This window comes from Alosa alosa, chromosome 15 (assembly GCF_017589495.1).
Source record: "Alosa alosa isolate M-15738 ecotype Scorff River chromosome 15, AALO_Geno_1.1, whole genome shotgun sequence".
In the NCBI taxonomy this organism is placed as follows: Eukaryota; Metazoa; Chordata; class Actinopteri; order Clupeiformes; family Clupeidae; genus Alosa; species Alosa alosa.
In genome coordinates, this window is record NC_063203.1 from 4,903,087 (window position 1) to 5,037,143 (window position 134,057).

General features: G+C 42.5%; 7 protein-coding genes across 12 annotated transcripts in view; 4 read left to right on the top strand and 3 right to left on the bottom strand.

Annotated features, from left to right (window-relative positions):
• Positions 1-16,361: 16,361 nt before the first annotated feature.
• LOC125307821 (extracellular calcium-sensing receptor-like) lies at positions 16,362-20,189 on the top strand. 2 transcript variants are annotated; one of them, XM_048263913.1, is made up of 7 exons: positions 16,362-16,440; positions 16,664-16,827; positions 17,075-17,363; positions 17,501-18,322; positions 18,429-18,650; positions 18,836-18,959; positions 19,252-20,189. In XM_048263913.1, exons 3-7 carry the CDS (start codon positions 17,100-17,102, stop codon positions 20,151-20,153), a joined length of 2,334 nt encoding a protein of 777 aa, XP_048119870.1. In that variant the 5' UTR covers positions 16,362-16,440; positions 16,664-16,827; positions 17,075-17,099; the 3' UTR covers positions 20,154-20,189. The 2 variants fall into 2 exon arrangements, with proteins under 2 accessions (XP_048119870.1, XP_048119869.1); XM_048263912.1 differs by having other exon boundaries at positions 16,369-16,827.
• Positions 20,190-21,782: 1,593 nt separating this feature from the next.
• LOC125307822 (extracellular calcium-sensing receptor) lies at positions 21,783-25,347 on the top strand. Its single transcript, XM_048263914.1, has 6 exons — positions 21,783-21,859; positions 22,046-22,334; positions 22,587-23,399; positions 23,649-23,879; positions 24,040-24,163; positions 24,440-25,347. The coding sequence occupies exons 1-6, from the start codon at positions 21,783-21,785 to the stop codon at positions 25,345-25,347; spliced, it is 2,442 nt and encodes an 813-aa protein (XP_048119871.1).
• A 3,330-nt stretch (positions 25,348-28,677) lies between these two features.
• On the bottom strand, positions 28,678-34,300 carry LOC125307823 (extracellular calcium-sensing receptor-like). The gene is made up of 6 exons (XM_048263915.1): positions 34,231-34,300; positions 33,786-34,077; positions 32,702-33,520; positions 32,243-32,473; positions 29,836-29,959; positions 28,678-29,713 (listed from the first exon to the last, which is right to left on the bottom strand). The coding sequence occupies exons 2-6, from the start codon at positions 34,041-34,043 to the stop codon at positions 28,815-28,817; spliced, it is 2,331 nt and encodes a 776-aa protein (XP_048119872.1). The 5' UTR covers positions 34,044-34,077; positions 34,231-34,300; the 3' UTR covers positions 28,678-28,814.
• Positions 34,301-48,981: 14,681 nt separating this feature from the next.
• On the bottom strand, positions 48,982-72,485 carry LOC125308810 (neprilysin-like). 4 transcript variants are annotated; one of them, XM_048265415.1, is made up of 24 exons: positions 72,315-72,485; positions 72,102-72,110; positions 66,244-66,414; positions 65,354-65,389; positions 64,905-65,066; positions 58,572-58,655; positions 58,133-58,228; positions 57,923-58,041; positions 57,413-57,478; positions 56,494-56,628; positions 56,307-56,408; positions 56,082-56,218; positions 55,610-55,703; positions 55,242-55,370; positions 54,173-54,271; positions 53,951-54,028; positions 53,620-53,723; positions 53,298-53,356; positions 52,745-52,864; positions 52,289-52,422; positions 51,303-51,368; positions 50,631-50,726; positions 50,472-50,548; positions 48,982-50,353 (listed from the first exon to the last, which is right to left on the bottom strand). In XM_048265415.1, exons 3-24 carry the CDS (start codon positions 66,377-66,379, stop codon positions 50,254-50,256), a joined length of 2,229 nt encoding a protein of 742 aa, XP_048121372.1. In that variant the 5' UTR covers positions 66,380-66,414; positions 72,102-72,110; positions 72,315-72,485; the 3' UTR covers positions 48,982-50,253. The 4 variants fall into 4 exon arrangements, with proteins under 4 accessions (XP_048121372.1, XP_048121371.1, XP_048121373.1 ...); XM_048265414.1 differs by having other exon boundaries at positions 72,102-72,485; XM_048265416.1 differs by lacking the exons at positions 72,102-72,110; positions 72,315-72,485 and having other exon boundaries at positions 64,905-65,098; positions 66,244-66,409.
• Positions 72,486-84,780: 12,295 nt separating this feature from the next.
• Positions 84,781-93,111, top strand: LOC125307761 (probable G-protein coupled receptor 149). Of its 2 annotated transcripts, XM_048263807.1 has the most exons (4): positions 84,781-86,227; positions 86,441-86,621; positions 87,354-87,823; positions 90,488-93,111. In XM_048263807.1, the coding sequence occupies exons 1-4, from the start codon at positions 85,259-85,261 to the stop codon at positions 91,109-91,111; spliced, it is 2,244 nt and encodes a 747-aa protein (XP_048119764.1). In that variant the 5' UTR covers positions 84,781-85,258; the 3' UTR covers positions 91,112-93,111. The 2 variants fall into 2 exon arrangements, with proteins under 2 accessions (XP_048119764.1, XP_048119765.1); XM_048263808.1 differs by lacking the exon at positions 84,781-86,227 and having other exon boundaries at positions 86,373-86,621.
• Positions 93,112-98,346: 5,235 nt separating this feature from the next.
• On the top strand, positions 98,347-123,865 carry dhx36 (DEAH (Asp-Glu-Ala-His) box polypeptide 36). The gene is made up of 25 exons (XM_048263844.1): positions 98,347-98,994; positions 99,090-99,238; positions 99,354-99,555; positions 99,673-99,711; positions 99,803-99,973; positions 100,201-100,280; positions 102,943-103,017; positions 103,969-104,135; positions 105,881-105,962; positions 106,603-106,743; positions 107,084-107,189; positions 109,917-110,004; positions 110,219-110,274; positions 110,360-110,424; positions 111,544-111,687; positions 113,720-113,837; positions 115,376-115,474; positions 117,372-117,545; positions 117,674-117,760; positions 118,785-118,868; positions 119,178-119,277; positions 119,621-119,711; positions 121,049-121,172; positions 122,618-122,770; positions 123,314-123,865. The coding sequence occupies exons 1-25, from the start codon at positions 98,728-98,730 to the stop codon at positions 123,512-123,514; spliced, it is 3,063 nt and encodes a 1,020-aa protein (XP_048119801.1). The 5' UTR covers positions 98,347-98,727; the 3' UTR covers positions 123,515-123,865.
• Positions 123,866-123,900: 35 nt separating this feature from the next.
• The window catches only part of LOC125307784 (rho guanine nucleotide exchange factor 26-like), a 31,532-nt gene continuing 21,375 nt past the window's right edge, over positions 123,901-134,057 (bottom strand). Inside the window, 4 exon segments of the mRNA XM_048263846.1 lie at positions 123,901-125,158; positions 125,782-125,886; positions 126,139-126,209; positions 130,562-130,771. Coding sequence (XP_048119803.1) covers positions 125,016-125,158; positions 125,782-125,886; positions 126,139-126,209; positions 130,562-130,771 — 529 coding nt within the window. The 3' untranslated portion in view covers positions 123,901-125,015.

The window sequence follows — 134,057 nt, forward strand, 5'->3', positions numbered from 1 at the left end:
ATGCACATAAATCATATTATCAAGATGTGACAGTTTTATCATTTAGGCACACTCCTGCTATGAAAATGGTGTGCATTATTACACTCTATAGATAACTCCTTTACAACTCATATCTATCATATTTTCTGATTTTACAAAGATTAGATTTTCATTTTTTATTTCATATAGCTGTTTTTATTTCATATAGCCCTGTGGATTACTTGTAACCTCATTTTTTAAAAACCAAGAGGTGAAGACCATTTACCATTCCCAATGAACATGGTGACCTGCCTCTTTCAACAGTACAAATTATCATTTGAAAAAGGAGGAAATCCAAGGCACTCTTCGTATCCAAAAATGTATAAAAAGCCTTTATTTTACATTTTAGCTATGTCACATTTGAAAACATAAACTGGGCAGCAACCCACACATATTGGCACAGATAGCCTTCTTCAGGGTATCCGTCACAGATATCGGCACATATAGCCTGAAGGCCTGATGGCTATTGTATTCCCTACACCAAAGAGCACCTTCAATTTTTTTCTGCAATTCCTGAGCACTTTGGATTGTTCCTCATCTCATAGTACAAATTATCAATTGCAGATCATTCTTAAGTGAAGAGCAATTATGTACAATGTGGATTTGGTCTTGATTAACCCAGCAATTGCTTTGACAGTAATTGCCATCATGATTTGCTAATTGCAATTAAAATACTGTTACTGTGGATAAAGCTAGTGTCCACCCAAAAGGTCACTTCCATCAGTCTCTGAGATGTTATCTTTGGATACATTAAGTGTGCAGAGTGACAGTGCCCTCTATAGTCACGCAGCCCTTGACAAGCAAGGTCAAAGACATTGACCTGACCATTGACATTAGACTGGTTATGTAAAGGCCAAGCCAAATGTGTCATATGATTCTATCTTTACATTCACTTTTACTGTTATGTTGAGAAATATCCCCTATATCTATTATCTATAGATATCTAAGTATGTGTGTGTGAGAGAGAGAGTTTGTGTGGTTATGTCTATGTGTGCATTCATGTGTTTTTTTGTTAGTATGTTAGTATATTACGGTATGCATGTTCTGTTTGGGTGCATGTACTGTTGGTGTGGGTCATCAGGCATGTCCATACAGGGCATTTTTGTAATGTATGCTTTGTTTGAAAGCATGTCCGACAAATCTGACCACAATGTTCCGTCATCGTAGATTGTTATCAGAATGATGACATGCTGTGTGTTTTTCCAGAGTAATTGGTCTCACCAGTGTGTATTTTCAGATCACTTAATTGGTGAGCCTATTGTAATTGTTTTGTCTTAGTTTGTCACTTTGCTCTGGGAAAAACATTAGGTTAGACTACTTGTGACAGTTACTCAAAATAAACAATTAATTTCTCACGCTTGGTTTGATTGGGACCTGTGTTGCTATTGTATGCCCCATAGATGTCATTTAAATTTATTTTCTTGCCAGGTGAGGTTTAATTAAAGAGCCAGGTGTTTACATGTTTGAAGGCTAAATTTCATCCAGGTGACTGCCTCTCAGTCTGAGCCCATCTGGCAGCTTGTGGCAGAGTCAAAGCCTCCTAGGGAAACTCTCAAAGCAGTCTGCCTATCAAGAAGCAGCCCTTAGCTTGGTCCCCACAGTCCCTCACCTGTTTGTCTCACTTCACTGTAAACAGCAACTCAGGCCTACTTGTCGAGCATGACCCCTGTTCAAATTAGGTAAATGAGACATGGACATGAAAATAGAACTTTGAACTTTAAAACATTCTATACCGTATTATTCCTTTAGAGTACTTTATTTTAATTCATATTTAACCTTCTTCCAACTCAACACTGGATGTTTGTAATGCTAAACCAGTGTGCACTTTACATAGAAATGAGGTGAAAATGTTTTTGTCATGGTCAGACACAAAAGGCCTCAGGCCAGTAGTATCTCTGACTTCAGAGGCATTCTTACTCAGAGTCAAGGTCATAACCGCCACGCACTGTAGGCCAACATATGTTCCCACCAATGTTTGGGAATTATCCAATTGTCCTTCAGAATGTGTCCTAGGCTTTTTTAGGCTTTGTTCTAAGTCTTTGGCTTTATTATTATTGGACAGGCATGGTGGTCTCAGGTTTTCCCATATGGTCAAATATGGGAAAACCTGAGATATCAAAATAAGTGTGGACTGTGGCATTGAGCTCATTATTACAGGGACGTTATAATCTGGATGCTAAAACCAGTGCTTCAGTCTGTTAAGACATAATAGCAGTATTAAACAGGCTTATTATTCATTGGGCAAAAAACTTTAATGTGCTGTCATCTCTGAATATGTTTAATATATCTTTCTTAGCTGACCCCACATTAGTGCAATATGACATAATACACTGTAGCAATTTGGCAACCTGGGCTTTTGGCCCGATGGAATATTTGCCATTAGATTCTGTATCCTCAAAGATTTCTATTAATCTGAGCAAGTTTCTGATGTTTTATATTCACATCAATAAATTATGAATGGCAAATATAAACTAACATTTGTTAGACCATGGATGCTGATTTTGAATTTCCCCTTGGGGATCAATAAAGTATCTATCTATCTATCTATCTGGTTGTACTTTTAATGATAACGGTTCAGCCAATTGCATGGATTAGCATTTAAATCCCTTAAATTAATTTAAATTAAGTTCCGATTAAGTTTCCTTGAATTAAGTACCAAGCAATCAATACAGTTTGCGGGCATAGTGGAGAAGCGGTGACGTAACCGACTGATAATCGGTCGACCTGGGTTTGATTCCCGTCATCCATGTTGCTTTGGATAAAAGTGTCTGCTAAATCTGCTAAATCAGTCAACTTTAACTTAAGCTTTAAGTTAAAGAAACAATGATGAAGAATGCTAAACACACAATTGCAACACAATGCACAGCACTTGGGTATCATCAGTAAAAAGCCCACTAAGATCATTTAAGAGACTAGAGGCCTTAATTTGAATGATGGGCAAGTATAGCTAGGCTAATTTTATCAACTAGACAAAATCGATATCCTAATTTAACACCATGAGCATGACCTTAACTGCAAACCTAAACTTCCTAACTTTAATACATTGCGTTAATTAATTCTCAATTCTTCCATTAACTTATGCAGTCACTCAAAATCTCTTTGTGCTGTTGTGTCTTATTGTATAGTAATAGTATGTGTTCATTTGCATCATTGCTGACACTTCTTAATAATCAAATGTTTTACTAAATAATGCAATATTGTGGAATTTGAAATTGTTTTACAAGATAAAACAATATATATGTTTAATCATGGCACCAGAATCATTCCCTATAGTTCACAAGCTGACTGTAAGATACTTTGACACTGAATTAAGTTGACTGCAGGGCCTGTAGATGCAGGAGGGGATTTGTCTTTGAGAGCTGTCAGAATGCTGGTCTCCAGCACCATCTGCTGATGAGATATATAACTAGCAATGTAGCCACGTAGGCCCATTATCGTCACACCACCACAATGGAAAAGTTTAATTCTGATTAATATAATTGATTCATTTCCAAACAAATTGCTTTTGTGAATGCCACATACAAATTTTGCATCAGAACAATAATAGTGCACTATTGTTTGAATAATAGAGCACTGCTTAACAATAAATAAACAAGTATAATGTTTTATAAAGTATAATCCTGTTTTTTAGAATTGATTTAGATTAAGTTTTATTTAGTATAATTTGTATTTTAGTATATTAGTATATTCTTTATCTTCTACAGTCCTTATTGCTTAGTTGTGTTTTTTATATTATATACTTTTAATTACTTTTTCTGCTGTTAGTGAATGTGTGTGTGTATGTTGTCTGTATGCTACTGTGACCTTGAATTTCCCCTAGGGATCAATAAAGTATCTGTCTATCTATCTATCTATCTATCTATCTATCTATCTATCTAATAATAGTTCATTGCACTTGGTGTGAAACATGTTTCTATTATATGAAGAGATACATCAACAACATAGATTTGATGTATCATAAAACAATAGCTTTATCTGTAGCCTCCAAAAATGAAGATACTTCTGAGGCCCATATGCTATTGCAATTAATGATTATACTTGGAAATGATTGCAAAATGACCCGATCATAATCTTGTTATATTCATTCTCCTCTGTATGGAGAGTGCCATGTGCCTCATTCAACTGTTATGTGATAAAACACAAATATTATAATGATAAAATCTCTTTATTGGAGAGAGAAGGACAGTAAAATTATGATTGCAATATAATTTACAATGTTTGCTGAGTTTGTATTGGATCATGAAAAAGTTACACAGGCCCAACAGAAAATATGTGTATATTAACTTTATTAAAAATGTATTAAGTAAAGTACATCTAAGGTACTTTCTACATTTCTGTTTACTCCCTCCCCAGACATTTTCATTACAAGGTGGGCACATTATGTTCCTACTTTGTAAATACAAAATTAAGACAATGATGCAAGTAATTACAACCAGGAGACACCTGAGTCCTCCCCTCCACCACACCTTAGGCTCCCCTTTCATTGTGTGATTGGGAAACTGTTTCCTGTCAGTACATGTTTAGCTGTTTCCAACACACCTGCCACATCTCTAAGGACATGAGAAAACAAGAAAGAATTGAGCGGCCTGGGCCAGCATCCCCCACTGGTGCCTCTACCCCCACCGCAGTTAAGGCTGTGTGCTTGTGTTTCCTCTCTTTCCATCATTAAAACTACACCTCGGGGCAGGTTTTAATTGCTGAATGAAAACTTTCGTAAGATGTTGATTTCCTTAAGTTCACAAACAGCTTAGCTCAACCCCTGAGACCTTTTTTAAATTGTTATTATCAGTTAGCAACAGTTGCTTTGACCTTTGAGACTAGAATGGATCAAAATAAAGCTGTTACCACATGTTTACTCTTGCTTTGTTATTTTATCCTGGTGGGCACAAACAACTGTTTTAATTAAATTGTGGATAGCAAAATCTTTGTAGGCCTTTGCCAATCCTCTACTGTATAGCTGTAAACATGATTAAAAATGTCTGCACCCTGACCTCAAGGGTCAATTAATTATTTGGATGTCTAATGTTAAACTAATAACGTCATATTCAGCAATCACTCAAAATGTTGCATCATAAAACTATGTTCACAAATTGAATAACTGTAATACACTCTGCTATAAACTTCAATATAAATGTAATCAAATATTAATTTAAAATTAAATCATTACAGTATAAATAACAATACAGTGCATATGCTACTCATATTCACAATGGTATATATTCAGAAAGCAAGTGCTTTGCAAACTATATTCTCAGCCTTTTGATATACTGTTTGATTGAGTAACTTGGCCTTTTTGTTGACCCCACAATGAGTTTGTACATCTATTCATGGAAAAGGGTCATGGATAATCAATAGCACTGAAATTATTACATGGACCATTATCAGTTTACATATCTGACTTTCACATTGGCCATGAATGACATTGTTCAATACAGATAATGTTCTCAATGGAGGTTCACATAGCTTGTCTGATCAGACACAGGACCACAACATGCAAGTTTCAAACTGGACATGTGCAGCTTTAAGCTACTTTCATTTCAGTTAAGCACATTTCTAGTTTAAATGACGGGCAGAACACCAAGCCTAAACTAAAACTAAAGCTACCGGTAATTAGCACAATCTGTGAGCTTATTTTAATACCAATATTTTAAACACAACCATCAGTTGGTCAACTCAACACTCCTTTATACCACATTATATGCTTTCATTTATGCACGAGACACTCATTGCCTGACTGGCTCATGCATGCGCATTCCCTGGGCCCAGGATCTTTTGTTAGAGCAGAGTGGTCCATTCACACACAAACCAGACCTCTCTAAGTAACGGTCATACATCTTTATCCATAGAGTCATAGAAGGACTATTTTTCTATGAAGAAACAACAATGCTCACTATGGCTTTGTATTTCCAATCAGAAATCACAGGATAAAATTCCACATGATAAACTATGAAAGGCCACCTTATGTGTGACATCGGCACAAAAGAGATGTGCATAAATGTAATGGATTAGGCCAGGATGTATACAGTATGTTTACTGTGTAAAATGGATTATGCTAAATGGCACTGTTGTTTTTTCTCTGCACATTTTCTTAAATGGGGAAATAATATATATATATATATATATATATATATATATATATATATATATATATATATATATATACACATTAATTTGGTAAGTGAAACAATTGATTCACTCTTGTTTGTAAGACTGTAGCAGTCAACTGAGATGGGCATTAGTCAAAATGGCATGCTTAACCACACAGGCTTTTTTGTCTTATCTATCCTATCTATGGTTTTACAAGAGCTGAGGATCATCATAAATGTCATAAAATGGCAACACAGAATTGTGTCTCATTTGTGCAGTTTGCAAATATTTTTGATATTGGATTTTGGATTTGCTTTTGTTCCCTGGATGCATAATATGTGTGTGTTAAATGGTTTGGTTTTAAATTGGTTCTGTTCACTTAAAGGAAAATTCCGTTTTTTAGCACTTTAAGGCCCTTTTCTGGTTTCTTTTGGATGAACTAGAGTGGTGGACACCGAAATGTTGACGATTGGTCCTGTCTCGACTTTTCTGACTCGTTTTGAATCGCCTTTGACTTCTCAGGGTGGCTGGCAATGGGCATACTGTAGTAGGCTACTCAAACATGTCCTAAAACAACCCTTAACGTTAGTTTTTTCAAAACTGTGCAACTCACCGAAAGTGGTTAGTGGTGTTCGTTGATGTTCCAAAACAAGTAGCGTAGCGAAATACAGTTTCTGTCGTGTTTTATTTGGCATTTTGTAAAATCCCATTGATTTGGAAGACTCATTGCATGTTGATATTACTGCGCCACCGTCTATGCTTCAGGTTCAAACATTGAGCGGAAGTTTATACATGGTTGTGAGGTGTCTGAATAAATAGTTCCACAATAGGCCTAGCCAATAAGACGGCTGGAAATCATACATTGCGCTGATGTATAATTTGCTTTTAATAGTCAACGAACTCCACTAACCACTCGGTGAGTTGCACAGTTTTGAAAACGAACGTTAAGGGTTGTTTTAGGACATGTTTGAGTAGCCTACTACAGTATGCCCATTGCCAGCCACCCTGAGAAGTCAAAGGCGATTCAAAACGAGTCAGAAAAGTCGAGACAGGACCAATCGTCAAAATTTCGGTGTCCACCACTCTAGTTCATCCAGGGGCGCAGCTACCCATTTTTTGAGGGGTATGCGACAACAATATTGGCGCCCCCCAAAAAAAACACAAACAACTAAAGCAAATCAAAAGGCCAATAATTTACACTATTACTGTGCATTAGTGTGTATTAAATATGTTTTTAAAGAAATGCTGCCAATTTGATGTTTAACTTGATGTTATACTTGATAAGTATTGATAAATGGTGCATTGTCACTTTAAGAGAGTCTAAACGGTTCTCATAATGTCCTTTTGCAGCTATTGCTCACAATGGATAAGGCTGATAGGCCTACTCTAGCCTTGTTTGTTTGCACCACATTGACAACACAATATTAAGTTATTACAAGGAGCCTTCATTGTTAGGATATGGAAACATGTAGGCCTAATGAGATGCTGCTAGCGTGACATTTCTGTTTGCAGTTGGCCATTAAAAGTGCAGTATTAGCATGGTAGCCACATATAGCTATCTGAATGTTTCAATCGGCATTATGCTTAACAAAGGCTAGTTAGTCTGTTAACATGAATACTGTATTTGCAAGCCTTCAAGCACAGACGTCATCACTCTAAATCCTACCTTTAAAGGTCACCGTCCACTTATTTAACTGCTGTTGCATCCCTTGACATGCCGTCTCCTTTTCCCTCATTCTTTTTCTATTTTTAGCAGCTTTTTTGGCTGTATCCATCTTTTTCCAATTTCCATAGACGGCAACTCACTATTCGTAGGCCTATCTGCTCGCTCAGCGCTCACGGCGCCCCCCCTCTTCTATGTCAAAATTCTATTATGGAATCTAATGAGATAGGGTGCCTACTCTAGCCTGTTAGTTCTCTAAAATGTTATTTAACATTGAAAAAATGTTGAAATGATTTAGAAACGGACAGCAGTAGCTACATATAGAAAATACCAAATATATATATATATTTTTTTTTTTTTACCATCGCTTTGGCGCCCCCATGGTGCTGCGCCCCTATGCGCCGCATATAGTGCATCCCTGGTCTAATATTTCACTGCCATGAGGCGATTTATCATTTTGTGCAATTTCATTCTTAATGTCAACAAGAAGGAATCTGCATTTATAATCAGGGAATTTTGCATGTAGATTAGTGGTTCTCAACCTTTTTTAAGCAAATGCCCATACACCCATAATTGCAACGTTACATGAACATATAAGTCAATTGGACCTGAAATGTCTTTCCTCGTTGGCATTTCTAGAGATCAGCCTGTCATAAAAGCGTATTGCTGCACAAATGTTTTGTAATATAACATCAGGCGCACAATGCACTAGGCTACATGAAATGCCTAGGCTAAACAACGTGAAGATATTTGTTTTCCAACAAGTCATTTTTTTTTCATTTGCTTGATGTTTGGTAGGCTCAATCAAATGAACCAAAGGCAGGCCTTGTATTAGGCTAGGTGAACTTGGCTATTAAACAGGAGACTTTCTGTAGCCCTGTAGCATCTGTAAACAATTCTGGGTCTTAAATTTAAGTCATATGTTTGCCATTTCTGTGCTATTGGTCTGTATGCATTTCCATGTTTGCATTGCACTGCTATACCAAAAAATATCTTTTTTGAGTAGTAGCGTGCAATTTTACGCACGGGGCGCACCTTGAAACATTGTTTACCCCTGCCCGAATTCAACCCTTCCCATAACTTGGGAAGGGTGCATTGCTAGTATGATTAGTCTCTTTGAACTTGTCAGCCAGCCAGCCACATTCATATGACCTGTATTTCAAAGGAAAATTGACTGTGAACCACAAGTGTGAAATCATGTGTGTAAGCCTATATAAAATGGAGAGTGACTTCACCAGTCTAAATTGCTGTACCTCCTGAAGCTCATGGTATAATCTGAACACTGATCCCAGATGTTCCATTTCGCAGGAACTGTAACCTATTACTCAATAGGATGGTATCTGAACATGCACAGGACTGTGGCGATGCAGAAGGATCGCTTTAAGTAAACTAGTATGCTGTCATAAACAAAGGATCAGCGGCATGTCAGCCCAATGACCCCCGAGCCATGGAGGGAAGGGGGCAAACATCTGTCATTATGCTGTATATCAGTATGGGCAATGTGCATTGTCATATGTGACATACTCTAAGGTGCTTGTGCACACAACAAAGGTGTGGATGGATCCAGCTGCTCTACAGATCTCACGTAGAGCAGATCAAGCGTAGAGCTCCAGCACATTTATGTGTGACCTGGTCTGCTTTTGAGACCAGTGTCCATTCACTTTGTCCATTTCACCTCACCGGGTGGTTGATGCATCCATCATCCAGCGGCGCCCCCTGCTGAGGAAGTTGTCACTCCTCCAGATAGCAAGGGTTTTCATGCATCGGGGGGAACTAGCACCTGGCGATATCTGTCTCTGGATGGGTGTAATTTGTGTGTGGCATACTAGATCTGAAAAGGCCTCATGCATAATAAGCCCATAGGCATGGCTACATGCAGCGGCAATCATGCCCAATCATTTCTGGCAGAGAAGTGAAAACACTCGTTGCCAGGGTTTGAACCTTCTGACGCACATTTTTACAATTCATAATCCGTTACGGCGACAGACTGTTTAATTCCAGCGCCAGAAAGGAGGCAGATAACATCATTCTGGCATGAGGAGAGGCTTCTTCCTTTGAGTGACAACAGAGAATCTTCCCCATCCCCCTGATGACGCAATTGCAGCCTCCACGCATTTTGTGACAACAAATTGAGAGAACAGTACTTTTGCCCGTGGAAGTCAAAGTGCAAAAATGTCCTATGTCTGAAGTGAATGGGAATATGGAAATAGGTTGATAGGCTTCCATCTTTTCGCTAACAGAAAATAATAAAAATCAGGAGAAATCTGTTATGTGCGTAAGATGGAAATAAACTATAAAATTTAATTTCGAGGAAATTACATGTGCATGAAAAAGCAAAACGTACAACAGTAGCTACATATAGAATATACCAAATATATTATTATTATTATTTTATTTTTTTTACCATCGCTTTGGCGCCCCCATGGTGCTGTGCCCCTAAGCATACCCACTTTTTGCGCCACTGGAAATGGGAGTCATAGTTGATGACAACTGACATTTGCAATAGCTGAATAGTTAAATATTTGAGTAGTTTAAATGGTTAAATTATTTAATGGGGAATTATTGTAGTGAGGACTTTTATTTTGAAACAATTGTGGGCAGAAGAAACAGTTGGTGGGAGTCATAGTTGATGACAACTGACAGTTTGAATGGCTGACCAGTTAAACAGTTGGATAGTTTAAATTGTTATATTATTTAATAGGGAATTATTGTAGTGAGGACTTTTATTTTTAAACAGTTTTAGGCAGAGAAAACATTTGGCGGGAGTCATAGTTGATGACAACTGACACTTGGAATGGCTGAAAAGTTCAATAGTTGAGTAGTTTAAATAGCTGAATTATTTAATAGTGAATTAATATATGTGCATAGGTAGACAGTTTAATGGATGTTGATAGACAGATAGTTTAATGGATGAAGTGAAAAAAAAGAAGTGAAAGAAAGTGGGGAAGAGAAAAGTGAGCAATCTAGTTCAATGGAGAGAGACACAGAGAAGAGGTTCCATTGAAGTTGCTGCAGTCAGTGAGAGAGCACAGGTACAGTTGATTGCATTCTAAGTCGTTAATTGGCTCTGTGAGGGGCCTAGTTGAGCAGCTGTCACTTGATACAGGTGCAAATCAGTGAAAAATACTTTCCTCAAGTGTCCTTTTCAAGACCTACGTTACAAAGTTTTAACAGAGTTTCTACGTTAAACGGTTAAAGCTGAATTAGATGCAGAAATTTGGTGGGAAGAAGAAGAAGAAGAAGAAGAAGAAGAAGAAGAAGAAGAAGAAGAAGACGACTTCGGATAACAGAGCAGTGCATTTTCATGCACTGTAGAGGTGACAGAACCATTTTGGTCATCATAGCATAGATCATACACCCTTAAATCTAAAACTAAAAATCCAAAAGTCTTTCCACTGAACATGGTGGACCAATAAATCTCTATTGGTGGTATGGGTTAACTGTTAACCCATACCACCAATAGATATTCATATGTCTATGTGTCTGTTGAAGCCAAGCCAAGCTTATTCATTGACACTACTCATTATCACCTCAAAGAGTACAAAGTGGTATTATTGCAGTGTTACAGAAAACTGGGAAGTCGGACATATCGCACTAGTTTTAGCTTGGATCATTCTACCACTCTGAACCGATCATATCAATTCTCTGTTCACACTGAGCATTTGCTAACCTGAGCTAAGCATAAACAATTATACCACTTACATGGAGAAGAACTGTCAGTGGTTTCACAAGACAATATTTTTTCTTAGAAGGTGTGATGATATTTCACTAAGCTGTGGGAGAGATATCAAAGATAATAGGGTTGCTTGTCTAATTGAAAAGGACTTGACTGGTTTCACAAAATAGAGTTGGTTCATGGTACTTTAGCTACTTCCCCCATAGGATTCCATTTAAAAAAAATGTCCTAATGATGTTTAAGTCCCAGAACCAACTACCATTACACTTTTTCAGCATAAGATTGGAATCAGCCTTTTCAGATGATCTTTGATGCCAGATGTAAACAAAGCACGTGGCTGACTGAGGCAAGCTGATATTTGTTTTATTTGTAAAAATACAATTGGACAGTCAGCAGTCCATACTTCTGGCATGCATGAATAAAATAGAGGAGGGAAAACATCACATGGAGTAACAGACCACATAATAGGTATACATTGATGTGTAATGTCAGAATACTGTGAATGCTGACAGAATACATCGCAGTAAAGTTAGAGTAAATCGATATGCCCTAACTTTGTAAGTAGGAACTCCGACTGGTGTTCCTTTGCACTTTTCCTAGTCAGAGGTCTGAAATGTAGACCTTCACAGTTGTTTGCAGTGCAGGAATGCAATGCAATGAGAAAGCCTGGGCTGACTTTAGGTGTTTAGCTCTTCAGTCTATTTTACAGTCTATGGGTTTTTAATCTGATGTCAAATGTTCAATGTTTTAAATATCAATAATATTTACTCTTTCCTTTTTGTCTCATAAATAAGGCAGACATAAGGCAGTCTCTTGAGCCAAGATGTAAAGACAGTTGTGCTATGATAACTGTGATTTCCAGAGTTGAGAATGCTCTCTGTAGTGTGGAATCCTAGGGGAACCCATCATCAGGCTCACTTACAAGTCTTTAGGGGGAGTCTCTTGATAGAATTAGATAGGAAATGTGGGATGCATTGCCTACGGCAACAAAACAGTTTAACTCCTCTCCTTCTTATATTTCCTCCATCTGCCTGCAGCATTTAAAATAATAAAGTACCCGAAACAGCATCATTGCTAATCATCAGAGCCCTAATGAGTCATAAATTCATTCTTTTAATCAAAATCGCAGTTTCAACTAATGTAATTAGCAAATTGCGAAGGCTGCAATTAATTGCACAGCTTCTGACTATGATTATTTGTCTTTAGGGTTTACCATAAATTATATAAGAACAAACACTCAAAGCTTCTATGTAAAACCTATTGTCAAGCAGTTCCCTCCTCCTGAGGAAACACAACACACATGTAGCAATTTGAAAAAGTACCACAGGCAGCAATATAATGAATGTACCACAAAAAAGGCAGAAGCAATGCTGGTCTTTCCCAATAACACAAGAGTAAATAAACAAATATTTCAGAGTCAAGGAATGATGTTATTATTATGTAATGAATATTGAACTGAAGCTTTACTTTCAAAAAATGATATCGCAAATCAAATTGCAGTTGCAATATCTGTCAGAGAAATTGCTGTTAGATATTTCCTCTAAAGGGTTCAGCCCTATATCACAGTGTAATTTAAATGTTCAAACTCTGAACTTGTTGAGTGTTCAGCGAGGATACAGGAGATAGCTGGTGTTTACAACAGTTGGCTGTTGCTTTTCAGAATAGGTATTCAGGCAGAAGAGAGAGATGTACAGGTAGAGCAGCTACTGTCGGAACTGATTATCTTCAGAATCCAGGGGGCGACGATTAAGCAATATAGCACGAGTGAGCAGGCCCCTACATTGAGGGGGGGGATCCCGGTATTGTCGGTAACAGTGTCGTTGCACTTTACTGCACTGACTATCAAAGGGGCGCTCACAGTTTGGCGTTGCATTTTATTCTTAACCAGTCGTCGTCTTGACGTAAATTCCGTGCATCAAAGCAGACTGGAACTTTCATGTCTAATAGTATTCATGCACGCCAGCTGTTTACTGTCTTTAAAGCACCAGGTGCGTCTGTCTAATTCTCAAACCGCAGAATGCTTAAATGCTATGTTAAGCTACAAGTAGGCCTAGGTCAATGTATAACATTAGCTTGGGATGTTTTTACAGTACGCAATGGTAGTTGTGAAAGCAGCTGCATCCCTTCTAAATACGTCATAAGTCAGCATAATGTAAACTTCCACAGCTACGCAGATGATACCCAATTGTATATTTCTGTGGAGCCAACTAACCCAGATGGCCTTTACTCCCTCACTGCATGCCTAACCTCCATTAATCAGTGGATGAGCAAAAACATTTTGAAACTAAATGATGACAAAACAGAGGTACTTCTGGTTGGACCAAAACTAAAGCGAGATATTATTCTTAGTAATCTGGGGAACTTGGCGCACCAGGTCAAACCAAAAGTAACAAGCCTCGGTGTCATCTTAGATGCAAAGTTAAGTTTTAAGCCCCATATCAGTAAAGTTACTCAGACAGCCTATTTCCACTTGAGAAACATTGCCAAAGTGCGGCCCTTTTTAACTCAACAAGATGCAGAAAAACTAATTCACGCCTTTATCACTAGCAGGTTAGACTACTGCAATGCACTTTTCACTGGTCTTCCCAAAAAACATCTAAAGAAATTGGCACTCATACAGAACTCTGCGGCTAGACTTTTAACTAAGACTAAGAAGAGAGAACACATCACCCCTGTGTTGGCTGAACTGCACTGGCTCCCTATTTCCTATAGAATTGATTTTAAGGTTATGTTAATTACTTACAAAGCTCTGAATGGCATAGCACCTTCATATATCTCTGAGCTTTTAATATCTTATCAACCACAAAGGAAACTTCATCCAATTCTAATCTTTTAATCGTACCCAAAGTGCTCCACAAACAAAGTGGAGAAGCTGCTTTTATCCATTATGCCCCCAAACTATGGAACACCCTGCCTCTGTACATCAAGCAGGCGAGTTCAGTAAATATTTTTAAAAAAGATCTGAAAACATACCTGTACAGGAAAGCTTTTAGTTAACTCATCTTATCCTGTAGACTACTTTTTCAGATTATTCTACATCTGCTGCTATTGGAGGGCGCAGCCAGCCAGAAGCAGATGGGCTCCCCCTATTAAGTCAGGTTCTGCTCAAGGTTTCTTCCTGGAATATGGGAGTTTTTCCTTGCCACAGTTGCCATATGGCGTGCTTGTGGGGGGTAAGAGGGTTAAGGCTGCCAGTCTTATGACGTCATTTTCTATATTTTTGAGTGGATCATAAACAGCCCCAGCAATGAAGAAAAGTGATTGATAATGACTGACTGACTATTATTGTGTTACATGCTTCAAATGTAAAGCACTTTGAGCTGCATTCTGTGTATGAAAGGTGCTATACAAATAAAGCTTATTATTATTATTATTATTATTATTATTATTATTAAATATCAAAATATGGAAGTGCTAACATATCTTTTCTTTCTCCCTCAAGGTACTTTGCTTAAATTTCTCAGCCCTCAGGATCTTCCTAAGGATACCTCCACTGATGAAGATGGCCTAAAGGTTAATCTTATGTGTGTGTGTGTGTGTACTTGGATTTATGTTGGATTTTTAAATTGCTATACTTTTGAACAATGCATCCTTTTTCTGCATAAGATGGCAGTGTTTTATTTTCTCACTTTGTGAGAACTGAAAAATGTTAATGTGAGTGTGTGTGTGTGTGTGTTTAAGTATGTTGGATTTAGTTATTGTACACTTTTTTACATTTATATTGGATTTTATGGTACGGTGGTGTTTTTGCAAATGTTCAAATGTTCAAAATGTTCAAAACTAATGCACAGTATATATATGCAACTGCAGTATTTGCACTGTCAAAATTTTGTATTTATATAAACTGTGGGTGAACTTAAACTGTATGGCTATGCGGTGGTTCCTGTAGGCTTTGCCTGCAGTGGGGGGGTGGGCCCTTCATGTCCATTTTGCTTGGGGCCCCCAAATTCCTTGAAACGGCCCTGCGAGTGAGAGTGGGGTTGGTCATGGATATTCCCACGGGTGTTGTTCGGCCGTAGGCGCAGGCAACAACAGCCGTGGGAATATCCATGACCAATCCCACGATCACGAGTGCTATATTGCTTTTATACAACAATTCTACCACAAACTAAATAATCTGAAAACACCCCATTATTGTTTAAAAATGTTAATTTCGACATTGTTTTTACGCATCAAAAAATAGTTCCCTTTTCATTAGACAGCGTCTTGGTCGCTAGGTAATCAACATTACAGATCCCTCGTTACGGGTCTTTGTGGTTTACATGTCTTCTTGAAAGAAATGTTTGAAGTCGGGCTGAAATCACATTCATATCTAGGTTTGCTGCATGCATGTTACAAGGACACTGGGCCATGCCATTTAAGGGACATGGTACTGCAAAAAAACAGAAACATAGTCTACATTGCAGAACCACTCAACTTTATTAATTTATGGTGAATAAATGTAACACTACTGTGCACAGCCTGACGTGACGATGCTAGCACGTTAGCAGCGGTTAGCTAATTATGCTAACGTTAGTTATCTACAAGTCTCCTCCAAGTGACAATCATATTATACACAATGCTGAGAACAATTAGCATCCTCGTTTATCTTACTCACATTGAGTTGACTGTGTGGCTTAATCCACAGATGTGGTGAAGCACTGTTTCGTTATGGTTTGCTAAGGAGTAACCATAGACAGTACAAGATAGGGAGTAACCCATTGCTTGAAATAGTGGAGAGCTGGATGAGAACATTGTGTCAAATCTTCGCATTGTATCGCGGAGTGATTTATTATTAGCTGTGCAAAGTCTGAGTTGAAATGTCCAGGGATATTCCAACTCATGGAACATCTCTCGGCCAATCAGAAACAAATAAATAGTTCCATAGAACCCAATTGTTGTATAATTCATAATATTATTGCAAACATTCGACAGGTCTTTCCATTGGGTCAGGTCCCTTGAGACAGGATTGGGTCTCTATAAGGATGTCAAGCAGAGCGGTAACAGTCCTATAAAGGTGGCAATCAACAGCATCAAATAGATTTTTAGTAAGCCTGGACATGTGTGTTGTAGTGTGTATGTGTCTGTGTCTTTGTTAGCCTGGCCAATCGAATGCATTGTAAGATGCTGCATAAGTTGTGATTTTTCTTTGTGCATCAAAGAGAATGCTGTACGATGTGTTCGCGTGTGCTAGGCTGGTTATCATCGGTGGGCTCGTATGGTCACATGTGTCTCTGCAGCCCCAGCAAACGCAGGAGTGCCGTCCCATCGGAAACCCCTCAGAGCTACCGGTGCTGGTGAAGGAGGGAGCCGTGGTCCTGGGGGGTCTCTTCTCTCTGCACGACACGGTGCTGGAGTCAGTGGCGTCATTCACCTCACCACCAGCTCCAGCTCAGTGCTCTGGGTTGGTGGAATCCAACAAAAAAATCTTCTTCATATTTGTAACTGTTCTGTTCAGTGTAAAGTTCACCTGTGTAAAACACTTAAATGAAGCTGTGTTCTAAAATGTTAAAAGAATGTTTTGTTATGTAAAACATGAGGTGTGTCAAAGGTGTTTCAGAACAGATATGTCATTGTCTAGGCTTGTATTGCTTGTGCTTGTAATGCTCGTAATGCTTCATAATTTCTGCTGCCTGCATGGTTCATTTCAGGTTTAACTTCAGGACATTTAGATGGATGCAGACTATGATATTTGCAATAGAGGAGATCAACAAAAATCCAAACCTTTTGCCAAACACCACGCTAGGATACCAGATATATGACTCCTGCAGCACCCCTGTCCAAGCCCTGCGCACAGCCATGGCTGTGACGAGGGGCCATCCGGGGGAGGGGAGCGTGGGCACACAGTGCAGGGGAACAGTGCCTGTGGTGATTGGGGATGGTGGGTCCACGCTCTCTCTGGTAGTGGCCAGATTCCTTGGGGTTTTTCATGTTCCACAGGTATGACATCTTTGTTGAATTCAACAACACATCTTCAGTGGTGATCTATGCCTATTTTGCATGTTTTTTTTCTCTCTCTCTTTTCTCTTACTGTCTCGTCTTGTCTTATCTCCCTCTCATTTCTGTTCTCTCCACAGGTAAGCTATTTCTCCAGCTGTGCCTGTCTGAGTAACAAAGTTGAGTTCCCTGCTTTCTTGAGAACCATGCCGAGCGATGTTTTCCAAGTAGATGCCCTGGCTCAGTTAGTGAAGCACTTTGGCTGGACGTGGGTTGGAGTAGTTGCTGGCGACGATGCCTATGGGCGAGGGGGTGCCCAGATATTTTCTGACGAGGTGAAGAAACTTGGAGCTTGTGTGGCCCTCCATGAGATAATTCCTAAGAACCACGCCAAGACCCAGATGGCCCACATCGTGGAGCGGATCCGAACATCTGGTACTCGAGTGGTGCTGCTGTTCGCCGTTGAGCAAGATGCTGGAGCACTCCTCAGGGAGGCTCTGAGGCAGAACCTGACGGGCATCCAGTGGTTGGCCAGTGAGGCCTGGATCACCGCTGCCGTGCTCTCTACCCCACAGTTCCACTCCATCTTGCAGGGCTCCATGGGCTTTGCCATTCGCAAGGCTGATATCCCTGGACTCAAGTCCTTTCTGTTACGTATTAACCCCTCATTTGACCCCCAGGACCCATTTTTTCCAATATTCTGGGAAAACCTATTTGGGTGTTCACTACATCATGGAGACGATGTAGACACACCTGATAAACCACCATGCACAGGCTTGGAAGAGCTTGCAAGGACAGAAAACATTTATGTTGATGTTACTCAACTCAGAATCTCTTATAATGTCTATAAAGCAGTGTATACTATCGCTCATGCCCTGGAAACCATGGCCAAATGCGTGCCAGGCAAAGGGCTTCTTCATGAAGGGACATGTCCTAACATGTCCACAATACAGCCATGGCAGGTTAGATCACCATTCTCTGTAAATTGCTTCTTTTTTTTGTGCCCCCTTGTGACCCCTCTTCCTCTCATCCATTTGCTCTGCCACCTTCCTTTATTTTCTCTGTTAGCTCCTGGAGTACCTGAAACAGGTGGAGTTCATTAATGACTTTGGTGAGGAAATGAAATTTGATGAGAACGGTGACCCAGTGGCGATGTATGATTTGATCAACTGGCAGCTGAATGCAGATGGAGAGGTGGAATATGTCACAGTGGGGAAGTTTGATGAAACCACACAGAACAAACTAGAGATTGATGAAGAAGCCATACTCTGGACAGGGAAGACCAAAGACGTGAGTCTCGCATGTGTTTCAGTGTTCTCCCATATAATTCACTGTTTTTGATTCTGTTTCATTCAAAGTTTTTTTTGTTATTGTGTACAGCATTCAGTTTTCATTCTGTATAGCCATGTGCATTAGGGATGGAGGATCTGACCGACTCTTTCACTGGTGTAGCGTGTCCCCTTTCTGCTCCCCAGGTCCCTCTCTCGGTGTGCAGTAAAGGCTGTCCCCCAGGCACTAGGAAAGCCATCAAACCCAATTTCCCTGTGTGCTGTTTTGACTGTATTTTGTGTGCAGCTGGGGAGATTAGCAATCAGACAGGTGAGTGAGACACTGCTGCAGACACTTTATTCAGGTGACAGACTGTGTATCCTGTTTTGGAACTCTAAATGATTGACAAACATTTACAGAACTAGCACCTCAAAAAACCCTGGATTCTTTCTGAGCACATGTTAAATAGCTGAAACAGTGCTGTAAATGTATTCTGTTGTACACAGTGAATGTGTTGAAATTACTTTACATAGTCCATACCTTTTAAGAGGCATGAATTATATATAATATATAATATATTGATTGTCAATTACATTTTGTCCTGCCACTTGTTTTGTTTTAGATGCCATAGAGTGTGAACAGTGTTTGCCTGAGTTCTGGTCCAATGCCAGGAGAGACACCTGTGTCCCCAAGCAGGTGGAGTTCCTATCATACACTGACACTATGGGCATCACTCTGATGGTAGTAGCACTTGTAGGCTTCTGCTGCACTCTCACAGTCATCCTGATTTTTGCCTGCAACCGTGGCACTCCCATTGTCAAAGCCAACAACTCCGAGCTCAGCTTCCTCATCCTGGTCTCTCTGGGCCTCTGTTTCCTCTGCGCCCTGCCCTTCATCGGAGAGCCCACCGCCTGGACCTGCATGCTGCGCCACACGGCCTTTGGCATCGCCTTCTCCCTCTGCATCTCCTCCATCCTCAGCAAGACGGTGGTGGTCCTCATGGCCTTCAGAGCCACGCTGCCCGGCAGCATGGTAATGAGGTGGTTCGGCCCCGTCCAGCAGAGGGTCATGATCTTTGCCGGGGCCACGGTGCAGGTGGTCATCTGTGGGGTCTGGCTGGCGGTAGCGCCTCCGACGCCAAGGACGCTCTCGAGCCGGGAAAGCCTGCGGCTCATCCTGCTGTGTGACGAGGGCTCGGCTCTGGCCTTCTCGCTGGTGCTGAGTTACATTGGACTGCTGGCCAGCTTCTGCCTCCTGCTGGCCTTCCTGGCCCGGAAGCTGCCGGGCACTTTCAACGAGGCCAAGCTCATCACCTTCAGCATGGTGATATTCTTCGCCGTGTGGGTGGCCTTTGTCCCGGCCTATGTCAGCTCTCCAGGGAAGTACACCACCGCCACAGAAGTCTTCGCCATCCTCGCCTCCAGCTACAGCCTCCTGGCTTGCCTGTTTTTCCCCAAGTGCTACATCATTTTGCTGAAACCAGAGAAGAACACTAGAAAGCACATGATGGCTAAGACTACATAGGACAATAGAGGACAAAAGATACTAAGATGTCACAGTTTAAGCATACAATGTAAATATATAAAAAAATATATGTAATAAATGTTTGTATGTTGTATTAAACTGAACAATGATTAATGATTGGTTATTAAATGATTACCAGTAGAATGTTAAAAGAATGTTCACTTGAGTACACCAGTACATCATGAGTACAGCAGTTTCTCACAAGTGGTGCTCATGCATTTTTGCCTTTTGTCCACAAAGCTGTGCTATTGCACAGCAGATTTTTACTAATACTAATTCAACAAAGCTCAACATGTTTCCAGTCTACTCCTAATGTATCAGCATGGCAGCATAGCCCACTCACATCCACCATATGCAGGACATCCATTTCAAATTAACTAGCATATCTATCCACATATGTGTTTTCATAAGTTTTGTATGGTTTGAAGGGATTTTCACCTGCAGATGTGTGCCTTCTTGGAGGTGTACAGTCTTATGATCTGTGAAAAATGCCCAGCTGGCTCTGATTAATGAATTCCCTGCTCTGATTAATGAATCCCCCAAATTGTTCCATTGGCCTCCCCTCTTGTTCCAAGTCATACACATGACCAGCTGTGACTGATTAGCCAGGGCTCATTAATTGTCGTTGTCTTCACCAGTCAGGGCAGGGAGAGACACAAGCTGCCCATGGTCCCCTCATGCGCAAGGGAACGTGATGGAAAACAGACCGGCCACAGGGACACGTGCCAAACTTGAAGCTAATGTCACTTAATGAAACGCTGCACTCAGTCCTGATTGCACCTCTCAATGGCTCACTCCTAAACACACACGTGAAACTGCATACTTCAGCACACCCTCCTCATCACCTAGGTATTATATTTACCCTGAGAACAGATGCACAATGTGGGATAATGAACATGAATACAATTGCTGACAGCTGCAGACAATATTCTGAAAACATAGCTGTTGTTTTGAATTTAATGAGCTGAAAATGCACAAATATGAATGCCAGTCTTGATAGCTCAGCAACTGGCGATAGATGAACCAACTTCTTGCCAAAATGATCACAATGGTCACAACACAACAATGTTGCTTGTACAACATCGTTATCTCAACAAAACCTCTTTCAATATGTAAATCATCTCCATTTTCTTTCATTTTTTATAAAGAGAAAAATGTTTATCCAGAAAGGCCCTGCTGTATACGGAAATACTAAATATTGTGAGTTTGTGACACGTGTTTGTGTGTGTGTGTGTGTGTATGCTATGTGAGTACCACATGTTTGCGAGTAAATGTGTATGTTGACAGCCTACGTATGGGTCAGTGTAAACTATGCACTTGTGTGTGTGAGGGGATCTGCGCATGTCTGTACGCATGATGCCTCTTCCTTCTCCCCCATTTCATTTCCCTGAAGATGAGAACCTCATTAATTCCCACCAATAAAGGCTCACTGAAGAGAGGCCAGTGTTCAGAGTAGGGGGCAGTCTGAAGGTCCAGAGGCCCTGTATGGAGATGGCTTTGCTCCCCCCTGCTGTCCTGCTCCTCAGCCTCCTCTGCCCCAGCCTGAGAGCAGCCAGTGGGGGATGCCAGCATTGGAAGGACCTCGACTCCACCGTGGTGCACAAGGATGGGCAGGTTGTCCTGGCCGGGATGTTCCCCATTCACTCCAAAGGAGTTGAACAAGAACTGACCTTCTCCAAAGAACCTGGCAAGAGGCGATGCCGGGGGTAACAGTGCTCATACGCTCCGAGAGCACATTTTGTAGTTAATCCATCATCTCGTAACACTGTTGTGATGATTTGTTGTCTTGTTCCCTCTCTCAACCTTTCTCTTCTCGTTTATTCCATTTCTGTCACTCTGGATTTGTTGTTGTTGTGCATGAAATTTTGAAATGACGAATGTCTTTCTGGCAGGTTTAATCTGCGGGTGTTCCGCTGGTCCCAGGCCATGGTGTACTTCATTGATGAGATCAATAGCAATCCCGCCTTGCTGCCCAACATTACACTGGGCTACAGGCTGTATGACACATGTGGAGTGGAGATGTTCTCTCTGAGGACAGCTCTGTCGGTAATCTCACAGCCCCTCAAGAGGAACGGAACAGGGGTGTGTGTGTCTCCCAGTGTCCCCCTCATAGTGGGAGATTCTGGATCCTCTCTGTCTATGGCCATCTCCAGGCTGCTCAATCTCTTCAAGGTTCCATTGGTGAGAGACAAACACAAATATGTGTGACATTTTTGTGTCCATGCAAAATGATAATATTACTTATGTAGAAATTGCCTCAAATAGGGTGTGATTTTTAAACGTAACTTGCTCTCTCTCTCTCTCTCTCTCTCTCTCTCTCTCTCTCTCTCTCTCTCTCTGTCTCACACTCTCTCTCTTGCTATTTGTTTCTTTGTCTCTTTCTCTGTCCTTGTTTCAATCTCTCTCAATCTTTATTCATCCTCTTTTCTTTAGGTGAGTTACTTTGCATCCTGTGCTTGCCTGAGTGACAAAAGCCAGTTTCCATACTTTTTCCGGACCATCCCAAGTGATGTGAACCAGGCGAGGGCCCTTGCCTATTTGGTCAAGCACTTCGGCTGGACCTGGGTGGGAACCATGGGGGCAGACGATGACTACGGGCGCATGGGCATCGATATGTTCACGGCCGAAGTAACTCGTCTGGGCGTGTGTGTGGCGTACCGCATCACCATCCCCAAGCTCCCCTCCCGACAGCAGCTGCAGGAGATTGTGGGAATCATCCGGGACTCCACAGCTCAAGTGGTGGTGGCCTTTGCCATCGAGGAGGACATTGAGCCTGTGGTGAAGGAGATGGTGTCCCAGAATGTGACGGGAAAGCAGTGGGTGGCCAGCGAGGCCTGGGTCACGTCCACTCTCATCTCCACCCGGGAGAACTACCCCTCTCTCAGCGGCACCATCGGCTTTGCCATCCGCCGGGCAGAGATCCCGGGCCTGAAGCATTTCCTGCAGAACCTCAGACCTCTGGGCAGTCCCTACAACCCGTTTGTCCGGGAATTCTGGGAAACGCAGTTCCAGTGCTCCTTCAACACCACACTTCCCGCTGCCTCTATGGCTGACCCCGTGCCTTACACTAAGACCTGCACGGGCAGGGAGAGTGTACAGGACACAGACAGCATTTACAACGACGTGTCTCAGCTCAGAGTCACGTATAATATGCACAAGGCCGTGTATGCTGTGGCACATGCTCTGCACAACTTACTGACTGACCACAACTCATCCATCTCAATCCATAGTCTCCATCCATGGCAGGTGGGAGATGTACAACTGGACTTTTATGTGCTATGCAAATATGTGTTATTCATGATGATTATGTTTGTGATTTTACTATAAGTGTGTGTTAATTGCCTTATTAAGCATTATAGATTCTGCTCTAAGACTGTAAAGCTACTCTTAACGCAGGAATGTGTTTTACCTGTTTGTTTCCTGCATGTATGAAGTTGCATATATGTGTTCTGTTCTGTATTCCTTATGGCATTATTTGCCATTATTTCCCCCCAGGTGGTTCAGTACTTGCGTACGGTGAACTACACAAACCTCTTTGGTGACACGGTGCATTTTGATGAGAACGGAGACCCTGCGGGTGCGTATGACATTGTGAACTGGCAGACAGGCTCCCCTGGTGGGCCTGTGGAGTATGTGACCGTCGGCAGATTTGACTCTAGTCTACCTCCCACACAGCAGCTGCTGCTGAACTCCGACGGCATCATCTGGTATGGGGGAACCAGAGAGGTGAGTAGCAGCAGCAACACATCGTGCTGTATGAACAGTTTGCTTCATGAACAGTGTTCTGTGTTGTGCTTTAAAATGTAATGTTATTAATGTGCTATATTACCTCTCCTTTGTTCTTCTTTCATGCAACACTTAATATGTCTGGTGTTATTATGCATAGGTCCCCAAGTCCGTTTGCTCTGCCAGTTGTCAACATGGCTTCAGAAAGGCCACGAGGGAAGGCCTCCCTGTGTGCTGTTATGACTGTGTTCCGTGTGCAGAGGGCACCATAACAAATGAAACAGGTAAGGACAGAAATCACTCAAGCAACAGGACAATTCCTCCTTGCCTGAGCAAAAACATAAACACACGTGCATGCACACACACACACACACACACACACACACACACACACACACACACACACACACACACACAATCATTTGTGAATAATTTTTGAAAATAATAATTTAGTGACTTGTAAGCCTATATTAGTCTCATTTCAGTGTTTTTTCCATTCAGTTTTTCATTTCATTCAGTGTTTATCATTGTTCACGTAAAGTAAGACCCTTTGACTGTAGACCAGCCTGAATGCACTCCCTGTCCTGCTGACTTCTGGTCCAACGCCCTGAGAGACGCCTGCGTGCACAAGCAGATTGAGTTCCTGTCCTACACCGAGGCCTTCGGCATGGCTCTGGCAGCCACGGCCATCCTGGGCGCCACGTTCACGCTGGCGGTGGCGGCCGTCTTCCTGCGCCACCACAACACGCCCATCGTCCGCGCCAACAACTCGGAGCTGAGCTTCCTGCTGCTGCTCTCGTTGGGCCTGTGCTTCCTGTGCACGCTCACCTTCCTCGGCCGACCCTCGCCCTGGGCCTGCCCGCTGCGCCGGACCTCCTTCGGCCTGAGCTTCGCACTCTGCCTCTCCTGCCTGCTCTGCAAGACCCTCGTGGTGCTCATGGCCTTCCGGGCCACGCTGCCCGGTGACAACTCGGCCCGCTGGTTCCGGCGTCCGCAGCAGCGCCTGAGCGTGCTCCTCTGCTCCTCGCTGCAGGTGGTCCTCTGTGCCGTGTGGCTGGTCAGAGCACCGCCGTATCCCATCAGGAACACGTGGCTGTACCGAGACAGGATCATCCTGGAGTGTCACATGGGCTCGGTGGCGCTGTTCTGCTGTGTGCTGGGCTACATTGGCTGCCTCGCTGCTTTTTGTTTCATTCTGGCTTTTCTGGCTCGTAAACTACCTGATAACTTTAATGAAGCCAAATTCATCACATTCAGTATGCTGATATTCTGTGCAGTCTGGATCACTTTTATTCCTGCTTATGTCAGCTCTCCAGGGAAGTTTACTGTAGCTGTGGAGATATTTGCTATTTTGGCATCTAGTTTTGGTGTTCTTTTATGTATATTTGTCCCTAAATGTTACATAATCATATTTCTGCCAGAACATAACACAAAGAAGTTCATCATGTCACAAAAAGGAGGTCGATGAGATATTCATTTCCATAAAATATGCATAAATGGTTGAAAAGCTGGAAATAGCTAAACGTTATTTTATGTTTCAGTCCTGCCCATGTGTAATGTTAAGTATCTGTCTTCTTTGAAAGACAGTAAGGAGTAGTAGAGTGGTGCAAGAGTGTAATGTGTATTTATCTGTTCTGAAGTGTGTGTGCACTCTGACCACCAGAGGGCGCAGAAGTTCTAGTGAATTCTATTACAGTTTTTTACAACTGTTTACACACGTTTTCAAAACTCTGTGTCTATTTTTCAAAACTCCACACACAAAACCAACAATTGCTCACACAAAATGCAAAATGCCTCAAATCTCCAGCAAAATGACACACAACGTTCAAAATGTCATAAACACATCTTTAAATCAAACATTCGCCTCACATTACAAACACTTTTGTCATAATATGACATTTTGGAAACATCATGTACACACTGTTGCTCAAAACCGCTCTTCTGTCTTTCATAGGCTTTATGTATTTCCATACAAGAATGAAAGTTATGGTATCTACAGAGAGAAGTTGAAATACACAGTAAAAATGCAAGCAATATTGAAACCAACAAGGTATTTTACAGCCAACAAGAACAAAGCAAAGCAAAATAGACCACCAGATGAGGCAATGACCACCAGATGTTCATGGAGTTCTGAAAAAGCTGATTTTGCCTATGGAAATGACTGACTACTATCAAATTACTTTGGATGGTTACATTTTTCCAAAGAAAAAAGTGTGTGTGTGTGTGTGTGTGTGTGTGTGTGTTTGTCTGTATGTGTGTGTGTGTGTGTGGGGGGGGGGGTGTATGTATTCATAGGTCTATAGAAAAATGACACAAAAACACAAAAAAGACATAAATATAGTAAAAAAGACAAGTTTTACTGTACATAAAGTCGACTTTTTGTAGAACATTCCTTTCAAAGTATCTGCATTGGTTCTAAAATCCTCTAGGGCCAGATTGAAAGGGTCCATACCTACATATAGAGTATCTATTTATAGGCCTATACTAAGACAATGACTGGATGGTGTTCCGTAAAGTAATGAGTATTTACACATGTGAAGAGAGAGAGTGAAGCACTGGTGATTTAGTGTGGCATTTTGATGGGTTGTGTTTGAAAAATGAAATCAAGTTACTTCCTGTTCGATTTTTGTGTGTTAAGTAGAAAATTGTGTGGGGTTTTGCAAAATGTGTTTTAGTCAATTAAAAACTGAGTCAAACACTGAAAATTAGTTTGGTTTTGCAGATTTGGTGTGGGGTTATGATGTTTGGAAGACATGATTAGAAAATTGTGTGACAAGCAAAGATTTATTGTGTAAGCATTTGAAAAAAGTGTAAACAACATTCTCACAAGACACTTGGAGGATGTGCACTGAGTGACCCATGGACAAGTCCTGTAAAGAGTCAACAAATGGCTCGTTTGTTTGATAAAGAAAAGTCTATTATACTTGTGGATCTGCATTTGGTCAAAGTACATCCACCAGAAGTGTTTTCCTTTGTGTGTTTCCAAAAGCTGTCCTAAGTTGCTAGTGCAAGCACTTAAAGACGATTTAGCTGAAAAAGGAAAGATTCTAATAAGAAGAATTTAAAATATTAATGTATGAAAGTGTAAGGAGATTTGTGTTTCTGAGAAATGACTTGTAAGAATGATTTATTATGATTTTATAGGCCATTTTCCTCCTCTCTAATGTAATTGTAGAATATTCCCTCTTAGTACAAAGAAAATATGATAATTGTGAGCCAAATTGGCTCCACAAGGAACGCTAATTTGGCTATTACCTCAGCCAACTTGTGAACCGCTGCATGAAAATATGTACAAACAACACCAACGTAATACCACCAAATCTCCTTTGCCTTGTGTATGCTGGTTCATCAGGGACGCGTGTATGACATCTAAGACATTCACCCACTCCCCCGCCCCTCTCTCTATAAATCAGAGTGTTGTAATGCCAATGATGATGGCACACAATAATCAGCTGTCTGTCTCACTGTTCAAGCACAGAAGCACAGCCACATAATGTGTGTAAGCGCTGATCTGTCACAGTCTCGTATCCCCAGTGACGGTGGCAGTGATGGATGGCCTGTGAGTGCGGGCCTGCTTCGGGGGGACCGGCCCGGCGGAGGCGGAGCGGAGGCTGTTCCTACGGGCACGTCGGAGGAGAGGAGGGGGCCAGGCCGCTTGACAGCTCACACCTCCTGACGTGTTGGGAAAATGACTGCGGCTCAGAAAACAGCCCCAGGCTGTCTGCACAGCCCATGCCAGCTCTGCTAATGAGTTTTAATAACTCGTTCAGCATGTTCATCACACTCTAGACACCCTCTAAACTCCAACCCCTCCCACTAGACCTCACGTAGCAAAGGTGTGTGTGTGTGTGTTTGTGTGTAGGTGTGTAGAGACAGAGCAAAAATCTACTAGGATATGTTTATTGTCTATATTTATTGATGCTTGGTCTGTCAGTTAAGTATACTATTATTATTATCTAAAAAGTACAGGGACAAAAAATACTTTCAGAGTTAACCTGACTATGGTTGTTTATTTTCATAATTTCTGTTTTACTGTATATCATTATGTTAGGATAAAATGTGTGTTATGTCACAACTCCAGTTGTATTAAATCGAGCAAAGTCAAGAAACGCAGTTTGAGTATAGAATGGATTCATTCCTCTGCTGTTCTTGGAGGGGGCTGCTTTGCTGATCGCCACAGAACACTTGGTTTGTCTGTGTTGCGCCCTTCTGGCTCCCACCAGATACAGTGTCGCTCCAGGTGGCACAATGGGCTCATTGGGGGTCATCTCACTGGGCCTTTTGTCTGCTGGGGTTTATCTAGTGATGGCACTGAGGTCACACAAGATCGTGGACACTCATAATAACAAGCAGCTCCCTGAGGAAGGCCAGTCGACAGTGGACTGGCCAGATGATGACTGAGTGGAGGTGGAGTGTTGAAAGAGAGGTCTGTTTAGTGTGTGTGTGAGTGTGGTGTGTGATTAGAAGCCAGAACATTGCAGAGGAAGATAACTGGTTTAGTGTGTGGACAGGGTTCTCACGGTTGAAACATTGGTTTGCACATGAACACTTTTGTTCATTTGTTAGAGGGAAGAGTTACAGTTCTGGCAAAGAGAAATATTGTTTTTGTAACATGTGGCACCATTTGCGTGGTTGCAGAGAGAAAAATGGGGCAGTTGACATTCTCACAAATCATTATATTTTACTAAAGCATCACAAGTACAAGAAAGTCTGACAAACATAACCCAAAACAAATATATGTCACTATAACAGATGAATGAGATTTATGGTATGGAATTTAGCAGACACTTTTGTTCATAGTGACTTACAGAATTGAAAATTACAGAGAATTAACAGTAAACAGTTGTCAATTAAGCCTGCATTAGTCAGCATATTAGTAGACCATTTTGAAGAATGGCAAGAAGTAGAAAAAGTGCATTTTAACAGAGCGTATCGTCATTTGGCCATCATGCTTTTCTTGGTATTTTTATGTGGTTGGAACAGAATGATGTAACATTTTGGTGCAAAAATGCATAAAAGCAGCCCATAGCTGGAGGCCAGGATGGCAAAAATTTCCACAGCAACGGTGTACTTTCCTGGTGAGCTCACATAGGCTGGGACAAATGCTATCCACACAGCGCAAAATATCAACATGCTGAAGGTGATGAACTTGGCCTCATTAAAATTGTCAGGGAGCCTCCTGGCAAAGAAAGCCAGTAGAAAACAGACAGTTGCCAGCAGACCGATGTAGCCCAGCAAAGCAGCAAACCCAGCCAGTGAGTGGGCTGCACACTCCAGGACCACCGTGGCACTGCGGATGGTGGCTTTGTTTTGCGAGGGCAGTGGAGGGTCCAGCGTAAGCCAGAGCACACACACCAGCACCTGGATCAAGGTGCACACACAGATCCCTATCCTCTGCTGTGCCGGCCCAAAGTAGCGCATCAGGTTACTGCCCGGTAGTGTGGCCCGGAAGGCTACAAGGACCACCACTGTCTTACTGAGGATGCATGAAATGCACACCACAAAAGTCACCCCGAAGAGGGTGTGTCTCAGCATGCAGGACCAGGCCAATGGCCGGCCGATGAAGGACATGGCGCACAGGAAGCAGAGGATGAGGGACAGCAGCAGGAGGAAGCTCAGCTCGGAGTTGTTGGCACGGACCAGGGGAGTGTCCCTGTGGAGGATGAAGGTCACAAGGACGGCAGATGTGAGTAGCGCTCCGGATATTGAAAGAGCCGTCAGAAAAATCCCCATTGGCTCCTGGAAGGAGAGGAACTCCTCTTGCTTTGGGATACATTCTGTCCTCAGGTTGTTGGACCAGAAGTGCTCTGGGCATCTTATGCATTCAGTTGCACCTTGATGGAATAGTAGATAAAAGACAACAAATACAACAATACATTGAATATTATGTGAGCAGTGTAATTCACAAACTTATGACAAAGTAAGAATGAATGTTTATGTGACAAAAGAATTGTACCCGTTTCATTACTGATTTCCCCATCTGGACATTGTACACAGTCGAAACAGCAGACTGGTCTTCCCTTTTGCAGAGCCTTCCTGGTTCCAGGAGTGCAAGGGGTGCTGCATACTGACACGGGTATCTGCAGAGGAACAGTCAAAGGCCCTGCTAGTGACTATATAAAATATGCTGCTCAAAAAAATTAGGGGAACACTTCAATCATACACTGAATCGGGACTCTGACACTGTTTGGTTCTGAGCACAAGTAAAACCTTTGAGGCGAGCGTTTTATTTTGCAAGAACTGTCAGACATTCTGTGAATGTAGTTTAAGAATGGAGAAAAGGGTGGAAGGTTTCAATAAATGTGTTTTTAACAATTGTGGAATGTGTATATTCATGAAGAAAAAATGGCCCTTTCAGGTTTCTGAATTTTTCATCATGTTGCTTTAGGTGATTCATGGGACAACTTTTTGAGCAATGTTGAGGGTAACCACATAACCGGTTCCATGTGTTCCTATTGGATGATCATGTTGCCTACTGATGATTCAAGTTCTCAAGAATAAGTTGCCTACAGTTTTTCTCGATCGTTTTGATACCTGTGTCAACTCTGACATCACATTCTCAAAACAGCTGTGTCTGAACAAAAGCACTCTGGACAAAATGACACATTTTGCTTGCAAAAGGCTGTTACTCTCTTAAAACACTTAAAACATGTAGCAAAAGCAAATCTTGCCTTCAAACACTACAACTTGTTGCCAATTCAAAAACACTCTTTAATCAATCATTACACACTGGGCAACAAAATGCAAAATCTAGTTCTCAAAATGAGCATTTTTGCTATGTCTGTTTCATTACTTTCTCATTTTTCTGGTATCAGAAAAAAAAAAAAACTGAAAAGACAAAATGTACTGAATAAAAAAACAAATTATTCATTCCTCCCAAGATGTAACTGTCATTGACATGTAAGACATACAGCAAACACCTAGCAAGATACTGTAAATGTCATTGAACTACAACTTTCATCGAAATAGACATACAGTAAAGACCTTTTGTACTGTTTTCTCCACCAAATAGGCAATACAATACCGGGGTTTCACACAGGTGTATCAGAAATTCAGACTTATGCAAGGAATCTATACCACCTGTGAAAAGATGTTTTCCTTTTATTTAGCATGGGAAAACCAATAGAGTTTGGGGCTTTTGAATGACACCTGTGTTAACTGTTTTGCAAAAGGGTGTGAGAAATGTGTAAACCCAATGAAAATGTGTGAACACATTCGCAAGAGATGACTTCTGCTGTGCAAAGAAAGTAGTCATGAAGACCAAGTGGGTTCTAGTTTACTTAAGCAGGTAAAAGCAATCGAGAAAAACTGTAATAAAAGCATAAATAAGTTGCCCAATATCAACGTGAACATGCCAGAAAAACAACACTTGCAGAAAATTCATGTTTCTGGCAAACAATTGCCACAAATTTGCAGCAAGGTCATATTTCCACAAGCAAATGAGGTTTCTGGTGCAAATGAGTTTTTGTAAGGGAATACTCAGGAACATTGCTCAGCAACATTGCCCAGAAAGGTGCCTTGTGTATATCAGCTTTGGAGGACACATACACATCACAGTCAAAGTTGTCCAAAGTTCTACCAAAAACAGACTAACTTTTAAGTGTGGGTGATCAAGTAACCACGTGGTTCAGTAAGTGGGTTGGTGTGAGAGAGGGAGTGTATGTGTGTGTGTGTGTGTGTGTGTGTGTGTGTGTGTGTGTGTGTGTGTGTGTGTGTGTGTGTGTGCGTGTGTGTGTGTTTGTGTGTGTGTGTGTGTGTGTGTGTGTGTGTGTGTGTGTGTGTGTGTGTGTGCGCATGGGTGTGTGTAACCTACACGTTACTCAGCACTGGATCTTCCTGAATCTCAATATTCTGATCCCAATGAGTCTGGGCAAGTTACTAAGTCAGCACCAGTCAGAGGCTATATTCATTTTTTTGCATTTTTATGGTGTATGGTTTAGCAAAAATATTTGGCAGTAATTTTACAATTTAACTACAAAAATACACACCTATAAAGTATTTTGATACAAAATACGAAGCCATTTTCTTCAACCTGATAAAATACAAATTACAAAATACTATGTTGTATTTGAAATATGTATTTCAAATACATGTATTATAAATACTGCCCATCCCTGTCTTATTTTTTGTGAAATAAATCCATATTTATTCCCTCAGGCATTCTTTGGACCGTTTTCTCTCCAGTGGGTTCTCGAGTATAAACATATTCATATCTTTCTAATGTAAACAGACTCTCCTGAGTACAACAGAGTCTCTTTTTGTTTTTTTCTAATTTCTCTGTATTTAACAGACAACATACGCTTGGTTAAATGGCTGCTTTGGCTGTTAAAACCCATTTTTGTACTCGTTAGCTGACATTTTACCTTGCTGGTCCATCCACCACCCCACACCACTTTGGAGAGGTTCAGCTGGAGTTTCTGACCCGGCCCTCGGCTGGAGTCATACTGCCCCACCTTCACAAACTCAGCTTTGCCTCGATCACCTATGTGCCAGTTGATGATGTCATATGAGGCAGAGGGGTCTCCATTCATATCAAAGTTTACAGTATCTCCCAGAGGTGTTGTAAAATTCACCTTCTTCAAGTAGTGAAGGAGCTCCAAATATGGATTAAAAACACATGGAGAGAGAGAAAGACAAACAACCATGCTCACAGGGGGGAGAGAGAGAGGGAGAGAGAGGTGCAAAGGGGAGGCAGAGAGAGAGAGAGAACATAATATTTTTCATTCACTGAGCAGCAGGCTACAATCCAAACGAAAGCAAAAATGGTCATATGACTGATGAGATGGCAGGAAAAAGTAATAAAATTAGAGTGCCTGCCCTACCTGTTTTGGTGTCATCTTTTTGACATTGGGACATGTCCCATTCTGAAATGGCCCCTGGCCTGGTGGGCAAGCGAGCATGTCCTGAATTGCATGGGCAACAGCATACACAGCCTTGTACACATTGTAGCTCACTCCCAGCTGAGTCACATCTGAGTATGAGTTGGCCTTCTTCTCCACGCTCTCTGTGCCTGTGCAACGGGGCCTGTTGTCTCCAGAGGAGGAGTTTCCCTCCAGCGAGCACTCAAACAGCGTCTCCCAGAACTCTCTCACAAACGGCTCAGTCCTCGACCCCGCCGGCTTGATGCTGGTGAGGAAAGAGCCCAAGCCTGGAATCTGGGCCTTTCTCAGAGCGAAGCCCAGTGTCCCCACCAACGAGGGCAGATTCTGAGGAGTTGAAATGTCAGGAGATGTAACCCAGCCCTCAGAGCCGATCCACTGCCTGTCACTGATGTTCTGCCTAACCACCTCCTCTAGAATGACTTGTGCATCATTGGTGATGGCAAAGATAACCACCACCCTCGCTGTGGACAGGCGAATGGTCTCCACGATGTGCCTTATCCTCTGGGGGTTGAGGCCTTTGGGGATGACTTGGCTGAACGCGACACATACGTTGGAGCCCTGCAGCTCCTTCAGGAGCAGCTGCACACCGTAGTGGCCGTAATCATCATCTCCGAACACGACCCCGATCCACGCCCAGCCCAGCAACTGCAGCAGATGGGCAAGCTCTTTGGCCTGGAAGGCATCACTGGGGACGGTGCGAAAGAAGTTTGGGTACTTCTGTCTGTCACTCAAGCATGCACAGGAGGCAAAGTAGCTGACCTAAAGAGGATAGATATAATCTAAAGAATAATGTACTGGAAATATTTCATTTTTAACTTGCATCTGCAATTACTTTCATTCTGTGCTTGTTGTAAATACACAACATATTTTTCCACTATGGATCAATAGCCTGTTAAAATAAAAGCAGCATAAAAACAACTGAAATATAATTGGTGAGTCCATTCATAGTTCCAGAGTAAAATATAATCTATAATTACAGTGAGCAGAGAGAATACACAGTTATCAGCATTGTGCCCTAACTCACCATAGGGATGTCAAAAATACCCAGAGTCCGGGCAACTGCAAGGGAGCCAGACGACCTGGCATCACCGATGATGATGGGCACCTGCGGGCTGCCAGTGCAGCTGGAACCCCAAACCGCAGCCTCCTGCCCCGTCATCATGGCCAGCGCAGCCCCGACTGTCGTCTGCTCCTGCAGGCAGGTGTCGAATGCCAGGTACCCCAGAGTGAGGTTTGGCAGCAAAATAGGGCTACTGTTTATCTCCTTAATGGTGAACACCATAGTCTGAAGCCAGCGATAGTGCCGTAAGATGAACCTGCAAAGAAAATCAAGACTTACAGTATTTTATATATAAAGATAGAGGTCAACCCTCTGCACAATTGCACATCAAAATATGCAAGGTTCAGAGTTTTATATAAATGTAGAATTTGATAGTAGAATACAGTTTGTTTTTTTCGCCTCTACTTACGTTTGACATGCAGCGTTGCTCACTTGGCCTTTGAACGTCAGATCAAGCTGAGGTGCCAAGACATTAACAGGAAACAGCCCCCCAATGATCACATCTCCGTCCTTGTAAAGACTATTAGACACAGTCTTCCACTGCAAATGACAGGCAGGCTCCTCACCACCCACCTGGCCCTGACCACAGAGGACCAACAGCAAGCAGAGACCAACACTTACACCCATCCCCTACAGTACACGTCACCTACAACAGAGAAAGACAAATGGCAAACGAAGGGCCTGACATCCCCTCACAGAGAGAGGCAAGAGAGAGGGAGAGCCTGCTTAAGAAGAGGCAAACTTGCCCAAAGCAAACAAGCCAAATCCCTTAGTGTGGGTGAATGAGTACACAGGAGCACAGGTACTGTAAGTGGGCTGGGTGGAGATAATTGATCAAAGCCCAGATGAACAAAAAAGAAACAAAACAAAAACACTCAGCTATTACTTTACCTCAATTCATGTGGGACACAGAGGTCTTGCTACAGTAGATATAGTATTTGATAGTATAATTCGGTTTTCTGTTGGTACTTCAAATATATAGCTATGTAAGATGTACAACATGTGAATTGCCTGTTTGTAGGCCTGCAGTGATGAGAGAGACCCTGTGAAATGCCCAATTTGACATGCATGGAGGGAAAAGTGTTTCATTTGCAATCCACAGGGAGTTGTGTTTAATTATAGCAAATGAGATAATTGTTGAGACTCTGGAGGCAATCATTCAATCACTTTGTTTTCCAGGAATTTTGAGGACCATTATTCCACCCACACTAACGACTCCACACATTTCACTTGCACAAAGACAAACGCACACACACACACACGCGCGCGCGCGCGCATGCGCGCGCACAACAACCACAACACACATACAAACAACTAGACTATCCCTTGCACCTTTTTGTCCTCATTATCACACCGTAAGCTCTGAGCACACAAACATGCAGGTGCAGTAGGAGAAGATGAAGGAGAAACGGAAGAGCGATGAAGTGAGGATGAGAGTCGGGCCGACTCAAGTTCCTCTAGCAGAGCCACTCCACACCACTCAGCCCTGATGAGAACCAGGGGTCAGTGCTCAGCTTGACCTCAGCCAATTACTGCCAGCCGTCCTCTCTACTGCACTCCACTCCTTTTCACAACAGTATTGTCCAGGCAGTTCATGGTCCTATGACAAAGCATGCAAAAGGTTTACAGTAAAATCCAAATGTCATTTTTTCAGTTGTTTATAAATACTGAAAAATGATATATATATGTTTACCACTGTTGTAACACTTAAAAATATTTTTAATAATTTAATCAGATATACTTTGAGGTATATTGTATCTATTGCTAAAAAGTCAGTAAATTATAAAAAAAATAGATAAGCCTTGAATGCAATAAAATACATTTGTTTACATTCTCTGTATTACACTAATGTATTCCTTGTGTGAATTATTATTGGATTGTAGTCTACATCTATTGCCTACATATATTGCATAGCAATAAAATTACCTTCATATTTACCCCCTTTCCTCTTCAAATCTTAGAAACAATTAAATTAACTTCATAACATAAAGATTTATGATCTGATCTGGTCGAATGTATTGCATCCTCATCGTAGAACAGATTTTATTGTTGATTATTTTTTTAACATGTGATTCATATGTTAAGATGAATGTATTTGAGGTTATATGTTTGTAGTTTTATTGCAAATAATTTATAAAACACTACCAAAATGTTAACTTTACAAAAATGATAACAGCACAGCTGCATGTATTATCTGTTTGTGTGTGTGTGTGTGTGTGTGTGTGTGTGTGTGTGTGTGTGTGTGTGTGTGTGTGTGTGTGTGTCACATTTATCCAGCTTGTGGGGAATTGTGCTTCTTTGTGATGCCCTAATCCTACTGGCTGTGCTTGTGGGGGCAGCATGTCATGTCACCTGGCAGGCAGAGTGGGCCCTCACTGAAGTCCTCATTCCCTTTTCTCCTATGTGCACAAGTCCTTGAAGTCTACTTTTGTTCACAGGGTGTCAGGCGCACAAGCAGACAGTGCTGGGGGGCAAGGAGAATTGATATCCATGTGTCGTGTAGAATATCAATTCAGAATGGACTTGAACAATGATACCTTGAACAGTGATTATGATAAGATGTTTGTCTTCTTTCCTCAGAAATTCTGCTCTGCTATGTTACATGTAAATGACATGCAGTGTTTGGACAAAAAAGACATGTTTTGGATCAGGATGTATGAAAGCTAGAAAAGGATACATTGCAATAATTAGATATTTTGTATTGGTTTAAAGACCCCAGATCTAAGGCAACATGAATAACTAGTCTGTCATACCAGTGAAGGAAACAATGTTTATTATTACTACAATAGTTACTATAATCCAGAGACCTTGAGCATCAGACAGGGTATGTTGACTTTCTGAAAACATTAGATTTGGCTTGAGGAAATAAAACAAAAGCATACTGTCTGAATAGTTAAGTCTAAAGCCAGTTGTTAGTTACAGTATGTTAATCACTTTAATTACATTGCTCTTGGTCACTTCACTTTCTCTCAGTGTTGTGTAATACTCTTGACTGTATTATGGATGGGGGTCAACATTTAATTGCACCTTTTTGGTAAGTCTGTTTTGTACAAGTACTGATTGGCTGCTTGCATGTGACTGGTGGCTGGTGGCTGATGACGGATGATGGTGGTCTGGAGGTATGGAGAAAAGTGTTCTCTCTCTCCCTCCCTTCACCACTCTTTATTTCTTCATCCAGTCTGAAGAGGAAGCATTTAATCTGACTGCTCGTTCCCTCCCTCTTGTCCTCGACCAGAATAGGGGTGTTAAAGAGGCCGTTTGTCAGCAGGAGCCCAAGTGCCAGTGAGAATTTCTCCAAACACCAGGCTGTCTCGTGGTGGGATGAAATGGCCATGTTAATGGTGGAGGTTCTGCCTCAAATTCCCAAGCTGCTCTCCCCCGATACATCTATTGATTGAGATACTGTAGAAAGAGGTCATGCTAAATTGTTTGATGACTTATTCAGTAACATGCCTCATTCCAAATCACTGAACCTTGCCTAATCATAAACATGTGAACAGTCTCATTTGTGGTAATGGACCTCCAAAAGAGCTTTACATTCCTTGAACAATGAAAATGACTGGAAATAGAACTGCTAAGTTCAGTGCCTGTTAATCAGAACTGCACTGACTCTATCTACACCCTCTGCATAAAGTCTGTACACGCTCTGCATAACGTTTTCTTCTTTCCAAAGACATTTCATTTAAGTTTAAATCAGGACTCTGTGATGGCCAATTCATCTCTGAAACTGAGTCCTCATCCTCTCTGAACCACTCTTTCAGAATTTCAGGCAGATGACTCCTGGTGTTGTCATCATGGGAAATGCCCATAGGGGAAGCAAAGGGTGGAGGGAAGACAAGGTTGAAGCAACACCAGATCATAACACTGCTTGTTATGATGTGAAACGGTTACTGCGCAGAAGAGAAGTGTTTCAACACACACAATACGACATATTCAGTCATTGGTCTACAGTGACATTATGTGGCTATCAAACCTGGATGTACTGAATGTTTTTTTTTTTTTGCCCGACTGCACAAGCATATTCCAGGAAGACAATTTTAAGATTTACTTGGCTAAAATGATGGAAAAGTGGTTCCGAGAACATTAGGAATAATTTTCACACATAAATTGGCCACCAAAACCGCTGAAAGTCTTTGCAATGTGCCAAAGAAGCCTTTATGCAGTGGTTCCACTTTCCTGACGTCCATACAATATCTTGGCAGAAAATGAATGCAAGTTTGAATGAAAATTAATATTGTGAGGTTCTCAAAATGGGGGAAATGGGAGCTGTGATCAAAACTAAAGGTGGTACAATGAAATATTAGAGTATGCAACGTTTCTTTTGGCCAGGCAAGTGATAGTATCAGACTTTTTTTTTTCAATCCTAATGTATAAGTCGAGGGTGGAAGAGGGCAAGATCCAATGCAGACAAAATACAAAGGCAATATTCCATAGGGTGCATCTGTTGGCTGAAGAACACATTCACTCAGATTTAATGAGGTATAGGCTAGCTGAAATACCCCCCCCCCCAATAGTTTCTTTTTTCAATTAGTATTTCATGATTCCATGGCATTCTACAATTTCATACAGTAAGTGATGACTCGAGAGAGGATTGTTGTGCAAATCAAGTCAGTGTTTTCCCAGGCATTTTGAGCTTTGAGCATTTTTTAATATTGGGAGGGACATGTCCCCCCCTTAAAGTATATTATGATTATGCCGTATTGCGCATTGGGATAACTCACTACTGGTTATGCCACCTTAAAGATACATTTGGAACAGCCTAGAAACACAGAGCCAAGACCTCTTCAAACAGGTGGAATGATTATGTGTTAATACCCCACAGACTTGTGTGAGTCAGATCCTTATCAATTGGCCCATTTTGTTTAGCCAGACCTCAGATAAACTTCCCTTCAGTGATGACATATGTGGTCTTCAAAAATGTACTCCAGATGTGCTCGCTCGCCTGCTGTGCTCTGTAGTGACCATGAGTAATCGCTCCAGCACTTCAAGCATAATGCATTGAATGTACAGTAGATTCTGGATTCCCAATGCAGCTGTTTTGTTTCAGAACAAAATTAAACATTGGTGTAAATGTCATGATACACCTTACAGTTGTAGACATGTTTATTTCGTAACTGACATGCCAATTAATGCCAATTTAATCCACAATGCCAGCTGAACAGAATGTCTGGAAGCATGTACTAGTGTATGGATTGTAGTGCAACTCATATAAGCACAACATGTAGATAGATGCAATAGATTCAACACAGCTGGTTATATTTCGGAAGCTTTGTCCATTCCATTTTAACATGCATTGCTTCTAACCTGACCCTAGCCAGATGAATTTCGCTCCGCCTAGCTCCACTCATCCATCTGGAACCGATCCATTGAAGTGTTGCTTCAGAAGGCTGGGCCTAATCAAAAAATGCTTGCATATGATTGAATAAGCCACTTGTCCGTCATCTATTGACGTGCTACTTCAACCACTCACATCGAAGCCAACCCGTGACACTAATAACAGTCTCACAGTCGCTTCTACGCTATGTCACATCTATGAAACTCCCGCCCTGCGTCCTGATTGGCTGAACCATAAAGTCGGTTGCAGAAATCACTCTCAATGGAAGAGGCCCCAGATGGATGTGAGTGAAGCTAGGCGGAGCTAAGCGGAACGAAATTCATCTGGCTAGGGTCAGGTTACATTGCTTCATCATTCAGGTTATGAAATCTGAAAAGGTTAAAGAGACGAATAGTTTGACCAGGTGTGTTTTAGAGCTTTCATCACATCATGTCTGTCCATTCAATATCCCATTCATTCAAACACACAGACCTTTGTCCAGTTATTAGTGTTGTTACCTTTTCTGTGACTCAGGTAGTATTCTTCATAGAATTCCATAAAATAGGCATTTAGCCAGTAACTAATTTAGTCACTGTGACATTGTGACAGTGAGTGACATTAGGCTAGTTGCATTTTGTTGTCTCTGTACTTGTACTCCGCACAATGACAATAAAATCTAATCTAATCTGATCTAATCTAATCTAATCTAATCTAATCTAATCTAATCTAATCTAATCTAGTTAAATTAGGCTTAATGACAGCCAGCAAGTGCAGTACTCCTTTTGACCACATGAGTCCACTGTTTGACCTTTTGTTTCTTGGTGTTGCACAAAGAAGGCAGAAAAGCCGGTAGCCTTGGTGTGAAATGCCACAGTTTATTTGTGCTGTGCTCAAATGCACACAAACACAAAAGCAAACAAACAACTGGGCAGGAATGCAGGGACACAGCAGCTTTGATAGATATAGATGACACTTCAGTTCAGTTGCGGGTGAATTACATTTTTAATCTGTGACTGGGCTCTGTGTAGCTTGGTGTTAATATCTTGCATGTTACTTCATGCCATATGCTATTCCAGATGGAATGGTGATAACCTTTCTGCTATACTGTGTTATACTGTGACAATAAAGCTGATTTAAATTGAACTGAACTGAACACACACACAAACACTGAGACACACACACCCATGCGCGCGCGCACACACACACACACACACACACACACACACACACACACACACACACATCAAGCAAGAGATATTTTGAAAATGTGATTGTTCAAATGGCCTCAAGCCGGATGATCATTCTTTTTTCTTGTCCAGAGGTTGATGTCATGCCCTGAAATTATACACATCCAATCAGTGTCCCTAAGGGGACATAATGGACAGTTTATTACTGTTAGGTTTTCGTGTGCTGTCACTGAAAAATAGTTGGCGAGCATCGGCTGCTCACTGAAACGAGTTCCAGGGGAAGATGCGTTTGAAGACACATTGGGAATTATGCTATTTTGTTTATCAAGGCCTTTTTGTCTTCCTGTCATATTTTCATCCGTGTGTAAGATCTCAGAACAGCTGTGAAGCACTAACTATTTCCCTGTTGATGATTCCTAAATAGAATGTCTATCATTCTATTTCACCACCGTTAGGTCATTCTGTTTTTTGCCTCTGTGTGCTGCACTGCAGTCCACCTACCTGGCCGTCCGACTCTACAGTGGGTCATTACTGTAAAAGCAGAGCTGACTTTCAAAAAGTGTTTGTTCTCAATGCAAAAATGTGACTGACAGATTGCCGAGATGTGTGAAGTGGCGTGAGCTGTCAAAGCTGCCTGCCCGAGGTATTTCAGACATGTGGTGGCCTCATGCCATCACATGCCAACGACCCTCCACAAAACAGGGTCACCCAGAGTTTCCTCATGGCCCTGGTCACTCAAAAGGCCCGGGGAAGAGGGGGGAAGGAATGAGGACATGTTGACACTGGAAGGCCCTGAGATGAAGGTGCTTTCTTGGGCTGGAAGGGCTCGTCTCAGATGGCTAAGCCGGTGCTTCACGTGTGTGTGTGTGTGTGTGTGTGTGTGTGGTGAGTATGTGTGTGTGCGCGTGTTTGTGTGCGCGCATGTGCCCTGCTTGAAACGGCGCTGGGCTCGTTAGCGGCTCCTCACTATTGCTGACTCCTGGGCTGTAAAGGTCACGCTGCTTCAGTGGCAGGCTGCTCAGAATTTAACCCCTCTGTGCCAGCCCAGCTCTTATTCCACACTCAGTGCTCTCTCTCTCTCTCTCTCTCTCTCTCTCTCTCTGGGCCCTCTCTGCTCACTGTTACACAGCACTTTCTTCACTTCAGAAACACGTTCTCTGCTTTGCACTTTTTAACAGTTCTGTTTTAACTGAGAAATCACACATCCTGCTCGCTGTCCTCTCTGAATTCATTAACTACATGTACCATGTCTGGAATACTAAGTTTCCTTATTTCAAACAAACTAAGTTGAGAAACACCATATGAAGTATAGTCTGCGGCTTTCCTGTTTTTATTAAGAATCATACAGTAGTCACAATACTACCGGTAAATGTGAGTCATGTCATTTCTAGTGACACAGTATGTGGTGGCATGAGCTTCCTCTTCTGTCTCTCCAGGGATCTACACAAGCTCCTCTCTCCACACCCAGCTCCTTCAAATCCCCCTTACATAAGCACAGCCTCCTTTAACACTTCAGCCACATTTAGAAGCAGTGAATTTCCCCTCAGCTTATGCAACTTTTCATTAAATAAATTATCTAAGCCCCCTTCTGACGCTGAAGTTGTGATAAATTGCTCATTTGTCTTGGTTTAACAATTTCAAGGGACACATTTTCTTAGAATCTATTTTCATTCAAGGTAAAAATGATAAGATGTAAATGATATTTTACAAGAAAAGTCACCTCTTATAATCTCTGCCAGCTACTCTCCACTCCCCATCATTTAACATCAACAAACGGAATCCATAAGGTCCCATGGACTCTGTTTTATTTGTGCTGTTGTATCAACATTTCCTGGTTTAGTTCAGCAGTTAACACAAATGCATAAATATTTTCATCTAAATGTTTCAAATGTAACCTCTCGCTTCTGAGATAAAGAGTGTACCAGAACAACATGGCATGTTGACCAAGAACTTCCTTAGATCAAGTCACTTGCTTAAATCAGTGTAAAACATTTGTCACAAAGCTTTAGGGTCAGTCCCCATTCAAAGTCCAAATATACACTGTGTGCCCATCTTCTGGAAACTGAAAATCTTTGAAGGCATTTCGCCCTTAGTTTTCTGGAACACATTTATCATGATGTTAACAGTCATCTGATGTTTATGAGGGTCAGTTTTTGGTCAGCTCTGATGTTCCGCAATTGTAAAATGTTGAGGGGTAGGTGACATCTGTGTCCCAAAATAACAACGTGTCATTTATATCTATGCACATAAAAGCCTGTGGTTTGGATAATCACAAACCACAGATGCCTTAGCTGCAGGCGGCCCTGTTACTGTCGATCCAAGTTGCTCCAGACATAGTCAGACGTGTCTTCCCTGCATCTGATCTTCCCTGTGATAGATCTGTTTTGTAATAGATATCCAGCCTTTCATGAAGGAAATTGAAATGGGACCTCATGCAGAGCTGAAATAACTCTTCTAAGGACAACAAATGAAATCCTCATGGCAGTGCATTGTCAGACTCCTTATTCATCCGAAAACTGTTCTTGGTGCGGTTTATCATCTACCTCTGATGCAACAAATACATGAGCCAGTCGTGCCATGTCACTCTGCCACTGGATTCGAGTCTATTTGTCTGTTAGGAATGCTGGTAATCTCATGGTTTGAGACATGAGACTGGGACTTGGAGGAGGAAGCAGACTACACATCACTGACCAGAGTCTGGATAAACAGAGCCCATACTCGCTGGCCTCTCTAATTCATTTATAGTCCTAGCTTATGTGATCTCTGTCGGAAAAACAGAGTGTTCCGTCTTGTTCAGTTCAGAGTGTTCCGTCTTGTTCAGTTCAGTTGCTCAGTCCGCTGCTCTTCACCCTGCTGACGCAAGACTGCACTGCAACCCACAGCAACAATCACATAGTGAAATTTGCTGACGACACAACTCTGGTGGGTCTCATCACCAAGGGCGACGAGACTCAATACAGGTTGGAGGTCGACCATCTGACCACGTGGTGCAGGGACAACAACCTCCTGCTGAACGTCAGCAAGACCAAAGAGATTGTTGTTGACTTCCGGAGAGGTCACACCCAACACCTGCCACTGACCATTGACGGTGCTGTGGTGGAGAGAGCGAGCAGCACCAAATTCCTGGGGGTGCACATCAGTGAAGACCTCTCCTGGACCACCAACACTGCATCACTGGCTAAGAGAGCTCAGCCCTGTACTTCCTGCGAAAACTCAGGCGAGCAAGTGCTCCACCAGCCATCATGACCACATTCTACCGAGGCACCATTGAGAGCATCCTCTCCAGCTGTATCGCTGTGTGGGGCGGAAGCTGCACTGAATACAACAGGAAAGCCCTGCAGTGCATAGTGAACACAGCTGGGAGGATTATTGGTGCTTCACTCCCCTCCCTGAAGGACATTTACACCACCCACCTCACCAAGTAGGCGACCAAAATTGTGAGTGATGCAAGTCACCCCGCTCACAATTAGTTTGATCTACTGCCCTCTGGGAAGAGGTACAGAAGCCTGCTCCCCAAGACTACCAGACTCACCAACAGCTTCATACACCAGGCTGTAAGGATGCTGAACTCTCTCCCTCCTCTCCCCTCCACCCTCAGCTACATAACATCCTGGACATTGGACCCACAATGGCCGCCTGCACCACTCCACTTGCACACTTGTACACTTTGCAACTTGTTGTTGTTGTCCTGAAAACACAACACTTCTGCTGCTCTTACATAACTTGCACCACTATGCCACTTTCTTTCTTACTTAGGTCAAACAGAACTACCCCAGCCTTTTATTGGCCTGACTTTGCACTAGTATTTTATTGACTGTCTATGCACAATTTCAACCAAATTTTGCTGCTCTTATTTTTTCATTATATGTGCCCTCTTATTTACTTATTTACTTACTTTTTTGTTTACTTGAATGTTATGTTTGTCTGTGGACTTAAATTGGTAAAATATGTCTTCTCTTCTCCGTGGGATAGTGAGAAACGTAATTTCGATCTCTTTGTATGTCTGGAACATGTGAAGAAATTGACAATAAAGCTGACTTTGACTTTGACTTTGTTCTCTGTAATCTCGATCCGCTTGTGAGAGAGCATGACAACTATGCTCTTGATAGATGTCCTGGATTGTTTTTTTTATATATAGAGTGATATTAACCCTCTATACCCCGTAGCGGCCGTCGACGGCCGTTCTGTATTCTCCTGTAACGGCCGCGGCCGGCCGCAATTCTTAAAGAGACATCTGCTACAGTATAACCTTCATACATGAAATAATACAGCGTTAGTGGATAAATAAACACCAGACTTTTATTTTGACACACATAAATGGCTAGGTCGCTATTGACTTTTCTCCGGTATTTTTGAGTTTAGCCTGTTGACTGACCGGCTGAGGACTTACGGTGCCTCTGGAGTTATGGCTTCTAACAAGCGTCCGCGTCTTTTCTCATTAGATGAGATGGTATTGATGTGCATCCACCATGTTTTGATGTAAGTGACGATCATATTGATGTAAGAAATTGACAAAATAAAAACATGAAAGTGTAATAAATTTAACGTTAGCATCCTCCCGTTTGTCATGACTGACTTAGCTGCCTCTCTGGCATAAAAAAATTGTATGGCTGTCACTGTGAAAGTCAGTTTGAGTTTAGCTAGCACCAGCAAAATATAGGCATAATTCAATGATGGGTCATGGCCTAATTAACAATAAAGTTTATGATAAACCCATGCCAGGTTTATTTGCAGTTATATCACATTAACATTACCCCTTTCTGGCATGTACAGTAAAGCTAACATTATCGTTATCCCACTTACAGATAGTTATTGCAAACTACTACTTATGTATGTCTCTCTAAATGAGTTTTTGTTGACTAATAACCAAAGCGGGAACCACCGTTGTGTTTTCTGCTTATGGATGTCAGGAAAATGTATTTGTATACAAGTAGGCCAATGTCTCGTCATCTTCGTGATTACAAAAAAGCCTGCTAATTTGCTACCTTCACTGATGTAACGTTAACGTTAGTCTGAGACTCGTAATGTTAGCACAGGATAGGTTGAAGGTTAGTGAACGAGTGCAACAGGTTCATTATCATCAACTGATCAAGTTTAGATAAATTATATAACATGATGTGCATATAAAACAAAACGTAAATCCATGTCAGGATTAACAGTCCCTGTTGTTGGTGACATGCTTATCAAATGAGTCACGATTTCATACGCTATGCTTCATGGCCTACGTTAGTTCATATCCTCATCATTTTTTAGCTGTAAGGCTCACTGTCCAGCTAAATCCCAAATAAGTGCAAGATATGCCAGTCTATTTCAATGAAATCAGTACTCATATAGTATCGTGTTTCCCAGCTTCTAATACAGAAATATGTGAACCATATTTATAACTTTTTGTTAGTGAAAAACTTTGAGACTGTAAGTGAGTAGGCCTATGGCTGTCTATGGGAAACATGAATATATAATTTTTAATGGATCATATATCATTTGAAAGAGCAATTTCTAATCTTTAAACTGAAAGAAACTTACAATTGACACTTTTCATTAGATTTTTAGTTATTCTTGGTTATTTAAAATGTTTCTCAAATTGCCCTTTTCTCTTAGAATTCCCAGGAATCTGAAGCATTGTTGCAGAATTCCACTGGGGTATAGAGGGTTAAAGTACAAACTCATGCAAGTTCTGACACACCACCATGGCAAGAGGACCATATTAGCCATGGGAGAAGTAAGATCTGCCTCCTGGCTAATTCTCACACATCGATTTACTGTATTATATTCCTTCCTTTGGCCAAAAACATTCCCAAGTTCTGGCTTTAGCATACATGAAAGAAAAACATATTTCTATTACACATTAAAATATGCTCTCTGATGTTGTTATTGCCATTTCTTACATGTTGTTTCATGAATGGTTTGCTCTTAGTACTCTCCAATATCCACTGCTAATAATACTTGGTCATTCCACCAAGACCATATATTAACTTTTTTGAGAATAATGATAGAATTAAAATGTTGAAATTAGAATACATGGCTAACCTGCTAAGCATATTTTGTTTATTCAATGCTGAAAGTGTTGGTCAAGTTTGTAAAAGTAATTGTGTAATTTTTATTTCATTCAAGCCACAGACATAAGCACCCTTGGTGAGCACCCTCAGTGTTAGCGTTACTCAACGAGCCTCTCTTCTGAAGTGGAGGCCTGCTGTGTTTGTTGGCTGTCTACTTTCTTCTCCAGTAACCACATGATTTACACAATCATTTATCGACTCCAGTTTCCTCTCATCTGCTGTTCCAGGCATGAATCCATCTCTGATGGGGTGGGGGGGGGTGGTGGAGAATGGCAGCAACCCTGCGGAGATAGAGCCTCAATCCCTCTTTTAAATTCTCATTGCTCCCAAGGAGGTTGTAGCCTACTCATGGGGAGCAAAGCTTTTCCATCAACATTGTGTGATGGCTAAAAAGCCAGCACTAATCACATGGACCAATCACTCTGCCACTGAAATATCTACGGAGAGCTATGGATTTACATTTCAATTGATGAAAAGATCAAAGTCCTCTAAGGCAAGTCTCGCTGCTCAGCGGCCATCTTGGTAACGTCTCTGTGCCGTTATTTCAGACTAACAAGGTCCTACTCAAATGAATGGGGAAGCATCCATAACTTAAAATAGGGAGGTTATATTGACATAAAAAGTACATCAGGCAAATTTGTTTTTAAATCTGAATTGAACAGTATGAATATCTCCAAATCGCTAAAATAAGTTTAAATGAACATAACTCTTATGTTATGTTATGTTAGGGGGAGCGTACCTATGTTCCCCGGGTCCTATGTTCCCCGCTTTGTATGGGACTGGGGAACATAGGACCCTTTTTTAAAAACTCTAACCATAACCATAACCATAACCCTAACCCCGAGCGGGGAACATAGGACCCGGGGAACATAGGGATGACCCCATGTTAAGCTATGTTATAGATATGTGTATGTGTAGACAACCGCCATCTTGGCTTGACAAGCTGTCCCCATACATTTCTATGGAGGATTCTTTAAGTGCCATGTTCATATGATGAAGATAAATCACCTCAACACTGATCTGTCTCCGGCATCTGCCAGAATCAACCTTAAATAAAGACATGAACACTGCAACAGGTCAAAGAATCCTCATTGTCTCTGTTCCAGTGAATCTGCTTATTTCCTGTGAAAGTTGAATGAACGGTATAAAAACAGTCAACAGGAAATGACACAAATGTATTTTTCTCAGTGAGAAGAACAATATCAATTCAAAAAGATTGAGGTCAAGTGCCGCTCCACAATTGCAAGGACTTTTCCCTTTCTTTTCTTTAATTTCTGCAAAGAACAAAAAAAACATGATGTAGGTGGACAAATTGTGTGTGAAAGGAAGAAAGAGCTTGTAATGTGAGAGGTCCAAGTGACCTATCTAGTGCTCTTCCTGAGGAGGGGGGTGCAGAGGGAGCACATTAACCTGCCAGCACACCCCAAACGATCTCTTAACCCATCTCCCACTGCCCTCCAGCCACAGCAGACAAAACCACAAGAGGATGTGCCAACAGCCACAAGTCCCACTTAACTGACCCATGCTCACTGAGAAGATGTCGAGAGATAACTGCTTATAATTAGACGCAGGCATGCTGTGAGTAAGTGTGGAGTGCCCCAGTGTAAGAGTCTCCAGAGCTTTTTATGGGAAATAGGAGTGGCTTTGCAAAGGACCCTGACTCAAGTATTGGGATCGGTCAAACGACTTCACCCGTGTGAAGGAGGACAACGTTAATGGAAAGTTGGTCTTATGCTCTACCATAGTTTTGCCAACCAGCATGTAGGGTACATGTTTTGCCAGAATGGGAATTATTGTGGAAATATGAGAGCTACAAAGGCTAGAAGGAAAAGAAATAAAACTGCAGGAAGCCTTTCCTCTATCAGAAGTGAATACCATACTTCACATTAAATATGGATCATAAAACAGAACATACATTCATGCATAGCACATCTGTATGCTTTATTGTGTGTGCATTGTATGAGTGTATCATAGACCCCAACGTGTACACGCAAGTGTCCATGCGAGGCAATTGAGACTTGACTAATAAAGGTGTATCTGATCTGTCTCATGCGAGGCAATTGAGACTTGACTAATAAAGGTGTATCTGATCTGTCCCATGCGAGGCAATTGAGACTTGACTAATAAAGGTGTATCTGATCTGTCCCATGTCTCCGGTCGCCTAAGGGTCTGCTGCCAGAGCAGCAACAAATGTGTTTTTGATAAAGCTGAACTGCAAGCAAGACTGCATCAGAATTCAAATAAATAGCTGGGCAAGATTTGCACAACACGTGAAAAGAGAACACTGAATACCAGCATATAATAATAACCAGTATAACATTTGGCCACAGTTTCTCACTATCCATAGACCAACACTGAATCCCATCAATGCCCATGTAAGGGCATTGCATAGAGCATGTCATAGTAGAGTGAAACTATATAATAGAGTGTAGTGATGCACTCTCACAGGGCTTGTTCCTTTGCCAAAGCAAACCTGAAGTGGCCTCCTGTTTGCTGGACCTTATGTTTGTCCACCCATGCCTTTCAAGTGAGGTAGAACTCTTGGGGCTGTCACAACTCACAACAAAGTGAAAAGGACACAGTAAGGGAGACAGGAGAAGATAGACGATTGATTTACTATTAAAACAAGATTTATTTTTTTGAGGATGTTCATTATAAAGTGTTCAAATATAGGCATCTGAGGTATATTTGTCTGTCCTCATACAGATTGAGATGAGTTTGGAAGGAGGGCTGCAGTGGTCATGAAGTAAATCAAGGGCAGGACACACACACACACACACACACGCGCGCGACACACACACACACACACACACACACACACGCACACACACTTTTTGGAGTATGACATAGAAAAGAACCAACACAATGTTTACTGATTAGAAAAAAGGCTGGAGACTGTGTTCTACACTGGCATATGAATCACACACACACACACACACACACACAGACAGACACCACACACACACACACACACAGAAGAAAAAAGGGCAGAATGAACAGTATGGGTATAACAACAAGTTGAATGAAAGCAGACAATACAGAAATGTAAAAACAAGAACTACAACAATATTTCGTATGATTGTCAACTGTATTACTGCCACTTAAATATTAGACTTTCTCTGTTCTTTCCCATTATATTGGGCCAGTGCTTCAAGAGGTGGATATTACTAATTGGAAAAGAAATGAGCACCGTGGTACACAACACTAATTACTGTGTACTCACTGGCCCTTGGTTTTTCATATTATTATATATTTGTCAAATTTCTGACATTTATGTAAATCAAAAGGCGCTTCTTTAAAAGCATTTTTGGAAACACAGGCATTTGTATCTATTGTATACACATGGTATTTACACAGGCATATGTATCTATAGTTCACTGAAATATATATATATATCTATATCTATATATATACTCTTATAATCATACATTCTTGGGATTAAAAACATGATAAACATGTATATGAATCCAATAATTGACTCATTGATTCCAGCTGAAGTGATCTGCTTTTTGTGCTTGTGGTATGACATGTTTGCTACTGAAAATCCCCATCACAGCTTGACAACATACTGCCATCAAATAAAGCTTGATTGACAATTTAAAAAAATAAAATCACATTACTATCATCTTCAAAAATATCAACAGCAAAAACACACGACTGGATACAATTTCATCAAGTAGACTTAAATAATTTCAATAAAGTCAGTGAAGGCAGACTATAACACAGGCACATGCCTCTGTACTGTTAGCATAACAGAGGTCGGCTGGGGAGCCCTAGCCTACCCTGTGGAGAATGGGACCTTCCCATTCAAGCCTTATTGGTCTAGTGTGAAGTGGAGAGATCTTTGTCCTCTTGCTCTGTCTCTTCAGAGTGTATTACCATACTCGACATGTAGTCTGAGGCACCATGGCATTATTCTTCTTACAGTTAAAAGCTCTGGCAAATTCTGGAAAGTTCTGCAGTGACCCCATAACTCTGAGTGGGGAGGAAATAAATCACAAATCACAAAATAGACAAACATCTCAGTTGAATATCTCTTCAGTTTAACTGTAGGTTACTCTTTAATAAATTAGCTTTTAGGCAGCAGTTATACCTGAACTCCCCTGGACTGTGGTCATCTGTTTTGATCGAGTTGGCTGCATGTTCAGGTCTGTGAGTGCCACACCACACCTAATAAGGGAATTTCAAAGGTGATTTTAAGTTAATATTTCAAAGCTAATAGATAAGCACAAATTTCCTAACCAGATCTCACCTGTGCAAAGTTGAGGAAGAAAAGTTGCTCATGGTTGAGGTCAATACCTGGGAGAGGCTTTTCAGTTCCGTGTTTCTTCACATAGTTCTGATAAGCCTGGAGGAACAGTTCTCAACCAGTCATTTCAACAAGCTGAATAAACACATACATACAGTGAGTACACTGATTGTTTCCCTGCTTTCTGGGTTAAAGAATGTTGTTTTATGATTCTTTGTCTGACAGGACAATCTGGGCCTCATTACAGACTTAGGAAACCAAGGTTGGAACCACTAAATGGATCCAATTCCATGAGGAAGATGCTGACGATGGGCAAAGCCTTGGGGTGGTTTCACCAGCAATAAAATTGGTCCCAATTGCCCCTGTCTTTTGCTGCCCTGTAATTAGAGTGTCTTGTCCAAATCCTTCTTGTTTAAGTATCTCTGGCATTTCCCCACTGTGGGTCAGAATGAGGGTCTTTTATGTGTCATCGCAAAATTTTACTGGCCAAATCTTCCCAGCAAAGGCCCAAAAAGCTGCTTTGTCTGGAGTCAATATAGAAAGTCCATTCACCTAGCACAAAACAAATGCATTGGGCTTATGGCTGTGAAAAAATATCTAGATAAAGAAAAAAGATAATTGGTATAGAAATGTCTGAGTGTCTGAGTCAGAGTTAGAAAGATGTTCTTTTCTCACCTGATAGGCTTGACGGATCCCCCCATTATCTGCAATGTTCTCTCCCAAGGTAAGATTCCCATTGAGCTAAAACACCCACAGACAGACAGACAGACACACACACAAACACGCACAAACACGCACACACACACACACACACACACACACACACACACACACACACACACACACACACACACACACACACACAGACGCAGATGCACAGGAAGAAAATAAGTAAGTAGTGCGGGAAAGGTGGGCAGAGGAAAGAAATAGAAAGACAAAGTTTCAGACCAGACCTGACCAGACCTGACCTGACCTGACCTGACCAGACCTGACCTGACCTGACCTGACCAGACCTGACCTGACCAGACCTGACCTGACCTGACCTGACCTGACCAGACCTGACCTGACCAGACCTGACCTGACCTGACCTGACCTGACCTGACCTGACCTGACCAGACCTGACCTGACCTGACCTGACCAGACCTGACCAGACCTGACCTGACCTGACCAGACCTGACCTGACCTGACCTGACCTGAACTGACCAGACCAGACCAGACCAGACCAGACCTGACCTGACCAGACCTGACCTGACCTGAACTGAACTGGCCAGACCAGACCAGACCAGACCAGACCAGACCTGACCAGACCTGACCTGACCTGACCAGATATCATTGCTTGCTCTAGTTCTAGTATTAGTGCCTGAGTAGAGAGCTCTAGTTCTAGTGATAGTACCTGAGTAGAGAGCTCTAGTTCTAGTGATAGTGCCTGAGTAGAGAGCTCTAGTTCTAGTGATAGTGCCTGAGTAGAGAGCTCTAGTTCTAGTGATAGAAGTGCCTGAGTAGAGAGCTGTAGTTCTAGTAATAGTGCCTGAGTAGAGAGCTCTAGTTCTAGTAAAAGAAGTGCCTGAGTAGAGAGCTCTAGGACAGAAAACTGGTCTTGTTCTGTCTATGAGGAGGCTCTGTGCACCTCACTGGTGTAGATGTAGGGTAGCATTACATACGTTTTGTCCATTTGCCAAATCCCAGGAGTAGCGGCCATACTGGTCCACAATGCATTGTGAAAGCTCCTGAAACTTTTGAGAGGAAGAAGGACTCCACCAGTCTGTCATGTCCCCATTTTTATCATAATTCCTTCCTGAAAGAAAGAGAGAAAGGAAGAAAGAAAAGTATTAACATTCTGTATGTATGTTTGTATGTACAGTATGTATGTATGTATGTATGTATGTATGTATGTATGTATGTATGTATGCATGTATGTATAACTCATTTTCATTTTATGAAATAATGCTTGTGCTTTATTTGCCTTTCATCTGCCTTATTAACTTTTTATGATTAGTAGATATGAGCTGGCTGAGCTGACTGAGACACTCTGGACCATGTAGGCTGCTGTATTTGTTGAGCTTGGTAAAGAAATAATGAGATCCTGTGGATTAACAGGCTGTAGTTGAGCCTCTTACCACTATCATCAAAGCCATGTGTGATCTCGTGCCCAATCACCATTCCAATTCCTCCATAATTTAAGGAGCGGGCTTGACCTTTGCCAAAGAAGGGAGGCTGCAGGATAGCTGCAGGAAACACTTTAAAAGGGAAGGTATCAGGGAGCAGATGTTACTCCTCAAAAGCTACCTGACTTCTTCAATTCAGAGAATTAAAAATATGATAACATCTTCAACCTTATTTTTACTATTGTTTTCAAACATCTCACTGTATTAAGATCACTTTTCCTCAAACACTTTATAGACATAGGATAATGTAGCTATATAATCTACTATACTGTATTATGTGGGTTTAACTGACACCAGATACATTCACTGAACCAACTAGCAGAACTATATAAACACAATACATTAAGCATACAGGAGGCAATAGTAAAACATGCTATATTCTCTAGTAAACCTATGGTCTTTGTCAGAAATAAACATTGTATCTAGGGAATGATCATTTTATTTCAAGAGGTAGCAACAGCACATTTTCCGTACAGACAAACTAGGTGATATATTATTCTGTTACCTATTTGGTTTCTGCTTGCTGAATAAAAGGCATTCACAACAGCTGGCCCTGTAATCCACCTTCATGGGAAAAGACATAGGACAATGCACATTCAATACAAATATAACTATAGCTATTACATTACAATACATTGCATTGCATTCCATTACGTACTTACGCCTAATTGAAGTTACTCTGACTTTACTTCAGACAAGTGGAAAAGCAAGCCAACAAGATATATAGATATACAGTAGAACACCACTCACTGAGTGCATCCATGTAGATGTGTCCTGTGCATGTGCTGTGTGAGTGGATGAGTTTGTCTGATAATGAGGGACCTTACTCGTCTTTGTTCACTTTTACCCGGAGCTTCTTCAGCCGCTTCTTCTGAGTCATCTGGGATGTCTTCAGCGTGTTCTCAAAGTATTCATCTGCACTGTAGTTTAACTGTTCAAAGCAAAGGCTAGAGATTCAGGAAACACTCTCAAATGTCACTGATCTTTTTACTGATGCCTAAAACTAGAGGCCCTAACTATGCCTAATATCCTCATTTGAGTTAAAAGAGAAGATATGACCCCAATCTATAAATCAGATCAAAGAGCAATACATACTTTGAATCGTGCAGTTTGAGCAATTAACCTCAAATGAGCTTCTGAGCACAGCGGGCCACTTACACCTTCATATTCCTTATTAAGGTAGTTGTCATCCATGATGTTTTCTGAGTAGCCAATCTTCTCGCTTATGGCCAGGGCCTGCAGGAGGAGCACAGAGAGGTGAGCTGATAGAGCAGGGTAAAGGGAGCCCAACGCAGAGTCAACATCTCCTCTCAGAAGACAAATAATAAACCATGTGTTAGATTAACTTCAGAAGTCCTGTCGGGTAACATAATCTCTCACCTTTTTAGCAGCCTCCTTTTTGGTCTCGGAGTCCATCCATGGGAGATCATTGAGATTACTGATGAAAACGTCTCGTATCTCAGCAATCAGCTCATCCATCTGAGACACAAAAAAAGACTCTCACAGGCCAGATCTTTACATCTTATAATATGTATATTTGACTGTAGTAATACATTAAAAACTGTTTTAGATAGAGAACTAATTTCAGATTGACCTCACCACCAATTCTTATAAATATCTGGTGTCTGTATGAATGGTAAGGACATTGGGATTTGCAGTAAATGAATGGATGTTTAAATCTAGTACGCCGATTGAGACTTTTCCCTGCCTGTGATCACAGCCTCAAAATAGCCTTGTGCATGAGAGAGATGATAGGCCAACTGTACAGCATGTGTACAGTTCAAATGTGCTCCATGTGACATCAATCAGTGGAACGCACTCTGAATAGAGGCCAGAGAGAGTTCAGAGAAACAATAACAAAACACCCAGACAAGCACACACACACACGCACTTATACACATATGGTTTAAAATGCATAATATTTTGGACAACCCATTGCTATGTACATTACAGTGTGAGAGAGAGAGAGAGAGAGAGAGAGAGAGAGAGAGAGAGAGAGAGATTGAAGCCACATAAAGGAACAGTCAGCCTGTGCAAAATGAGCAATAGCTCTGTAATGACAGATGCCATACACATGCAGCCCTAATGCACACACACACACACCCAAACACACACACACACACACACACACACCCAAACACACACACACACACACACACACACACACACACACACACACACACACACACACACAAACACACACACATACATACACACACACACACAAACACACACACACACACACACACACACACACACACACACACCCAAACACACACACACACACACCCCCAAACACACACACACACACACACACACACACACACACACACACACACACAAACACACACACACACACACACACACACACACACACACACACACACACACACACACACACAAACACATTCACATAAATCAGCACACATGACAGCCAAGCTCAGCTTACCATGCTTTTGCTATCTTTTGAGAAAGCCTCTTCCACGTACAGTCTGCCCACTGCGTAGTCCATGTGGGTGTTGACATAATTGGCACACTGCTGCCAGATGGCGGCTTCAGATGTGGTCCCATAGATGGCCTGCCGGAGTAGTCCAAAGGACAGTGTGCTCACTGACAGTGTCATTAGTGTGCTAACCAGGCGCTTATCAGTTATCAGTCTCCTCTTATTTTTAGTTCCAACAAATGAATGGCTGGACATAAATGACCGCGAGGCAAAGAACAGTAGTGGAAATGGTGAAAAAGAAAACCAAAATCAGAAGGGAGCCATTTTCAATATCCACAGCTTATTTGATGTTATTGTTGTGTCTGGCGGCTCACCTTCTGAAGTGGCTTGCGGGTGTCTCTGTATGACTTACTGAGCCCCCCGACCATGCTCATCACAAAACGCCAAACCATGTAGTTCTGGATTTGTCTAAGGGGCAAAACGGGAATTTTATCATACTAGTGCAGTGCTGAGTGCTCGTTTAAAATGTGCTACAGGCAGACTGCATTATATGGTCATCACATTGTTGAGGTCAAGGTCTGCTAAACATTTCTGTGCCTTTAGGCATATCACAGCCGCAGGCGATTGTCATATTGTTGAGGTCAAGATTCGCTAAATGTCGACGTGTAACAATATCTTCCACATTTCACATCCAAAACAACTTCACATTTACCATCCGTCAAGTGTGTAGTCAGTCAGATAAAGATTTTGAGAGATATACAAAGAAAACACATTTTATAGGTATGTTTGTCATGGAATGTGTCATTCCCCAATACTGTGTTGTTGTAGCAGTCCCCTATGACTTACCTGGTAGAGTACTTATTAATAATGGCATTGAGTTTTCTGAGGTAGTTTGGTGCATACACAACAATGTCTTCAGCATCTGTCACAGTGAGGTTTACTGTCTCCATGATTTTGTTGATGAAGTGTGTCCAATTAAACACCTGGCGAGAGGACATGGCATATTTAAATGTGTATAACATGTTTTCACTTCATATTTGAGAGCATAACACAAAAAGGTGTGCTACTTACACCACTTTCAAATTCCAAGGTGAAGTTGACATTCATGGCCCCAAGATGCATCTTGTTGTAAATAAGTGTAGGGTTATTTCTCTCCTCTGATGTATCTGTTGCCTGGGAAGCAGGAGAAAACTGTTGTAAAAGCAGAAAGCTCACACACTCACACACAAAAAAACACAAATAAGACCAGGGTGCTTACATTAGCCATATCTTGTTCTAGCTGCATTATAAGGTTGACTTCCTCTCTGATGGCAGTTTCATTTATCTCTAGACCTCTGTCTGAGCGCATAAGTTTGGCCACATCAAACATGAAGGTCTCATAGGCATCGCACACCTGGAAAAAGAGATGTACAGTTGTTACCATCTTGATATTTCTAAAACATATTCATGGATTGACAGCTTGCATGTTAAATAATGTAGCACAGCGTCCAGAGGGCCTCCTGAGATGTTGAGGTAACAGTTTTAGTGGCCCACTAGGTGGTACATTAATCCCCCCCCCTCCCACTAAAGCATCCCCTGGAGACAGCAGAGAGCCCATCTCTGAATATTTATGTGTTGCTCTCATACCCTATTTAAACTATGTGAGGCTGGACTGGAAATACTTCCATCTGGTTTGTGTTTTTTTTTCCGAACAGCAGACCTAGATAATATCCTTGTGAACATTTAGAAAAGTAGGTTTTGTTTTGTTTTACTAAACATAGCATCACATTTGGGGGTTGGATTACTAAAATGGGACCGGGGAGAGGGGGGTGCTGAGCAAAGGCTGATGAGCTGGACAGAACTGGCCTCTCGTGGACATGGACAGAGGAGCATAAGGCTGCTGAGTGGGCTGTTATCTCTATCTCTCGTCACAGCTGGGAGCCTTAGACATGTGCATGGTTATCCTGCTCCTAATGAGCAAACCTAACACTGCTTATACTGAATCAGATTGAGCAACAAGCTGAGGTTGGCAGAGGAGAAATGCCCGACTGCTTATGTGATTAGAGCTTTTCTAAATCTGTACAATTGGTTAATAGGTTATTGTGAGCATGCATGTAATAATAACGCATGCCATATGGGCATACCAGTTTCATTTCACTTTTGTGTCGTTATGTGCATTTGCAATGTTGCAGACATACCTCTTTATATGGTCCTGCACACACATAGTAGTCCCTGGACTGGAGGCCTAAACTTGGCTGATCAATCTGGCACATGAAATAAAACCACACAATCATCCGTTCAGTGTAAAAAGGTGACATATTATACAAGATCCAAAAGACCCGATCACAACAAGCATCAGTGAGCACAAGGATTGAGTTAAAGTACACTGAAGCTGCAGTTACGCCCTATCTGGAAAACCAACCTTATTTTATGATTATTTTTCTTGGTTGAAACGTTTCCACAGGGTCTGTCTAAATAGATTTCCCCTCTCTATCTGTGTATGTGTATGTGTGTGTGTGTGTGTGTGTGTGTGTGTGTGTGTGTGTGTGTGTGTGTGTGTGTGTGTGTGTGTGTTGTTTGTCTGTCTTGTCCTGAATGAAAAAGACATACAGGAAAAGAGAGAAGAGAAAAGAGAGAAGTAATGGCGTGAATGCTCTCTGATATGCATGGAATACCTACATGCTCTCTGATATGCATGGAATACCTACATGAATGATGTGAGAATTGGAGTCCCTGTCATCAGTGCTGACAAAAAAATAAATAAGGACTGGTTTCAAATATTTCTCATTGAGTTTGGCTATGATGTCTTCTGCCCTCCATTGAGTTCCTGAAGAGGAGGGGAAAACATTAAAATTCCTCCGTAGTGAGAAACATGGCAACTACTAACACACATTTAACAAGTGACACATCCCGGATACCATATTTGGCGTCCCAATGGTCTGTTGCTATTGGCCACTCGAGGACATCTGGCAGCACTGACAGTAAAGGTGACCCTCCTCGTTGTTCAATGAGACCTGTCAGAAAAATGCAGTGCAGGCAGAGGAGATGCAAAATCTTTCCCATTGAGTTTTCCCTTGTCTAAAAATAGCTAATGAATTTGGCAAGATAATAGCTCACAATTTTATGTTCAAATGAGTTTGTATGACTCCATAACACATGGCTGAAATGCATAGCTACATACAGGGCTGAAGTCCAAGACAAGTACATGGTAAAGCAAAACCCCAAGTAAGACCATGTAAAGATGTGTGTTCAGTACTGAAAACCAACATGGTCTACATGTACAGTATTGACTCATCTTAGATATCATTTCTGGATCATAGACATGTGTATAAAACAATACCAGCTACCGGTACTTACTTTCATTGTTGCAGGACTTGTAGAGCACTCTGGCTTTGGTCAAGGCATTACTGCTGTTGCTAGTGTCTTGTCTTTCTAGTACTCCTGCATTGAGACAAGAGAAAGAACATGTAATTTCATAATCATTTCAAACCATTTTGGCAAACTATTCATTATGGCATTTCTGATGGTATAAATCACTATGATGCACAGTTCTGATGCACAACAATCTGGTGTAATGTTTTATCAACATTTACATAAGAAAGAACTGTGTGACATAACATGCTAATAACTGTGTCTGGTGGAATATTGTTTACAACCCTCAAATTGTATAATTGTTTCTGATCCATTACAGGGATGATGTGTGAATGGTGTATTACAATCTGTTGTAACCGGCAAAGCTGAACATTATGCAAACACAATAAACACATTCACTCATTATGAACTTTGCCTATGATGAGTGCAACTGAGGGATGAAATCCTCCACCTTTGGTCATCTTTTCAGTGTCATCAGCTGAAGGTAATTGCCAGTTATTTCACACAATACTGCAATCTGAGAGGTGGTTGAAGGAACAACAGACTTGTACAAACTGAACTTGTCTTTTCATGACTATGTGCATGTTGGTCTATCTGAGGATAAATCAAGAAGAAATAAAAACAGTAAAGATGATTCAGTAATTTTGCCTTAAAATTCGCTCATCTGTCACAAAACCTTGTAAATTTAATGGGATTAAATGCAATTGTCATAAGGTGATACTGCATGCAAATGTCACATTCTAGAGACAGAACATGAGTTTACATCACATGTCGCAAATAAAGAGATCTTTTGCTTTCATCCAACCTTGCATGCTGTGCTGTCTTCTCAAAATCTTTGAGTCTCACTATAATGCACCATTCTTGCTGTCTTGAAACATACACCCATTCTCTCTCTATCTCTCTCTCACACACACACACACACACACACACACAAACTCAACACACAAATAGTGAGCCTTTCCATTCATGGTCCTGGAAAGCAGTATTTACGCTCTTATTTAGTTTTAATTGGGGGCAGAGACAGAGTGAGAGGGCTTCCTGTAAAAGGGCACACATCTTGTGTGTGTGATTGGATTATCGACCACCTGGTGAAAGCAAGGCAAGAATCTCTCTCTCTCTCTCACACTGACTCTCTCTCTCTCTCTCTCTCTCTCTCTCTCTCACACACACACACACACACATTCTTTATTACATACTGGACACTGATGGACAACACTAATAGGCAGCATAACCGAATACAATTGTTTACAAATTTTTTACAATCATCCTTCATAAAAAAGTAAATTTTTTTGGTATTGCCTGACAAAGCCTGACAAAGGACAAACTGGAGAGCACAGTCAAGTGCAAATCATGTATTCAGACACATTTTAAGCTTCACAAATATTGTAAAACATTTGCAAACACTTAATGGCAGCCACATGACATCTATATACCCTTCATGACAAATGACATGTGTACCCAAAAATGTTCTGCCATAAAAGCTGTCAACTATGATGTCACAGAGTCATAACACATTTGTAAAAAGAGACAGTGTAGCAAGTCTGAGAGAAATTATGTAGGGGTGGGAAACCATAATGTAGGCTGCAGCAGAATCTCCCCCTTTCTACGATTATAATTGAACACATACAATGCAACATGGACAGTGAATCTGTGCAAAGTTATGTTCGAGTTTAAGTATAAAGCTTGATTATGTGTGTGTGTGTGTGTGTGTGTGTGTGTGTGTGTGTGTGTGTGTGTGTGTGTGTGTGTAGTGGTACACAAAATTCTAGTCAACTCAAAGCATAGTATGTTAAGACAATGACTATTACCGGTACAAATCAGATGAATTATAAACAGTTGCTTTGCCATGTGCTTCCATGTGGGCCACACTTCACTTGCTCTAATAACAGAACACCATGGTCAAATTGGCAAATCAACCAGCGTAGCAGCCAGAGAGGGAAGGGAAGGCTTCTGCTTCTACAGCATGGAAGCATATGGGCATCTCAGTGTGAGACTCACAGTTGAAAGAAGAGTTCCATTGATTTCCATTTGTTTTGGGTTGGCTAATGTTTCTGAAGCAGTTTGTCTCTACCTACAATTGTTTCTTTTCTAGAGATACTTAATATTCAATAATTCGATCTTCATTTTTGAAAGTCACTTTGTATTACAGGCTCTAGACCCAACCGCAAGACAAACAGCATGAAAACATTTTTAAAAAAACATAAAAACATAGATACATATAGACATACAAACATATTCTGATTCATGAGTCTTAACAGGCACCCATACCAATGTTTCCACAAATATGATTGATATCTGACCGAGCTGCACCTGGGGTTTGTGAACATCATTATAATACAGTTTTGAGACTCATCAAGTCGGGACATGAACTTAAACATTAGGTTCCTCAAGAGAGCCTGTAAAGTGCTTAGCCCTGAGTCACAAAAGAGCTTACTTGCACTGCTACTCCTGGGCTTTTTCAGCAGTATCCTCAGGCAGTCATTATATGCTACCTGAAGTTTGCGCAGGGTCTCCTCTTTGTAGCTGACCCATAATGGGGCTGCATACATAGGGCAGTATGCAATGGAACAAGCTCACTTTCATATCATCAGAACAGTGATGGAATTTCCGGACTAACATGTTTGCTTGGACATACAACATTCATCTCAGCCTATACATATCAGCATCATCTTCCATCTTGTCAGTGATGATGTGCCCAAAGTATTTTGTACAGTTAAATACACAGAGATATTGCCCTGACAGATATTCATGAATTTCTCAATCCAGTTAGATACACAGAGAGATTGCCCTGACAGATATTCATGAATTTCTCAATCCAAATATGGCTCTGACCAGGACACAACCATGAAAATACTCAGGACCTCTCCCACCTCAGTGGTCATCTGCTTCTGGTCAACCATACCCCAACTACCACAAAAGCCTTTAACCAAGGGACAGGCGTACAGTACCAACCAAGAGGGCAGCCATATTTTCTTTCTCCATTCTCTATTTGCCACTGATATCTGCTCTGTGTAACACCAGTGACTTTTCTTTCCTACCCAGACATTACCCAACTGCCATGGCTGCTATCTCAGGCGCCACACATGTGAGGTTGTTGTGGTTAGATATCCACACTTGTGTGTTCTGTTTGTTATAAAACACTAGATTATGGACACAATGATACAGTGAGGCTAGCTTAAAAGCTTGGCATCTTATCCAAACATGTGTTATGATTCTGGACTGGACTGGACAATGTGGAGGACAGGCAGAGCAGTACAGGCAGTGAAACACTCTGAGAAAGTGTATCTACCATGCCGTAAAAAACTAAGTCACGTCTGGATAAACACCACAGCACTCAGCCAACAAAGACTTCAAGCTGGCGTTGTGACAGGCCGCATCCCCAAGAAGCCAGGTGAGCAACTAACATTCTGTCAGGAGATCCCAAAAACACCTGATGTCAGTGAGACAAGAACCATTTGACTCGGACAGTCAGCGCCGCTCTTCCACCTATCTAGTAAAAATGGATGGAGGTGGCGAATGAACTTGAAAGCAGATTCTTCTTTTAGTGTTAAAGGATTCATTCAAGCAGCAAATGAATGAGGGCACTGAATCATTCAGATGATCAGCCTACTCCCACTGGGAATAAATCCGTTTCTCGGCAGCTTCTTTGACACACTCTGTTTTCAGGTCCAGCATCTTCACTGCTGGGGTAACGTGATACACAAACGTGTTGTCCACATGTGGTGGCCTCGTACGACCCTGGACTCTGGGTTTCTCTTTTTCTAAAGCGCAAACAGGAAACCTTTCTCTCGGCATCTCCTCTATGCATATGGAAAAGCCTTTCAAACCGTATCATACCCTTGGCATTCGACTTTAGGCATTCCACATTAATATTACTATTTGATCTGGCAAGGGTGCTCATCCTCTTTGCAGGCTTCAGTGGGCTCTTCACAGAAGAGGAAGGAGTGAGGAAAATAAGAGACGTGACTTGTCTCAGGACATTTTTTTATGATGTTTTGCACTCTGACGATCATTCAACAGAGTAACAAAGAGAATAGTGTTCATGTACTATAATGATGAGTCTCAATGTCAAACTCTAAATTGCATGATTGCACTTTACAATGTCTCAAATGTCTTTACACAGATGTGGTAAATCTGTCAAATGATACAGATTTCGTTTGTGTTTCTTGTCTAAGTGTTAGCTTAACTCTTAACTGGCACTAAAACTGGCTAAGCTTTAGTGCATCAGTGTTACACCCTACCTACCCAATCATACCTCGTCCTATCTGGTGGTCTACTGACCTTTCCTATGCCCCCTGCTGTCATTTAGCTTTTTTATATCCCCTGAACAATATTAAATGTCATCAGTATCCAGATATTACACTATAGATACATATATACACTACTGTACACTAGCTTCCTGTGAGTAAATTGAGAGAAAGTGTCCTTTTACTGGGGGTGAAGAAGAAAGGGACTATCATGGTATTTCTGATGATAGTTGCCTGATCCCAGCACTTTTTCCTGCTTGACAACTATATCTGTAATGTCTAATCTCCTCAATCGCAAGTGCAGGGAATATGCCGTGCTCTAACCATCACACAGTGAGAAATGTTCCGTACTTTTCAAGAACTGTAATATGCCATCTGCTAAATTCAGCAACATTGTCACACCTTCAAAAGCTAATAGTGTGAGGTATAAGGTAAATTCTTAATATTATCCCAGTATCTCTCTCTCTTTCTCTCTCTCTCTCTCTCTCTCTCTCACACACACACACACACACACACACACACACACACACACACACACACACACACACACACACACACACACAGACACACACACACACTCTCTCTTTCCCTGAGATCAACCACAACATTCCTTCCATATAATAGCTATTCTTCCTTATCCACAAGTTTGGAAACTTGTTAGAACAACAGCAAATAGAGCCAAAAATATCAAATCTATCTCTATATCTGCTTCTCACGCCACCCCTTTTTACTGTGAAACAGCAATTAAAAGGCACACAGAGACTTTTGCACAGTGTGCCAGCCCTAAGAGGAGAAGACAACTATTGTACAAGTCACATTTATGCAACATTGTGGCATCCAAAACGTCATGTTAATTACCTAGTGTTAACGCAATGTTTCTATGTCAAAAAGCAATAAGAATTTGCTATCTGTTGTAACGTGTTTACTTGTAAAGTTATGTCCAGAGCGCTCAAGAAACACTAGTGTTACTTTTCTGAACTGATGAAAAATATGAAACAATCATTACAAATTAAGAATGGGTCTTCATAGCTTAAATGTTACCTCAGCTGTATCTTTTGTTTAGTCAAAAGAAACAATCACCGAGGAAGAGGGGGCTTAGAGTACAATTTTACTTTGAGAAATCATTATTTCAAAAAAGCCCTCTAATCAATTGTCCTTATAATCAAGTGTGGTTGAATAACAATATTTTTTTTAACAACAGAAGAAAAGGGTCTCTCGCAATAATTGTAATTACAACTTGTTTTTCTATCAAAGGACACCCTGAACTTGAGTGAGACAGACAGAGTGTGAGAGCGAGAGAAAGTGCAAATGATAATCAAAGAACAGAAAAAACAAACACAGTTGTTCTTTAGGACAACAGGAAGAACAGCTGGCATGAGGAATTACAAGGGACAAAAGTGTTGAGGTCTTGCCCTTTGCATTCCTGTGCTTATATAATGCTCTCTCACGTTCAAAACTGATAGGCCCGGCGCCCATAACTTGGCTAAGAAAAGCTTAACACATTGCAGCATTCCACCAGCCCTCAGCCCCATGGCCCCCATTGACATGAACTCAGGCAGTGTGCCCTGCATGGAGCTGCACTCTCCTTTCCCCTGCATCCTGAAGCTGAAGGAGCAATCCCACACCCCGTGGCACATGTTACCCTTTCAAAGCCATCCCTCCCCCCCGGGGTGCAACAGGACCCTACCCTGTAAATCAGCATGTCAGGTTGGTGGCTAACAAGCTACTCTTTCTTGACCCCAACTCCCAGAGGCTTCAACTGTGGGCAATAACGTTCAGGTGCTGGGGCTGGTCAGAGGTGTGCTAGCACATCAACCCTACTGCTGCCAAGTTCTCCGTCCCCCAAAATGGCTTTTATTTTTGGTGGTCAGTAGATCTGCCTTCTTTTCTTCAAGACAGAAGTAGGCCAAACAGAAAAATAACCCATAACAGGGGTTGTAAATCACTACGGATTTGTTGAGTGAAAAAAGAAATATTCTAGTTTTGCACACACAGACAAACAGTTAGATACACAGACAGACAGGGCTACAGAAGTGATACATGTCAAATATTTGCATGACTGCTCAATTACCTTTCAGCACCACAGCTAGCTCGTGTCGGAGGATGTCAAAGGTGCTGTATCTTGAGCTGGTCTCTGGGATGATGTTCTTCTTCAGCCAGCCTCCACAAGCGTACTCGTAAAAGTTTTCACAAGGGTCCACTTTGGAGTCCATGTTCTCAATGAGGCGCGCAGCTGCAAGTACCGACAGAGAATCCAAAAAACAACTGCAATGAGGGCAAACAAGCATGGGACAGAGAGTGCACTATGAACATTTATCTATAGAAGTTAGAATAGTATGGTCGAGAAAGTAATTAAGAAGGCTATGACAGTTCCATGAAAGTAGGAATATGTCAAAATCCTAAATCTACATCTCTATATACTACATGCACAGCACAGAACAGCATAGCATCAACATCAACATTAACAAGACAGTGCAAGACACTCCAAGATCAAAATTCAGACACAGGACTAAATCTTACCAGACTGGGTACAATCTGCAGTGGTGCATATCCCGCCTAAAAGACAAATGAATAACAACATAAGCTGAAACATCACCACAAATCATTTAGTACTTTGTCAGATTCTCTATAACAGTATGTGTACTTGTATTTACATTCTGAAACGTCTTTACAATATTTACTTTTGTGTGTATGATAACATGTATCAAACAATTATAATTATTAACCTTAGGGTAGTGTATGTTTTTGCTCATTTTAACTGAGTAAGGTGTCACCAGAATCATGCTCTTCTAGGTGCCACATTTTTGCTTGTTGGCATTCTGCTTGGTAAAGCTGTTCAAAAATTAACTCGGGGGAAAATGCTGATGAGCTAGAAGTCAGGCTGGCCTTCGCATATGCATACAGAGCAGTGTTCCAATGGCTACAGTTCACTAATTACTGAGAAAAATCCAGACACCATTTTGAGAGAAAAGGTACAATATATTTGGTGTTTTGTAAACCACTGGGCACTTTAATTTAAATCAACAAAGAAGTGGCATTACACCATTGTGGCATTCACATGAAATGGCAGGTGGATTACACCTTTGGACCCTTAGCAGTCACACAGCCCATTACACAGACCACTAACGCTGCACTTTTTAACTTGAAAACAGATTATTTACACAGATGACAGACACACCCATGTTCACTTTGTCTTTGCACAACCTACAGTATCAAGACACCGCCTCCCTAAACCTCAGTACAATTATCTTTTGAAAAGTGTGAAAAACACATACCTCACACCTTACGTCATTACCTAAGAATGGCCATTTAGGATTGGCAGGGGTTGAGTCCATGAGGGCGCCCCTGGCCCTCACAGACAAAAGAGCAATATGCTATTATTGTTGTTGCTGTTGTTGTTTCTCACTTACCATTGCTTTGTGTGGCAAACAGGATGCTTAGGGCTATGACAATGATGAACAGCAGACATACAATTGTGATGAGGCCAATCTCCAGTGATGTCCACCGAGGCTTTCTTATCGACTTAGGGGTGTTGTCAGCCATCATCAGCACTCCGTCAGGTGATGCCTGTCCCAATTCACCTGTAATAGACAATAGGCAGACAAAGGCAGTGTGAGTATCTACAAAGGCGTTATGGAGGTCTGTCTAAAACTTGCGAGCAAACAGCACTACTGGCACAGCACTGATAAAAGCAAGCGAGCACACTCACTTTGGTATTTGACTATTTGGTGATATAATTGCTGTAAAGTCTGCTCTCATATTTTTTCAGAGCTTCTAAGCCAGGGCACGGAACAACATATAGCTTAGGTGTGTTGGCATGTGTGCTATCTCCCCTTCACATGACCATATACAGTAAAAATGAATTTGAGGATGTTTTTTCTAATCTAGCTTCCTATGAAAACATCCTGATTTGTAAGAGTAATGAGAGAAAAGACTGCTGAACACAGACAACAATCTTTAGTTTCTAAAGATGAGATTGGTCTTCCTTCATTAATGATAACGTTGGCTTGCTTCACAATTTTCAGACAAATTAGAAATATGGAAAAAAAAGCAGTCTTGTTGTTTGCTTTAAACTAATCTCCACAGGCTATTACTCCTTGCATCAGCAGTGACACACGCATACAGGCTCTGTTCTGCTTGCTCCGACTCACACACACACACTCAAACACACTGACTGTGGAGCTGTTGTGCTGACACAGCTTTGCAGATGGACAGGTCTTGCTGAGTTTTGGCTGAGATGTGAAGACCCCGACCTGAGGACAAAGTCTTACAAACTCTCTTTGAGTAAAAGGCCTGTTTCAAAAATTCTACTGAGAGGAGAGGGGCCGACTTTTGGCAACATGGCAGTCCAGTCGGACTTGTTTTTTAAGCAGTGTGTAGATACTCAAGACATGGCTATGGATATTAATGTATTGGAATCTGTCTAGTCAGAAACTCTCAAAGCCATCCACATAAATGCCTTATTTAAAAGAGCTACTTTTTGAAAAGATGGAACACAGTTTGGGGTCTAAGACATGTATGCAAAAGGGTGACTAATTGCTTGGAATGAAGGCTGATGTGTGTGTGTATGTGTGTGTCTTTTAACACAGAACACATTTTGGTGATCCATGGTTGGCTCAATGAATGACTTGGCATGAGCCGTGTGCGTAGGTGGCTTAATTGCTCCATCTGTTCTTACTCACATGGACATCCTCATTTTAACTTCCAAGATACGGCAAGTGGTGGTTTGTCACCTAGAGGGGGTCTCCGCTCTTACTGCGCTGTCGCTGGGATGAGGTCAGCACTAGCTCAGACTCTTCCTTGATGAGAGAAGAATGATGACTGTTTGGGTCATGGTCAGGGAAGACAGACTCAGATTATCTTAAGAGCCCTGTGATTATAGAATCGCTATTAATTAAATACTGACTTAAAACATTCGGCCCATGGGGAAGCAGGACACTGAGTATATCTGCATTCAATATAAAAAAAGGTTCCCAAGGGCATTAAAGTACAAGCAGCACTTAAAAATCTCTATAAAACGCTTACATGTTGTTGCTCCTTTGCTGTGTGGTTAAGCCAAGCTTAATTTCTTTGTCTGTGTGAAGATTCTGAATAAAAGTTCTTTTAAAACTTCTAAAACTCATTGGAATGTGTCATGCTTCAGGCATTAACATGCATTAACTACTCCAAAGATTGTTGATTAGCCAGGTGAGTGTTTGTGGCACCTCAACCTCCTCTTACTCCAGTCATTCAATACCAAGAGCAGTCAGGCAACTGCAGATCCTCGTACAATAAAGTGAAAACATAATTCTGGCAATGAATCCCAATCAGGATTAGTAGCCTGAATCGGAACAGTACTTTTTATGTTAAGTGAGGGGACACACAAGCACCACACATACACAGAGCCAAACAAACAGACGGACCCAATTACAAGCCTCTAACCTGAGGCCAGGTTATACAACACTATTAGAACTGGATCTTCCAAGAATTTTGCTTATGGACTGTATGTGTGGTGTGTTAGAGGTAGTTGTGTGTGCTTAAAAGGTATGGACATATCAGAGGGCATATTATCTATAGAATAACTTTTATTGGGCATAAAAAAAAAAATCTTGGGTTCCGGTTTCCGACCGACCCTGTCAATTTATGTGCGACCCAAATTTATTTTATGAGCTTGGGGAAGAAATAACACTAAATAGTCTAGGCGACATTAAATAAATCCACAAATAAAAGGCGAACTATAATTACATTAATTACCCCTTGCGTTATGTATAGGGATGAGCGTATTCTCTCTTTTACAAAGTAGCCTATGCACAGCTGTTCACGAAGACGATTGTTTTCGTCACTTACCAAGGCACTCGCAATTTTGTCCAAACACCTCAACTTTTTCGCAAATTTGACCTATCATCGTAGTTTCACCGTGAAATTTCACCTACCACAACAGTCCCTCGCGCAGAATATTGAGCCAGATGGCACACTTCTGCACCTTCTGCATATGACACCAAAGACTGCCCTAACGTGTTCGTTCCTCTGCAGTTTTGATGACAATCAATAGAAGGCTAACGTTAATGATCTGCTTACTTGCATCTCTCAACCTGGAGTTGCTAACCTACCTAGGCTATGAAAGTAAGTTAATTAAGGCCTACTTGATTTACTGACATTTGAGTAGGCTATGCAACCCATTGGCAAACGTTTACCTGGATATGTACTTTTAGCTTATGCCATGTTTGCTAGCTTGTGGGCTTAGTTTGAGTAGTGCTACCAAAATCATAGAAATTAATAAAATTGCAAGACATTTACCTCTTCTATGACCCAAGAATGATTTCATTCGAGTTGGGTTTTTTTTACATTTATTTTAACTAATGACATAGAAGACATTCCCAATTGTATCCACATATCGTAATGCACTATGCAAAAAGTGATTTATACTCGTAGCCGAAGACAGTGAGATGCAAGCCTTCCAATCCACTCAGAAATGTATTTAGGCTACTCTCACGTCCTTAAAGTTGCAGGCAGTCAATTGGATGTACACCACCAATGTAATGACATTAAACAGAAGTGTAGTCAAATAGTTTAAATCAATATGAAATTACTAGATACTTACTTGGTTATTAGTAATTATGCAGGCCACAGACTATGAATTATTAAAAAGATCTGAACTTAATATAAATTACAAAATATATGAATGTATTGAAACATATGACATGATGCCATCTCTTTAGGTGACTGTCTTTTTTGGACAGTTCTACGAAAGGTTAGGCCTATACTGCTTTGTGAATTACCTCAGTCAAAGCATTTTCACAAATAAAGTAGGCCTACTTTGATTTTCTGTAATCCTTACTGTTGAACTTTGATTATCCTTTCTTAATAAGCATCAAGATTATCAGTGTGATTTTGGTCTGACTAACCTTAATTGCCCTAAATTAAAAAATAAAATAAAAATCACAACTATTTTTGCAATTTTCACTTCCTCCCACAATTTCTCCACAAGAAACAGCTAAAAACACCGCAACTTCCATCCAGGCATTTTAGGTCGCAACAGTCTCAAAAAACCTTGTGAAATCCTGGAGGGACTGATTTTCTACCTGTCCCTTACTGCCACAGGGGGGGAAAAAAATCCCTACCGACCCATGGCCTCAACTGACAACCAACAGGAACCAAACCTTTTTTTTTATGCCTTGCATCTTCTTCCTTTAATTATTGTTACATCTGTGACAGTAAATTGCTTGATGCAAGCCATTTTAAAGGACTATTGCTTACTCTAAAGATAAACTATGCTAAACAGATTGGCTGTCATAGACAGAGAGAGAGAGAGAGAGAGAGAGAGGCAGATTTAACATAAGCCTACAAAAACAAATGTGTTTACAAAAGAAATACATTCTTACAGGAACACTTGAGTAAAGGGGTGATGGTAACACCAGTGCTTATATACATATCCGCCTTCATTCTTATACCCACTGAGTTAAGTTTATGTTCATCAGTAATAGCGTTACAATTCTGACCTCTCTCCTTGTCTTTCACTCTGATACACTATTTATTCAACAGAGGGGTGACAGGAGTTGAAATTCAAGCACTGATGAGGTGTTTTCCTCCAGTAAGTGGTCTAGGAACCCCACAAGCCGAGACTCCAAATCACTGGTTAACTGCTGTACAGAGCCCAGCACTGACAGCTGCTGGCAGTTGAACTCACCCAGTGAGCGCACTCACTGGGAGCCAGAATACCCCCCAACACACACACACACACACACACACACTCTCTTCCTCTCCCTTTCTCTAACTCAGTCACACACACATACGCACACACACACACACACGCACAAGCAAACGCAACGCGTAAGTAACCACACTCTGAGAGTTTGGAAAGGACGTATTACTTGTGTTTCCAGTTCATGCTCATCTGCCATTCATTAACACCCCTTTCCACCATTTTCACTGCTAATTGGAAGAAAAGTGCACCTGACCTGAAATGGTTAGGATTCACTAAGCTCAGCAATGTATTGATTTTTCAGCGAAAGAATGAGAAAGTTTATGGATAGCAACTAAATGTCTACACAAACCTATACTTAAAAGCTCTCAGACAGTTAATACTGCATTGTTCTTTTCAAAAAACAAAAGCATGAAAGAAGTTCCATGAATACAACCCAAAACAATCACTGTGATGCTGCAAAGCCAGTACAAAGTTGCAAGCCAGTTTGAGCCACCCTAAGAAGCACTAAATGAACAACCTTTTCATCTTTACAATGAAGAGTAAAAACAATGCTGACACAAAAATACACATAATAAAACTGTATTTATATACAGATCAGGGAAAAATATATTTAAACTGTTTTCAAAGTCAGAACCCTCTGATAATGTTTTGTTTCAGTTCTGGTTTTAGGATTGTGTGATTGACTAGGATGTGTGTGTGTGTGTGTGTGTGTGTGTGTGTGTGTGTGTGTGTGTGTGTGTGTGTGTGTGTGTGTGTGAATGTGTGTCTGTGGTGCGTCTATGTGTGGAAATGAGGCAATAGCATCACAAAGCCACAAAGCATTATCCTGACATACTTCCAAGACTCTATGAGGTTACGTGTCAGGACAACCAAAAGACTTCTCAATAACCTAACTCTGGCCTACTAAGGCCTCTCAGTGACACTATAACTGGCCTCTTCATCCAAGTGTGGACACATCCCATGCACATTCTTATCATCTGGATAATGCACTGGACAGCAAACAGCACTGCAGATCAACATTTGGTCAAACACTTGTAGCTTCTATGGCTGTTGCCTTGACAATCATGCATATGAGGAATTACTACAGTAAGTGGCAATGAGATCTCTCGACCCCTGAAAAAAATGTCGAATCATAAACTGAGGATTACTTTCAATTATACTCAGAGACATAGGCCTATACATTTTCAAATATGAATCAATTTCTACCTGGGGTCTGCAGCAGTTTTCTAACTAAAGTTTTCTTACTACAGTTTTTTTCGTAAAAAGTTCAACTAGCCTACTTAATATTTTTAAAAAAGACAACATCAATCTATTATAGCAAGTCCTGACGGTGTTCAATTTTGAACTGATGGCATTGTGAATGAAAACAACAGTTGCGCTTTGACACTGCCTACATATTTTATTACTGAACACTCGAGCCCACGATAGATGAAGCCTAGGCTATGTAGCCTACAGGCGGGCTGAAATTTTAACACCGAACATATCTGCTACAGCCTACCTGCAATGGGCATATGCTACAACACGGTCATTAATAACGGGCGAATGATACACTGATTCGGGGTAGCCTGTAATACGCGGACTTACCAGGTGTCTCTGGAAATTTTCGGTCGATGATGTAAATGGGCATCACAAACCAGTCAAACGTCCATTAAATCGATAAAGAGAACGTCTTGTAAGACAAGTTGGCATGTATCAAAAAGTGAATTGATAACGGTAACAAATCAGTCTGGGTCTCCGCGGATAGAGAAATACACTGCGTTCTGCCCAGCATACAACGAGGGAAGGATTTTCTCCTACCTGTTAACAACGTGACATCCCTAACCTCTAATCACAGTGTCGCTGATATAATGTTGCGCGTGTTTGGAAACAATGTAGTCTACTACACAACACAACATAACTACGTCGAATGATAAGTGCAAACGTGCCTTCGCAGGGAAGTATTTAAGTTCTCCCGGTGGCTGATGCCGCCTCCCCCCGAAAGGCGGTATTTGGAAGTAATGCTGTCAACGGACTGGAGCTGCCTGAACATTCAGTGAGAGCGTTAGTGTTTGTAGCATGACAGTATGACTGGAAATGTTCCTCTGGCAAAATGAGCAAGAATGAAATAATGTCATTTATGTGTGCCATTGAGCAAGTGTGCTTAATTGTTTTAATATGGTTTCTAGAGCACATGTTGTTAAATTGATAGGAAGAGCATCTAGTAAAACTGTCATAGCCCGAGGGATGGGGGATGGAACACTATGATGGAGGCTAAGACACTAACTCATTGAAATTGAATTGAAAATTGAATGTGTGGCCTCCCACTAGACCTATGACGTGCTGAATGTGCAAAACTAAAATGTTTTAAAAGTGAAATCAGCCGTTTCATGATGCAGCATAGTAAATTAAAGATATTTCAAATAAACAAAATGCATATAGCATTTCCTTGAGATCTGCTAATAATAACACATCTCTGACTAGTTTCTGTCGTTAATTTTGTGTTATTCAAGATGAGCAGGCTGCTGCCAAAATCCCTTTCATAAAACTTTATTTTCAATGAAATTCAGTGTTTAAACTGAACTAACAAAATTCTACTGTGACACATAAATTAGACTATTGAAAATGATGCTTGAATGATGTCATTTGCGTGTTGTAAAACATAATATAAACAAGGAAGGGTCTACATTCACCAGGTCTCAGCTATAAAATGACTGAGGGTATGTATTTCAATATCCTGGATGTCTAGGAAAAATGTGGGGAAATTTTCTCAAAAGGCTAAGTGGAAATTAAGGAATGGGGAGGGAGAATTTAGCATATTTAAAACTTTGTGGTCAGTAAATCTCACTTTATCTAAGACAGTGGACCTCACATTAGTAGTGTGAATTCAAACAGTCAAATGAGGTTATCGCGGCTTTGTCAAGTTAAGGAATTTTCAGGATGAATGCCAGCTTTTACTGACATGTCTTGACACCCTCAATACCAAAACTGAAAAGAGTTGTTTCCAGATGTTTCCTCTTGTCATGAAGTGCCAGTCAGACAAAACTTTGTCAATAAATGGTAAATATGCCAATATAATTAGTAATTAAAGAACAAAGGGTATGATAAATGGAGCATCTCTGGCCTACTCATTAGGGATTTGGGCATGATTGAAGGATGGCAGGTTCAAATCCTGACTGGTAGGGAAAATGTGGATAGGGGAGAGATTGAACAATGTGTGTACCTCCAGATGGGTTAAAATGCAAAGGAAAAAATGTCCTTAAGGACAAATAAAGTAACTTAACGTGGAAATGGTTATGCGTGACCATACACTTTAAACCAATTAGTAAATATGGGTTGAGCCAACACCATTACTTTTCACCTAGAGCTCATGGTTACAGATTTATGAAGAGTATTGCTCTTGATTATCTGGATCAGTGGTATGTAATTAATCAAGGGTGTCACTGATGAGTTCAGCCAGGTATCCAGCGACTGGGGATACATGGAGTTGGTGTTGAGTTGAGTTGTGCCTGTGTAACCGATGCCAGCTAGCTAACGAAATCTCACTCCCAACGCCTTAAGAGTAGTGATGGCAAGAGATTTAGCATCCTGGGCTTTTAGCTCGATTAATAGTACACTTCTGATCCGAGGTGCTGCTGTTTGCAGGTTCGAGTCCGGGCATATGCAGGGCTGAGCCGCGCGGTTCAACACAAGGAAAGTTACACCAACAGAAGTTAGATTCATGCAGACTACCACTGGCATATACCATCACATCATTAGAGTTATACCCCCTATTGTCTGAAAACAAATAGTTCTCTCATTGGACCATTTTTGATAGAGATTTCTTACCATCTTTCTCATTGTAAATACACTTAGTAACATTTGAGTTGTGATATATCTGATGTAGACTATAATATAAAACAAGTATTTGCAGTCTTGATAAGACCCATTTACTCACTGAATGATAAATCATCGACTAGCTGATTGGCAACTGACTGGTTGCACTAGTGGTGTGAATAGAACACAGTGTGTATGTCCTGGGTGTAATATTTTATTATCTTAATGCTGTCATGGTAAAAACGCATATTTAAGGCAAAGACTAAGTTTTAAACTTTTCAAATTCAGCCAAATTCTCCACACGCGGTGTCTGTCCGGTGTGTGCGCTCAATAACGCTCTGATAATTGTGCACAGCCATGGCTCTGTAAATGGTAAACAAACCAAGTGGCTCAGACCAAAGAATTAACTATTTCCACCCAATCAACAACTTTGGAGGCATGTTGTTTGTCCTTATGCTTGAGAAGTGAGGGACCTGCTGAATCAAACTACTGAATTACTGAAACTACTGTTGAATTAAAAAAAAATACTGTAACAATCTTCCACCATCATCAAGTACTACATCTTTTATGATCTTGTATACCTTGTGGTCAGGGGATCTTAGATGCATTTGAAGTAAATATTTACTGATTGACAATTTTGTTGACATTCACATCATTTCATCCCAAAAGATTTGTCTGGAGAAGATCAGATTATCACCCATATCAAGTCAGGGACCGGCATATGGCAATATTCCAGATACACAAATGTGCATGGGGTTATTATCTGTGTGACAGGGGAAATGAAGTGAGAAGTTAGTCAGACCTCACAGAAGAGAGGAAATGCAAGGGACATTTGACAATATTAAATAAAACATTCAATAGAAATGATTTGGTGTACCTGTAATTGATGTTTTGTTTTATTACTATCAGTTTGCAGTTTGCTATTATTATATAATGTCAGTAGGCTATTGTATAATATTGGACAAAACCGTCTGCTAAATAACAGAACCATGACCATATGATGTCATCAAAGACAATACATTTTAAATTCATGTAATTCATATTGAAAATAATCTTGTGACATGTACTATGTACCAAATCATTTAAAAACATTACTTCAGCATGGTCCATTTTCCACTGGGACACTAGGCAAACATGGGCAAAATGCTGATGTCTGCGTTGAAGAATTCTTTTAGTGTTTATTTTAGCACAATCACTCATTAGGCTGTTCATTTAGAGTTTGTTAGTTGCTTGTTAAAGAGAGCCTTGATCAAAAATAAATATATAAGCAATTCCATATGGGGGGAAAATCTGTCATCTACCATTTCCCTAGTCCCGTAACTCTGCTTCTCATTTTCACTACAATAGCGTAACTCTTGGCATGACTTCAACAACAGCAAAAAGGTTTCCCATAAAGTGCAAAAGTGAAAATCATCTCAGATGACAAATAGTCATTGTGTGCTTTAGGCTACCAGGGAAATGGAGCAAATTAATGACAAAGGTCACCAAAAGACACCATCCTTGGCATCATCCAAATTCCATAATTACATCACCTTATTATAGGCAACTTTCCCTCCCCTAGATTAGTTAAGAAAAATGCTAACAGTACACGGAAAAGTCCAAAAGATGTTTGAGACCTCATCCATTATAAGAATGTCCTCTGTATATCATACAAACTGTTTAATAGATTATAGGGTGGCTTGGGTAGTGCAGGTATCTCATAGTTTGTTTACAGTTTTGTGAATATCTATTGCTGGTAGTATTATTGAACTTCTGAAGCCCACTGGATTTACATTCCGTGGCTTTCGCAAAAATAAATGTGCTCATAATTTTTACCAGGCCTCCTTAGGCCTACACAATTAGCAAAATGTCAACACCAACAGGCTGCACTACCAAATCAGGAGACAGACCCAGAGTACCCAGAGTATTGTAGCCTATGGACTTGCATACACAGTGTGGAGTGGATGGGGGTAGAGGCTTTGTATGACAGAATTATGGCATCTTAAATCATTACTAATGCAATTGGATTAAATTTGACACAATCTCATATCCACTACCTGTCTCTGCACTCGCACTCTAGCGCGTCTCTCTCTCTGCATGCCTGCATCTGGTGGTCCTGTGGAGCATTAGCATTCTGGCATATCTTTACCCTCCTCAGGCACAGCGCTGAGATATCTCTAAGTGAGCATTTCCTTCCCGCCAGTTACTGTTAATAGTTGAGGGAAAATATTTGCTTTCCCTAAACTGTTGCTTGCTGTTGCTTAGACATTCAGTATTATTGAAATTCCTCAGATTTTTATGTGAGGGCAACACATCAGTAAACCATACAGCAGGGACTACTCTTTCTTATGAGAGGTGTCAGTCAGGCTGAATTCAAACTTCAGTTACTCCTCATGGGGACTCAGGAGACCCTCTACTCATGTTTTATGGATAATAACTCAAATTATCTTCAGACCTCCTTGAAGTAAAGACTCAGACTTCAAGTTGGTTGAATAATAATAATCGTCCATTTTCTTTATCAGTTACTGCGTTGTTACACCAAAATATTTCCTCCAGATCCCAAATGTCCCAAACCTCCCTCTAGCTTCAGGACCAGGCACAGGCCAGGCACACCTCTGTTTATATGCTCATCAAGATCTTTCTAAACAAACCTCATGTTTGAAGCAAGAAATGAAGCCAGAAGTCTGTTTACTGTTTAAACCTGATCTGTCCAGTTGAATAGTATTTACATAACAAGCACTGGTCCATGTATAGGAAAAATTCAATTGTAAATGGTACTGGGTCCTGAGGGACATGGCAGTCTGTTGTGCTGCATAATCAATCATTGTGCCTAACGTAGTGACTCATTTCACAATTGTAGTGGTATAAGTGAGTGTATGTATGTGTGTACATGTTTGTTCTGAATCCCTGTTCTCTCACATTTCTGTGTGAGTTTTTCAGTGTTGCCCAATAACAGGAAACGTAGAACCCCTACCAGACACTGAGCAGGCTACAAAAGACAATAGTAGTTGTAAAAAAAAAAGTTAAGGAAAGAAATGGCCAGCTTCAAAACTTTCCATGCTGCTCATAGGTACTGCTCTAGTCTTTTTTTTTTTACTGCTGTTTCATTCAAAGGCAGATATTTTGCCCCCCAGTGTTGGGACATTTGTAATGGGCTACAATGTGCAATAAGTTAGCCTATGTTTAACAGCCTATAGACTAATTTACATTATATTAAAAAATATGCACTTTTTACACTTAACATGAATACATGCACACATTTTCTACAAAGTAAAAAAAAGACACCACGAAACCAGAGATGAATTTAATTTTGTACTTCTGCCAGCATTTAGCCTATTGAAGGTATTTTCTTTCTTGCTCCTAGGAGACAAGCTATAGCTCATTTATACTGTTTCAAACCATCAGTTATAGGCTAATTATGCCCCTGGGGTAGCCTACTGCAGCACTAAACAAATCGCTCAGGGACTACAAAAGATTAATTAATGACTCACTAATTGCATGTTTAACAGACTACAGGGGTTGAGGGGTAGCCTACTCACCTCACTGAAGGCCTCCCGATGGACCATGGGCTAATTCAGTGTGATGAGCTTACATTTGGTAGGAAACACCTTTGCTGTATCCTGAATGTTAATCGTCACATAAAGGAAGCCTGCAACTCCTTAACATGGACTATTGGGCTTTTGTAGCCTTTGTCCCGCTTTAAAAATCGATAATAGGCCTATGGCATCTTTTTTGAAGGAATGAAATTGTAGGCCTACATCCAGCCTATAACGAAAAGGCACGAATAACCTATAGATTAAAGCTCTGCCCTGCTCTGATTGGACCAGAAGAACCGGGAGCTGTGGATTTTTGCAAAACAAATAACAGGCTCTAGGTGGAGGTAGAAGTGCGGGTTTTTTCTAAAACCGGCTGATTTATGTTGTTCTGTCGGTGTTGGTTTCAGTGAATACGATCAAAAAAGTCTTGCCAACTGCAGCTTTAAACGTGTATTGCATAAATCTACAGGACACTTTGTTTGCTTATAGCCTAACATATTTATTAAATCTGATTACTCAGTCTGACAGGCTCCCTGCACACTTTGCACATTGATTAAAATTGTGTGGTACAGTTGATTGTTGTCGTCCTTGGGATTTTATCAAACTAACTGAGAACATAACAACCCTCACACGTCTTGAATATTTTAAAATGATGAGATCGGTACCTAGGGGAAAGAAATCCCTCATCCTCATATTGTGACAGTGCGTGTGCACATCTGTGTGTGCAATGGGATACGGGTGATGGATTCCGATTGTAACTAATTCACATAACTTACACGTTATGGTCATTTTAAAACGAACGTTATAGGCCTACACTTCCGATACTACAACATCCCATTGACACCTTCATAGGCCTAGCCTACTGTAGCCTACTTACATTTCAAATTATGTCGTAGACAATTCACTTTTAACAGCTAACGGTCAAGTGTAGCCTACAATATTTAGGCAACGCAATAGCTTTACGGTCAGCTGTAAGACGAGGCAATATTAAGGTTAGCTGACAAATTCAATGATCATCTGCTGGCTCTGGACTAATGTCTAAAGAAGGTTCGGTGTAGGGTTGCAACCGGTGTAGGCTACTGAGCCCTGGTCAGACAGTTCCCTCTAGCGGCTTTTGTGTGACTATTTTGTTTTAGGCATAGCCTACTTGTTTTTGAAATGTCACTTTAAGGAGGTATAATGATAATAGGCATAACGAAACCATACTACAAATGAAGAATTTTTCAAGCTATAATTCCACACGAGTGGGCCTACTTTACATTAACAAAAATAATACTTCTCTGGTGGTGTGTTGTAACCAGAAGCACAGAATATACAAAAGTGTGATGAGGAGGTATTCATTTCAGTCAGAAATGGAGAAATGTAGAGATATTTTGACCAACCACACCGTTTAAACAATAAGCCCATTGCAGACGATGAAAAGGCCACCACTGTAGCAGGTACCTGGAGCCCCCATGCAGGATGAGTGAGGCAGGACTATTCATTCTTTTCTGCTTCTCCCAAAATAATTTAAAGCCCACTTTGCTATTTAGAACAGATTCAACAAATGTGGCATGTTATTTTTACTAAAAGACAATTAAAATGTGTTATGACTGAGTCTGTTTAGAGAATATTTAATCAATGGAATGATAGGCTGCATTGAAGATAAAGTATAACAATGATAATGGATGAAATCAATTTAATCAGCTTAATGATTTGCTAAACTGTTATAGAATAACTTTATACTCAAAATGATGTACCAGTAGTAACTTCATTGTCAGTGTCAGTGAATTCGCACTGGTCTACACAAGCTTCATGTTGGCCTATATGCTATTAATTTCAAGATTGGAGTTCACTGACACTGTGATTTTGACACTGCATATTTTCACTGACATTGTGATCGTGACACTGCATATTTTACTTCATGTTTACACAGCACAGCGTACTGAATATATTTGATCTGTTCAGAGACCTTTTCATTACAGGCATGGTGACAACCAACAGCAGTGTGGTGCTTCCCTATCGTTCTCACCTCCTTGTTTTTGTAGCAGGGAATTTGTCCTGACGCATTTTTCCTCAGGAAATTTCTTTCATCATTCTTAATGGTCTGTGATATTGGATTGCTCTCATGATACTTAACCATACATATTTATTGTCCAACTGTGTGCCTATCGCTCACACAGACACATGCCCTGGAATTCTTCACTAATTCCCACCCACACATATCCTTGCATGAAGTACGCAGGGACACGCACAGGCACACGCACAGGCACACACACTGTGACCTGTGAGACCATATGGACGACCAATGTTGGTTAAAAGGTATCCAGATCAGCCAAGCTGTTGAGTCAGTGACGCACACCAGCGACTCTGACGTCAGACACTGTGCCTGCTCCTTGCCCTGCGCGTGTCATACGATTTAGATCATCAAATTACTTCCCTAACAAACATCTGTCTCAGATCCACATTTACCACATCTTCACTCAAACACACATAAGCCACAAATAAACACACAAAGAAGATTGCTGAAAACATATTTCAATGGAATGTGTACGTATGTACAAATATGTGACATGTGGGGCTGGGAATGGGTGGGGAGTGGTGGGGTTGATAGTGTGTGTGTGTGGGGGGGGGGACAGATTGGGGTGCAGAATGACTTCAGATGCAGCAGTTCATGTCAGAGGCAAACAGGCTTCTGGATTGGTTAATATTTCATGTCAAGGACTAGGAGAGTGGCACTGCTTTGGGAACAGTGAGCTGGAAGTGAAACTGTTCCCTACTCTGCCATGTGGAATTCCAAATGCACCTGCATACAGGACAAGGCACTTGGGGCCAGCGGAAGCAGTGTGTGTGTGTGTGTGTGTGTGTGTTACACAAGAGGCAGAATTCGTCTGAAAGGATAATTTTGCATTTTTGCATGTGACCTCACCTTGCTTGTCTGAGTGTGCTCGCAGAGAATTATTTCCTGTTTATGGTTTATTTCACAGCCGCGACTGATGCGCGTTGACAGGGTTGAAGCCAAGTACAAAGGCTGTATCAGAGTCATGCACCAAACTTTGGACCCCTGATGGGTCCTGTTTGCCCTCACGGTTTGTGGCCAATACATTTCTGATCTAAAGATTTAATTTGGCCACCCAGGAGACTTGCTTACCTGCTTACCCTCGCAGGCCTCTTCCAGTCGTCCTCTTTTCCCACGTGCCTTAGTGACTGTGAGGCAAAATGTGATCATTCATTACTAAAGACAAAAAGGTCATACTCTATGACAAAACATCTTTGTGTGTGAGGGCATGGCACTAACCGTGTGCTGGGGAGAGATAACGATTAAATCATTTCCTTCACTTTACATATTCTCTAGTGAACTGTGAACACTGCTACTGAATATCTCACAGAATTTGATGCAATGTATGTACAGTACCAGTCAGCACCAGTCTTTTTCTGACTATTATTACATTGTAAAATAAAAAGTGAAACCTCAGAACTATGTAAACTAAACGTGTAAACAAAGCAAAATGTTGCATTCAGCATTTCATAGCCTCCATACCTTCATGGCTGTTGAGCAAGGCACCTAACCCCAAACTGCTCCGCGGGCACCGGATTAAGGGCTGCCAACTGCTCCGGGTGTGTGTGTGGGCTCCTAGCTCACTGCTCCAAGTGTGAGTATGTATACGTGCACACACTACACACACTAAAATGCAGAGAACAAAGTTCCCTACAGGAAAAATACATTTTCAATCATTCAAATGCATGTCCATATTGGAGCTCTTAAAAGATGTAAAGCAAACAAATAATTCTGCACTGCTTTTGATCTGTATATATGGAATCTAATCAATTGAAAGACCCTATAGGCAAAGTTTCAGAGAAAATGTATATTTGAATTCATGAAAAGAAAATATTACAGATGGACAGTGGTATGAGAGAGGAGACCATATACAGTAGCATGTGTGACACAGAACAAATGGGAATGGGTTTGATGCCTTTTGTCAAGCATGACAATGTAATGGGGCTGTTTCAGTCCAAGAGGCTGTCTAAAAGCCATCACAGATCAATGAACCACAAAGGTTATCACCATGTTTGATTAGGGCTATTTCATTCATGCAGCAGAACAACAATCTGGCACATGCAAAACACTTTGGTTAAAGGATAATTCCGGTGTGATTTTGACCTAAAGTGTGTTGAAACATGATACCGAGTGTGAATGTATGTCTCATAGCTCACCTCGGCTTGTCCCCTGCACTCAGAAATCTGGCTAGTTAGCCAATGCTACAAACACAGTGTTTAAGTGGTGCCTCGGGCATCGGGCCTAGCCATGCAAATAAATCACTGTTTTACACCATTTACTTGGCTCAAAGTAGCTCCATACTTCATTGGTAGACTTCGAGGGGCCTTGACATTTAAAAGAGACATAGAGAACTTTGGAAAAGCACTGGTAGTTTATTTACAAGACGATTTATACAGACAGTACCTTAAGGAATTTTACCGTTCGACGCCATCTTAAATTTAGTCACGATTAGTCGAGCGACGAGTACGAACAAACAAGTATGATAAGGGATCAGATTCCAAAAATAATTCTGTGAAAATGCATGGATTCCAGTTGCTGCTACTACCACAGGGTACCCCATGCAAGATGTTCATCTTTATGAAGCCAATTTGATGGTAAACAAACATGTAATAGGGGAATCATTCACCTAGCATAGTTATACACCATAGACATAGCAAGTCCCTACTGAGAACACCAGCCATGCAACTTCCAAGAGTGGCACCCTGCCAAAACTCGCGAGAATCGGAAACATTACCTTGTAAGTAGATATTGCTCTTTGGAGATTTTTGCCTGTTGTTATTCCTTCACCTCTACAACAAAAGCATTTGCATTTTGTACAGGGGGGATAAGTCGTGAGAAGTTTGCTATTTACAATAGCAGAGTTACATATAAATATACATCACGACTCTAGAGGGAGCTCTAAACTCGCCAAAAATAGGCCTACCTTCACCTGCATAGTATACCTTTAATATGATTCTAAAGTTAGATTGAAAAAGATTGTTTTGGCAGTGTATGATTCTAATATTGCTATTCTATCTACCTAAATGTTCCCCCACACACACAAACAAAGCAGCCATCAAACATATTTCATCCCCTTCCACTTTTATCCACCCTGATCGTCTTTCCTCATTCACTTCGTCCATTTCATAAATCTCAAGGTGAGATGACTGTGAGCCTGCCCATGTGATCACTGTTGTTACATCCACCCCTACATGTTCCCCTTCACATAGTGGGAGTCCAATCATCTGATCCATCTGAAGTCAATTATCTAAATCCAAACTCAATTTCATCTGAATAAATCAAACCCATTCAAGGGTAAATGAATCTCCTTGCAACAAGGTGAAATGTTTCAAAGAAAAAATGGTTGCTGAATGAGTTATAGGACACCCCTGATTTTGGTAACACGTATTGTATTCCTTAACATATATCCATAAGAATAGCTTGTACTTATTTTTTTCTTCTATTTTTTAGGAACATGTATTTTTGAATAATGAATTAAATACATAAAAACACTGGTTGCTGTATGAGAGCAATATATAGCTATGTTTGGCTCAGGCCTTCAGGAAAAGAGATCTATCTTTTACATCAGAGTCCTTGAGCATGACAAGGAAGGATAGTGCAAGGCCCCTCTCTCCATCAAGCACATACAGTGTACGTCATTTACCAGATTGTCCTTGGATAGCCTAACCTACAAAGGAAATTAAAGGCATTTTTTTAATTGCTGGAGCTTTCTGTTTGCCATTCTTACCTCAAAAAAATGTATTCTCAAACTCAAACTCTTCTTGGTTATGAATGACCTATGTCTTTATAATCATTCGTCAATTATTCCTGATTACACATAGGAAACACAATATTGAATGAAATTTGCTGACACACTGATAAAGTCAATTGATGGGATTTCATAATATGGATGCTGTTAAAGTTAATGTGCATTCATCTTTATCTTCCTGCAAAGAAAAGTGCATTGAACTCCTGTTATGTATGCCTTTTCCTACACTGAGGATGTTAAGCACCAGTGAATCAAATTCCATTGATGGAGCTGAATAATGCACACATCAATGCTGCCAATTTGTATCGACCATTTATATTGTTTGCATGGGTGCAGTCATAAGGTACCCACTGATGTGAAAACATGGGTTTATGTGAGTGCATTCCTAGCAGAATAGAATGTTGTTATACTGTCCGTCAAGGACAATTGGAAATACTGTTCTGGAATTCAATTGCACACAGAATTTTAATAAAATCTACCACATGCAAACTCATACCTCATTATTCTCAAACAAAAAGGACTTTTGTTTCAAACACAATGGGTGATCTGTTTCTCATTGAGAGAGAGAGAGAGAGAGAGAGAGATGTTATTAGTATGAGGGTACAGTGGTTGTAGAAGCAGAGGCCACAAAGGGCTGATGTGTACCTTTTGATAGATACAAAAAAGACTCCAGCAAATTGTGAGTTATGGATCCAGAGCATAGGTTACATCTCACATGACAATATATGATTCACCACATTGATTGTAGGTTGCTACATCTGTAATTAGCCATATGGTACAAGTTCATAACCCTTGCCTAACCAATAAAGTCACTAGCTACTGTACCAGGACACTGCACTAATGTTAAGACTTCAGTTATAAACACACAGTACAGTTCCTTGGATCATTTGCAATCAAATGGAGCTGTGTTTCATGTAGGCCTACTTCAGTCACAACTGGACCGACATAGCCAAGAAATATGGCAGAATAGATAGAAATGTAGTTGCTCTGTTCATACAATATTCTACAGTCCTTGAAGATAGTGACAACGGTTACGAAATGTTACATGAATACAAGAAATTTGTGTATCTATTTTTTAGACATGGCAAATATCTTTGTTGTGGCTCCTGTATGTTGATCCTATTCAATGCGTCGGAGGCGGTGAAGGAGGAGAAGAAATGCTCCTCCCTCTCTACAACCAGCTCTGAAGATTGGGACGCACAGCTCATTCATGCTTTGGCTTTCGGTAGCGCGAGGAAAGCTGAAGGTTAGCTATCGTGCACGAGTTGTGATGAACACATACAGGACACGTACGCTCTCCTTTCCTTATTTTTTAGAATCAATATCGCTATAATATTGATAGCGAACTGGTCGGGACAAAAGATACTCTAGTGACATGAATATAAACCTAAAGCTCCATCTTGGACCCCCTGAGGACAAAACGGCAAGCGCAAGTAATGGGAAGACATACTAAACATGTGTCAGGTGCTTTAGTTTCACTGGATTGCTATGCTATTCCACAGACAGGAATGTATAGTGAATTTACGCAGATGCATTTGGAATCAAAAGTAGCACGGTCTTGAACCAAACTTCGTCGACCTGCAACAGACAGATCATTTTATCTTGCAAAGTGGAATGAGGCAAGACAAGTGGATAAAGTTTAATCAACATGTCCTACACGGACAGCTCACCATCACCAAACAACAGCAACCTTTTAATGGAGAGTTATAAAAAAACGAATAGCATGGACCCTGACAAGCAAACTGACATTGTTCTTTTTGGCCTGTGTTTGTCTATTGCCATTGTGACTTGTGTGGGAGGTGTATACTCTCTCATAACCTTATTGAGAAAAAGGTTGAAGACTTCCCTTTGCCTGATTGTGGCTTCCATGTCAATTGACGACCTCGTTAGTCTGGTGCCTCTTTCCTTGTTTATGTTCTTGCAGTGGAAGAAAGAAGACTATGGCAAGTCAGGAACCATATGCACCTTGTCTGGACTCCTTTACGTTTTTCAGGGGTTGTCTAGCAATATGAAGGCATTTCTTATTGTTGCCTACACTTTTTACATTACCAAAAGGTTTGGAGTTTACGAGTCCAGCAGTCGACCACTGAGAATGTTGTGGGCTATAGCCATGGTGTGGATCATCAGTCTGATCATCAGTATACTGCCTTTGTGTGGCTGGGGTCGATTTTCCCCTGCTTCCCTTGGCTGTCTGCCGGACAGCAATAGTTTCTATGTTTTGCTGCTTTTTGCTGCGTACTCGCTGTGTGTTTGTGGCTTGGTCTTTTTCTCCTTCCCTCTCATATATCGGCTTCTGTGCTCTACAGAGCAACAGAAGACGTTTTCCCCTAGTTATTTTGAGATCGCTGGACCGCTAGTTTCAGATGGATCGAGGCCCCTATGTGAAATTCCCTCCTTATCACGGGCTAGCTTGGAGAAAAGTTTTAGTGTATACAATGAATTTAGTACAGACCCAGTGTATTTGCAAAGCAACATGGTCACACGTTCCAGCTCCACCACTACGGACCGTTTGCGCATGGATAGAGAGCACCCGAGATACTCCCCGGTGTTCTATGCTCAGAAGCGCTTCTCCGTGATTTTGGCAATCGCACGCATAGTTTTGTGGATGCCAATGATGGTGAGTTACAATAATGGAAAGTAGCCAATGTTTACCCTTGACTTATGCCTTGACCGTGTATTGTACATCTCAATATATATATTGATATGAATCTGCTCTAAACACTGTGAAAAAGAAATGCAAACTAGATTAAACATTGTGAAAAAGAAAAACTAACAATGAAAACACTTTTTAATTGTCACTGAAACTGTGCCCTGCTAACTGCTATTTCAGACGCAAATTGTAGTGAGTCACATAGTTCATGTTCGGAGCACTTCCATGGAGACACTGAGTTTCTTCCTAACCTTGCTGTCGGCTGCAGTTACGCCCATGTTTGTGCTCTCCGAGCGCTGGATCCATCTCCCTTGTGGCTGTTTCATCAATTGTCGCTCCGGTGCGGCCAAAGAACCATCTGGTAAGTGCAAGTGTGCAACCAACATCTGGAGTGAGCAAGTGACATATAGTTAACAAAGTCAAATTAAGTAATTTGGGAACATTCATAACAACAAGTAATTTATCTGGACGTTAAAGATACGATACAGTGATATAGACCTAGTCACCTGTGGTCTTCTGCAGCCCTGAAAACAGGAGCAACCCGTTAAACCAGAGGATGGCTTACTCATTAAGGCAAGATAAGGATATATAGCCTTCTCATCAAGACAGGAGGATAGCCTCCTCATCAGGCCAAAGGGGGGCGATGATAGGCTGGCCTACGTTAAAGGCACGGTAACCTACATGGGAGTAGTTTAGGCAGTGAAGGGGCTTAACCATTCTCATCGATATTGTGCCAATATTATCGGGCACCCAGAGTCAATACAACGATTTAGTTTAGGTGATTTCGGGCTTGAACAAGTAGGCTAAGCAAATGACCTACGCCTCTTTTTCAATAGGATGTACCTCAGCTACTACACAACGCCTTACACCTTACTTATACTGTCTCACACACTTTGGAGATCCAGCCCTCACTTAAGTCACCTGACAGCTCGACTGGAGTAAGGAGTCGTATGGTCAAGGTCTTAGCCAATGCTGGCTGCAATGTATATAATGTTCCTTCAGTCTTATGACACAGACGCCGTAGGGCAAATAACGAGACACTACACAATAGGCTACTCAGGAACTGAAATGTGTGTATTCATTTTGTCCACAGTAAACAAACGGAGGTTTGATTTCAACATGTCCTTCCAGAGCGGCTATGGCTTTTATAAAATTTCGCACACGAAGTCGCCGTCGATAGAAAAACCTTCCTACAGCAATTTCTTCAACTGCAATCTGACTGAAAGTAGAGTCGCAGTGCTGGACAGCGGTCAGATAAAAACTCTAGCGAACAACGAGTTCAGAACCACCGCCAACGAGGACAGCTCCCTGCGCAGAGAAGTGTTGTTAGACACGACGCTCAGCCATGAGGAAGGGCTGGCGAGCCAAAGCCATAACTCCGACAACAAAGGCCTGTGTCTGGGCTCTCCGCCTCCATCACTGAGTGGAGAGGTTGATGTGAATCTTGACTCTTCCTCCGTTTTCGACGGGCCTGAGAGGAGACTATCACACGAGGAGTGCCGTAAAATTGAACTTACTGACTGGGAATGGTGCAGAAGCAAGTCGGAGAGAACACCCAGACAGGTACTTCAATGATTTAGGGAAATCTGTAGCATTTTGTGTCAAGTGACAGAAAAAACAGTTAATACATTCATGAATTTGGGGCACACAGTCATAGTGCAAAATTATAATTCTTCTGAACTTGAAACTATCCATGATACATTGTCACAATCTTGTTGCTGTCCATCAGCATGAAAGGGAAGGCAAGCCTCCTAGGGTTAATCTTCTTCCTTGTCAGTTTATAGACTGACAATAATGGATGGAATAATGCCCCCAGTATGTTACCTGAATGGTGAGAAGCACCATTGAGAAGCACAGTCCCAAGGTAGGACACTGGTGACAAATACATATGTTTTACGATCAGAACAGAAACTTCCCCACCAGACCTGTGGGATGCCATATCATTTAGATAGATAGATAGATAGATACTTTATTGATCCCCAGGGGAAATTCAAGGTCAGACATTTAAACATGTTTACCTAATTCTAGTCCAGTCGGACCTCACCTAAACCTCACTTGCTGTATAAACTCTTTGGCCCACAGGCTACTGGAAGACTTTGTAACTTTATCACTCAGTATCTCAAAACCGTTGCCTATGTTCCCCTGCTCTTGGTATAGGCTATAGTTTTCCTTGCATTACTACAATTGTAATTATTGATACATGATAATATTTCTTATTATAACTTAGCCACTTAAAGTTATCTGTTTGTCCAAACATATGGCTGAGTCATGAAACAACATCTATTTCATCCAATTAATTGTTGTTCCATTAGGGTGGGTAACCATTAACCAGCTGATGTGCTCCTGACCAACCAACATGATTAATTCGTATGACTCTGCTCTGCTGTTTGTCTGTTAACCTTGTGACTCATTGCTGAGGCCTTACTACCGTTTTAGTAGGAAATTACATGTTTGCCAGATGCTTGTGTGACAATAGTGTAATTAAATATTGACCATATTTATTTTCCCCCTCAAAGATCCACCTATTTTAGAATAAGTGATAGTGCCCTCCATTTTCCTTGTGAAAATACAGATGGTAATTTGCTTCTGGTGGTGGCTTATGGTCTTGTAAATGACTCCACTGTATTGTTGAGTTAAAAATATAATAAGCAAACACTGTGTTCTCTTTGCTTATAATAATAGATAGATAGATAGATAGATAGATAGATACTTTATTGATCCCTAGGGGAAATTCTCCTCGCTTATGTCTACATAAGAAAGAGAGAGCCTGTTGTTGCATGCTGTTGTGAGACATGCTGGGTTTGAATGTTGTGGTCAATTCTCTGTGGATCTCAACGTTAGCTGAAGAATGCTCCCATGTGGTTTACTTGGACCATATAGAGCTCAGAAAGACTGGACGCCATGCAAACAACTGCACGACTGCAGAATACAGATGCCTATTAACAGGCCGGGGCAGATATTTGCTTTGCCACCCTGCTCTACTGCTATCTGGTCATCAGTGTAGGAGGAGAGGTCAGAAGATTAGCTAGAGGGGGATGAAGATTTTAATCCCAGGTTGTACATCCTCGACAGGAAAAGCCCTCAAGTCGTGCTACATAGTGTGCAACATTGCCAAACAAGCAAAATCCTATTCTCTTGCCAGTCAGAGAAGCATGCATTATGAACACATACATCTTGCTGTGGTCGGATGAGTTGCTAATTGGCCAAACATAAAGCTTGAATGTTTTATGGGGCACAAAAAATAATTGGACTTTGTTGTGCTCATGCCCCAGAAGTGGGAATTGCCTCTGGCATGCACTCAGTCATGGCAGGACAGACATGATGGGAAGCACTGGGGTGAAGCTGTTAGATATTAATGCAGTGTTTCTCTTTTTGTTTTCTTGGCCATCTCAGCAATGGCTGCCTAATGTGTCAGTAACTATGTCTCCCTCTCTGTCCCTATTTTCATTAATGTGTTGGCATATTGTGAATGTGTTAATTATCTTTAGTAATCCCATGAGGGTCACAGGAGTAGATCATGTATCACTTGTTTCTCCTATGTGTATAGCTCAGCTGCAAGCACGCATCCTAATAAATGTGGTCATTAACTGCTCCGAAAAAATCACATTAGATGAAATGATGTGCTAAATATATATCTAAATGTCATAGTAATCAAGTACCACTTTGCATTTCTTAAAGCTACCCATGGCATATAATTGTCTGAGAACCTGCATTAGCATGTGAGTCTAGTTCTGTGGAATACATTCATTGTGGAAACATTATCACCGCACCCTCCTGTTAATTCATCTCCCCATTAGTCCTCAGGCATCTCATTGACCCTGGGAAACCACTATATCACAACTCCATGTGATGAGGTACATTTTCAGGACAGTTGAGAGGGCACAAAGCAAGGCTGTTAAAGCCTTGATTTCTTGAGGGGTAAAATCGAGGGAGAGAGTGGGAAAAAAATATTCTCATTTTCTGGAATTGGAATCAAAGCGTCTGAATAATTTATGCTAGCAAAGTGGTTAATTTCAGCCTATTTTATAAAGATCTTTTGATGTTGAGTTTTTTTTTATTATTATTATTAGTTAGTTAGTTCCAACTGTGCCTTGTTGAAAGAGAATTCAGATATGGTTGTTCAGATGGAAAGTGTAGATTGTTAGTTAGATATTCAGTGACACCATGATAATAATGCACCTTATTCCTGTGGTCATTTTTGTGTGTTGTGTTGTTTTTCCCTCCTAGCGGTCCACTGGAGGCTTGTCCATCCCGCTTTGTGCCTTCCAGGGTACTGTCTCCCTCCAGGCCCCCACAGGCAAGACCCTCTCTCTCTCCACCTATGAGGTCAGCAGCGATGGCCTTAAGATCTCCCCCACCACCAAGAAGGTGGAGGTGTACCGCTCCAAGTCTGTGGGCCATGAGCCCAGTGCGGACGAGCCCCACTCCAACAGCTCTGGGAGCGGCGGTGGTGAAGGGGTAGGCGGCGTCAGCCTCATCACCGGCATAGGTGACACCAACGTGAAGATCCATCTGGAGGTGCTGGAGATCTGCGACAACGAGGAGGCCATGGACAGCGTGTCCATCATCTCCAACATCAGCCAGTCGTCCACGCACGCCCGCTCGCCCTCACTGCGCTACTCGCGCCGGGAGAACCGCTTCGTGTCGTGCGACCTGGGCGAGACAGCGTCCTATTCGCTGCTCATCCCCGCCATCAACCCAGACGCGGACCACATCAACATCCACATCCCAGACACAGTGGAGGCCCACAGGCAGAACAGCATGCGACAGACGCAGGAGAGTGGCGGCTATCGCGAGGAAATCCAGCTGCTTAACAACGTTTACAGGAAGCCCAGCAGCCAGAGGAACTGAGAGCCTGGTGATAGGCCTAGAGAAGGAACACCAGTTAAGGACAATGGGAGGAGTGATGCCTTGAAGGGAGTCTTTGAGGGCAACAGAGAAGGTGGGGGAATAAAGATGAGATTCATCATAGTGTTTTATTCATGGGATATCATGGGATGCAGACAAGTAAAACATACAATATAGTGTTAAGCTAAAGCACTTGGAGAATTGCCATTTGCCATCAAGGGACCATTAAAGCCCTTACTGGCTAGTTAGAATATAGGTTTATGTACCTTTGAACTTGAGGCTCAGTGTCGTTGGAAAATTAGTCGATTCAGAGCCATAGGGCCATGGATGCATACAAAATGATTTCAGACATTTATACGCTAAGAGTCTGCATAGTTTTCATGGGTAGGAGTATGGAGGTTGACATGATCACTTCTGATCTATAAATGGAACTAAATGAGAGATAGAAATTATGAGTCATCAGGGGAGCCTCTGTAAAAGGGGGAAATGATTATATAGTGTCTGAGGAGGAGTGCAAGGAGATGGAAAATTGGTTTGTGTGCATGCACAGGCCCACACTATATGGCAGTTTGAATCACCAAAGTGCAACGCAGGCATCAACTGGACACAAGGAGATTCTACTGATTGGCACAATCACTCAGCATGGTTCTGATTCCAGGCAAAGGAAGGCAAATTAATCCTCAAAAATAGCTTTCTATTGTTCATTTGTGTTTGTGTTCCTTTGTGTCTCTTGTCACTTCTTCATTCCTTTCATGTATGCACATACTGTACATGTATGTGTGTGTGTGTGTATGTGTGTGTGTGTGTGTTCCCGTTCTCTCAGCATCATTTTGATGTTTTAAGCATACCGCACAGTATAAACTTTTCAACACTTGTCTGTGTATGCTAACGTGTAAGTACACGTAGTAGTTTGTGTGTGTGCTTGTGTCCGAGTCTGAATGTGTTGTGTATGTGCGCTGTTGTTTTTGTCAGTTAGGAAATACACAAAGGATCTGCGACAGCACCACGGCCTCTCTCAGCCTCTGTAAATGCTTGGTCCATGGAGTTAGTCAGCGACTGGGGAGAATTCCTCTGCCTTATTGCCATTCCATAAATACAATTAGTCGGAGTGACAGTGTGCATATTTTAACTCCTGATGAGGGCACAGATGAATGTTGATTTTATAGCCACTTAGGGGTCCTTTTCCATTGGTTTTCACCTCACTACATTTGCAATGTGGAATGTGAGCTAGGCAAATCAGTTACATTTAATAAATGCATAAATTTAGCTCTGTAATGGAATGTTTGTAGATGGTATGACACAGCTTTAAAAATAATGGAAACAATGCTAAAATGAATGGTATATTTGAGATGAGATTCTATTTAGAAAAGCTTTTCTAAGCACACATATATAGGCATGCACACACATGCACATACATATGTAGACCTGTACAAAAATAATACACACACATAAACACAGACAGACATTGCACAGGCAGTTACAGACAGGGTACTGAATTCAAATTTGGCGTGCACTACCTCCCAGTTATTTTTAAGAAAACAAATATGAATACATGTACAATCTATTTTAATGTTCATATATTATAGGACTATGTTTTCTGGGTGACAAAGGAAAAAAATGAGAGGCATAGAGTCAAATTATTACGTCTTTATGCAGCAAAATAGCTGTAAGACAAGTTGTGACATGTTTATCCTTCATTTGAATGTATTCATTAAAGATTTATTTACAGAGAATGGCTTCTGTGGTGTTCCTGCAATACATGCACAAATACAAAGGAGAACAGTGGGAAGGGCCTGCACATAGTTGAAGGCTTAGCTTAGTACACAAGTAGAGTGCAATCAGCATTTTGATATTTTTAGTCTTTTTGCACTTGTAAAGCATTCAGCTGGAAGTTGGCCTTCATCGTTGCTCAGGCCATAAGAGAAGTGCAGACAGTAATCAGTGAGTGCATGCGCATCAGTGTATCCTGAATGGCCCCGGAGTTCACATCAGGAGAATCTCAAACCAGCCCAAGGCTTATCAATGAATGACTTACATCTTCATGCTTTCTCTTTCTCTCTCTCTCCCTTCCTCTCACTCTTTCTCCCTTCCTCTCGCTCTTGCAGTGTCTGTCTGTTTGTGGGTAAGGGGACTTTAAAAAGGGGAGCTCTGAACTCTCATTCAATCTATTGAATGGCTGATTTATTGGAATTAATTGTTTGTACATGTTATGAGCTATGCACACTACATGTAGGCTAGTTTCCAGTCAATAATTGACTCACCTCATAAGGAGCCAATCCTATAGTGTTTATCAATTTCATGTTGAATCACTAATGAAATAATTTTTACTATAATTGTATGTGGCATCATACAATTATTACTTATACATATACTGTCTAATTTCATCAGAGCTGCATGAAGGAATAATACTTAAGTGGCATAGAAAATGTTTTCTAGAAATAATGTATTATCATGAAAACAGTCTTATAGCGAACCTCATGGTCGATCCATCAGAAATGGTCAGTCTAAGGCATGAGAAGAAAGCCTCGGCTCAAAATTGTTTCTGTAGGCAGACAGCTGAAGTGTCAACAGCCACCCAGCCCTGAGGTGTCAGGACCAAATGAGATAGCAGGATTAATAGTCACTGACATCAAGTCTTTAATTCAACCAGAGCATTATCAACATAGGATTTTGCAGAATCTCTTTCTCTATTCCCTTATTGTGACTTCCCTACTTTATGTCTTCTTTGGAAAGATCAGTACAGAGCTTTTATTACACAATAGAAGCATTTTATAGTCTTGTTGCAAACTGGGCTTGCTATGGGTGAATGGACAAAGACATGCAAGATGAACACAAATCTGGAGAGAATAGAGAGAGAGAGAGAGGAAAAGAGAAAAAGAGGATGTCACCATGTTTTTTTTATCTGAAAAGAGGATTTGCAACCATTCATATGAACATAAAAAGCTATCTCCTGCTAGTAACACACACAGACACACACACACCACACACACCCACCCACCCACATACACACACACACATACACACAAACACACACACATACGAAGTTAAAGATAGAAGCAGGCAATGAGTGACAAAGGATTGCATATAGCTTCCAACGCAGTAGCAAAACACTGCAAGGCTGTCAGTGCATTCCGCACCTGTTCCATAAGAGCATGGGTCTGAGAGCACCTCCAGCACTCACAGGTTAGGGGAGGCATGAATACATGTTTGTTTGACCCTGACAAGCTGTGAAGAGAGGCATGTCGCCAGCAGGCAATATGAGCTGTGAAAAGCTACCAGAATTGTCAATCCCAGCCCAAAGCATCAGGCGGATCTCACACAAATCGATAGAGAAGTGGAATATGTGTCCTAGGCATACTGATTCAGGTATAGATGGATAACCTTGGAGAATAAAACTGTCCCTCAAAAAAGAGAGTGAATTGAAATGCATATATGCATACATACATGTATTATAGCATACAACACTTTTTATTATGTTCAGTGCACAGTCTGTGTGCATGTGTGCGTGTGTGTGTATGTGTATGTGTATGTGTGCACGCACGCGTGCGCATGCTCGCCCATGCACATGTTGTGTTTGTTGGGGGTATGGGGGGCTCTTATGAGAATCAGATAAATCTTTTATGAGGGGGCTTGGCTTTGCTGGTTGAATAAGACATGGCTTGGCATCTTAGAAGCGCACCGCAAACACATTACTCTCTTCTGCGCGCTGCTGCAGAGAGTCTTAATTATGAACCTCTGCTCTTTAAATTCTCTGGGAGGCTTCTTGCACTCCCTTATTAATGCCTGCCTCTGCCCCACAGACAAGAAACAAGAGGGTGATGGCAACCTGAACACAGTCCAATTAAATCGGAACCGTTAGGTTGTGTGGCCTGACACTCTGAGGAATTGGATGTAGCTGGAGCATGGCTCTTTTGTGCTGTGTACCCCACTGCCTCAGCCACCATTACTGCAGACAGCCTCCCTAACACTAAGGTTAAATCAACAGCCGGTGAATATCAGAAGAGAACATCACAGTCTTTTGCTTCTCTTTTATAAATTGCCAACACAGTTTATTATGGGGAAACGTCCACATTTCTAAACATTATCTGTTACATCGTTATATTGCAAGTGTAAAGATGAAAACACCTGGTGGGCAGTACATGTCCTTTCTCCCAGTTAAAGTGATGCACAACATAAGGGACCCTTGTGGTAGGTTAAATGTACAGCCCATTAGATCATGACCTGTAGGCAATGATCAGGTAAATATTCCAAGTAATTATGATGACATGACCCTGTCTATCTGCCAGCACTGAGGCGAGACAGCACCATATCGACCCATCTGAACCAAGTTATTAGCCCAAGTTATGACGTTTCCAAATGTATAGTCCAAAGTATGGATATAAAGTGTCAGAAAATAGAAACACACTATTAATCATAAAGAATAGCAAAAGGGAAATTAACATTGTGTTCTTTGCTTCTGACAAATGTTGTCTCTATGGATTTTGTGTATTGTTATTGCAATGTTTCATTTAACAATGAGGCATTAAACATATCCAAGACCTTACAACTCTTCTCGACACTCCTGTGAGGACGCTAATATGTCAGTATACCATGACAAAAAAGAAAGCAGCAGTTAACACTGGAAGGCAGATAGAACTGGGTCCTGTTTTCTGAATGTGTTAAGTCTAACTGCATGAAGAATTTAACAAATCTCCCAATGATTTTACTTTTGGACTATTCCTGACTCATGAGTCATGTATGCTGAAGCATTTCTAATAAGCAGTACAACAATGAAAGCATGTGTGCTTGTTTGTGACATGTGCATAGAAATAACATTGGTGGAAACTCTCAAAAAACACCTAACAAGCTCTCTTGACCTATACGACAATTTATCTTCAGACAGTTGACAGTAGTCATAATACAGAATCATACCTGTCAGTCTGTCAAAAATAGCTGTTTCATTTGATGCCAAGAATATAGGCCTAGTGATTATGATATAATTTAAATATCCCCTGGAGGGTCATTTAAAAAAGAATCACTGCCCAACCATTGCAAAATGTGACAAAAAAGCCTGCAATACTAAACTATTTAAAAACATGAACAAACATCTAATCTTAACAGCATTTAATGACATACTGTATGCTGCAATCACATTTCCTCTCACATGAGTTTTAGGACCTATGCTGCCATTAGAAAATGCTAACACCAATGTAAGCCCTTTTAGCAAATGAGTGTTGTCTTTCCAATAACAGAGACTAAACTTCCTGTGTACAAAATATCATATAGCGTTCTACGTTTGGATGGTGAGGATTGAATCTGAGTTGATAACCACTGTTAGTGAAAATACTCAGAACCAACTATAGCATGAATAAATAAATAAATAAATAAATAAACAAACTGTACATGAAAAGCAACAAACTGTGCTAAACAACAGTCTCTTGGTTCAAGATATTGGGAGGCTATCTGATCTCCCCAAACACGGAATACTTCAGCTGTCAGAGAGATGCTAGTGAAATAGGGGATTCTCATGTATTAAATATCTTGAAACCATGGTGTCAGATGCAAGACTCCACACCAGTCAAAAATGCAGCTGGCAGATCTGTGAGTGGATCTAAATGTGCAGCTGTGGCAGAGCACCTTGGACCTGTTTCTGTCAAATTGACTTTACTGTCTGTTTTATTACATTTATATATTATATTTCATAACACAAGGTGGTAGGTTTCATAACACATGGTAGGGCTACAAAACTGTTGTGATCACAGAGAGCCTGGAGGAGGAAATTATTCATTTGGACAATATGGAGGACTACCTAGACTACCAGTTAACTACACTAATTATGATGGATAAATTAGGCTGTTAAGGTTGTTTTATGTGCATATTTAAAAGAGCCTATAGCAAGACATAGCCTGATGATTAAAATACAATTCTCATGTAACGGCATAAGCTGTACCAATTTAGTTTCTATTCTTTGACTGAAAGACATATTATGAAACTTTTAGTTTGCAAAATGGGTCTCATCACCAAGGGCGACGAGACTCAATACAGGTTGGAGGTCGACCTTCTGACCACGTGGTGCAGGGACAACAACCTCCTGCTGAACGTCAGCAAGACCAAGGAGATTGTTGTTGACTTCCGTAGAGGTCACACCCAACACCTGCCACTGACCATCAACGGTGCTGTGGTGGAGAGAGTGAGCAGCACCAAATTCCTGGGGGTACACATCAGTGAAGACCTCTCCTGGACCACCAACACTGTATCACTGGCGAAGAAAGCTCAGCCAGCCGCCTGTACTTCCCTCTGGAAACTCAGGCAGCAAGTGCTCCACCAGCCATCATGACCATATTCTACCGAGGTACCATTGAGAGCATCCTCTCCAGCTGTATCGCTGTGTGGGCGGAAGCTGCACTGAATACAACAGGAAAGCCCTGCAGCATAGTGAACACAGCTGGAAGGATTATTGGTGCTTCACTCCCTCCCTGAAGGACATTTACACCTCCCACCTCACCCGCCAGAAGGCGACCACAATTGTGAGTGATGCAAGTCACCCCGCTCACAATTTGTTTGATCTACTGCCCTCTGGGAAGAGGTACAGAAGCCTCGCGCCCCCGCACCACCAGACTCACCAACAGCTTCATACACCAGGCTGTTGGGATCCTGAACTCTCTCCCCCCCCCCCCTCCGCTACATAACATCCTGGACTTTTAGACCCACAATGGCTGCCTTGCACTACTCCACTTGCACTACTCCACTTGTACACTTGCTTGCAACTTGTTGTTGTTGTCCTGTTGTCCTGAACACTTCTGAACACACTTCTGCTGCTCTTACATAACTTGCACCACTATGCCACTTGCATACTTAGGTCAAACAAAACTACCTCAGCCATTTATTGGCCTGACTTTTGTACTATTATATTGACTGTCTACTGTATGCACAATTGCACAATTTCTACCAAATGTTGCTGCTCTTATTTCTTCATTGTATGTGCCTTCTTAGTTTTACTTTTTATATTTATTACTTGAATGTTATGTTTGTCTGTGGACCTAATTGGTAAAATATGTCTTGTCTCCACCGTGGGATAGTAGGAAACGCAATTTCGATCTCTTTGTATGTCTTGACATGTGAAGAAATTGACAATAAAGCAGACTTTGACTTTGAAACGTAGCCTACGACAACGGATGTGTGTTTGTTTGGTGTTTTTGCCGACTTTTATTTTGATAACGTTTACACCGATGCGACTTTAAGCAAATGATGTCATCACTGTGCGCTTTTCTTGCTTTCTCTTTACCTGAGAGCTGGATAAGTCAACATAGTATTTAGCGTTTGCTGTGAAATTAGATTATTTGATTACTTGTTTTCATTCGAAAACCACCAATAATCCAGCATACATTATCTTTTACCCCGCTCAGACCTTTTTGCGCAGTGCCACGGATTAACATATCCCTGCCAAGCGTGTCATCTCGTTAGCATCTGATGAACTGTAGCAGCAAAAAGAAGTGCATAGTAACGTTAACTGTGAATGCGCTTGATATGTTTTAGCCAACAGGCTATTGAATTGAATTTGGCCAACGATAATTCATGCTTAGTGCGGTTAACATATACTTAGGGAAAGGCAAGGGAGTCCTTGCACTGTTGTGGACGGCATGAGTTATGGTTATGGTGGCAGGAGAGGACGAAGAGGAGGTCGCAGGTTTGGCGATGGAAACGAAGAGAGATGGGAGCGTGGAGCAGGGTCGAGTAGTGGAGGTTATCAGAGGAACTCCGGGAACTGGGAATCACGGGAGGAACATGGACGTGGAGGAGGAAGTGGTCCACGGGGTAAACATCCTCCACATCTGAAAGGCAGAGAGATTGGCTTATGGTACGCCAAATGGGGTGGTGTGAAAAGATCCGAGCAGGAGAGGAAATCCGTGAGTATTTCTTAGATTAGACACTAGTATCTATAGATACGTGGTGATTACTCATAGTGGTGGATAGCTCATTATTTAACGCTTGCAATTTGTAGAGAGCCGTGGTTCAGATGGATCAATCGAGAGAGCAGCACATCACTGAACTACTAAACTCGGTTCAACGAGTGCCCCGCGGAGCTGGCATGGACACGGGCGCTTCCACATCACAGTGCTGGAGGTCCAAGCCACAGGAGAGCCATCACAGGTGAGAAGTCTGTGGGGTAATGACTTGCATGCATTAAATACTCAAATCACTGTTGTTGACATGGCAAGTTTGTGTAACCAAAATAAGTGTTGTGACTTTGTTCATGTGTACTCAGTTACTTTGATGGGGATGAACCTCCTGAGGAAGTACCTGAAACAAAACCTGTAATTAAGGAAATCAAGCAAGAAAATGAGACGACCTGGGACAAAGATCTCGAATTCCTGTTTCAGGACATAGTACGCAAGCCAACCCTTGACCAAGAGCTCAAGAAAGACCTGCAGATAAAAAGGACTGACGCTAAATATCTAGATATGTTGGTAAGAAACCCCACCTCACCTTTCTTGTGTTGTTATTCCCTATACAGTGTAGCCTATGCATATATACTGAAACTGACATTATGCTGTTATGTTGGATTATTTATTTATTTTTTCCAGAAATTCCGGGAAAAGCTCCCATCATATGGAATGAGAGAGGTACGACTGTCACATAGATCTTTAGACACACTCTGACCGCCTACTTGAAGTTCCAGCTGACAGACCTTTGTTGTCTTCGCTTGTCCTTCAGGAGCTGGTGCAGCTAATCCAGGCTAGCCAGGTTGTGGTGGTCAGCGGGGAGACTGGCTGTGGGAAGACTACTCAGGTCACACAGTTTATCCTGGACGATTATATCGAGAGAGGCATGGGCTCTCTCTGCAGGGTGGTATGCACCCAGCCACGCCGGATCAGCGCTATCTCGGTACGCTTGAAGTCTGGACATCCACAGGCTGTTTGTCAGCAGATAAGAATCTTTTCAGAAGTTGTTTACTAAACCTGTTGTGTGACCTTGTTTTGCTTTGTAGCTGTAATTGCAGAGTTGTGCAGGTTGCAGATGGCTTTGACTCAGACTGGCTGATTGAGCTGTAACATTTATGTAGATAATATGTGTGTAGGCTTGATGTTCACTAAGAGCCATTTTCTATGCAGGTTGCAGAGAGGGTGTCTGCGGAGCGGGCTGAGAGCGTGGGCAATGGAAACTCTTGTGGGTACCAGATCCGACTGCAGAGGTGAATCACCTACGTTTAGGAATATTGTTAAGTTATGATATCTGGTTTGTGCTTTTGAGTCATGAATAAGGGTGGGGCAAAATGATGATGGTCAGATATTCGGTGGTCTTTGGTGTAAAAAAAGCTCAAATGAAACGTAAAGGAACCCACATTTTGGTCACACCTAGCCGTGTGTAGTGCTATATGAACACGATGGCGGTCGTGTGTGGTGCTATATGTTCAGCTTCAGTGTGAAACATTGGAAGATACCTGCAGGTTGCAGGGCTTAAAATTCATTTTTCAAAATAGGGGGGAATTCCCCCCTTAGGTTATTCATGTAGGGGGGATTTACACAATTTTGGGGGGGGGGGTTCGATTCTGATACCAAGTCAAGAATTGCGATTTCGATACTTCTTCGATACTTTTTAAAAAATGTGTTTGATTTTGGGGCCCCCACCACCCTGATGTCATCAGTAATATATACTGTAGTGGGATCATTCACAACACTGGACATCCTAGATTCTGCTTGACTCTCTCCACACACACAATGTTAAGTTCACATAGAGTGTATTTAGTTAATAATGTTTTTTTTTAATGTATAGCATTTTACTAGTAATTACTAGTAGCTAAACATATTTAGTCATTTGAATGCTTCATATTGACGTTTAAACTATAACACTTAGGCATATCTTTAATGTGGTGTGTAGGTCTAATTGAGTGCACATTGGTGATGAGCATAGATATATATACTGTCAGTGTATATATACCGCATTCACACCACTTCATAATTATATTAACGTCATCAGACAGACTGTAAAAGTGTATGCGGGAATTTCTCGCATTATGATGGCTAGAGTTGCGGGATTGCAAATTATGTGCAATACCCGCAATCCCGCAGGGAAAGTTAAGCCCTGGGTTGTCTGGTCCACTTTGTCCATAGATGGCCCATGGCTTGTGTTAATATTTCTTAATGTTTCTTCTTTTATATCTAATGTTCTCCACCTCTCCCAGAGTGTGTGTATGACGTAGTTTCATCATGCTCTGGTGCTGAGTGGAATCTGTTGGGCTGTGTGTGTGTGTGTGTGTGTGTGTGTGTGTGTGTGTGTGTGGGGGGGGGGGGGCATAAGTGCCACCACTCAGGGAAGAGAGCCTGTGGTGTATCAGAAGGTGGCTGATTACAGTGCATTCATCCTGACCTAAATAGAACAACCTTTTGACTTCAAGCAATGTCATTCTCAAGTCTCTCGGCCTATCTCGGCTGCTCTGTCCCTTTTAAACTACTCACTTTCAATCTGTAAGATATCATCTGACAGCCAGGTTTCTTACTTCTTATTCCCACTTTATGTCCTCTTGTCGTCTCGTATTGCGGCTAGGATGTTTCTTAATCTGAGATGGAACTCTGATGGTCACAGTGAACCGTTGACTTATCTTCACATCCTCTGTCCTCATCAGACACTCAAATCTCCCAAATGAATTTCTCCACCTTAATCCTCCGCCTCCTTAATCACCCTGTTCTGTCTCTTCTGGCTGTATAGGCTCAGTAGGCAGTGTACGTGTTGCATTTCATATTTGATGGCAAAGCAGTCTCTTGCCAGAATCTTAAAGAGGTTCACATATATGTGCACTGCAGTATTTAATATCTGCCTGAGTAGCCAGTCATTTCAGTGCATTTGGGAAAGTGCTTTCTGGGAGAAAGAACAGCCCCAGCCCCCATCCTAAATTAGCTGAAACCCCAGCCTTCATAAATCAACAGTTGCTGTTTTTAGTGAATTTATTATTGATAATTCTCACCACCGTTTTATCTCATTTCAGCTTTTGCTATTTTCATCACTGGAAAATTCCATTATGTTCATTCTTATATGGAGGCAGTGTGTGTTTAGCTGAATTGTAGCTTTTGCAGTTGTTTGAACCTGGGGCATTATGCACTCGTGATTGGTCTGGCGGGGCCAGGCAGGCTCCAGGTAGAGCATCACAGGCTCCAGGCTCCTGTGAGTGCATTTCTCCTCAGAGCCACAGAGCAATAGCTGGACTGATGAAGGCTGCAGGAGGATCGATGGGGCCAGGTACAGATCATGGTAGGGAGCTGAGAGTGTGACACTGTTAATCTGCGGCAGAGGAGGCCAAGCAGGTGGAGAGGCTGGGAGTGTGGAGAGCTGTGATGAGCACAGGGGTGTGAGGCTGGAGGAGTTAATAATAGATGATGGCAGGAGGAATGGGGATGTGTGTCTGCCAGACCCTTAGGGCTTGTGTGTGTGTCTTGTCTTTTTATTTCCTTCCCTCTGTCAGTCTGTCTGGCTGCTCTGTCAGTCTGTCTGGCTGTCTCACTCTGTCGTTCTCTCTCTCTTTCCCTCTCTCTTTGTCTCTCTCTCTCCCTTTCTCTCTTTCACTACCACCCTCCGTTTCCTCATTCGCCACCTGTCCATATAAAAGACTCTTCTGAACTGATATATGCCCTGAGATTGCAAATAGAAAAATGCATGTTTGCAATGGACATTTTGTTCGTGTTAAAAAAAAATGGAATTTGTGGGTTCTATTTTAATTGCTTTAGTTTATGGTGAATGTAAAAAATATCGACCTGAAATTAGTTGTGTTAATTGTTTTGTTCTGTGCTGTTTTCATTTGACTATTATCAACCCCCTCTCTCTCTCTCTCCCCCACCCCTTCTGTTGGCTCTGCTTCTCAGCCGGTTACCACGGAAACAAGGCTCTGTTTTGTATTGTACAACGGGCATTATTCTTCAGTGGCTCCGCTCCGATTCGTGAGTGTCCTCCTCCCATTCATTCATCTTTCTTCTTTCTTTCTTTCTTTCTTTCTTTCTTTCTTTCTTTCTTTCTTTCTCTTTCTCTCTTTCTCTCTTTCTCTCTTTCTCTCTCTCTGTTTCTATAAAATGCATGATTTGTTAGATGTACCATGAAAGATGATCAAGAAAGGGTACTAAAACTAAGGCTATTGAATGTTCTTTTTCTTTAGGGTTCCTGCTCAAAGTTTTTCTTTCTCACTCTAATTTCCCCTCTCTCTCTTTCTTTCTCTCTCTCTCTCTCTCTCCCCACCCCTTCTGTTGGCTCTGCTTCTCAGCCCGGTTACCACGGAAACAAGGCTCTGTTTTTGTATTGTACAACGGGCATTATTCTTCAGTGGCTCATCCGATTAGGTAGTGTCCTCCTCCCATTCATTCATCTTTCTTCTTTCTTTCTTTCTTTCTTTCTTTCTTTCTTTCTTTTCTTTCTTTCTTTTCTCTTTCTCTCTTTCTCTCTTTCTCTTTTCTCTCTCTCTGTTTCTATAAAATGCATGATTTGTTAGATGTACCATGAAAGATGATCAAGAAAGGGACTAAAACTAAGGCTATTGAATGTTCTTTTTCTTTAGGGTTCCTGCTCAAAGTTTTTCTTTCTCACTCTAATTTCCCCTCTCTCTCTTTCTTTCTCTCTCTCTCTCTCACTCTCACACTCACTTTCACACTCACTCTCACTCTCTCTCTCTCGCACTCTCTCACACACACACACACACACACACACACACACACACACACACACACACACACTTTATTGTAAATAGTAAAGACTAAAATGTATTTTAGCGAATAAATGTTGCTTTAATTAAAACCGTCTTTAAAATACACCTGAATGCAGAACTGGCTACAATTTTCTCTCCCTTGAATGCTTCAAAATAGCCAACATGGTCCTCTTTCTTTGATCCCACCCACTCTTAGACACCTGTCCAGCATTAGCCACCTGGTTCTGGATGAGATCCACGAGCGAAACCTACAGTCTGACGTTCTTCTCACCATCGTGAAGGACCTGCTGTCGGTCCGGGATGACCTGAAAGTGATTCTCATGAGTGCTACGCTCAACGCAGAGAAATTCAGCAAGTACTTTGGTGAGAAAAGACTCTAATGTGGAAAACTGACTAGTAGAATGGAGGGTATAACCAAGGGATGCCTCATTACTAAAGTTTGATGAAAAGTCACATCCACAAACAGTTTGATGCACAATCCCAGTCAGGGTAGCAGCTCATGCTCTCCATTTGGAATACAGCAAGTGAGAATCTGTCTGCCTTTTATTCCAATGTAGTCAAACAACAAACAAAGTATTGATTGAAACGGCTTCAAAAGAAAATGAAGTCTTGTTCTCAGCCATGAGATTTGTCCCCGCTTTGAAGCAAGAGCGAGTTTTGTTTCCAATTTTTAAAATCCCTCAGTCTCAGTCTCGCAGTCTGCCTCTCCCTCACACGGCGTCAGGGCCGTAGCGCTAAACTCTGGGCCCTGTACATCAGCAGTGTCTGTGGCCCCCTTTCCTGAGCCATATCCCTCAGCATCTTGATTTTTAATTATGTTTTTATAACAAAATTGAGCCATATGTTAATCTGTAGTGATGTAATTAATGTATGATATACATGTGTGATCCCAGACCACATTTCAACCCTCCTTACTCAAGACACTGTAGTCTACAGTTACTTTACTATGATGAATTAGTGTCAGTTTTGAGCATCATATTTAAGACAACGCTATCTTTCCCCAAGAGGGCCTATGTTGATGTAAAAACGTAGGCTTATTATCTAAATTGTATATTTAGCCTTTGTCTATGATTATAGGTGTGACCAAGATATCATTTGAAAAAATCAGTTGGTTTCTTGAATGAACCATCATAGGGATATTCACGCAGTTTAGCATGGTCCATGTTAATGGACATTTTAATGCAGTCAAGGACACTATGACTCAAGAGGCTAAAGCTTTGTGCTCTGCCTGCCTTTCTTTTAGGTGAGAAATTAGTTAGCAGTTCTTGAAAGAAAGTATTACTGTTGCTGTGTCACTGAAATTGGTGCTTCAGGATTTGTTGTCACTTAATTATATAGGAGAGGTATCCAGTGCAGAGGGGACTAATCCATTTATGGCTTTTTGTGGAATTACTTCAAAGAGCTTCCTTCTACTGTTTTTGCATGTAACTAAATTAGTCAACTAATTAAAATGAAGGGCACCAAAACCAAACACTTTATTCCAAGCTTCTCAAAGGCCCTCCCCTGATTTGGACCATGACAAGTCAATTCCAGTTTTCCCCCATTACAACGCCAATGCACAGCGCATTAGTCAGTGACTCACATGCTGCTCCATCCAGTGTAGGATGCTCAGCCAGAGCCAGCCAGCTGAGTTGTTACTGTAAAATGTCTGTTTGCATTTTGTAGGGCTGCAACAATTAAGCGAATAATTGATTAGTTGTCAACTATTGAATTAGATAGATAGATAGATAGATAGATACTTTATTGATCCCCAGGGGAAATTCATTATTCGCCAATTATGTGGTAATAGATTAATTGTTTTGTGTCATTCTTTTAACGAGAATGCCTCAAAATTCTCCGATTGCAGCCTTTTAAACTAATATTTTCAGCTTTACTTCCTCTTCTATGACGATAAACAAAAATGTATTTGGTGTGGACAAAGCAAAGCATTTGAGAGCATCATTTTGGGCTTTGCGAAACACTGATTGCCGTTATTTTTTTTATTTTTTATTTTTTATCATTTTCTGACATTTTATCAATCAAACAACTAATTGTCAACTAGCACTCAAACTAACAAATCGCCTGTTTGGCAATGACCAATGTTTTCCATTGTTCTTGCCCTCCTTTAGGTAACTGCCCAATGATTCACATTCCTGGCTTCACATACCCAGTCCAGGAGTATCTGCTGGAGGACGTGGTAGAGATGATCAGGTTAGCTACACTAGACGCCACTAGCCTCACCCAGCCAGCCACGTGGGCCTGCATGCCATGCCGTGCCAAGCCCAGCTCACACTGATAGACCTTTATGGTTTGGTGACAGCCACTCCAAACGTCCTTAGATTGTTTCCTGAAATAAAGCACTAGAAAGGGTGATTGGTATGTGGGTGGATGGGAGGGAATAGGCATATAAATAAAGCTCTTTATAAGTACAGCTTGTCAGCTTTTTACTTCAAAAGACCATTTTTTTATGGTTCTACTTTTTGACACGTGGCATATTAGGACAAATGGGACATGAAGGACTAGACTTCATATTAAATAATCACTCAATGTTTGCTTTTATTTTTTACAGAGAGAATGTGTTACTTTGTTATTATGCAAGTTATTTTCCATCTTACACAAAATCTGTGGTTTTCTAAAGAAAGAAAATCTCATGGATAACGAAGAATTGGCATGTTATTGTGGAGCAAGTGTGATAGTGCGTGAAGTGTTGCCTACTTGGTGGATAGAATTGGCCGATTTTGTTGATCCAGATCTCCAACACACATGCTCACTTTGCAAGCCGTTTCCATGCTCAAACAACACGGAGACGTTGTGTGATGGGCTCTCTGTGTGTGTGTGTGTGGCTCCGCAGGTACCGACCTCAGAAGAAGGAGCACAGGCCCAGGTGGAAGCGGGGCTTCATGCAAGGCCAGGTGGCGCGTCCAGAGAAGCAGCAGAAGGAGGCAGAGTACCAGGAGAGCTGGCCCTGCTACGCGCGCACACTCAGAGACAAGTCAGTCACCCCCTCACACAGCACACAGCAGAGCACAAACACTCTGGCCGCTCTGATAAGGTTATCACATTTATGAGGACGCTTGAGAAAGACCAGTGTCAATATCATCATCGCAGCACCATTGTTCACATCTCTGAAAAGGTTCTCAGTGTGCTCAGTGAAAAATGTATCAACATCATGGCATGGCTGACTAGTCTTATGTGTTTAATCAGCACAAAATCAATCTTGTGACACTATCTAGACTGTGGGAAATGTTTGTAGTTTGGGGATGGGGAGTGTAGTTTTTTTTTTGTAGTTGAGTGCACAGATGCTGGTTCTCATGATGGACTGTGATTGGCAGGTACTCAGACAGCACCATTGACGTAATGGAGATGATGGATGACGATGACAGAATTGACCTGGATTTGATCGCAGCACTCATCCGACACATCGTGCTGAATGAGGATGTGAGTACTGTGTGTGTGTGTGTCAAGTGCGCTTGCTTCTCTGTGTGTATGTGTTTTGTGTCTTGCACGCTCGCCCTGTGTGTGTGAGGGGGAGCGTGTGAACAGAGACAGATGGGGGTGCAGTGGGTGCGGACCGCCACAGCAGGAGCTTATTGGCAGCTAGCTGGTTGTTAATAGGAGAGCTTAACAGATGCTACGTATGTGATCTTCCTATCTGCCCGTCTCTCTCACTATCTCTCTCTCTCTCTCAATCCTGACAGTCCTTTCCTCTCCTCAGCTGCAGTCTCTCTCACTCCCTTCCTTTCCCTTCTTTTCTCCTCCTCCCACTCTTTGATCAGTGGTGCAGGTTCTTATCCGCAAGGAGATTCCAGGGCTTAAGGGTGTCTGCTCTGACGTTACGCCCTGCCGTAATGAAGATGCACTGCAGGCCTCTCCGAGGCGAGGGGAGGAGGTGAGGAGAGGAGGCAAGGGGAGGAGGGGAGGAGGTGAGGCGAGGGGAGGAGGTGAGGTGAGGAGAGGAGGCGAGAGGAGGCGAGGGGAGGAGGTGAGGCGAGGTGAGGAGATGAGGCGAGGAGAGGAGGAGAGGGGAGGAGGAGAGGGGAGGAGGCGAGGCTGGCCCGTCCCTTGCCAGAGCACTGCAGCTGTGCAGATGCCACTTCATCTCATTAGCTGAACCCACGCCAGGCCTGCTGCTGCTGCTGCCCTGCTTGGATGTTCGCCCAGAGTTCTGTACTCTAGAGAGGAGGCGCGATCCGCAAGACTTCTTATAATCGGGGAGAGTCGTCTTCCCTCCATGCTGTGCCCTTTCTAATGGCCATTTGCTTTAGCATGCAAAATCTGTAGCAGTTGAAAAAGATTGCGTATGGTTATAGAAGAAGAAGGGATCTGTCTGTTATCTATTTTGTGAATTAGGAATGGTAAACGTGTATAAAATATAACAGCTTTAAAATATAGTTTTGGTCTGTATGTCTACTTGATTAAGAGAAGAAAAGTGCAGAGTCCGTTTTGACAGCAGTGGGAATTTATGCACCATCTGTCGTTTCATTGGTTAAGTAAAACGTGTGTTGGGAAATATTTCATGTTCAGCGTGGAAGAGGGTGTCAAGTCTGTTTAAGTGGCCCCAGTGCAATATCATGTCTAATGTATTTCTTGTGTGTGCATTTTGTGAATGTAGTCCCCTTGTGTGAGGTGGCGGAGGAAGCGTCCAGGTTAAGGGCTCTTTGTTAAGGAGAGAGCACGTGGGCAGATGCTCTTCAGCACGGTTGCCAAAAGGGCACTGGACAGACTCTGGCAGCCTTTTATCTTCCCCTTGATCTCCCCGGCCTTGTCCTCCTCAGCCGCCTGCCCTGTCTTGACCATGAGAGGAGGAGGAGGAGGAAGGTGTGAGGCAGGAGAAGCACAGGGCTCCGTGGGGATGATGCTGGTGACATCACATCACACACGTCACTGGCACCCTGGGGGGGGATGATGGGTTCTGCGGAAGCCACGGATTAATGATCATTAATTAGGCATAGCATTCGGGAATCGTGTGCCTTTTAATGTCAGCCTGGCTCCACAAGGAAGTGGAAAGTGGGTCAGGAAGAGTTCTGATGTACACACGAACATGCTCATACAGGTGCACACACACACACACACACACACACACACACACACACACACACACACACACACACACACACACACACACACACACACACACTATTTCCCCAGCACCTCCATATGTTCCCCTATGGCCGTCACACACACCAGCTCATGATGTCGTGATGACTTGTGTTTTAAATGTTATACATGAAAGTAATTGTGGTGAATAATTACTTAATATTAATCTTAGACTGGCAAACTTCAGGAAAACTCAGGAATCAGGTTTATTCTGTTACAAGCAGAGAGGATACCAAAAAAATGGTCTATGTAGCCTATGGCACAAGGCCATGGCCTCTGTTGGATCACCCTCTCTCTCTCTTCTTCAGTTCCCCATCCAGTTCTAGTCTCCCAATGCAAGTTCATCACTTTTGTATGGGTTAAACAAAGAAGAAATGGCGGCAAAACAATCCCACGTGATTGGTTCTCCACTTGGCATCAGACACACCTACTTCACACCTATCTGAATAGCATGAGGGGAGATATCTTATATATCAGAAATATCACTTATACCAACACACACACACACACACACCCCCATACTTCCTAATCCCCCCCCCTCTCTCTCCTTCTCTCTCTCTCCCCCTCTCCCCACTCCACTCTGCCTATGAGGTGCTCCTCTGTCTGCGTGAGGTCAGCCAGACGTGTGTGTGGAGGCTCCTGCTCACGTAACGGAGCTGTTGTCCTGGAGAAAAAAGTCGTCCGTCTTCCCGTTTGACTCGTGTTGCCCTTTTGTTCTGAGTAATATTTTCCTCTCTCACGATTAAGTGGGCATTTGCAAATGCAGCCATTACGCATGACGCAAGTAGCAGCCCGGCTTTGTCAGAGGGGTTTGTAGGACATCTCAAGCACTACCTGATGGTCTCCGACATGCATTTCATTTGCATGTGTTCAGAAGAGCCTTTTATCCATGGATAGATTGCTGTGCAGGTATAGATTTGATCAGGCTTTATATTAAGGGCTGTTTGAGAATATATCCTGTCTTGTCGTGTGCATTAGTTTGTGTGTAAGAGCATGCCTAGGTGTGTCTGTGTGTGTTTTCATGGGACGCTTTGATCTCATAATCTGGTGTGTGTATGTGTGTTTCAGGAAGGAGCCATACTGGTCTTCCTGCCTGGGTGGGACAACATCAGTGGTCTTAATGACCTCCTTATGGCTCAGCAGATGTTCAAGTCAGGTAAACACACACACACACACACACACACAGAATCACACTGCAATAAGTCAGTGTGTTTAGTACATGTCTTGCAGAAGTAATTGTCTGTGATTGTTTTTTAAATGTCAATCAAAAGGCCTCTAGCTTACGGGTCAAGTCTGTAGCATGTCAATTACAAATCTAGTTTGTGTCAGGTTCTGATTGATACATGGGTGCTGTCTGTCCTTTTTTCCAGATAAGTTTGTGATAATTCCACTCCACTCTCTCATGCCCACGGTCAACCAGACCCAGGTGAGCCCCTTATTCTCCCTTCTATGCACCTCTTGTCCCAGGGAAGCTGAATTTCAGCTGAATTTCATGATCTTTCCCCATTCAGGTTTTCAAAAGACCTCCACCTGGAGTCCGGAAGATTGTGATTGCCACTAACATTGCTGAAACCAGGTGTGTGAATAAGGGGTCATGCTATACTGTGAGAATGTGCTGCACGTGTCGAAGCAATTTAATGTGATCCACATCTGCTTTTCTAAACTAATCAAATAAAGAATTGAATAGACACAGCATTGTAAAATAATACAGGTTATCAAATACACAGACTATAAATATCATGTATAGTAAAACTATAATTAAAAGAAATGAAGAGTAAACAGCTTTTAAAGCTTTTAAATCACTCAGATGCTATTGCATTGTAGGGCTCATGGAGTGTCCTCGTCACATAGACTCAAGTGTACAGAGAGGGCTCTTGGGTGTGACATTAAAGTGGGCTTTCAAAGTCAGTTTAATAGCAAATACACACTGCTTTTTGGGGGAAATCAATTTAGAAAATCATTAAATTTCAAATGAGGATTCAGAGCATGGTGCGTGCGTATGTGTCTGTGCAAGCACCTGTGTGTGTGTGTGTGTGTGCACGTGTGTGTGTGCGTGCGTGCCTGTGCTTCCGTCACTCTGTGAGTGCTGAAGCGGGATCATGCTGCGTCTTGCTGGTCTCGCTCACGTGGATTGCAGCTGCTTGACAGCCCCGTCAGGTTTCGGGGGTTAATGTTGGCATCCGGGAGCTCCGTCAGCCCTGGGTGCCGGCCACACAGCACGGCTAATGAGTCTGCGGCAGGCGCAGCGTCTCTGTGCTGCGCTTTCAAACAGGCTCCAGCGACCTCACCCAAAATACACCCCACACTTCCGCATCGCCTTGCATTCAAATGGACGGGCTTTCATGCCCACTGATGGGCTTATTTATAGCTCCCCGTGTGTGTGTTGGTGTGTTCATTTGCCTTTGAACTAAACTTAAGCTCATCTGTCCCTACCATTGGCAATAAGTATCTGTCATGTTTTTTGCGCAGAGATTTTCCCTCCCTCACGTTCTCGATATCTTAGACTCTTTAGAGCGAAGAGAAAAAGCTGGCAGTGACAGCAATATATATTTTACGAAATGCATGTTACGATAATCATATTGGGCAAATCGGGACGCTCAAAATAACTGACTTGCATATTTGTCTCTTCTCTCTCTCTCTCTCTCTCTCTCTCTCTCTCTCTCTCTCTCTCTCTCTCTCTCTCTCTCCCTCTCAGCATCACCATAGATGACGTGGTGTACGTAATAGATGGTGGCAAGATTAAGGAGACCCACTTTGACACCCAGAACAACATCAGCACCATGACACCCGAGTGGGTGAGCCTGGCCAACGCCAAGCAGAGGAAAGGGCGCGCTGGCAGGTAGCTCAGCTCTCACCTCTGACCCCTACAGCTCTGCCTGTTTCTGTCCAGTCCCACTGGCTCTCTCTCTCTCTCTCTCCTGTCTCTCCTCTGTCCATCATCTCTGTCTACAACGACACGAAAGAAAAGCGAGAATGTTGGAAAAATTTCACTTTTATGTGGATTGTGGAGCCCTCTCCATTCTTTAGCATGACAGGCCTGTTCCTTCTGTTCCTTATGCTGTGATTGTGATTGTGATGGTGATGGTGAGTGTGAGTGCTGGGCACAGTCGCTCTCTGGTCCTCTCTCACGTTGCTGTCCTGCTCCTTCCTCTGAGTGAGTGTGCTCTTTTAAAGGCCCTGCCACTGGGACTTCCATCTGTCCTCAAGTCAGTGTTGCCTCTCTGCTCCACAGCAAGCCGGCGTGCTTCCTACTGTGTGTGTGTGTGTGTGTGTGTGTGCGTGCGTGTGTGTGTGTGTGTGTGTGTGTGTGTGTGTGTGTGTGTGTGTGTGTGTGTGTGTGTGTGTGTATGTAGTGGGAATTGTTTGACTGACAGATGAAATGAGTGCCCCTGTTCCAGTCACACATTTAAAGCTTTTATCTGCCTGTGATGTTAAATGATATGAGGTGGGCGTGTGTATGAGAGAGAGACAGAGAGAGAGACAGAGAGAGTGAGTGTGTGTGTGTGTGTGAGCTGGGATGGGGAGTGATGGCTAAGTTGTTGTCTATGTATTGAGACCTGATGGGGTTGGATGGATTAGGGTGATTCACATGTACAACCTTCAGCATTTAAATTGGATCAAGCCTCTTTCTCTCTCTCCACCTAAATCTCTTCATCTCTCCATCACTGTGCATCTGTTTCTCAGTTTCTTTCCCTCTGTTGACATTTTTTCCATTCTTTAACTCTGTCTATATCCTCCTTTGAGTACTAGCAGTTCCGCTAATGAGCCGAGCTGCCAGAGTACGGTCTGCATACTCACACATTTAGCCGTAGCTCCTGTCGCTCATTTGCTTTGTCTCCACAGCAACCCGGAGTGTGTGTGCATTATTCATGAGCACTCTCAGACCCACACCTGCAAACTTCACTGGCAAACCCACTCGCCATTCCTCTCCATTTCTCTTCTTTCCCGTGAATTTCAAATCCCTCAGCTTGCATTAATACTCTCCCTCTCACTCATTTTCTTCCCCATTCTGGCTATCTCCTGCCATCTCACTCAGTTGATGGGATTGTGTGTGTGTCTGTGTCTGTGTGTGTGTGTGTGTGTGTGTGTGTGAGACAGTGAGTGAGAGAGAGGGTGTGTGTGAGTGTGTGGTAGTGATTCTCTGACTGTCCTCAGCGTTTTTTTTGTCCAAAAGGGGTTTAAAGGCAAAAAGTAGAGAACTTAGTACCACTAAGTAAAAAGTTTTGCATTACACATTTCATCATAGGTGCTATAGAGAATAGAGATGTAACTATGCACTGTGAATCAGCTAATGTATGAAAGTTGTGAAGATTACAACCGGTTGAGATAAAAAGTGAATCGCAATGCAATTTTTGAACAGAATAGGGTATACGCTGCTTTTGATTTCCCCTGTTCGACTTAAGACGTCAGTATGATGATTGGTAATTATAGTAAAATTGGAGTCAGATTGGTCAAAAGATTATTCTAATTGAAAATAACCTTCTCAGGGAGCTGTGCATTACATGGGACACCTGCGCACACATGGGTTAGACCTTGTGTTCCTCTCATTTTAAAGAAATAAATGAAATAAATGTTTCTCAGTCATAATTTGTCTGCAGCTTACTCTGTTAAAAAATGGTGAGAAAATTGTATTGTGAACTAAAATCTTGAATTGTACCAAATCGTGAGTTGAACATATCATTACATCCCTAGTTGCTATCGTTTGCCAGGGACAATGTATAGAATCAATTACCTGCATGTGTCCTTGTCACTCCGTGCCTTCATTGTTCCCCTTTTTTGGAAGTGGTTTTGGATAAAAGCGTCCGCTAAATGGCGAGATGTATAAATGTATGTATCTGAATGCAGATCTGTGACTGTGTGTGTGTTTTCAGGGTGTCTCCAGGGAAGTGTTACCACCTGTACAACGGCCTGCGGGCCAGCCTGCTGGACAGCTACCAGCTGCCCGAGATCCAGCGCACCCCACTGGAGGAGCTGTGCCTGCAGATTAAGGTGTGGCCCAGAGAGACCAACACCATCAGCACAACTCCTGCATCTCACTTGCAGCTTTACTGGGATGGCTGGTGTGTGAGTGTGTGCGAGAGTGTGTGCGTGAGTGCATGTGCAGGATGGGGCTCTTAATGATATCTCTCCAAACTGTGGCAAATCACACCCTTAATGACCACTCAGTGTTGTTGTCTACCGCTGTCTCTCTTTCTGTATCTCTTTCTCTCTCTTTCTCTCTTTCTCTCTGCAGCTGTTTGTCTGTCTTACACACACTCTCTCTCTCTCTCTCTCTCTCTCTCTCTCTCTCTCTCTCTCCTTTTAAGCACCTCGTCTGTGTTTGGGGCTCTAATGGGGTCTGAGGGAACAGCAGTAATGGCCAAATGGATTAATGGGTGTATTAATCACTGCTATTGTGGAGGTGCTTGTTCAGAGCTGTCTAAGCACACCTTTTAGGGGTGTCACTTACTCCAATACTGTGCTCACACCTATTTAAACCTGACAGCCCTATCCTCAGGCACAGATACACACACACACATGCACACATGCACACACACACACGTACACACATACAAAAACAGACATACAAACACACACACAAAGGATGTAGTAAAACTTGAGAATTGAGTACATCAGGATTAGAAATGCTATTCATTACCTGCTGTAATCGTGCGTCACTAAGCTATTTTCATGCAAAGCGAAGCTCAGATCCCGAAGACTGCACTTCCTCTGGTAGATCCAGACAGAACCTGCTGTGAATCATAAACACAAATCCTTCGCCAGATGGGTCTGCTTCTTAAAATCACAAACAGAACGCAGAACACACACTCTTGCTTTGCATCAGAAAAATAAAGACTTTCTCTCTCTCTCTTTCTAACTCTCCACCTCTCTCTCTCTTTCTAACTCTCCACCTTTCTCTCTCTCTCTCTCTCGTGTTTGTGGATCTGTGTCCGTCTGGTTTGGTGTGTGAGTACTGGCCAGATGAAACACGTTCCTGGCGTTTTCACCCCCAGGTGGTTCTGAAGTGCCGGTTCATTCCTGATTAGGCGACTAGAGGAAAACATCCCTCGCATAGATTTGTGCGTGACAATGCAATATAGTTGATAGGTAATGTAAGTCATACTCGTATAATTAACACATCTGCACCGAACTCCACCATACTTAATGCTAAGTAGGCCACATGGTCTCATATTATCAAGGTGTGTGGGGGTTGTACACACATTGAATGGATCACCCCACCGGTGTGATAAACAAGTACTGTCATTTCCCGCCTAATAACTGGGGTTTATACATTGATTTTGCCAAATTTCTTCAGCTGTGAGGGCCATACACAAGGTCAGGCTATATGTGGGAATTCATTTATTTTCTTTGTTCTTTCTGATTAAAGCACAATCTGGTTTTGTTTCATTGGGCTATTGGGGCACTGCAGTGTGTTCTGCAGTTTACACCCAATGTGGCTAGTATGGGGCTAATTACAGCACTCTGCAGTGCACCTGTCATAATGAAGTTTGAGTGAGTGTATGTGTGCGTTTACTGTTTCTCCACAGATTCTCAAGCTGGGCTCCATAGCCTCCTTCTTGCATAAGGCTTTAGACCCCCCCTCAGAGAAGGCTATCGAGCTGGCCATAACACACCTCATGGACCTGGTAAGAGGACCTTACTGCTGGAGATGGAAATGTAAAAGTGTGTGTGAGTGTGTGTGTGTTTCTGGAGCTGTGCATGGTTGTGTGCATGTGTGAGGGGAGATGTGTGTGTGTGTGTGTGTGTGTGTGTGTGTGTGTGTGTGGAGCTCTGCGTGGTTGTGTGCTTGTGTGAGGGGAGATGTGCGTGGTGATGTGTTTTTGGAGCTATGAGTGGTTGTGTGCATGTGTGAGGGGAGTTGTGTGTGTGTGTGTGTGTGTCTGTGTGTGTGGAGCTCTGTGTGGTTGTGTGCATGTGTGAGGGGAGATGTGTGTGTGTGTGTGCATGTGCATGTGTGAGGGGAGATGTGCATGGTGATGTGTGTGTGTGTGTGTGTGTGTGTGTGTGTGCATGTGTGTGAGGGAGATAATGCATAATTGATGTGATGTGTGTGTGTGTGTGGGGGAGATGTGCATGGTGATGTGTGTGTGTGTGTGTGTGTGTGTGTGTGCATGTGTGAGGGGAGATGTGCATGGTGATGTGTGTGTGTGTGTGTGTGCATGTGTGAGGGGAGATGTGTGTGTGTGTGTGTGTGTGTGTGTGTGCATGTGTGAGGGGAGATGTGCATGGTGATGTGTGTGTGCATGTGTGAGGAGTAGGGGTGGGCGATATATATCGTCTGCGATAATATCTTGATTGTTGTTTTAACGATGTGCAAATTGACATTATCAAGTATTTAAATTAGGCCTACTTATGGGGGAAAAACACTCTATACTCCATACATTCCCAGGAGGTAGGCTATGCGGGAGAAGTGCAGCAGAGCAAGTGTCACGTGATCACTAGTGGGTCACAACGTTGTCCCACGCAGCCTAATGTTTATTTTGTGCAGCCAGAGTAGCCTACTTGGGATTTTATGCGGCTACTTCTGTTCAAGTAGCATTGATGAGACAGTCACGTTTTTTCCTACACGGTATTATATGGAGAGAAAACATTAGCCTTTGAGTATTTTAATAGTCAGTTGTAAACACATAACTATTCTCATGTAACTCTTTTGTAAATGGACTGAAGTTCGCTCTAAATATCAACGTTTACCGATTATGCTAACCGTTAGCATCTCTATGGGATTTCTCATATACATTAGCCATAAGCTAATGCATTAGTTTCTATTCTGTAACTTGGAATGCTAGCCTACGTGATTGCTCTAAAACAAAACATAGAAGGAAATAACTGAGATGTAGGCTACTCTGTTGATCTGCTCTTAGTTTTACAGTGAATCCTATGTAAAGGTTTGAAAGGAACTTCAGCTTCAGACTTTCTCTTGGGAAACTGTTAGGCCTATTCATCTTCTCTAATGTAGCTGGCTAGACCATGTCATTGCCACACACAAGTGGGGACAGAATTGGAAATGTGTCATAGAGTGACAATGCATTGGTTGATTTGGTTAAAAAGTCACAGGTTAGGTTATTGGTTATTGGTTATTATTGTAATGATGATATTCATAAATAATGAGCTGTAAAGTAACTCAGACTTTCACAAAAACATTTTTGTAAACAATATTGACTAATTATCGTTATCGTCAAAATCACAAAAAATATCGAGATATTATTTTTGTCCATATCGCCCACCCTTAGTGAGGAGAGATGTGCGTGGTGATGTGTGTGTGTGTGTGCATGTGTGAGGAGAGATGTGCGTGGTGATGTGTGGTTTGTGCGGCGCTGCCAGTGGGAGCACATGAAGCACAGCGACAAGCAGGAAACATGACAGGGGAACAAATGAGGCATAAGGAACTGCCTCCAAAACAAAGCCCAGAACAACAGGAGCAACCAAAAGGCGAAAGCAGTGGGTAGACTGACGTGTTCTCTCTCTTTCTATGCCTCTATCTCTCTCTCTCTCCATCCTGCTCGCTCGCTCCCTCCCCGTCAGAACGCTCTTGACAAAGAAGAGGAGCTGACCCCTCTGGGTGTCCACCTGGCGCGGATGCCAGTGGAGCCTCACATCGGCAAGATGATTCTGTTCGGAGCGTTGCTCGGCTGCTTGGACCCCGTGCTCACCATCGCCGCCAGCCTCAGCTTTAAAGACCCCTTCTTCATTCCAATGGTGCTTACACACACACACACACACACACACACACACACATACTCAAAGGATCTTTTGTCAGACCATGTAGTGCATGTACAATAACATGGAGCTGGTGATATAAAGACCCTGATTTGTCTCTTTCTCAGGGAAAGGAGAAGCTGGCAGACAACAGGAGGAGAGTCCTTTCCAAGAACTCCAGGAGTGACCATCTTACTATTGTGAATGCATTCTGGGTATGAAATGTACCCACTTACGCCCACATACATGCATGCATACTGTACATGCATGCACACACATTTGCCATTACACACATTGATTGCAGAGAATGGCAGTGAGGACTCTCCATGAACCCCAAATGAGCCGCATGCAAATGCAATCAGCGGCTCCTATTGTGCAGCTGGCAGAGAAGACAATTGAAGACAATTTAGTGTTTTTCATTGCTAAAGATTGGAACATGACATTAATGGTGCCATGCATTTCTATTGGAATATGACATTAATGGTGCCATGCATTTCTATTGGGACCTGAATTTCATGTAATTATGTGCAATGAGAGGGTTTCTGCGTAGGACAAATTGAAATGTGGTGGACACACACACACACACACACACACACACACACACACACACACACACACACACACACACACACTAATGTTATAATCTAGTATATTATGGTCCAATAATAGGGTAGCATGGGGTCAGAGATGGTAGAGTTTTGCATTGTTTTTCAACCACTCTACAGACTGGATGAGGCAAAAGTGAAATGAGAATATGAATTATTAAAACTGTAATCAACTGGTTATGTGCTGTATATCACAATGTTGGGTTCAGTATGGCCTTTAGTCTGCCACAAAGTCTGTTGGTGTTTAGGGCTAATGACTTACGCAAACCAAGCTGAAATACTTTTTGTCAAAGTATTGTATCAAAATATGAAAGTGCACTGATATACAAGAGTGCACTGATATACAAGAGTGCTATCATGAAGGTGCTCAAATAGTGTTATTAATAGTGCAAACATGAGAGAATTAGAGTCATATTAAATTGGAATTTCTGTGGGTATAAGCGTGGTATGTGGTATCTGATGCGGGGTATGTGGTATCTGATGCGGGGTATAAACATCATTCTATGCGAGCTCCCACAGACAAAGGGAATGGCAACTGTGCACCTGTGTAGCTTAAGAGGTCCAGTGTGAAGATGGAAATCTGATCTGATTGAATCTGAAAACACATGCCCTTGATTTTTGGTTTCTACTCTAGGGCTGGGAGGATGCTAAACAACGAGGCTACAGATATGAGAAAGACTACTGCTGGGACAACTTTCTATCTTTCAACACACTCCAGGTGAGACTCCAGCCTCCCCCCAGCTGTTTCAGTGTGGGGAGACCTTCAGTTACAGCAGCATGAGACACGGGATGAAGGGATACAGGAAAACAGGAATACATTACAGTCTATGTACAGGAATACATTACAGTACACGTACAGTCTACGTACAGGAATACATTACAGTATACGTACAGGAATACATTACAGTACACGCACAGGAATACATTACAGTATACGTACAGGAATACATTACAGTACACGCACAGGAATACATTACAGTACACGTACAGGAATTGTGTATAACTCCTCCGAGTCTCTCTCATGCAGATGCTTCACAACATGAAGGGCCAGTTTGCAGAGCACCTGCTGACTGCCGGCTTTGTCAGCTGCAAGGACCCCAAATCCCCCAGCGCAAACATCAACTCAGGTAATTTGGCGAAGCCTCCGAGCTGTGTCGGAGTTTCCAGCTCTGTCTATTTGCCTTCTCTGAGTAATTGGGTCTGCAGCCCGTTCTGTCTGAGTTAGCCTCGCTTAGCTGCATGACTCATTTCTATTCCGTTTGGCTGTGAGGCTGTCAGGCCTGCCTGTCCTCTATGCATGGCTTTAATTGCCTTTCGGAATAGGACGTGTATCTGTCTGTCCGGCTCTGTGTCAGACAGCCTGTATTTTCATGCATTGTGGACATTGTCTTTAACCTCCACCTCAATCTCTTTTGTATTTCATTACTACCCCCCCCCTCTCTCTCTCTCTCTCTATTTGTCTGCCCATAGAGAATGAGAAAATCATAAAAGCAGTCATTGTAGCTGGTTTGTATCCGAAGGTGGCCAAGATCCGACCCAGCCACAACAAGAAGAGGCCCATGTAAGTAAACACGGTCACAAGGAAGCACTCTGTGTGCATAAAATCAGTCATGAGACAGGGGACTTATTGGGAGTCGGCTCTCCACTCACAGTGCCTATTATGATGAGCTCTGACTGGTCTATTATTCGGTGGATGCCCTTGGGTTCTATTGATTAGTTGTGGATCAAGTGACCTTCAGTATTTTATAATGAAAAGTTATTATAGTCCAAGGGAATCGGGGAATTGTCTGTTAAAACAGAAGCGTCCTTGAATAAAAGGAAGATGATGGCCTTCTCTCTTAAAACCCTATCCAGGACAGGTTTTTTTTTCTCATGGCTGGCATCCCTACAACATGTGTTCATTTGAACTCATTTTACAACATAGGCGTATTAAAGATGAAAGATTAGACCGCATACTAAATAGTGAAATGGATAAAAAAAAAGGTCATTTGTATTTGGTCAGCTGTCAGTGATGGGGAATTTGACATGGTCACATTTGTCTTTCTATTATATTAGTAAGCAGGGATGGTTATGGTGATTATCTACTGAACTTGAGTAAACACAACAATTATACTCACTATTATATTGTTTTCCATTGCTAGATGTTAATTATGTGGAGTGGAGTATAGAGAATGGAGTATAAACTATATTAGAGGTGATCTAGTGCACATTCTTCCTGATTAATGTTGCCTAATGCTCGTCCAGCCAGACCATAACAAAAAAAGACAAATGGTGCATTTTAAAAAGGGACAACAAGTCTCAAGCCAAACTACTGGAATTCAGGCAATATCGGGCAACATGCTGCAAGACAAGCTTTTAAATATAGTCTGTGTTGGTGTTATAAAGGGAAATGGAAAAAGAGGACTTGGGGGCTGCTGCTGACATTTCCTAGTGGTGACAGGGCCGCCTGGATGACTGGGACGCGCTGAAGATGCTGACAATAACAAAAGGACTGTGTTTTGGCAGGTGTTTTGAGAGAGGCGCACTTCCATGCCGCCTGCACGGCCCATTTCTCTCTTCCTCCCTTTTATTTTTGACGTCAGTAATCAAATGGGTCTCGGCCCGTGTCTATTTTTAGCACACAGCCTCGGTCTTGACATGGCGCAAAACTGATGGTGAGGCAAGCGCTCCTCCTGTGACATCACGGTAAAGTCATTACCAAGAGCCGGGAAAGGAGCCCTGATGGTCTAATTCTGTCAGTCAGCCCCTATTGATTACCAGCCCCAGATAGTGGACACAGGCTGGAACGCAATGAACAAAAACAACACCTCTCCTTCACAGCTGTTTTTCACCCTGGAAACCAGGTGGTTCACTTGCACTTGCCTTTTTCACCTTTGTGTGTGTGTGTTGCCTCCACAGGCCGGCAAAGGTGTACACCAAAGCGGATGGGAAAGTGTGTATTCACCCCAAATCTGTGAATGCAGAGGAGAGAGAGTTCCGCTACACATGGCTCATCTACCACTTGAAAATGAGGACGACCAGTGTACGTATTCTCCCTAACTTTACGACTGCAGAAGAGCCTGGCTCTGGTGTCCACTTCTCCTCCTGACAGCTGTTGTGACCAGTGCACGTCCCCTCCGGTAGCTCTCGAGACGGCTTCCCATTTGAGCTCATTTGCATTTGAAAAGTCATTATGCGTTTATGTGAAGCAAGTGACCTGCCTGCCGAGGAGGAGAAAAGGACAAAAGGCTTCATCTTGATGCCTGACGTGTTTTTAAGGAAACCTTCATATTTTATTCAGCCGTGGTCGGCGTGGGCCTCAGCAGCTGTAGCTTTACATCAAAGCCCCCAGTTTCAAGCAAGCCAGCGAGCAGAGAAGAGAAACAGTCTATACACACACACACACACACACACGCACACACACACACACGCACACACAAACACACGCACATGTACACGCACACACTTCCCAGCGTCACGTCTCAGTATAGTGTTTAATGTTCTCTGCTGTTTGATGTGGTGTAGCTCTCAATGATGGGAAGGCGGGGGAGCAGCCTTGAGAGGAAGGATAGACTTGTAAATGGCACAGGTGTCATTCAGAATGTGTGCTGGATGAAATGTGAGAGAGAGAGAAAAATGGAGGGGGAGAAGGAGAGAGAGATAAAGGGGAGGGGAGACATGAGTAGGCTTTGGAGGACTCAAGGGCCAACAGAAGGCTTTGTGCCAGGAGGAGTCTGATCACCTGCCCGATCAGAAAACCACAGCCCAGAGCTGTCCCTGCTCCCTTTGCAATATTAAAAGCCAGAGTCAGACTGTTTTACCTCAATCTATGAACACCTGTTTACAATTCCCACTATGTATTTATTTACACCTACTTCTATTTCTTCATGTAGCAGCTGTGTTTGTAAATTATATTTTTTTGTTAAACCATTTATACTACCTTTTGATTGGTTGGTTTTCTCACGCTTCAGTCCAGTCTCAACACTCAAAGGGATATGAACCCCTCAGCTTGAGTTCAGTGACCCGACCATCCACAGATCTGTGGGCTGCACACAGCGAGCATGGCTCTGCTCCCAGCCTTTGATTCGCTGCAGAGCCAGTGTGCGTGGGAGTAGGCTGGGGAGGAGAGAGGAGTGCGTGGGGTGTACTGCTTGTAGCCCGACTACATTTCAAGCACATTCACACCTCCAGTGAGTCACTGCTGTTTGGCTCCCCCTTCAAACACCGCAGGGAGAACTGACAGAGTGAGTGCAGGAGAGAGAGAGAGAGAGAGAGAGAGAGAGAAAGTGTGAAATGGGAGAAAGAGTGAGATGGGAGAAAATGAAAGGGAGAAAGTGAGAGATGGAGAAAAAGGGGGTTAGCTTTGCCTGCGGGTGTGATGACATTGATGTGTTTTACTCCATCCTATCGTGCCTAACACCAAAAAGGAGGCCCTACTGTGTCTGTTAATATGCCCATCATGTGTCCCTGTCCCTGTCTCTGGCACAGATCTTCCTGTACGACTGCACCGAGGTGTCTCCATTCTCCCTGCTCTTCTTTGGCGGGGACATCTCCATCCAGAAGGACCAGGACCAGGAGACCATCGCCGTGGACGAATGGATCGTCTTCCAGTCCCCAGCACGGATCGCCCATTTAGTCAAAGTAAGCTCACGTCACCGGTGCCTCAACCCTCCACCATGAGACACAGCTGCTGTGTTTGTAAATAATGGATTGTGTTGACACTTTTGTGCAATTTGGCTCTGGTTGGGGCTAAATGCCACCATCGCCTGTGTCCTCTGTCAAGCTCTCATTCTGGTGAAAAAAATAGAGACTGCCCATACTGAGTGTCCTGACATCAGGGCCGTGTCCATGGGGGAAAAAGTAATGTGTGTGTAGAATGTGTCCATGCATGATTCTGTTTACAAATTAGTTCATTATGCACACGTACACTGTTTCTCAACATGGTTTGTGAGTGTGGGTCTACACATGCTCAGTGTTTCGCAATGAACAGGGTCAGTTCACTCATGCACTCAAGCTCAATGACCTAGAAAGCTGGCAGTTATTATTTTGATCGAGTGCGTTCTTGAGTAAGACTGCATCTGATTGGGTCTGCAACTGATGTCTCTGCTTGAGAGAGATTCAAGATTCCTCTCATTGTTACATGACATTAGACTTGTCTAAGAGGGTAACATTCTTGGGTTTCAGAACCTAAGGAAGGAGCTGGACTTCCTCCTGGAGGAGAAAATCAAGAACCCAAAGCCAGTTGACTGGAGTAACCGCAGCTCCAAAGACTGTGCGGTCATCTCCGCCATCATCGACCTGCTCACCACTCAGGAGGCCGACAGCAGGAGCGGCCACACAGACTGGAGCGCTGCCCCTAGAGACGACGACCAGTATGACTACTGAGCGAGCGAACTGGACTCTGAAAGAAGCAGAAGTGAACAGCGTGCGTGCAGCCATGGCCTCCTGGTCCCGGCCACACACACGTGCTTTGTGAGTGAGAGAGAGGTCCCAGGAGCCCAGTGAGAGCTCACTCCCACATCTGCTTTTCCATTAGGAGACAAAAGAACGCACACCTGAAATAAACATCAATGCAACTTCTGTGCTTAGGTTGTGAGTCTTTAAACAGAAAAAGGAATTTTGTATTGACCATTGTAAAGCTGTCATTAGTTTCTCTTATTTTATTTAAGCCCTGTCACATTGTCATTTTTTTAATGGTTTTGATGAAACTGCATTATTAAAGATGACCCATGTGCATGTGTGATATAACTCTCAATTAATATGCCCACTAGTATGAGTAAAGCTGGTTTAATACAAGTATTTTCACAGACAAATATACAGTTAAGAGTGAATTAGGCTAAGTGGAGACACAACAACATTGGTAATTACATTCCTTATGTTCACAAGTAATACAAATAAAAAGCTATGAAGGAGCATGTCTATACGCAATATACAATCTTCTAGAATTCTAAAAACATTTCAGATTTAAAGATTTATAGATTTCATTTTTGTACAATGCTGTTAAGCATAAGTCTTGTATGCATTATATGTCCCTGAGTGCAAATACATAAAGCTTCAGACTGGGTAAGAATGCCATTACATTATTATTGTCCAAGACTACGCTCATCTAGTCAGTCTTTCTACATTCTTTCAGACGCTCAGCCACTTCACATCATCACAATAGCTGAGACATTTCCTTCCACATGCCCTTGAGTCCGTCTCATAAACTATCCACTTCCTTATTGTCTTCCAGTTCCGGGATCGTAAAAGGTCCACGTAGTCAGTCCCTGAACCCTCCCACTGACAGCTCCAGGTCACTGCGGGGCAGTTGTGTGATATTACTTCTCAGCTGTAACAGACAGGCTGACGAATGAAGCTGCTGGTTCCAACATCACAGAAAGTGGGGAGAAGCAAGTCTCTGGAGATAGATCTCTATCACACTGTACAATCAACTGGGACTGGGGAAATCAAGTGCCACTGTGGCAGCTGGTTTGGTTTAATACATTTCCTTTGCTGTGAAGAAATTGCACCATCCTTTGGCACTCCTCTGGAAGTTTGAGGCTGGGTATGTATTTACAAAGGGAAATGAGAGGCACTCGGTAGTTAAAACACATCGTCATTTGCCCTTGCTCAGCCCCCCCCCCCCCTCTCTCACTCCACCATAATCTTTAATGGTTATATGGGCCCCATCAAAGAGCCTGCAGTTTTGGCTCTGCTTAAGCTCCGTTTAGAAGCACTGAGTTCTCTGGTTCTCAAGGTCCTTTCAAAAGCCTCACTTCTTAATGTGTGCTGGGCTGTGGCATCACAGCTGTCCCACAGTAGCTCCTGGCCAATGACGCCTCCATTAGTTCATAGAGAAGCTCCAGTCTTTGTGTGTATTTAGTGGGCGTGTCCTCTGGAGGTCAGCTCACACGTTGGTCTCCAGCCCCTGCAGACGGTCCATCCTTTGCCAGTTCCTCTCGATGGTGGCCTGGCAGGTGATGCGCTCGGCGCACTCGGCCAGGAACCAGCCCCTCTCGCCGTCCCGGAGGCGCTCGCCCTCGTGCCAGCCTGCAACAGGAGCACATGGAGACGCTTGTCAGGGTTTCAACACGGTGCATAATACAGGCTCGCAAACGATGTCTTTTCCTATGCAGTATGCTTTGCAAAAGGCTCCAAGACTTACCACTTTTCTTGATACAGATAACATACTTTATTTTTTCTGCTTCTAGCTAGTCAAATATTTAACACAGTTGGAAATGAATTGCAAGTGCTCCAGAATGCACACAAAGACTTTCCCAGCTTCAAAGGTGTACAACATCAAACTTTCAGCTGACTGCTGACTGCTGTAAGTTTAATGTCTGCCAGCGGATTCTGGAGGCATTTGATGCGCTATCCTGGGAATGCCCTTTTCACATCAAATGTGGCAGGCCAACCCTCCTGGGGTCCACACCCTGCCACAGTACAGACATCTGACCAATCACAACAGCAGAACCTTTTCACTACCGTGCACTATTCCCTTTGCTCTGGTGCTCAGGACAGAAGATCAAAGGACAAGAAAAAACAAACGAGAAAAACAAGGACTGTGGATAGTGCTGTGGAAGGTTATGACAGAAATTATCAGGGGAAACAGTGATGGAGGGGAGAGGGGGACAGAATTAAAATAGGAGAGAGTGAATGGCTGTTTTACTGACCATCATCCACCATCTGCGACACCAGCACCACCTCTGCCACCTGGAGCGAGAGCTCGTCCGGCTGTCTGGCCGTGTACGTCCTGGTCACCTCCATCTGCACCAAGTCTGCCAATGGACAATTCAGCAGAGTTATTTACTTATTTATCATAGCTGCAGATTGCACTTGAAGCGACGGGAAATGTGTAACAACTTACTTATGATTTATCAATCAAAGCCAAGAATCTATACATCTTGTATGTTTTTTTGCATGCATCATTAAGTCTCTCTTTGAGCTTCCTGAGCTGCTACGTGATGTGATGTGATGTGATAATACATATGACCACTAGGTGGTGCAGTGGCCCTGTGTGCTGAACTTACTCGTTCTGTCGGTGTTATTCTTGTCACTGTTGGGGAGGCCAAGGGCGCTAATCCACCGAGCGCGCTCATTCCTGTGAAGACAAACACACCAATCAGAGCACAGCGCACACACACACCAGATGCAAATGATGACATGGGTCACCGCTATACACTTGCTTTAGTCTCCTTTATCTCACTGCTGTTTTTCTTTCTCTGACCTCCTCTTAATTCCCGCCATTTATAGACAAGTCTTCAATGTCTTGGCAGCCAGTCAAGGTGATACTGCAGGTAGGGTTACATTGGGCAACCTGAAACTGGTAACGCAGAGCTTTCATGGGTGAAAGCAAAAGCTTCTCTGTTCTGTTCTGTGAATTCCCCTTTGTTCTGCCCAAGCATGAGCAAGAGAACAACTCTCTACTTCCATAAAGGGACTGAGAAAAGGGAGGGGAGAGAGAGAGAGAGAAAGAGAAAGAGCAGAGAAAATAGACAGCGTGGATGAAAAGAGGCACAGGTAGCTCTCTAGTCTCTATTCTCTAATCGACTGATGACATGGTTGATGCCGGGAAAGATACTGCGCCAGACTGTTCTGAGAAAAGCCAGGGACAGGGACAGGCTGCCATGGTAAGAAATGAGACAGACAGTGAGTGAGAGAGAGACCACTATAGAATGAAAATGCAGGGCAAAAAATGTTGCATTTTGCTCAGGTAGCCTGTGGCTGGCACTATACTGTACATCCCAAAAGTCTAAAAGAGGGGCATGTTTTTCAGATCATTTCTTCTCCTGTAATATCTGCAGTAATTCTTTGCATGTTTTTTCATCAAAACCAAAGCAGAATGCCAGTGAATGAATGACATTAATGAGGAGACACAGCACCAGACTGTGTAGGTAATGCAGAAGTGGGCATCATCCCTCTGATGACTCACCCAGCCTTGAGAGCCGACGGCGCTGAGCCGTGCAGGACAATCACGCTCCGCGGCCAGGAGAAATGTCCTGTGAGGAATTTTAACGAGTTGCCTGCGCTACAGAGGAACCTCTAAGAATCTCTGTGACTCAATGCAGCATCATGCAGCCCCCCCGATCTCCTAGCTCAAGCCCAGGCCAGCGAACAAGGTCAGCACTCTGCTAACGCTATTACACATATACAATGGATAATGAGCTGCAAATGGATTCTCTAAATAACGACTTGTTTCCTCGTCTTTGTATGAACCAGATTGTAAAGCAATTATGACGTGTCACTGTTGACCTGAAAAGGGTTCTCCCTCCTGTATGTGGCATGATGTGTTTTATATACAGTTCTGCAGACACCAGAGCGCTGATGAAGGGCCAAACACCTTTGTAATCATGACAAATATAGGACACAGCCATTCAGGTCATGAATGGCAGATGGCAAATAAAAGTCTAACTGTGGAGTATGATTTTTCATGCACTTCTGCAGCCAAATACTGTATCAGGCAGACACCTGAACTGACGGCACAAATACGGCAGGATAAAGCACTAATACCCCTGGACCATCAATCTGTTTCAACACTCCACTGTATGACTAAACTCTAATCTGTCACCAGAGTACACCAACATTAATTCTGTAGTCAGGAGAAAGGATAATCAATTCCAGCCTCGTGCCTCAGCTGTGGGAAAGTGTCTGTAGGTTTGTGAAGGTCATGTGCTTTGCTTAATGTCCAAAAGGCACCCTGTCCATTCCTGAATGTGCCATTTGGACAGACACAGGTAGTGTTCCCACGATTCAGCATGCCAGCTGAGCTTTCACTAACATTACCATTAACCATAGCCACACATCCATGCATAGGCCCACTCACCAACAGTCACACACATGTGCAGATGCAAAGACCAGGGTTATGCATGGAATGGAACACAAATATTTAGAGGCAGAGACAGCTGTGTGTATGTGTGTGTGTATGTGTGTGTATGTGTGTGTATGTGTGTGTGTGTGTGTGTGTGTGTGTGTGTGTGTGGCTAGTGAATGGGAGTGAGGGAGTGAGTGAACAAGACACACAGAATGTTCTCGGTAAACCGGAGCATTGCTAAGTCAAAATAAGTAAATAAGTAAATTAGTTTTTAGTATATTTTCAGCCCATGAAGAACAGAACACATAATTCTTTGTAGAAAGCATAAAGAATGTTACATACACGAAAAAGACACAAAATGATTATGTGTTGTGATGTAATACTTTTCCTTCTGGGAAAGGGCATAATCTTGGTGCTACACTATCTCGTCAGATTATCTTACACCCTTTGTACAACTTTCGTACGTCACGCTTGGAATGATCTAAATCTGGTATCGCAGGCTTCAGGCAGTATCTACAGTCTGTCTACAGGTTTGGCAGGACCAGACTCTTTCTAGCGTGACAGGGCCGAGTTGTCACGACTCCCAGCAGCCCCCCGACCCTCAGTGAGAACTGGTCCCACCTCATGTCTCCAGAACAGGCTCCCACACGCCTCCACCACACACTATTCAAATACATGGGATGGCCCAGCCCTTGAGCCATACCACACAGCACACAGTCAAGTATTTCACTGGGAGCCTGAGGAAGTGGTGAGAGTGGGTTTACACAAAAATGCACTGAGAGAAAGGACTTAAGCTCACGCCCACGCAAAACACAATTACCTGGAACATAAGCTGGCTGTCGGTACCTATTATGTTCCAGCAAGTCCCTGTGGAACATGTCATTCCTTTATCATCCTGTGATGCGTGTCAGAGCGTTTCAGAGAAAAGCTCCACCAAAGAGTCATACGCCTTTCACTTCAGCAGCAACACCATCAGCTGCACCACATGAGCCCTCATTTGGAACAAAAACACAAGGTGCAGACTTTGGAGCGCCCTTTGCCAGGTGTTTTGTTTGTGAGCTGCACAAACACCAGACTATTTTTCCTCCACGCCCAGGCACCATCTGAACTCTGTGTGTTGTTGTTGATATCCTGTTTACACCCACGGCCCTGCGGCAGCTCGGAGGCTGGGAGCGCTGGAAGGAGGGCAGGGTGGGCGCGGTGAGGGGGGCTGCTCCGAGCGGAGGCAGTGGTTGGAGGCATTGTGGGAACCAGCCCTGGGAACAATGGCCTGCTTCCTAGCAACCAGGGCATTCACGCTCGACGCTCTCCCCTTCCCCAGCCCCGGAGCGGAGCCGGCTGAGCCGACCAGTGCCACTCAGACCCCAGACGCCCCAGTGACATCACAACAGGGGGCCCCCAATCCCACGCTTTTATCAGGGGCACGGGGGGGACTTTCCAGCACCATTACACTACAGTGCTGCATTCATCACGCGTGTCTGCTCATGGGGGTCAGGCCAACGGCCAACAGCCTGCTCTGCCAGAGAGACGGACTGACTAATGTCTAATGGTGTCTCATGTTCCAAAGGCCTGAGAACAGAACTCTAACAGAGAGACCGGCGGCCAGAACAAGAGAACCTGAAAATGCGGGAGAACTTGTCGGCTGTCGAGTGGAGAAAGGACGGAGCATTGCGCTCGAGCTTGCTTGCTTGACAAGCATCTCTGTTTGAAGTTCCATAATCAAAGCCAGCTCCAATCCAGACGTCACTAATCAGACACATCACATCCCCACAGAGCACCTAGATAGCAGCCTCTTCATCTACTCATTGCATGCCACCCCAAATCTCCAGAGACCTGTGTGTGTGTGTGTGTGTGTGTGTGTGTGTGTGTGTGTGTGTGTGTGTGTGTGTGTGTGTGTGTGTGTGTGTGTGTGTGTGATTAAGTGTATAAGACAGCTGCAGACGGCCTGGCCACGTCTCTACACATGCCTGCGCCAGCAGACAAACAGCCGGGCACTGCTTTGTCCCGTAGCATTACTGCATTAGAGAGAGAATGTGTTTTGACCACAGGCAGGACCCAATGTTCCACTTTGGACACATTAGGTCTGAATAAAGTCATTTCCCGGCTGGACATTCTCAGTTGGTCTGGGTTCCAGCCTGGAGTCAGTGAATTTTACCCTCAGAAATAACTCACTGCGAGATAAAATAGCTGAACTTAGATTAAAAAGTTGAAGTTGAGTCACTGGATTCTTGCAGAGTAAATGTGCATACAGCTTAGGAGAAATAACTGCCCCTGATGAGCTGTCATTTTTGCCATTACGTTTTTAGTAGTTTGTTCACCCTGTTGCTAAAGTGTTTGGATGTTGGTGCAGATTACGAGTACCACCATCATAATCCCTACACCTTTCTCCTACTCTGGATTAAAGGAGTACCTTGTAGAGCATTCTAATTCAATTCTTTCTTTTTGCTACTCAAGAAACCTTCAACATCAGAGGCGTAGTACTGCTGACCTGTACTTATAGATCTTTATGTGTGTGTGTGTGTGTGTGTGTGTGTGTGTGTGTGTGTGTGTGTGTGTGTGTGTGTGTGTGTGTGTCTATGTGTGTGTGTGTGTCTATGTGTGTGTGTATGTGTATGTGTGTGTGTGTGTAAAGGTCAACTTACAATTGCTCGACCCCAAGGACCATGGGCACTTTGTCTCCTGAGTGGTTGCTGCTAAATTGGAGGCGGAAGAGATGATTGGCTGGGCCCTGGCGTGAGGTCAGCATGCTGGCAGTGGTCCGCACCGGTGACAGGTTGAGGTCCTCGGCCTGACACGGCCCCACCCAGATCTGGTCGCGCAGAGCGTAGTCGATCACTGTGTAACTCTCCTCACTGAGACCAGACAGAGGACACACAAGGAGACAAAGGAAGAAAAAAGGTCAAAGGTCAATTGCTTCATGAACTTCACACTGACCCTGAGGTCAGACCATTATGCCTACATTACCCATGAGGACCTGGCCCTTTGACTTCTCTTTCATTCATCCGACTAACCCTCTCTACAGGCAGCGAGACTTCAGGTCCATCTGGAAGTCATTGGCTTCGGTGGAATGCCAGCTTAAGAAGCCCACTGCAGGGCCAAGGTCTCGGCAGGCCAACTGGGACCTGAACTCAACACCACCTCCTCCACACGATCACATAGAGTACCTGAGAGGGGCTCCACAGTAGTCTGGCCACTGCAGGCTGGGGACTACCACAGCAAGGGCACACACAAGCAAAACATGTGCACCCACGTGCTCGCGTGCAAACGCACACACGCACACACACACGCACAAGCACACACACACACACACACATGCAATGCCACAGAGGGGCGTTTGGGTTTGACTGAGGGGGTCACCTGGAACACATCAGCCTCAGCCATCTTTCTCAATCACACGGTTGTCAGGGCACACTCGCGTAACGCATTCCAGGGGTGTGTGTGTGTGTGGGGGGGGGGTTACATAAATCTGGTAGCTGCCCCAGTGAGCGGACACTACTCCGGTCCAGTGTGATGTCTAATCTGTGTGAGGACTGTGGTGTGCAGTGGGGCGACACACACCAGACAGGGAGGGGGAGACAGAAAAGGCAACTCAGTACCAACTACCCTTAAAGCCTCAACATCACATTCCCAAAATGTCCCGGGGACAGAATGTCAGACATGCCTGGAATGCGATTTGAATTTCATGGAGAAGAGAAGAAAAAGGGGGAGGAAAGGAAAAACGAAAGAGAGAGAGAGAGAGAGAGAGAGAGAGAGAGAGAGAGGGAGGGAGAGAAACGGAACAGACGGGAACAGAAATAAATCCGCTCACGACTCGCCAAGAGGGAAAAAAGGCCTAGGGGCACGGGACTGCTTTGGAGTGCTGCATGAAATCAAACGAGCTGCCGCAGAACTGACCCGCACCAGCGGCTGCCCACGGACAGACCACCCAGGGGAGCGAGCCTTCCCGTGCTCCAGGAAACGGCCTGCCGTGGGGAACAAATGAGCACACACACACACTCCCTCTCCACCCCTGAGTGGACATGCGTGAGGCCAGAAGCCCTTGGCGAGACCCTCTCCACATAAATCTCTAACGCGTCCAGCTACCTTTCACGCAAGCGAGCATGACAAGTCAGATCAGCAGAGGACCGATGCATAAATCAGCCCGAGCCTATAAATACGAGGCAGATGCCCATCTTTTCAGATGAGCCCAACAGACCGTCACGCGTGCAGGCAGGCGAGACATGCCATCTGCTGCCCCCTGCGCTCTGTGCCCAGGGCTGGATGCCACCTGATGGAGGGCACAGTGGAGTGGCACTCAACTAATTTTAACTGTCCCCTCCATCTACCCTTGTGCTCTGCAGGAACCACAGTTTACTGCCAATTATATTCTGCCATGTGTTCTCTATCAAACACAAACACACACACACAATCTGCCCTCAACCCTCCATTGCTTCTGTTTTCTGATAAGGGCTCTGGGAGGGATCTGTTAGTACTTGGCGTTCCAATCAGCCTCTCATCTGATGTGACTGGAGTTGTCCTGGCATCCTCTTCAGTAGATGTACCGGGCAATGAGGATGCAACATCCTCTAGTACATCCACAATCAACACACAAATACATCCACCCACACACACACACACACACACACACACACACACACACACACACACACACACACACACACACACACACACACACACACACACAGACAGACCCACACACACACACCCACACACACACACACACACACACACAGACACACAGACAGACCCACACACACACACCCACACACACACACACACACACACACACACACACACACACACACATAGGCATGTAGATGCTGGAATGAGAAACATGCTGTCCCCAGAGTTCCAGCCCTTGTGAGATAACAGAGGCCTTCTCCTCCTCCACGCCTCACACACGTCATCAGCCAGGTCCTCAGCAGCATCCCCTCCCTAGACACCCTTTAGACTCCAACACACACCCACACCTAATCTGCCAGTGCACTAGGAGCCACAACGCAGTAACAACAAGTAGCCAAGGGAAATACACAGTGGTGTGAATAATGAAACAAAGTTGTAATTACAAGGAAAATCACACAATCACTTCTTGGTGCAGAGCCACTGACATCCTGACAGCTGTGGGGACTATGAACTGTGAAGTGTTTCTGTTTTGTAGCCAACTGGCCACTTCTCGGTTTCTCATCTCGACATGGCTGAGAGCGACTTTGTGCTCCACGACTGCACGTCCCAGTGAGTGAGCAGACAAAGGCTCGGCTATCTGTGTGGATCTCTCTCACACACACACACACACACTGCTACAGCAGCACAGGCAACAAATGGGGAGCCAGGAGGAGAGGGGGATGTATGTCTCAACGCTCTCTCTCTCTCTCTCTCTCTCTCTCTCTTGCAGCAATAACAACGCTGCTGAGCTGAACACCAGGAAGAGGAGAGGGAGAAAAAAATGAATGGCAGCCAGCTGGTGGCGAACTGGGAGTTACATAACTGTTCTGGATAGTGGGAAAATATAGCACGAGGGACAGAGAGGGAGGGAGGGAGGGAGAGAGGGAGGAAGAGAGGGAGGGGAGATGAAGGGATAGATGGAGGGGAGGAATGAAGGAGGTGCGCACGACGCTGTTTTTCTCCCCGTCAGGCCAGACACAGTAGCGTGACACCTCCCTGCTCTCCTGTGCTCACGAGGTCTGGAGAGCAGAGAGTATCAGGACTCACATCAGCAATGCATCTCACAGACACACACACACACACACACACACACACACACACACACACACACACACACACACACACACACACACAGACACACACACACACACACACTGACACACACACACACACACACACACACACACAGATGCCTAGATTCTACCAGATGAAAACCACATTGTTTCCAGGAAGACATTCTTTTCTAAGGAATACCGAATGTTCTTGAAATTCGGGAGAGGAAAAACAGACTTCCAGTGCCGGAGAATATGGAGGCCCATATTGTGCAACACAGATATGAAAGCAAAGGAAGTCCAACCACATACGCCAGGCATGTGGAGCAAAGCTGTTTTCATGTGCAGTTCAATAAGAGTCAAGTTTTCAGAGTACAGTCAAAACACCAGCGAGAAAGACGCAAACATCGGTCTCTGAAGCCAC

What these genes read in the sequence shown, in the direction of transcription:
- LOC125307821 (XM_048263912.1), top strand. Translation starts at nt 16,589, where the DNA reads ATGCTGTACGATGTGTTCGCGTGTGCTAGGCTGGTTATCATCGGTGGG. An exon ending in GGACAGGGAAGACCAAAGAC is followed by an intron (nt 18,651 to 18,835) that starts GTGAGTCTCGCA and finishes TCTGCTCCCCAG; the next exon opens with GTCCCTCTCTCGGTGTGCAG. An exon ending in GGAGATTAGCAATCAGACAG is followed by an intron (nt 18,960 to 19,251) that starts GTGAGTGAGACA and finishes GTTTTGTTTTAG; the next exon opens with ATGCCATAGAGTGTGAACAG.
- LOC125307822 (XM_048263914.1), top strand. Translation starts at nt 21,783, where the DNA reads ATGTTCCCCATTCACTCCAAAGGAGTTGAACAAGAACTGACCTTCTCC. An exon ending in GGCAAGAGGCGATGCCGGGG is followed by an intron (nt 21,860 to 22,045) that starts GTAACAGTGCTC and finishes TCTTTCTGGCAG; the next exon opens with GTTTAATCTGCGGGTGTTCC. An exon ending in CACCATAACAAATGAAACAG is followed by an intron (nt 24,164 to 24,439) that starts GTAAGGACAGAA and finishes CTTTGACTGTAG; the next exon opens with ACCAGCCTGAATGCACTCCC.
- LOC125307823 (XM_048263915.1), bottom strand. Translation starts at nt 34,043, where the DNA reads ATGGTGTTCACCATTAAGGAGATAAACAGTAGCCCTATTTTGCTGCCA. An exon ending in AAAAGATGACACCAAAACAG is followed by an intron (nt 32,474 to 32,701) that starts GTAGGGCAGGCA and finishes CCATATTTGGAG; the next exon opens with CTCCTTCACTACTTGAAGAA. An exon ending in GGAAATCAGTAATGAAACGG is followed by an intron (nt 29,714 to 29,835) that starts GTACAATTCTTT and finishes TATTCCATCAAG; the next exon opens with GTGCAACTGAATGCATAAGA.
- LOC125308810 (XM_048265414.1), bottom strand. Translation starts at nt 72,144, where the DNA reads ATGCCCATTTACATCATCGACCGAAAATTTCCAGAGACACCTG. An exon ending in CCTTGGAATTTGAAAGTGGT is followed by an intron (nt 56,219 to 56,306) that starts GTAAGTAGCACA and finishes TCCTCTCGCCAG; the next exon opens with GTGTTTAATTGGACACACTT. An exon ending in CACAGTCCAGGGGAGTTCAG is followed by an intron (nt 50,354 to 50,471) that starts GTATAACTGCTG and finishes CTCCCCACTCAG; the next exon opens with AGTTATGGGGTCACTGCAGA.
- LOC125307761 (XM_048263807.1), top strand. Translation starts at nt 85,259, where the DNA reads ATGTCCTACACGGACAGCTCACCATCACCAAACAACAGCAACCTTTTA. An exon ending in TGCGGCCAAAGAACCATCTG is followed by an intron (nt 86,622 to 87,353) that starts GTAAGTGCAAGT and finishes TTTTGTCCACAG; the next exon opens with TAAACAAACGGAGGTTTGAT. An exon ending in CGGAGAGAACACCCAGACAG is followed by an intron (nt 87,824 to 90,487) that starts GTACTTCAATGA and finishes TTTCCCTCCTAG; the next exon opens with CGGTCCACTGGAGGCTTGTC.
- dhx36 (XM_048263844.1), top strand. Translation starts at nt 98,728, where the DNA reads ATGAGTTATGGTTATGGTGGCAGGAGAGGACGAAGAGGAGGTCGCAGG. An exon ending in AGCTGTGCCTGCAGATTAAG is followed by an intron (nt 113,838 to 115,375) that starts GTGTGGCCCAGA and finishes GTTTCTCCACAG; the next exon opens with ATTCTCAAGCTGGGCTCCAT. An exon ending in GGATCGCCCATTTAGTCAAA is followed by an intron (nt 122,771 to 123,313) that starts GTAAGCTCACGT and finishes CTTGGGTTTCAG; the next exon opens with AACCTAAGGAAGGAGCTGGA.